The 144179-nt window shown below is 38.0% G+C and overlaps 1 protein-coding gene across 1 annotated transcript; it reads right to left on the bottom strand.

Annotated features, from left to right (window-relative positions):
- Positions 1-40499: 40499 nt before the first annotated feature.
- RSPO3 (R-spondin 3) lies at positions 40500-116617 on the bottom strand. Its single transcript, XM_014781206.2, has 5 exons — positions 115985-116617; positions 86285-86476; positions 84570-84716; positions 79458-79655; positions 40500-41732 (listed from the first exon to the last, which is right to left on the bottom strand). The coding sequence occupies exons 1-5, from the start codon at positions 116079-116081 to the stop codon at positions 41539-41541; spliced, it is 828 nt and encodes a 275-aa protein (XP_014636692.1). The 5' UTR covers positions 116082-116617; the 3' UTR covers positions 40500-41538.
- Between the last annotated feature and the right edge of the window lie 27562 nt (positions 116618-144179).

The raw sequence follows: 144179 nt of genomic DNA, 5'->3' as shown, positions 1-144179 counted from the left end.
AAAAAAGGCAGAGTTTGGGGATGCTGAGTTGGCTAGCATTTGCTTGTGAAATTACTGGAGAGGAAAACCCTGCACAAAAAAAGTTCCAGAGATTTTTAGAAGGATGTCTTGGGTCTTTAGCTGAGAAATGATCTACACATGAGTAAGAGGAAAACTACCTGAGGATCACAGAAAGAACTACCATGAAGGAGTAGGCAGAATAATTCCTAGAAATTACACAGAGTTGGGAATTGTTCATATTCCTACGAGCAAATGTGTAAAGACGTAATACATATAACAGAAGTTTATAAGATAGAATTTTCAAGAGTACCACCTTAGCAGGACTACATTAACCCTAGACCAAAGGCTGCTTTGGACACTGTTCTGATGAGCTCCTATTCACCCTGTTGGTGAAGGAGGGTCCCCTACCCTAAATAGTATGAGATGGCTGAACACCTGGCACCCAATAATGGACAGAAGAGATTGGCAGCAGTTTATTGGCCACATATACTCACAGCTTGAGTGTGGACACCATATGTGATGCACGGCCACATGGAAGCTACAACTGGCAGCAACGTAACCCCAAAGGGGCTGTGGGAGGCAGGCTTTGCAGTAACAAGAGGTGTCCCTCAGTTATTACAAAATGTTGGGATTTGCTTGTTTGAATAATTTTGTGGGCTGGCAATGAGGTGAAGCATGTTACATTGAGGACCAAGTGGAGTGCAGCTCGTCCAGCTGACAGAAGAGGGAACCAGATGGGAAGCCCTTCCCAGTGGGTGGAGGACATATCCGATGAGAGCAGGGGACTCACAGAATAGGACTTTGGGGCCCTATGGGGCTCAAAGATATCAATGCAGCACTTGATATTTTAGTTTTTATGCTATAGACACACTATAAGAAAGTTTAACAGAAGACTCAAGATAATCTAACTGATTATAAGTAACGGTCTGTTAATACAACTTATCTATATCTTACATGCTGCAATTAACATGCCAGAACAAAACTCAACACAATTTAAAGGAATATAACAAAATAGAGCAACTGATACTATAAAATCCACAATGTCCATTACCAATCAAAATTAAAATGAAAAATTTTCTGCAAATGAGTAGGAAAATATGACCCATAACTATTAGAAAAATCAATCAAGAGAAATTGATCCAGAAATAACAGAGATGATGAAATTAGCAATGATGTATAAACAGCTCTTATAAATATGACCCAAATGTTCAAGAAGGTAGAGCAAAACATAAAACAATGAAGAGAAAATCTTCTTTTACATAGAAGATATAAAAACATCCCACATGAAACTTCTAGAGATGAAAAATACAATACCAGAAGTGAAAAATGCACTGTATGGAATTAAGAACAGACTAGACACAGTAGAAGAAAAGAGCAATGAACTTGAAGACATAGCAATAGAAATTACAATGAAGCACAGAGAGGAAAAACTTGATTAAAAAAACAAAACAAAGAATCAATGTCCAGTAGGACAATATCTAGCAGTCTAATAACTGAAATCCCAGAGAAAAGGGAGGGGTTGGGGGGGTATCAGAAAAACATTTGAATAAATAATGGGTAAACATTTTCCAAATTTGATGAAAACTAAAAACCTAATGATCCATGAAATTCAATAAAAATAACTCAGAAAACCATGCCAAATCCTGTCATAATCAAATTACAGAAAAACAGAGAGAATGAGAAAATTTTAACAGCAGCCAGAGAAAAAGTCACATTATTACAACGGAACATATCTAAGAAAAACAGCAGAAACAATGGAAGCCAGAAAACAGTGGAATACCGTCTTCAAAGAACTCAAAGAAAAGATAGTCAATCTAAAATTCTTTAGCCAGTGAAAATATATGTCAAATACAAAAGCAAAATAAAACTTTTTTTCAGACCAATAGAAGTTGAAAGAATTCATTGCCAACAGACATGAACAGCAAGAAATGTTGAGAAAACTTCTTCAGGCAGATGGAAAATGATATCAGAAGGAAATTCGGGAAATCTCCATACTGTTTTCCATAGTGGCTGCACCAGTTTGCAGCCATTTGTGACAACATGGATGGACATTGAGGGTATAATGCAAAGTGAAATAAGTCAGAGGGAGAAGGTCAAATACCGTATGATTTCCTTCATTAAGTAGTAGATAATAACAACAATAAACAAACACATAGGGACAGAGATTGGATTGGTGGTTACCAGAGGGGAAGGGGGGAGGGAGGAGGGTGAAAGGGATAATTTGGCACATGTGTGTGGTGATGGGTTGTAATTAGTATTTTGGTGGTGAACATGATGTAATCTATGCAGAAATAGAAGTACAATGATGTACACCTGAAATTTTTACAATGTTATAAACCAATGTTAATGCAATAAACAAAAAATTAAAAAAAAAAAAAAAAGAAGGAAATTCGGATTTAAACTAAGGAATGAAAAGCACCTGAAACACTAAATACATGGAAGATGGATATCTTTTTTTTTTCCTGAGGAAGATTCACTCTGAGCTAACATCTGTGCCAATCTGCCTCTACTTATTGTATATGTGGGTCATTGCTGTAGCGTGGCTGACAAGTGGTGTAGGTCGTTGCCTAGGATACGAACCCACAAACCTGGGCCACCGAAGCAGAATGTGCTGAACCCAACCACTATGCCATGGGGCTGGCCCCTGGATATCTTATGTTTAACTCATTTTTTAATCTCCTTAAAACATAATGACTGTTTAAAGCAAAAATAATAACAAAGTGTTATGCAGTTTAAAGCTTTGTAGAATAAAACGTATGACAAAAATAGCACAAAGGACATGAAGGGAAAATGGAAGTATACAGTTTTATGGTTCTTAGACTTTACATGAATTAAAAAAGTATTATTTGAAGCTGGACTGTAATGTTGATGTATATTGTAAACCCTAAAGCAATCACCAACCAATTAAATAAAAATGAGACGGTAGTAAGTCAGTAGTAGGAATAAAATAGAATAAAAAATGATAATCCAAAAGAAGGCAGAAAAAAATGGGTCAAACTGCAGATGGGACAATTAGAAAACAAATAACAGGGCCGGCCTCGTGGCTCGGCGGTTAAGTGCACACGCTCTGCTGCTGGCGGCCCGGGTTCGGATTCCGGGCACGCACTGACGCGCCGCTTCTCTGGCCATGGTGAGGCCGTGTCCCACATACAGCAACGGGAAGGATGTGCAGCTATGACATACAACTATCTACTGGGGCTTTGGGGGAAAAATAAATAAATAAATAAAATAAAACAAATAACAAAATGATAGATTTAAACCCATAAATATTCATAATTATATTTAATGTAAATGGCCTAACACACCAATTAAAATGCAGAGATGGTCAGATCGAATTTTTTTTTTTTAAAGAAAGGCTCCACTCTACGCTGTCTACAAGAAATGGAATTTAAATAGAAAAGAGCAGATAAGTTAAAAACAAAAGCATGAGAAAATCTATACCATGGAAAGGCTAATCAAAAGAATGGTGGAGGACTTTCACTTCTGGCCAAAGTGAAGAAACAAGGATGGGGTTACCCACACGTATGAAACAAATACAAAATGTGTAAATAATATAAAACAATGATTTTCAAAACACTATACATAATGTTACGATGACAGTGATTTCTGACAGATGGGAAACAAATGAGGTGAATCCTATGAGTGCCTTACTATAATGCCTTGAGAGAGTTTCAGGCCATGGAGGAGGGAAGAAATTGTTAAATTCCTTGAAAGACATTAATTTCCAAAGCTCACTCAGGAAGGAATAGATAATCCGAATACTCCTCCTATGTCTGTTAAAGAGATTGAAACTGTAGTTACAAAACTTCCCACAAAGATTACTCCAGGCTCAGATTGCTTACTTGGTGAGCTCTAACAAATATTCAATGGAAAAATAATATTAATTCCACGCAAACTGTTCCAAAAATTAATGAGTAAGGAATACTTCCCAATTATGAGACTACCATTAAACTGATACCAAAACCAGGCAAGACATTCCAAGAAACAAAACAAAACAAACATATAAGAAAACTACTGACCGATATTCCTCATAAGCATCTGTACAAAAATTCCAAACAAAATTTCAGCAAATTGAGCCCCAAAACATATTATATGGATAATACATGATGGCTAAGTGGGCTTTATCCAAGGACTATAGGGCTGACTTAACAGAAAATAAATAAATGCATTCATTATATCACAAGCTAAAAAAGAAAAAAATCACCTTTGAAAATTTATCTCAAGAAACACAGCAAAAGCACTTCACAAAATTCTACATCTATTCCTGATAAAAATGTTCAGCAAAGAAGGAACACAAGACTACTCCCTCAACTTGAAAAAGAAAATCTATAAAAGCCTACAGCTAACTTAATACTTAATGGTAAAAGAACAAATGCTTTCTTTCCCTCTAAGATTAGGAGCAAGACAGACATGTCTGCTCTTCTTAAATCCATCATTGGGAGGAAGGGCTTCATACTGATGAAGTTGGAATTCTGCAGTGAAATTTCCCCTGTGTATGACTGTGTGTGTACATACAAGTGCCTGCGTGTTTATTGCTCAGTGACAGGGTGAATAGAAAGGTCACACACTGCATGATTCCTTCCCAGCTGCCAAAAGAATACAACCTTTCCATGCTTCTTTTTATTTAATAGCTTTTGGTTAACTTGACAATTTGTGACAAGTGATGACTATATTTTGGATCCCAAATTCCACCTAGCATTAATTCGAATTCCACCTAGTATTAGTTCCACCTAGTTTGAAGCCATTTTGTTTTGTTTTATTTTAAGAGAAAGTGATTTTTTAGGGGGGGATTAAACTGAAAAGAACATTGGTCTGGATTAAAAGTTCTGGTTGTGATCTTGGTTCTGCCATTGAGGCAAGTACCTTACACCTTCTTGGCCTCAGTTTCTTATCCAATGAGTAAAGGACTAGACTAAAAGATCCCCTAATTCTCTTCCAGCTTGGAGTTTTTATAAGTATCTAGAATAGTAGCTGTCAAACTTGAGCTTGCACCAAAGTCACCAGAAAGTTTGTCAAAACACAGATTCTTAATTCCTGCATCCAGACACTCTGATCTGGGGTGAAGCCAGATAATGTGCATTTCTGACATGTTCCAATGCTACTGCTGGTCCTCAGATTACACTTGGAGTAGACTGGTCTAAAAATCTAGAGATTATACTGGGTGCAGTTCTGTTTCAAGACACTAGTTGATTTATTTTTGGATTAATACTAGTCAGAAATACTCCAGTAAGGCTATATGTTTTAAACAGCCCATCTTAAGAAATATTTCTGTTGCTATTAAAAAGCTAGTATTTATTGTTTTATATTGTCATCTGTTTTTGGTTGGTTAATGAAGCATGTGATTGGTTGATGCGTGTGCATTAGCAAATTTAATCCCTTTTATTGAATATCTTTTATGTACAAAGTCTCTTGATTTGTATTTTGAACATAAGTTCAGGGTCTTCTGTCTTTCATGAGCTCATAATCAGGTGGGGGAGGTAGGCATAAAAACAAACAACTTTTAAATAAAGCATCAAATAAAAATACTAAAATAGCTCTTTTTTTTAGAACTACACCATGGCCCCCTGGTGTAGCGGTTAAGTGTGCGCACTCCGCTGCTGGTGGCCGGGGTTCGGATTCTGGGCTCGCACCTATGCACTGCTTGTCAAGCCGTGCTGTGGCGGCGTCCCATGTAAAGCAGAGGAAGGTAGGCACGGATGTTAGCCCAGGGCCAATCTTCCTCAGGAAAAAGAGGAGGATTGGCATCGGATATTAGCTCAGAGCTAATCTTCTGCACAAAAAGAAAAAGAAAAAAGAAAAAAAATACTCTTCTATAATAGATGACAACTAACCTGTTGGGAACTTTCTTTTGAGGTACTATATGCATTTTTCAAGTGTCTTATTCTTAAGTACAATAAGAATAATTAAGAAAAAATCATTGTCTAAAGAGTATGCTTAGACACAAAAGCAGTAATTACAGCATAAAAATGTCACTTTTAAATCTATTACTTTCCATTAACAATGATATCTTTTAAATTTTCATGTTCGTGAAGAATGGATGAGCAAATAGATAATTAGTCAAATCAGACACTGATCAAACCAAATTTACAATAGAATGATCAATATTTCTAAAAGTAAATGGTGGTGAAAACCATACTGTATAACGTGTATTTTCCGATTTAATGACAATACATAATTAAATGAGTTACACATCTAAACTATATGTGTAATATATGTGTAATTATATGTTACATGTATAAAATAAATAAAATATTTAGAAATTGAAGTTCTAGAGGCACAGGGGTTTATCCAGATCCATGGGGTGCACTTATAGGTTTTATTCTTTTATTCCAGTTCCTTATCTACATTATGATGTTAGAGGTGGTATGATATTCATAATGATTGCTACAATTTATTGAATGACTATTATGTGCTATCCACATAATATACATTTTCTTGAATAATCCCAACAATTCTAGTTGTTGCTAGAATAAATAAGTAGTACTAATCTCATATTAAATATGGCTTAAACAGGTTACCTACCTTGCAAGTGGTCTGGTAGATTTCTACTTGACTCCAGAGTGAATGCTTTGCCCACACCACCTATTTTGCTTTGAACTATTCTATTTTGGCCTGAGAAGAAGAAAATCCTGCTGATATAATTACTTAATGGTCAGTCCTATTACCAGGCATGTATCCACTCCTACCTTTGTGTATGTCTCTTGATTAGCAAATAGAACGGGAGAGTTATCCTGATTGGGGCTATGTGCTATTAATGAATCATATGTACTCAGATATATGTACAGATTGAAGATACTTCAGAAACATAAAGGATAATGAAAACTACAAGAACTTACAATCTTATAAGCATAGCTGTAGCAGCTGAATGAGAAAGCCACGTAAAGAGTCAAGACAATATGCACAATGTAAACATGTAATCTAGAACCTGAAGACAACATTTTCGGCCAAATAAAACAGTGTGTTTAATTAGTTCCAAATAAAGTGTGTGACTATAACCACACAGTCTGTCATTTTATTTCTTTCCTTTTCCATGATTATCCAATCCTCACACTCACTAGTTGCCTAAGAGACATTTTATGCTCTTAAACTCTAGCTTCCTATGACGCTTCCTTTTGGAAAGTGTCTAAGGCTTGAGCCCTTGCTGGTTTCTCAGACATCTGTGCATGACTAACCTGTTTCTGCTTGAATGGTGTGGCAGATGAATGATAGACACAAATTTTTTGACACTCCTTCTATCGGGAGGTAGGGTCTATTTGCACTCTTCTTGAATCTGGGCTAGCATGAGACTGTTTTGGCTAATAGAGTGCAGTGAGAGAGACTATGGCAGTTCTAGACCTTGTTTTTATGAGACTGGAAGCTTCTGCTTTGATGTCTTGAAGCCTCAAGCCACAAAATAAGAAGTCAGACTACAGCGCTGGAGAGACCCCATGGAAAGGCCTGAGAATACATGGAGAGACAGAGAGGTCTAGGTGAGCCCAGCCTTCCGGTTGGCTGTGGCAAGGTGACATGCATGAGAGTGAAGCCACCTTAGATCTTCCAGCCCAGCCCAGTCACCAGGTGACAATCAGTGAGACAGCAACCTCTGGAGCAAAACAATTGCCCAGCTGAGTAAATCCAAATCCTTGACTCACCAAATAAAATGGTTATTGTTTTAAGCCATTAAGTTTTGGAGTCATTTTTACAAAGCAGTAGATAGTGGAAAGAAATGGATATTCTGAATCTTGGACTTAATTTTCCCTTATAGGATAGTTCACGTCAGTCCCCCTCCTCTCTCTATCCCTGAAGATGGATAGTTCCCTCCAAATCACACCAACAAAGTCATTCTTGCAACAGTTAAAGGCCTTTCTGCATTAATTCCAGTTTCCAGTCTCCTTTAGCTCACCCATCTCATTCTTCTTGAGTCCTGCTTGTTTAAGTACATCCTTTCCTGCCTTGGTCTGTATATCGGTCTGTCTTTATAAAATACACATAACTTTCTTTGCGTATGGATCTCTCTCTGTGATTGTGTTGCAGTGTGAGTGCCTTTATATCAGGTTCCCATTGCCTCTGTGGGATGTGTATGTGCTTCTGTCGATGCCTTTCAGCCTGATCCTTTATCTTTATGCAAGGGTCAGGTTTTACATGTTTGATTAATTTTCCACTTTTTCTTTTCTGTCTCTGCCTCTTTCTCCTTATTTCTCTCACTCTCTCCCAGGACAGGTAGTACAGCACAGTGGATTAGAGTGCAGACACTAAAGTCGGATTGCCTGGGACCAGACCTCAGCTCTGCCACACACTGTGTGATGACCTTGGGCAAATTTCTTACCATTTCAGTGTTGCAGTTTTCCCATCTGAATTACAAAGATAATAATAGTCCCCAACTCATAGAGTTGTTGTGTGGATAAATACATACCTACAGACATACATGTGTATATATGTATGTCCATGTGCATATTCAAATGATACTTGGCCCACAATAAGCACTCTCTAAGCATTAGGCATGGCTGTAAGTTTTTAGTCTCACTGTGTCTCCTAGTCTCCATTCCATCTTCCCTATTCTCTTCTTCCTCTCCTTTTCACCTTTCTCTGGAAAGTAAATGAAGTGGAAACTTTATTATTTTCAGAGTAAATCAATATAATTCAACATTCCAATTAATAATTTTAAAAGATGAGTAGATCATGATACATTTCTCTCTCTTAAAAAATTCCACAGTTGGTATAAGAATCTTCAAACTTACATGAACATTAACTTATTTTTTTTCTCTCTCCTGAGACACAAAGACTGAATATATAAAAAGATTCCTCATCCAGGCTTAGTTTAGGGGGGGATTTCAACCTTTTTTTTTTTGGAGTGACACATCTGACAGATGACATTCCTAGGAGGAACAGCTCTGTGGGTGGACTTGGAGTCCTGTGCAATTTCTGACAGATTGTCTCCAAGTTTATCACTTTTTCTTCTATTCAAGACAACATATTGGCTGAGGCAAGGTTTCTCAGAAGCATACCAACCCCAAACAAGCGATTTGTAAAGGAAGTGCTCTCAGGAGACACCAGGAAGGAAGCAGGGTTAGCAGCACAGAGAAGCAAAAGAAGTCAGGGAGAAGCCTCAGCCTGGTGTTGCGGAGATGTCAAGTTCTCCGGAATATAAAGTTCACCTCAGCATTTGTCCTGATGAGAGGGGACACGAGCTGGGTGTTCATATTTCTGTGTCAGTAAGTAATTGGCCAAGGGCTGGGCGTGCGGGAGGTACCTGAGCTCCCAGGCCCTTCCAGCTTCTCTGCCCTAAGTCTGTGGGCCAAACAGCTTCAGTTGGCCTCAGGCAGTTTTCCAAAGAGTCTCAGGTTCAGGCCAGAAACTGGACTAGGGATGGTAAAGGGGATTCAAGGAGATCTGGGCAGGACACTGAGAGTGTCCCCGGCTGTAATATATCACAATGCAAGGAATGCGAGTGACAATATTTTAGAAATAAAATTTGAATTGGTTCAAATTTACTTCTGGAAACAAGTCATTCAGTGAGCATTGGTGCTTTAACACATAGCAGGTGGCATCCTCCACCTCTGGTTGCTATACCTCCTCTGTCATGACAACACAGTTTATATCTAACTAGCTTAGACACTAGTTCCAATTCTTTTTTTTTGGAATAGTAACTATAGTATATCTGTGTGTTAATTCAAACTCTTTTTCCTTACATTATGATTATACTTACAAGCTGGCACAGTAATCATGAAGTGAGAAAGAGAAGAGGAGTCATTCCATTAACACATAGCACAGTTTATTAAGATTTTCAGGTCAAGAAGACTCTAAATGAGCGGGCAATAGCTAACTTCTTCTGTGTTGGGCTATTTGACAGGCCCCAGGCCACTCTGAAACAACGGGAGTTAAGAGAGGAGCCATCTCTTACTGATTTCCTGATTTCAGAGGTGCCAAATGGACTCTTAAACCCACTCCTAGGCCCTGCAAAGCCTTTCCCTGACTTGTTCCTAAGGCGCAGAAAAGGTCAAGCAGTGGGGTAGTAATTTCTATTTGACAGCCAAAGTCTCTCTTTTATGAACATTTTTCTGCCCTCATTGCAACTCCTATGAATCTATTGCCTTTGTGGTTATCCTCTATCAAAAGGGAAAGAAACTAAGACTGAGTTTTAACGATGTTCGCTGTAAGCTCTATGGTGCTCTGTGTGAAACTGTTAAATAGACACATCCTCAACCGCTATAGTCAGTGTTGACATAGGACATGTCACACAAGATATTCATGTTTTAGTCAATATGAAAGTTGTTATTACCCCATCCAGAGATAACTCTTCTTGCCATTTGTGGAGCATAATACTAATGCTCTCTAAGAACTTTCTTTTTTCCTTCCTTCCTTTCTTCCTTTGATCCATCCATATCTCCGTCCGCCCATCCATCCATCCATCCATCCATCCATCCATCCATCCATCCATCCATCCACCTATCCATCCAAGAAAGAAACAGACAAGGAAGGGGAGAAAGAGAGAGAGCATTTCAAGGTTAAGAAGTAAAGCAGGCTGCAAGTATCTTATGGAACAAATTAAAGGAGTCAATTCTCTATGGAAATCAACTGGTAGTGAAATTGGAGCCTGTGGATACAAAAAAACGAAGATTACTCTGAAAATAGTAATGAGGACTTTTAAATAAGAAAGACACAAATCCCAATGTAGGTGTCCTGATAAAAACTATCATAGTCATAGAAGAGAATATAAGAGCATTCCAGGCTGAAGCAGTTCAGATATTACATATTCTTGTCTACACTGGCTAAGAGGGTCTCATAAGCTCCTTAGTGAAAAGGAACTAAAGTCTCTTTTAGAACCCCACTATATTAGTATATCAGAACCCCACATATGTATGTATGTATTTAGTTGTGATAAAGTATATGAGTAAGTGTGCATATATATGTGTGAATTGCAAGAAATTTTTGTGGAAAGAGAAACGGCTAGCCAGGGCAGAGCATCCCAAAACACCTTAATTCTATTCTTAATGGATACTCATACGTACAAATCCAAAAAAAAAAAAAACAAAAAATACGTGCACAGGAAACAAAACTAAACAAAGGACCACTTTTTGCTCTCTGAGGTTGGCTCCAAACTCCCATGGAGAGCTTCAGTGGGCTGGGCTAGGTTCGACCATACACCAATTCTTTTGACTTGGCTAATTGGGCCTACAAGGGCTCGGACCAAAGTCCAGTGGAAGGCTTACTTGCGTTCTTTACTTCTACTCCAGAGTTCAGATCTAAATTCTGAATGTCAGCACTCTTTGAGTCAAGTAAAGCACACCACCTAGCAACAAACTGTGGAAGAAAGCACAGATAACCAAGAAAGTGTTTGGCCCAAGGCATAAGGCAGAGCTGGTTAAGATTCCTTTCCTTTGGGTTTTTTGGGTTGGCTGCGAGAGGAGCTCAAGGGAGCTCCCTTGGCCTTTCTTATGCAGCTGGGTGGAAAAACTAGCCAGGGTTATGCAATATACGCCAGATAAAAGCCTAGCTCGGTTATATGAGGCCAGAAATATAAAGTATCTGAAAATTGTTTTCTTTCTATAAAACTAAACAAAATGAACCTCTTCTCTTAATCAAGAACATCCCTGGTTCCCACAGAGAAATAAAAAGTTCCTTAAATGGATCTTATTCTCAAATTATCCTTGAAGAAATATTAAAATTCTAAAATGTGTTCAGAAACATCTCTTCTCTTTTTGCTTCTTAGTCTGCTGTTGGAACTAGTGTTCAGGACTTTCAAAGTTTTAGTATGTCAACTCCAAGTCTAGCAGACCTCTGTTGAGTTTATTTGCTCAGTAGTTTTCCTCCTTCTTCATGTACAGCTACCATGTTTTCATCTTCCTGTTTTGATTTACCTAGTTCACTTGGGGGCTGACAGTGATTGGTCCATGGATGGGAATAGTCCCCAAACTGGGCAAACCAGAGTCCCTTTCCAGGTATTGAATTTCTTTCTATATCTCCTCTCTGGTCAGAACTGTGGGATGTGATTGAGTAGTCATGAGGCATTTCATATATTCACCATAATGAGAAATCCAAGAGAATAAAGCTGACCTCCTCACCTCCTGAAATAGAGGTGAGAAGTCGAGAGAATGACTTGAGAATATTACCATATATAGAAGATTTCTTCAGTATCTGGCTTATCCTGAGGCTAGTTCAACACTTGTTCTTCCAAAGTCTTGATTGTTTGGTAATTTTTTAAGTTCTGAGCATTAGGCAAATATCTTTCCAATAAAACTTCTCTTTTTCCCTAAGCTATTTCAAGGTGGGTTTCTGTCATATATATCTAAGAGTCCTAACCAATACAAGACTTTCATTTGTTCTGTTCTTTACATAAAAAATTGCTATACCAGTCTTAACTGGGGCTTCAACTTCAAATTCTATATCGAGAACTCTAGTTGATGAGGATGACCCATGTAGAGGACCCCTTTTGTCTAGATTGGGTTAACATGAGTAGCCTAGAACAAAACTGGACAAAAGTGGTGACTTTGCCTATTCCACTCAAATTTATCTCCTGGTTTATGTGTCCTGACAGAGACTGCTACTCCAGTTTCCATTCTCCTTTTCTTCCTTGTAATGGGAACGCTAGATTCTAGTTGGAAATATGGCTGTCTGGAAAAAAGACTTCCTTTTCTAATCTTCCTTGCAGCTACTTGTGGCCATGTGATTGAGATGAATGAGATGTAAGCAGAAGGTTTTTGTTTTTGTTTTTTTACAGCTTCTCATAACCTTCCTTAATGGTCAGCTACTTATGCCCTTTGCCCCTTTCTTCTTCAAGCCTCCTTCTGTTCAGCTGGCTGTAACGCAGTTTGGCTGGCACTTAACCATTTCTCTTGGACCGTGAAGTGGAAGGCATGAGCTAAGGTTGATGGAACTTGGATCTATGACATCATGGAGCCCCATATCAGCCCTGGAACACATATCTTCAGGCTTTTTTTTTTTTTCATCATGAGATAGAGATAAACTTCTATCTTATTTAAGTCACTATTATTTTGTTATATGCAACCAAACTAATCCTAACTGATGAGCCATTCCAGTTGTAGAAAATTCCAATTGAGATCACATCTACTGGCAAGAAGATCCAGAGGCTAACAAAAAGAGACCTCAGTGACTAGATGGAGCAGACACATCTTAATTCCATCCACTAGGACTGTGACCGGATATAGTGCTCTGAGGCTTGAACAAAATTGGACTAGAGTTATTATTCTTCATTGTGAGTGGAATTTAAGGTAGGCTTATGAAAGAGGAGAGGCTTGAGTTCTCCTTAAGGCCAACATTTTTATGTTTGTGTGTGATAAAAAATATTGAATTCTCATTTCATGAATGGGTCCAGTCATTCTCAACAAGCTTTAATCTATTAATATTATTCAATGTCATATTCTAAAAAGACCATCTGAAAAATGTCACCATCCTGCTACAAGCCCTTTAAAGACTGAAAGCTTTTACCGTAATTAGCAAAGATTGTATCTTTTCCCTTATTTGTTTGGGGATTTTTTTTGTTTATTTGTTTTATTCTCTTAGGGCTAACTATAAGCTCTGTGAAGGCTGAGACTATGCCCATCTTCTTATGTCACCAGTGCCTAGCACTGTGCCTGGCATATAGTAGATAGTCAACAAATATTTGTTAAATGAACGACGGAGATGAATGAAGGAAGCAAAATTTCATGAAGTTGAGAAATCATTGTGGTGACACTGTTCTGTAATGATACCTAGACTCGATTATTATAGTCAAGTTTCTGGTGTGTCAAAAAGATTAAACCAAGTAGCAATTTTTATAAAATCTTGTTTTAATTGTTTTTTTTTTTCCTTGGGAAGTGGGTGTCATAGTGGGTTACATACAACTGGCAGAATTCTAAGGTGACCTCTGATGACCCATGACCTTGTATAACCCCCACCTCATGTGTGTGGGTGAAACAGTGAATATGATGGGATATTACTCTTATGATTAGGTTACTAACAGTTGACTCATCAATCTCAAAATGGAGATTATCCTCAAGGAGTTTGACCTAATCAGGTGAGGTCTTAAAAGAGATGAGAATCATTAGCAGATACACTCCTACTGGCCTGGAAGAAAGCAAACATCTATGTTGTGAACTGATTATGGGAGCCACGTGGCAAGAAACTGAGTGGCTTCTGGTCACCAGCCAATAACCAGAAAGAAAATGGGTACCTCGGTCCTACAACTGCAAGGAGCTGAATTCTTCCAACAATCTGAATAAGCTTGGAAGAGAACCATGAGCTCCAAATGAGAACAGCATCGTGACCAGCACCTTGATTGCAGGCTTGTGAGACCCTGAGCAGAGGATCCATTTAAGCCAGGAGCAGATTCTTGACCCATGGAGAATTTGAGATAATAAATTTGTGTTGTTTTAAGTCTCTAGGTTTATTGTTACACAGTAATAGAAAACTAATACAAACACTTTCACATATATTATTTTATTCGTATAGCAATGTACAGATTGATGTTTTTATCTCGGTGTTTACAGAAAATAAAACTGATTTCAGAGAGGTTAAACAACTTGCCAAAGTTTACCCACCTAGTAAGTGCACAGAAGAAGAGGGAGAGTTTTAGAAAAGAGTAGAAGTACCTCCATCATGTGTGCAAGTGAGGAGTGGACTGAGAACTGGGGATGCAAACACCTCCACAAAGTGGTGTGATTGCTTCTATCAAGCTGACAGTGTTAATTGAATATCTTGATTCTAATAAAAGTATACGAACCTAAGCTAAATCTTCTCAACTTTTAATTGCTTAGAGATCAACTGTTACAGCTCTGTGAGTGCTTTTTAGGCTACTTATTTGTACTCTTGGCTTTCTACTCCTAGTTTCATGATTTTATTGGACATATTTTCATTGAAGTCTCTCTCAAATCCTGTATGGCGTGAAGAGTAGCAGAAAGAAAGAAAGAAAGGAGGGAAGGAAGGAGAGAAGGAAGGAAGGAAAGAAAGAAAAAGAGAGGAAAGGTGAGATGGAGAAAGAGAGTAGAAGAAAGTAAAGATGAAAGGAAGAAAAAATAAGATATACAGGAAGAAAAGCAAGACAAAAACTACAGAATGATGTCTTGCCACTGAGGAAACCCTGACTCAGAGAGGTTAAATGACTTGCCCACAGTCAGTTTACAGGATATAATGTATAATCCCCAAGTCTTCCGGCTTTAAAATTTATGCATTTTTTTTCAGGCTGACATAAGTATTTGATTCCCCTCATCCTAGGACTTTCTATTTTTAAAGCAGTGTGTATGTTTTGCTCAGGCAAATCGTGAGGCAAGTACTTATTCCACCTACTCTCAATGAAAGAGTCAGCAGTGCCCCTCTGTGACCAATTAGACTTTGGAGTAGATTTGAGTCTTTCTGCATTGCTACTAGGAAGAAACTGATTAAGATAAAATGTGATGGATTTGCATGAGCTTTAAGCCACACATGCTCCAGAAATCACATTTTATCTTCAGGATAAAACCAATGCCTTAAAAATTCAATGAGCCAAAGAGAAACGAAGAAAAAATGCCATTTTTGAAAGGAGGTAAAAATAACAAAGTAGAAGGTAATAGAAGAGAGGAGGAAGAGAAAAGGGAAACTTGTTAAACAAGACTAAAGAAAAATAGACTTTTCACAATGAATCTTAAAATCCACTTGTATTTATATTACATTTTTGCGAGTCTTAAACAGTTCCTGTTTGTGACTCATTTATTATGGATGCAGTTTGGATTGTACTACGCTTTAGACCGTATGGAATATCAGAATATCTAGAACATACGGATCCATCCAACACGTCATTATTTCATTGTGAAATTTGAGATGGAATTGCTTGGTTCAGATTATTATTTTCTCCAGGGATCAAGATGTTTTTTCAAAGCTTTGATATACAATAACAATTACTGTTCACTGAAGAGAAAGGTTAAGCTGGAAGAGAAAGAATACATGCGAAGACCTTAACTGTGATATTCTCCATCACAGCTAATGGCCATGCCATCCTTCTAGTTGCTCAAACCAAAAAACACGGGAGTCATCCTTAGCTCCTTTGCTCCTTTCACAACCTACTTCTAACCTATAAGCAAATCTGGTAGCTCTGTTTTCAAAATAATTCCAAATTATATATGTTTTGAAATAATTTCAAATTATGTATATAATTCTAAATTATAATTCCAAAACAGCTCTGCTGCTATCACCCTATTCTAAGACACCATCTTTTCTCAGATGCTTCCTTTGTTCTTTGTCCCCTAAAATCTATTCTCAGCCCCAGAAGCTAGAATGATTCTGTTAAAATGTTAGTTAGATCATGGCACTTTTCTGCTGGAACCCTCCAGTGGCTTCCCGTTTATCCCAGAGTAAAATCCTAAACTCACTCCAGTGTCACCTCCCTGAAATCTTCTCTGTCCCCTCTATTTAAAATTGCCAACTGCCACCCTATCCCCATCTAGAATGAAGCTTCACATGCACAGAGATTTTGTGTATGTGTGTATATCCATTTTATTCACTGAGGTACGCTGAGTACCTAGAATAATGCCAAGCGTAGAGTAAGTATGTGCTAAATATTTGTTGAAGGGATAAATGAATGATTATTTATTTGTGATTGTTATTTTAATATTATTATTAATTATTAGCATTATTATTATGCTGAGGAATGCAGCATAAACAGTTACCTAACCTTTTATTAACTTTGGTCAATTTAAAGTTTTCTACTGATATTTGGGTATTATTGTATTATCCTGATAAAGAAGTTATCATAGCACAAAGAGAAGACAGAATATGGCCATTTGAGGAAACACAATTAATGAGTTACTGTCGGAATGTAGCAGGTACAAAGAAAAGTATCTGCAAGAAATGAGGCTGGAGAAGCAGAGACCAGATGATGAATTCTCTGATAAGCTCTGAAAATTTTGGATTTTGTCCTGAAAGGAGTATAGTATGGCCATTGTCCAGGTTCAAAGGATTTGGGGCTCGTGAAGGAAAGAAATGTGCCCATGAGAAGCAGTAATACACAGCAAGCTTTATTGGGCAGTGTTTGGACAGGGCTGCATGAAAGGGGAAGTCCCTCCCACTCTGAGACTCTCCAGAGGCTTCTGGGCAAAAGGGACCACACGTACTTACTTACATTGTAAGTAGTTAACAAATAGTAATTATTACCAATTTTTTTTTAAGCAATAGAGAATATTGGGGGAAAATTTCAATTGGGACTATACCTAGCAGTGGTGTGGCTGTTGAGTATGGCTACAATCACTTTTGGCAGACACAATGAGGAACATCTTGTAGTAAACCACATGGAAGGCCGAGCATACGACAGTGAGCATGGCATAATAATAACAATGGAATTATGGATTTAAGGAATATTAGGAAAAAAAATTGACAGAACTTAATCACCGAATAAATGTGAAGGTTGAATGCATTTTCTGACTTGAGAAAATGGATGGGAAGTGGTAGTTTGCCAAGACAAGGAAAACAGGAGAAAAGCAAGTTTAAAGGTAGGAGGAAGATGGTGAGTTTACTTTGGGACATAATAATTTTGAAATTATAGGACATCCAAGTCAAGATATCCAAGTTTTGCTTGTTTTTTCTTCTTGATTCTACATTAGATACATGAATCTGGAGTGAACGAGGGTTGGAAATTTAGATATTGTAATATTAATGGTAAATGGTGGTTAAAATCCTATAAATGAAGGAGATTTTCTTTATGGGAGATAAAGGAGGAAAATCAAGAGTAGGTGATGTCATAACAATCATATGAAAAAAGAATTTCAAGAACAAAGATGATAAATAACATCATGAGTAGTAGAGAGGTCCTGTGAGACTGGATTTAATGGAAGAAGAGAAGCACAGATACAGTGGTTGAGACAGTCCTAGGAAACGGGGAAGTGGAGGCAAGTATGTACGTTTTGCTCTTTAGAGAAACATGGCTTTAAGAAGAAAAGGAGAGAGAAGTCAAGATGGCGGCGTAGGCAGACTCTGAACTCACCTCCTCCTGCGGACACAGCCAATTTACAACTACTCGTGGAAAAATTACCCCTGAGACAGAACTGAAAACTGGATAAGAGGAACTCCTGCAACAACGGACAATCCTAATTGAGGTGGAAGAGGCAGAAACTCCCTTCTGAAGAGAAAAAACGCCGCCTTCACAAGCCGCAGTGCCTCATGGCCGCCTGGGAGCAGCCCACAGGTACGCAGCCTCCCTGGAGGAGCGGGGCCCTGAGCCGGGAGCGCCGCTGCTATGGGCATTTTGTGGACCCAGCACAATCGAGACGAGTGGCATAAAATGTGACTATGCCTGCTACTAAAACATTGGGGAGTACCCCAGAAAAGCTGGTTCACAAAGAAAGTAAAACCGGCTCTTAAATGGCCCACCTGCAAACTCACTTGTTTCAGAAAGGAACCTAAAATCACCAGAAGGAAAGGTGCACAGTGCTTTGGTGACAAGAGACTCACCTAATAGGCCCTGAGTGCATCTCGGTGAGGGGTGAGACCTCTCCAGGAACTGGAACATTGGCAGCGGCCATTGCTGTGGCCTGGTGTGAGTGTGCTGACACAGACGCCACTGGAGTTCTCCCTGAGGCCTGCTAGCCCAGGGTCTGCCCCACCCGCTAGAGCACCAATTTAATCCAGCTCAGCCAGGGCAGGCAGCCCACCCTAGAGACTGGCCCCACCCAACAACAAGCCCTCAGGCAACTTGTGGGCCTGCATGGATTGGTGACTGGATTCTCTGCAGCCTGGCAACTGAGCCAACTTCAGTGGGGCAGGGTGTGCACAAGGAGCTGGTGGAGAGTGTGGGGCGGCAGTGGAGTGTGTGGGGCTCCCGCTGTGGGGAGATTGGGTCCACTTCGGGAGTTTGGGGCACGCACATGGGGCAGGACTGTGTTGACTGGGTGTGTGGACCTGTGGGCGGAAGGGCTTGTCAGCTGCAGAAGACTTGTGCTTCTCAAAGACCCACATAGGGGGTTTGCTCCACCTTCCAAAGCTTGAAACAGTTGGGTGCTCTCGTGCCTGAGGCCAGCCCCACCCAGCTGCAATCCTCAGAGAGCTGACAAGAGACCTAAAGGCTGGAGGCTTATAACAATTATAAGCCCCTGAGCCTAACAACCTGCCACTCTGGGGGCCTACTCACTTAAAAGAAATACTGCAACACAAATGTGGTATTAGAACTTGCAGCCAACAGTGCTGGGGCTCCCCACACCTGATAAAGAGACTGAAGGGCCCACAACAACTACAAGCAGCTGAGCATTACAACAGCTATCCAGGAGCATAACTCGGCCTCCGTGGGCGCCTACAGGGAGAGCAAACAGGCCACAACAGAAGGACACATGTGGCCCACATAGGAGTCACCCCTGGAACATTGAGAACAGAGGGAAGCACACTGCAGGCCTCCTAAGGCATCACTTACATAAGGTCACCCATTCAAGAACAGGAGACATAGCTGACCTACCTAATACGTAGACACAAGCACAGGGAAAGAGGCAAAATGAGGAGGCAAAGGAATACATTCCAAGTTAGGGAACAGGACAAAACCCCAGAAAAGGAACTAAGTGAAACAGAAATGAGCAACCTACCCAACAGAGAGTTCAAACTAAGAGTGTTAAGGATGCTCATTGATCTGGGGAGAAGAATAGATGAACTCAGTGAGAATTTCAACAAAGAAATGGAAGATATAAAAAAGAACCAATCAGAAATGAAGAATACAATACTGGAAATGAAAAACTCACTAGAGGGAATCAAGAGCAGAGTAGAGGATACAGAAGAACGGATCTGTGAGCTGGATGAAAGACTAGAAGAAATTACTGAACAGGTAAAAGAGAAAAGAATGAAAAAGAGTGAGGACAGTCTAAGGGACCTCTGGGACAACATCAAGTGCACTAACATCCGTGTTATAGGTGTCCCGGAAGGAGAAGAGTGAGACAAAAGGGCAGAGAATCTATTTCAAGAAATAATAGATGAAAACTTCCCCAACCTAAGGAAGGAAACATACATCCAGGTACAGGAAGCACAGAGAGCCCCAAACAGGATAAACCCAAAGAGGCCCACACCAAGACACATCATAATCAAAATGTCCAGAATTAAAGATAAAGAGAGAATCCTAAAAGCTGCAAGAGAAAGTCAAGTTACATACAAAGGAAACCCCATACGGCTATCAGCTGATTTCTCAGCAGAAACCTTAGAGGCTAGAAGAGAGTGGCATGATATATTTAAAGTGCTAAAAGGAAAAAACTTACAGCCAAGAATACTCTACCCAGCAAGGTTATCATTCAAAATGGAAGGAGAGATCAAAATTTTCCCAGACAAGCAAAAATTAAAGGAGTTTGTCACCAAGAAACCAGTTCTACAAGAAATGTTAAAGGGACTGATTTAAGGGGAAAAGAGAAGACCACAAATAGGAAAAATTATCTATTTCCATGATAAGAGGGTAGTGGATACAAATGCAGAAAAAAGAGGTTAGATATGATATCAAAAACATAAAAGGAGGGAGGAGGGGAGTTAAAGAGTACAGCTTTCAGACAGAGGTCAAACTAAAGAGACCATCAATTCTGTATAGAATAAGAAAGGAAGAGAGAAGGACTACTAAAACACTGAGAAAAAAAAGTTAAAAAATGGCAGTAAGTACATACTTATCAATAGCTACTTTAAACATCACTAGACTAAATGCTCCAATTAAAAGGCATAGGGTGGCTGATTGGATAAAAAAACAAGACCCATATATATGCTGCATACAAGAGACACACTTCAGACCTAAAGACACTCACAAACTGAAAGTGAAGGGATGGAAAAAGATACTCCATGCAAATGGCAATGAAAAGAAAGCTGGGGTAGCAGTACTCATATCAGACAAAATAGACTTTACAACAAAAACTGTAAAAAGAGACAAAGAAGGGCATTACATAATGATCAAGGGAACAATCCAACAAGAGGATATAACACTTGTAAATACCTACGCACCCAATGTAGGTGCACCTAAATATATAAAGCAATTATTAACAGACATAAAAACAGAAATAGACGGTAACACAAAAGTAGTTGAGGACTTTAACACTCCACTTACACCAACGGATAGATCATCCAAACAGAAGATCAATAAGGAAACATTGGCCTTAAATGACACACTAGAACAGATGGACCTAGTAGATATATACAGAGCACTCCATCCAAAAACCGAAGGATACACATTCTTTTCAAATGCACATGGAACATTCTCCAGGATTGATCACATATTAGGCCACAAAACAAGTCTCCATAAATTTAAGAAGATTGAAATAATACCAAGCATCTTTTCTGACCACAACAGTATGGAACAAGAAATCAACTATAGGAAGAAAATCAGAAAAGCCACAAATACGTGGAGAATCAACAAAATACTACTGAACAACGACTGAGTCAACGAAGAAATCCAAGAAGAAATCAAAAAATACCTGGAGACAAATGAAAATGAAAATACGACATGCCAGAATTTATGGGATACAGCAAAAGCAGTTCTAAGAGGGAAGTTTATAGCAATACAGGCCTATCTCCACAAACAAGAAAAATCTCAAATAAACAATCTAACAATGCACCTAAAGGAACTGGGAAAAGAAGAACAAACAAAGCCCAAAATCAGTAGAAGAAGGGAAATAATAAAAATCAGAGCAGAAATAAATGAAATAGAGACCAAAAAAACAATAGAAAAAATTAATAAAACCAAGAGCTGGTTCTTTGAAAAGATAAACAAAATTGACAAACCTTTAGCTAGACTCACCAAGAAAAAAAGAGAGAAGGCACAAATAAGTAAAATCAGAAATGAAAGCAGAAAAATTACAACAGACACCTCAGAAATACAAAAGATTATAAGAGAATACTATGAAAAGCTATATGCCAACCAATTTGACAATCTGGAAGAAATGGATAAATTCTTAGAATCATACAGCCTTCCAAAACTGGATCAAGAAGAAATAGAGAATTTGAATAGACCAATCACCAGTAAGGAGACCGAAACAGTAATCAAAAACCTCCCCAAAAATAAAAGTCCAGGACCAGATGGCTTCCCTGGTGAATTCTACCAAACATTCAAAGAAGACTTAATACCCATCCTTCTCAAACTCTTCCAAAAAATTGAGGAGGAGGGGAAGCTCCCTAACTCATTCTACAAAGCCGACATTACCCCGATACCAAAACCAGACAAGGACAACACAAAAGAAGAAAATTACAGGCCAATATCACTGATGAACATCGATGCAAAAATCCTCAACAAAATACTAGCAAATCGCATACAACACTATGTTAAAAAGATTATACACCATGATTAAGTGGGATTTATTCCAGGGATGCAGGGATGGTTTAACATTCACAAATCAATCAACATAATACACCACACTAATAAAATGAAGAATAAAAATCACATGATCATCTCAATAGATGCAGAGAAAGCATGTGACAAGATACAGCATCCATTTATGATAAAAGCTCTGAATATAATGGGTATAGAAGGAAAGTACCTCAACATAATAAAGACCATATATGAGAAACCCACAGCTAATATCATCCTCAATGGTGAAAAACTGAAAGCTATCCCTCTAAGAACAGGAACCAGACAAGGATGCCCACTCTCACCACTCCTATTTAACATAGTACTGGAAGTCCTAGGCAGAGCAATCAGGCAAGAGAAAGAAATAAAAGGGATCCAAATTGGGTAGGAAGAAGTGAAACTGTCATTATTTGCAGAAGACATGATTTTATATATATATAAAACCCTAAAGAATCCACCAGAAAACTTTTAGAAGTAATAAACGAATATGGTAAAGTTGCAGGATACAAAATCAACATACAAAAATCAGTTGCATTTCTATACACTAACAACGAAGTAGCAGAAAGAGAAATTAAGAATAGCATCCCATTTACAATTGCAACAAAAAGAATACCTAGGAAAAAACTTAACCAAAGAGGTGAATGATCTGTACACGGAAAACTATAACACATTGCTGAAAGAAATTGAAGAAGACACAAAGAAATGGAAAGATATTCAGTGCTCTTGAATTGGAAGAATTAACATAGTTAAGATGTCCATACTTCCTAAAGCAATCTATAGATTCAATGCAATCCCTATCAAAGTTCCAACAACATTTTTCACAGAAATAGAACAAAGAGTCATAAAATTTATATGGAACAACAAAAGACCCCGAATAGCTAAAGGAATCCTGAGAAAAAAAGAACAAAGCTGGAGGTATCACACTCCGATTTCAAAATATACTACAAAGTTATAGTAACCAAAACAGCATGGTACTGGCACAAAAACAGACATACAGATCAATGGAATAGAATTGAAAGCCCAGAAATAAACCCACACATCTATGGACAGCTAATCTTTGACAAAGGAGCCAAGAACATACAATGGAGAAAAGTGTCTCTTCAACAAATGGTGTTGGGAAAACTGGATAGCCATATGCAAAAAAATGAAAGTAGACCCTTACCTTACACTATACACAAAAATTAACTCCAAATGGATTCAAGACTTGAATATAAGACCTGAAATTATGAAACTTCTAGAAGAAAACATAGGCAGTACGATCTTTGACATCGGTCTTAGCAACATATTTCCAAGCACGATGTCTGACCGGGCAAGAGAAACAATAGAAAAAATAAACAAATGGAACTACATCAAACTAAAAAGCTTCTGCACAGCAAAGGAAACCATCAACAAAATGAAAAGACAACCTAACAATTGGGAGAAGATATTTGCAAACCATACATCTGATAAGGGCTTAATCTCCAAAATATATAAAGAACTCATGCATCTCAACAACAACAAAAACCTACCAACCCAATTAAAAAATGGGCAAAAGACCTGAACAGACATTTCTCCAAAGAAGATATACTGATGGCCAACAGACACATGAAAAGATGTTCAAAATCATTAACTATCAGGGAAATGCAAATCAAAACTACAATGAGATAACACCTCATGCCCGTCAGAATGCTTATAATTAACAAGACAGGCAACAACATATGTTGGAGAGGATGTGGAGACAAAGGAACTCTCATACACTGCTGGTGGGAGTGCAAACTGGTGCAGCCACTATGGAAAACAGTATGGAGATTCCTCAAAAAATCAACGATAGAACTACCATATGATCCAGCTATTCCACTGCTGGGTATTTATCCAAAGAACTTGAAAACACCAATGCATAAGGATACATGCACCCCTGTGTTCATTGCAGCATTATTAACATTAGCCAAGACTTGGAAGCAACCTAAGTGCCCATCAAGGGACGAATGGATAAAGAAGATGTGGTATATATACACAATGGAATACTACTCAGCCATAAGAAAGGATGAAATCCAGCCATTTGTGAAAACATGGATGGTCATTGAGGGTATTATGCAAAGTGAAATAAGTCAGAGGGAGAAGGTCAAATACTATATGATTTCCTTCATTAAGTAGTAGATAATAACAACAATAAACAAACACATAGAGACAGAGATTGGATTGGTGGTTACCAGAGGGGAAGGGGGGAGGGAGGAGGGCGAAAGGGATAATTTGGCACATGTGTGTGGTGATGGGTTGTAATTAGTATTTGGGTGGTGAACATGATGTAATCTATGCAGAAATAGAAGTATAATAATGTACACCTGAAATTTATACAGTGTTATAAACCAATGTTACTGCAATAAACAAATAATTAAAAAAAGAAGAAGAAGAAAAGGAAAAGTAAGGTGATCACTAGAAGAAGATAAAGAGACAAGAGGGGAGATGCTGAAGGAGAAAGAGAAGTGAGAGATACAGAAGAGAGGAAATACACTTGTGAGGGAGGTTCCCAAAGAAATGGAAAGATGTGGTTCAAATACCAGATGGAAGGATTAACATTGGAAACCCACTTAGCTAAAATAGAAGGAGAAGGGGTAGGGCTGGCTCTAACTATAGTTACATTTGTTTGTGTTGTGGAGAGAGACAGGAAGTGGAGAACTTTCCTGCCTGATGGTCTCTATATCTTTCTGAAGTAGAGTTGATTTGCTGCGAATGATGGAAAAATCAGAGTGGTGAAGGTTTAAAAATATTATTGTGGGGGATGAGACAGGAAGTGGACTAGGGATAGTCAGAAGTTTTACTGTGTAGTGTTAATAGCTCGACTGATGTGGTAGACCATGAATTTGCAGTGGCTTCAATGCACGAGGTTGAGGCATTTGTTTTCAGCGGTGCTCGGCAGCCGGATATGGGACTGGGAAAGGCACTCCTCATTGATCCAGGGCTCGAGTTTTGCTAATTAGGTGCAGAAGAAGGATAAAGGGCAAGGGCATTGATGGTTATGGCAAGAGATTTTTTTTTAAGTAATAAATCATGAGGCTTAGGCGAACCAAGGTTGGTAATGATCATTTAACGCCTACACTTAGCAAGGAGCAATGCTATGTGTTTTACATAATTTATCTCTAATCCTCACACCAAATATGTGAGGTGGGCATTACTACTCTCATTTACCAATGAGGAAAATGAAGCTTAGCTGAATAATTTAATAAAATGAGGAGGAGGATGACATTAGATAAATTGAAGGACCAAGGATTAGAGTCCTTAATGAGATTGAAGAAAATTGTTTGCAGACCAACAGTTTGAGACAGCAGGAAATTTAGGAGATTGGACAGGGTGTGGCCATCCAGAAATTATAAATCCAGAGCTGGAAGAATTCTGGAAGTGGTATGGCCCAGGGTGTCCATATAGAGATATACAGACAATGAGGTTGGAGTGTTGGGTATACTGTCTGCACAGAAGTGGCAGTCATCCAAGACACAGTAGAAATTGGAGTGAGAAGCTGACCTTAGGATTGATCTGCTCAAGGCTTTGATAAGCTTGTAGGGAGTCAGAAAATGGCAGTTGCAAATAAGCATAAAGCATAATTATGCTGGGCGTCCTGAGCTTCAGGGAGCGGTTAAGGTTTAAAACCAGTAATGGGAAATCTTATTCTTCTGGCTCCTCTTCTCCATGCACATCCCTCTCATCCTTGGTCACTCCCCCCAGATTTCACCCTTTCCCCATTTAATCTGTGCTGTTTCAAGTCTGAATTATCCACTCCTCACTTACGTCTCTCTCAACCCCATACCTAGACTCCAACATATTACCAACTCTTCATAAATTGAGCTCTTTCCTTGCTTTAGCTGAAATTTGAATAATTGTCTTAAAGAAAGGGTGGACTGGGGAGGAAAGCTAGTGTTTAATTAGTCAAACCTGGATCCTCTCCCCTCCTGTGAAAAATCCCACCTCATGTGTTGGCGTCTTCTGGCCTCACATTTCCCCATAGAGCTCAGAGGTGAATTTGAGCAGACTGTGGCTTGAGGACATGAGTCAACTGTCCCTTTTTAAGATCCAAACTAACTGATATGGGGATTTTATTATGGATCTGTAAAGAAATTCTAGCCCAGGTATACAGACACTCAGATTAGCTGGTTTCCAGGCCCTGACCTCAAGATGGAAATAGCAGCAGCCCCAAGGATGGCAAGCTGTCCAGGGCACCAGTGCTTCATTAGTTCCACTAGGCACCATATCCAACTCTCAGATCCTATTAAACCTGTGGTCAACTAAAACATCTAAGGGTTAATTTCTCCATGCCCACAGCTATTAATTCTCTTGTTCTGTGTAGTTCGTTGTATATTCATGTAGGCCTATGCTTTCTTTTCTTATAGATTTTATCATTTTAGTACCAGCCTATCATTTCATCCAAAGCATTAATTATTTCTTTCAGCATCGTCTTATTTTTCAAATTAAGATAAGCATGCTTTCTTTAGCTTCATTTAAGCTATTGAGATGGAGTAGTAGTAAAGGATGAAGGACAAAGACTTTGGTGCACCATTATAGAACCTGCAGGTTGACATAGGTATTTTATCAATACTCTTTACATCGAGTTGTTCAGCTAGATATGGATCCAGCTAATTGTAGCCACTTCTGTAACCTTTTCATGAAAATATCTAGAGAAATCCTTTGTTAAATTCAAGATACAGTCTATGAAATTTCTTTATTACTTTAAAAATCTAAAAAGAAACCCTTCCAAACCAAAAAAATATGACAGAAAAGTGTGATTTGTAAGGCAGAGCCTGATGTCTGAGAGCTGTGGTGGTTCCAAGTGCTCTCTAGTCTTCTCTGAGGGTAAAGTCTGGTCTTCTTGCTTCTACGTCAGTAGTTTAATATTAGCTTTAGAATTTTGTCAGATATAAATGTGTAACTTTGGTGTAGTTTTCAGAATCTACATTTGTTTCTCAGGGTAGGCCCTGTTATTTAGGCAAAAGACAGTATGTTTTGAAAATAAAGTAACAAAAAAAATGAGCAGTTTTGAGGAGATGATAAAACAATAGATTTTTTTTTAAAAGGATGTACAACAGATGTAAGAAAATTCTTCGACTTTCTGATCCTTGTATACCTGATTTTATGATTTAGAATCTGACTTGAAAGCAAGCATTTCTCTTTTTTAATTTAGGAGAAATTGTGAAGATACATGATTTTTACTGGTTATCTGAGTTTCTATTGGGCAGAAAACCAGAATTCTATATTTATCATTGGATTTATACTATAAGCGTTACATTAGGTGTCTAGTTTTAGACATCAAATAAGTTAATGGAGATAATTTAGCCCTATTTTTGCTGAGTATGCTACGCACAAGATGCTTCCTATCAGCAACCAAACACATTAATAAAACATCTAATTTTTAATTGAATAGCTGACACTATGCCAATAAGTAAAAGACAGAGTTATAAACTCTAACAAAATACAACAGATTTCATTAAACAGGACTGCACATAGTGGACTGCAGCTGCGTGTATTCAAAAAAATGAAAGCAAATATGGAGCCAAAAATTAATGCTTCATATAAAATATACTTAATAGGTCTAAATTTTTCTTAGCAACAGAAAGTAGACTTGAACAGTTTTCCTTTTTGTCAATGATGCGTATTCACAATTCGAACACTGATTTACAACTTGATTGAGGAGGAGATAAGGCATCCTTGAATTGATATCAATAATATTATTTGTTTACTTTGTATTTTTATACTTTATATATACTTTATATATTTTATTGTTGTACTTTATATTTTACATTTTTGAAAGGACTCACATGCATTTTCAATTTTTTTTGTAACTCATTTATAAAGTAACATTTAAAAAGTAGAAATTAATATATTATGTATAAGTTTTGGGTAAAAATTTATGTAGGCAGTATTGCCGAAGAGTTGAGAAACTTGACCTAGGTGTTAAGGAGGGCAGGAATATAGATTGGCTGTGGATGGAAAAACCAGTAAAGGTGAAACAGCAATACCAAATGCATTTTTATAGAAAAGGAGACAGTCAAATAAAAAGGCAAAAAAAAAATTATCCTGCTGAGAATTATGAAATGATATGGGGATTGGAGAGAGAGTTGGAAGATGTGTTGGGGAAACAGGTTAGAATGGGAATACTGTTTAAAGTGATATTTGTCCACTATGCTTAACACAATATTTTTAGTTGCACTTTTAGTTTTAATTACAGGTTTATTACAGGTTTGCATGATTCTCCTCCTTGTCTGTTAAGCTAGGAAATTCCTTTTTCTCCTTTGCTTTAGCAGGTTAACGCGCTCTGGTCTCATTTCTTTCTCTACAAAGCAGACCCGAGTGCATCAGACCTTGCCTCTGTGTGGGCCCTGCTTGAGTTCTCTTTCTCATCCACATGGCCTGCGTCCCACCTCTGCAATTGCTCTCCTCCCATTCTATTCTCAACACACTCAGATCTGAATTCTAGCCTCCTAACTTTTTCGAAACAAGTTCTGAAAGATGACCAGATTGGCAATCCCAGGAACACGGGGCCTTTAGATTGGTTGATTTTGTTGTGGCTCTTGATATAATCGATATAATCACATCTTCTTCTAATCCCTACCCCAGCGTTGTTTCTGTGTTCTCACTTTCTTTGTTCTTGATTTTTTTTACCTCTCAGCTTGCCTTTCTCAGTTTCCTTCATAACTTCCTTTTCCTCTACTCACTCTTTAAATATTGCTAAGTGTATTCAATCTTTTTTCTTCTCTTTTAATGTTTTCTCCTCAGGCCCACTCACCAATGCCCTCTGACTTATTTATTCAATGATTATTCCTGAATCGATATCTCCACATTTCATACATTTTAATCAGGGGCAGATCTATATTTCAGACTACCATGAGTTCATCTCCATTGAATGTCTCCCACATCTCAAAATCAACAAAGCACACCAGCAACCCCACTCTTGCCTGTGGTCCATTCTCTGGGTAGTTACATGGCTTTCCTCAGAGACACCAAGGGAAACGTGAGATCCACTCGGCTCACCTGCTTCCTCCTGCTGGTCACCACGTTTTGTGGCTGCCACTCCCAAACAACCTCTGATGTCTCTCCCGTCGTCCCCTTCCCCTTTCTCTCTGTGTTAATTCAGGCTCTACTTATTTTGGAGCTGAGTAATATAATTTTATTCGCCATACTTAAAACTGCTGCTTATCTGAGTCTTCCTTTCTTCATTCTTTAAAAATTCCATCCTTTTATTGCTACCAAAGGCATCTTTGTAAGGCAAATAGAATCATTACACTGCCCTTCTTCAAACCCTTAACAGATTCATCACTGTTTTCAAGATAAAGTCCAAAGTCTCTTGCATAGCATATAAGGCCATTTGACATCTGTTCCCTGCCCGCACACCTCCCACATCTCTTGCCAGAGAACACAATTCTCCTTGGAGTTCCCCAAACAGCACATGCTCTTTTATACCAGACTCTTCTCATGGACGGTGATGCATCACCCCTCTCCTACCTTGTTTCTCTGGCAAAGAACTGCTCACACTTGAGGAATTAGCTCCGGTTAGAGGCCACTCACCCTCTCCTGACTCTGCTCCCAAGGCTGGGTTAGGGGCTCCTTCCTCTTGGCCCCCACACCACCAGGCACATACTTAGGTTAAACACACTGATAGCCTTTGGGTATCTTATGTGTTTCTTCCACTAGGAAGACTCAAAGATAAGAATTTTGTCTTGTGGATTTGTGTCAGCAGTACCAAGCATGTTGTCTGGCAAACAGTAGGTATACAGTAAATACTCATGGATTAAATTGATTATTATAGCAAGATTAATTAATGAGATGTTATATGTGTGTGCATATATACATGTATTTGTATATATATATGTGTATATATTTACATATATATAAATAAAAACTTCTGTTCAGAGTGATTTGGAAATTCTGAATATTTTAAACAAGGCACATATCAAATCTGATGATGATAGGAATAATTTATGGAGCACCACCATGTGCTTGGCATGCTGTATACTTTGTTTCCTTTAATCCTCACAACTCTATACAGTCTGTAATAATATATTCCTTCTGCATAAGAGGACACTGAGGACTCAAGGACTTAAATGATTTTTCCAAGATTGCCCAGCTCGGCAGTGGTGGAGGGATTTAAATGTGAGTCCTCCTGTCTGCAAAGCCCGTGCTGTTTCTACTAATTGTCACTCAATAAGGCAACCCCAGACTTCTCTCCCAGTGTTCTCCAATGATTCTGTCTAGCTGTTCATCTTGGCTGTTTCTTCTGAAGTGTATTTGGGTTGTTTCGTGATGCAGTCAAATGGGGTCTACCGATTAGGAAAGAAACAAAAGCCAGGAGTCACGGGGTTGGGGGGGACAGTCAGGGGCACTGGGGGAGGGTTTATGCATACAGAGCTAGCACTGTGCCCCCCAGCTTTGTCCTTCCTTTCCCTTCCTTTCTGTTGAGTTATATGGAATATTTGTTTTTGGCTGGATATGTGTTTTATTTTGTCATATTTAGAAGAAGCTTATAGAATGAAAAGAAAATGCTCTTTTTGAAACTTGCAATATGAATGAATTTTTGTCTTTGCTGAATTTTTGTTTGTTGAAAGAGAGGAAATGGTTAATTATCAAAGCTGAGGATGATTCTTTTAAATTTATTACAACTTGTAGTCTGGGTAAATTTGATCTACCTCCAACCTTTGCAGTATCTCACGAAAGAGACACTGGAATTTAGAACATCCTTTGTGCAGCCTGGATATCAATGGCATTTTAGTTAATCAGAAAAAGAAAGAAGGAAAAAAGATGTAAGGAAATGACTGTTATTTTCAAAAGAGAACTTTTTTTTAAAACGGAAAACTAAGTTCCCCAATTTGCTGGTATACTTTAGGCCACATGTGAGAAATACAATAAATATGTGTCATCAGCAGAAGACTGTTAGCAGATGAGATGATATCTCAGACCACATCCCAGCAGTTTTCCTCTGCCAAATACTACTGCCATTGGAAAGAGAAATAAGGATGCTTTTAAAAAACACTTATATGAGATTAAATATCCTTACATACTTATTTGACTAAATGAGAAATATTTATTATCTTACTAGCATTTAACAGGTTTCATTTTTTTTTGATCAAGATTTATGAACTGGGAAGAAGAAATAACTGAGAGTATATAAGTTTGGAATAATTTAACTGCTTGTTATTATTATTTACTATAAATTGGCATAAAGATTTTTTAGAAGGTATTACAAATTACATAAGTTTCTAATGCTTTTGTTCCTTTGCATTGGACATACAATGCTTACTATGTAACATACAAAAATTTTATCAGGGCATTGCATAAAACAAGCAGAGTGATTCCTGGGCAAGTATCTACATAATAATTCTTAAATTTACTAGGAGAACTCAAGCATTCCAGGTAATTATTTTGCACAGGAAGAGAGCCTGACCATTGCTGGAAGTTCTCTATAAATATTAATTGAATGGGATACTACACACAAGACGGATGCATATAAGAAGCACATGAAACAGGGTCTTTTTCATTGTAATTGCAATGATTAATAACAATGAAATGTAATAATTACCATAATATTCTCTTACAATGGAAGCGTTGCATTTTCTTAGTATATTACATTGGAGATTTTAGTTTTTCATTGCAAAAAGAGGGTAATTTTCTTGTCTGCCAGTACAATAATAATTAGAGCTAAATATGAACCGGTTTCATATCTAGACTAACTGGCCAGCAACTGAACGCTTATTTTCCTAATTTCAAATAGTAGAAAACAGCAGAATTCAAATATCCCTGAGAATATTAGCCTCATTTGTGCAAAGACATTATGTACAGACAGTATTACATTCTTTGGGACTTTAAAGTAAAATCAGTACATTTTTGGTTTGTATTTGGTCAATAATGGAAAGCATTTCCTAAATTTAAAAACTAAAATCCATCCTTCATTAACGGAACTAAGAAAAGTTAGTCCTCTCTCTCACCCTGCCCCATCTCGAGCCCTGCCTCCAGATGTTAGTTCGTATTTATTTTGCGATGTTTATTATGACCATCCAAGCCGTTTATGTTTTCAAGATACATTGGTCGGTTTATTTATAGAGAGACGGCTTCTTGAAGCGGAGACAATTTACTCTGGGTGTGGGTTGAAGCTACACAGCACCAGAAAGAATGGGTGTGGCTGGTTTTCTCCACCGTGTCTCTAGTATTCATTTCATTTCCTTTCATTATGAGGACTCTGTTTTTTTCTTTTCTTTTAATCCTGGAAGGTTTTACGTGATTGACGCTGTGAGAAAGACTCGAGCTCCTGGCGCTGTTACTGTGCACAGGAAACGAGAGAAACCCAAGGCGGAATGGGTGAGTGGGCCTTGGTACATTTGCTTACAAATCTGGCTCCCATCAACGGTGAAACTGGAAATTCTCCCGAGGCACGAAGATAGAGAGCAGTGTGCTGTGTTTTGATAGAATCTCTAGTGCTTCTCAAACCAGGCTTAGTACTGGCCAGTGGGCAGGGGGAGGTGGGGTGCGAGGTGTTTGTGCAGTAGGGCCCCATCAGGGTTGGGGGGCCCCGCGTGCTGCAAGACGCTGTTATCCCTTTCCTTTATGTGTTGCAGAATAAAACAATATTCCACTGTAAAACCTGTATCAGAAAGCTCAACAAAGTTCTCATTTTTCCCATTGTGACGACTTCAATGTCACTTCGGTAATATTGAGTAGCGTTTTTCTCAAAAATTGTTTTGTAATATAAAACAGAAATTTTTTTCCCCCCAAAATTGTTTTTCCTTACCTCTGCTTTGCCCAGTTCCTCAGAATGTGCTTGGTCTTTCTATTGGGAAGTCCGGCCCCGAGTCTGTGGGAGGGCAGGCTGGGGACGTTGCAAAAGAGAAGCTGGGAATGTGATCTCCCGCAAACGCTGGGGAAGCGCTGGGGACAGTTTTGGGTCGGGGCTGGTGTGGTGTCTTCCGAACCACATTGCAGCACTTTGCGGTAAGATTGAGGCTTCGTCTTGCAAATTAGAGTATACTATAGGGGATTCCACTTTTCATTATTTTCCTCCACTTTAGCATCATTTTTCTCTCCACACTTTAAGAAGTGATTTGGGAATGAATTTGTTTTCTGAAGTATTCTTGTCAATTCATTTTTAACTTAATGGTTGAGTGTTGTATAGTGTTTCAATTGACACCAGGAAAAGCAGGACAATATGCTACTATTTCTTTGAGGATATGAAATAATATTATACCCGGCTACTTCTCCAACTGAAATGCTACTCAAAGGTGTACTTCTTTTTTTTCAATCCTTTGAAGCACTGTTTGGATAGCAGATCAAGACCTTAGTTTTGCTAGCTAGTTCTGTAGTTCAGTCATGATTGTTTTTACAGGTAAAGACATTTCCCTTCAAACTGATAATTAAATTACTTTATCTCTGCAAAGTTAGACTTCTGTATTTTCACATTTTCTGGGGTTATTATGGTATCAAACTTATAAAGTCGTATAACTACAAAAGCAATAGTATGTTTTCTTAGCAGTTTTACAGACTGGGCAACATTAATATTTACTAAGGATGCCAGGGTTGGTAGAGCGATTATTACAAAATAACACAAGGCTTTTAACCTCTACCTAGAGAGTTGATAGAAAATTTTAGGAGAATATTTATGTAGCCTATATATATCAAAATACTAAGTCTAATTGGGTAGGTCCATTGGCCCTTCAAGGCACTGTGGCTAATTAGCTATACAATAAGGATGGCAGAATCTATAGCTTGATTATTTATTTTTTAAATGATACCTCAGTAATGGATGGCGCTATGATCTGAATGTGTCGCCCCCCCCACCCCCAAATTCATACATTGAAATCCTAATGCCCAATGTGATGGTATTAGGAGGTGGGACCTTTGGGAGATGATTAGGTCATAAGAGTAGAGCCCTCATGGGTGGGCTTAGTGCCCTTATAAAAGAGGCTCCAGAGAGATCCCTAGCCCCTTCCAGCACATGAGGACACAGCGAGAAGGTGCCATCTGTGAACCAGACAGTGGGCCCTCGCTAGACACCAAATCTGCCAGTGCCTTGAACTTGGACTTCCGGCTTCCAGAAGTGTGGTCTATAAGCTGTCCAGTCTCTGGTATTTTGTTATTGCAGCCCAGATGGACTAAGACAGATAGGAAGTACCTCTACTGACTGGTTTTAGGTTCATTTCCCAAAGTGATTATATTAAATCTGAAACAAGTGATGCTTTTCTATAGTAATTTCTCTTTAAGTTTATTAATTTTTAATTATTCTTTGTCAATTTAGTCTTAGTTTATTTATTATCTAATTGACTGGTTGTTTTGGGGGGTGGAAAGGGTGGAGACAAGGAAACCGACACTGGCCCTGAATTTCAAATTGCTTAGGCCTGCAGGAATGTCCGTGACCAGTCTATTTTGATGATTGCGGGAAAGATAATTTTCCTAATAAATCTGGAAAATCTGGAGACTTGGAATAGCACATTCTAATGATCTCTTCCTTTCTGTAAAAAATATCATTTTGGATTTGATTGGATCATATGAAAATAGAAACTAAGCTCTATTCTCTTGACCCTTTCACATGTTGCATATTAAGCTATGCTTTAAATATTCCACAGTCAACAAGCGGAAATATTGGTTTACCACAATAATTCATTCCCCCCCCCACCCTAACAACTCCAACATTTAAAAGGACACTAAGATGGCAATCAACAAAGCTAGAATTCATTTGCATGAAAATGACTCACTTTCTTAAACTGACTCTGCTTGCCTATGTCTTTTTGGAATCGTAAATTATTCTGGTTTGGATAAAACTAAAATCTATTTTCCTGTAGCATTCAGGCTGTTCCTAAAGTGAGTCACAATTATTTTTTGCTATGGGAAAAAGATCAGTAGGAGCAAACTTAGTGATAAATAGGACCTGCTTCTAAATAGTTACCACATGAGGAAGATCCCTTGGATGTTAAAAACCAAGTGTTTCTACTTTAGTTTTTCTAGTTTCCTTTGGTTTTGTTCTATTAAACTACTGCTTTAAGAAGTGTAAATAATATTCTTTCTTTAGTTTTATATTAAAAGTAGAGGAACTTACTAAATTATTTCTTCAACTTATTCTTGGGTAATTTTTAGATCATTGGGTAGTTTTTTTCCTTTTCAAATTAGCCAACCAAAAAAATATCAACAAGTGAAGTACAAGACCAAAGCAGGGAGAGAGGCCAAAGCTCAGGACAATGACATTGCCACCGTGGGGAGCCCAGAGTCCCAAGGCTAGGGACATGGCTTTTTTTTTTTCTTTTTTGCATAATACTCTTGGGGAGAAGCAGTACGTGGTTGTCACTGAGTAGCTATAAGGATGAAAGTAAGGGCCTCCATTCTTTTGGAGATCACACATTTTCTTTTTTTTTTCAAACTTTGAGACGGTCATGGCCAGACGGTTGATAGAGCTGTGGTAGAACTTCCACCTCTTGGGAGGTTGGGACCAACCAAGAGAGTGCACGGTCTGGGGAGAGAGAGCACACACATGGTAGCATCAACTGACTCAAAAATGCCTCCGGTATAGATTCAAGATTTAGTGGTAGCTTATGTTATTGTGTTTGGGCACCACAAAATTTATAAAGTGAAGGTGACTCCTGTCCCACATTTGATGTAGCTCCATACCAGTAGTTACAGAAAGATATGCCAGAAGGAGAGGCTGCATGCTGCATTTTCAAATACGTGGTCACCTCAGGAATTAGTACTTTTATTAACTCCTTCTTGGGAAGGATGTGGATAATTTCTTCCAAGAATCAAGTCTCCTGTGAGATCAACAGTGTAAGGAATGGGGAAAAGAAAGACAATCTGTTGCTATAGTTAGCGATTAGCTAGCAACAATAGTAGCTTATATATTTATGGTGCTTTACAATTTCAAAGCACTTATAAATATATTGTCTTATTTCAGCTTTGATTATATAGTAGGTGCCTCTGTAAAATTTTTAATGAGTTGTTAAATTGGTGGAAAAATTCTACCTCTTGCTTCAAATCTATTTGAGATGGATATTTGAGAGACATAACTAAAATGGTAACTGATATTAACAATACAAAATCTAGTACATCAGTTAAACCTCAATTAACCAGAAAACTTTGATAATTAAAGTTATTATTCAGCTTTGTTTAAAAACTTTTCTAACATATATTTGCTAATTCTCCATTTTTAAAAGTAAAACTGAATCTTTAGTAGATAATTCAATATCTTGGATTGTCTCAACATCATTTTGAACAATATTTTTCATTGCACAGAACTGAAGCGCAAGATACTTTTCAGACTGTTTATATATCAGATTATTTTATGATCATGTAATTCTGTCTTCTGAAATTATCATGTGGCCAATTTTCCAGCTAATGGAATATTCCTACTGGTTGAGCTTCTCTTATAACTGTGTTATAGTGACTATGAATAAAAGTGTTTACTATTTTTTGCCTGCCTTCCTTCTCTCCTCCTTCCTTCCTTCCCTCCCTCCCTCCCTTCCTTCCTCCCTTTCTTAATTTTTTTTACCTGTTTGTGTGATGGATATGTTACTCCCTGAATTACTTGAGAGACAAGATGGGCAAGGAAAGATGTGTGACAATTAAAATATTCATATTGAATGTCTGAATTAGCTGGGAGAAAGTGAGGCATATCTGAAGGAAGTTCTTTTGGCAGTTCCAACAGTAAAGAAGATCTGTTGATGTTTCTTCCTGTATCATTGCAATTCTGAACAAGGACTCGGGGAAAAGACGACAGTGTTGGCAAATATCCTGCTTACACTGGAATAGAACTGAATTGAAGTCAGTCCACAGTCACAAAGAGCTATAGCAATCCAGGACTTTCCCAAGGAGCCACACCTGCCGTCCCCCTTTTGTGTCTGAACTGTGGTCTTTTTCTGATGGCACATAATTCTCATTTCTCCTTTTCCTTTCCTATTCCTGCCGAACACACTTGCTTCCTCCCATCCACTGCCCCACCAGCCAGCCCACAGGCCCTCTGGAGCTGACACCCAGACACACCCAGACACACACACACACACACACACTCATACACACATAGTCACATTTCAGATTCAGAGTCCTATGCTGGGTTGAGGCCTCTGTGATTTGACTTCTCAGGCTTCTTCATGAGGTACTAGTTCAGATCACAGGACAATACTTCCATTATGTGTGTCATGGACATTCTTGGAACAATAGTAAATGTGATTTTAAAGGATAGGATGTAGGGGAAGCAGCATGGGTTTTGGAGTCAGCCAGAGCTGGGAGTTGCTTCCAGGCTCACTGGTTGCTGGTTGTGTGACTTTGGGTACTTCTGTGGGCCTCAGTTTCCTCATTTTTAAAACAAGGATATCAATAACTCTCTCAGAGGGCTTTGGGGATTGTTACATAATATAACTTAGTCAAAGGATAAGTGGCTAGCATAAAGGAGGTACAGACAATTTTTTTGTTTTGTTTCTCTTTTTCTAATAAATCTAGAAATATAATAAAATGATAACATATCTACTAAGTTAGTGAGATGAAGTGTTATTGCTTGAAATGGGAAAAGTCTCAACTGATCCGACCACAAGCTTTATTTAATCTTATTCTTTTAGTGGAGGATGGATTTACATTGTCTTCCAGACAAACTCTCTTTGTCTTACAAGAAGTAACGCCCTGTTTGTAATAAATCAGCCTTAGAAAGAGGCCTTTTCCTGCTAATTTTCCCAGGGATAGTTGCAATTGTATTGATAAAGAGTCTAGTCATTTCCTCTGCTATTAAAATATATGCATGAGAAAGATAAAGTGTCTTTACTTATGCTTATTTATAAAAAATGCATACTTTAAAGAATAAGTAATTTCTTAATTTTAAGAGGATCCAAGACAAAACTGGTAGTATTTACATTTTAGTTAACTATTATTCATTTCATTTCTATGATTCTCACATATATACTTATTTCTTGAAATTTTTACACATGTACCCTCATATGGATAATATGACATATCATTAATCAAGTAAAAATGATTTATATGTGTGACTTGTGGAGTTAGTCATTAGTTTTTATTGATATTTATTTAGATGAAGACTGGTTACTACTATTTTGGGTGATGAACCTTTTAACTCTCATAATGACCTTGCAAGATAGATGTTGCCACTTCCATTTTGCAGATGAGAAATGAGGCTCTGAGGGACCACACAACCTGCCCAAGGTCACATGAGTTATGACCAGCTAAGGAACAGAACTGGGGGCTGACCCAGGCTGTCTAACTTTGGCCAGGGTGTACTTCCCACTCTCTTTGCTGTCTCCCTTTGTGGGGATCAGCCTCTGTTCTTGGCATTAGCCCTACTTATATGTTCCTTTCTTCCTTCTCAATGTTATTCATTTCAATATTTTAATAATCACAATTTTTAATTTCACTTTTAATGTGAACAACTTTTAATTCAATAACATCAGAGCAGCGGAATTCAATCTGTATCCTCTAAAAGCCTCTACATTTCCACTCTGGGGAAAGCAGGGATGGGGAACAAAGGGCACTGTCGCTAATGAGGACTCGTTAGGGGCATCACTCTGTACTAACAGAGGACCCAGTGCTCCCTTGCCTGGGGCTACAGTGATCATCTCCAGCCCACCCGTTCCATGTTGCACAGAAGAAAAGAGGACCCAGACCATTTAAGTGATTTGCCAATGGTTGACAGTGAACATCTGAGACAGGAACCTGACTCTGCCCATAGAACAGAGATCCCTCCCTCAGTGATAAAGCAGAATTTGGGGACCAGAGCTGGAGTGTGGGCCAGACATGGACAGATTTATGTTGCTGTACTCTCTCGATTCTCTTTGTATCAAGAATTTACCAGCCATCTGTTACCATCAACAGTTTACCAGATCTTAGAGACAGAATCAGAGCAGAAAGTTAGTGCTTTCTGTGACTAGTGCAGGAGCTTTACCAGAAGTTGATTACAAGTCTTTGCTTAAAGTTAAGTAGGCTGCTGGTTTGAAGATCATAACGATTCCATGTGCCTGAAGATCTATTATAGGTGGATTGAGAATTATAATTAAAATTGAAGTTATCTTTGTCTTCATTTACACCTAATGAATGAATATTCATGTTAGTTTTCATTTCTTTTCCCTTTGTAATGATTCTACTTTTATTTAAGTGCTGCATTATGGATTTAGGTCGTCTACCGTTGTCTGGAGGACCACAGGGTAAAAGCTTTGAGTCAAAACACATGGGATGACATGAGAGTCGTTTGCCACAGTTGTGTCCTGGTTTATTTAACCATCTTTGCAGCACTGCATGTGCAGGTATAGACCTTCCCAGTAATTGCTTACTGAAAGGATGAAGACAATGATCAACACAGAAAGATACACAAAAATAATTTGGCCACTTATGCTTGACTAGATAAGATTGAGGACAAAGATGGTGTTTGAAACCATTCAAAAGTTCTAGAACATGGGAATACACTTCTGCCTAACAGATCTGTAGAAAAAGGTTTGTTTCTCCTTGGTGACATCAGTTGCAGTTGAAGATAGAATTATTCTATACATTGGGAACAAATCTAGTTAGTTGAAACACTTATCTCATGTGGACAAGGAAAGAAAACACCAGAGTAAGAAACAAGAATACATGAGTCAAAAATTTTATATGTTGGAAGAGAAGAAGAGAAGTGGAAAATGAATTAAGTCAAGCAGTTCACATGAACAGTACACTTGGTGGAGAAAGAGTGACCACAGCTAGGCAGCCAGAAGCCAAATTCCACTGCAAATTCTTCAAAAAGCAGTGGTCTTTAGAGGCTACGAAGCATGGTGGACAGAGCAGCTGTGCATCCTTCCATTACAACAGAAAGGTTAAGGTGGGTCATGAGATTCTGTGCTGCACACTCAGAGATGCCTCCTCCAGCCCTGGGCTGGCTGTGTCCTCTGTGAAACAATGGTAAGGCCTTCAGCTAGGGTGACTTTAGTCCCCGAAAGACATCATCAGACTGAGAAAATATGGAGAAGAAAAGGGCAAATGTTCAAGATGCATGAGGAACCCACATACAAGAAAAGATGCTAACTTCTAAGCAATGAAGGGGAAACAATGACATCATTTAGGGACACCCATATGTCTATAACTAGAATTTTGTTGATTAAAATAAGAAAAAAGCTGAATAAATATCTCCTAATACTGTGTAAGTAAATCTCCATCGGCTCAGATAAAGGTGGATTCGAAAAGCAAACACTGAGAAATGTAATATGTTCTGAATTACATAGGATACAGAATCCTCTTTCCTAATTTGTGAGTCTCTAAGAGTAACAATTTTCCAATAAAACAAACAACAAAACAAAATGAACAAAACTTTGAAAACTATCAACAAATATATTTATTGTGGTGGCTTTCCCCCTACTAGATACACCTTGTTAGAAAGTAGTACCCCTTTTAGTTCCAGGTGGACCATTAAGCAGGTAATAAAATTGTTTTTCCCTCGTTGAGAGAGAAAGAAAACACATGACTTTGCAAACATGTTATATCCTCCTTGCTCTAGTTTTCGTTTTCTATGAAATCAGAATTTTCTTCTAATAAGTATGATTTTCTTTTTGGAAGTAAGTTACAGGTACATGTGTACAGCTTATATAACCCGAGGGGTAGCAGAGGCTGAACCACACAGTGCTGACATAGATTGGAGACCTGTTCCAGGTAGTCATAACCCTTCACAGTTTTGTAAAGCACAAAAGACATCTCCAATTCTATGGTTTCTTCCACATTTTGCCTTTCTCCAATCCCATACAGTATACTGAACTCCGCTGTGCGCTCTCATGCTTCTTGCAGAAGGACAGGATGAGGGCAATCAAACCAATCTCAAACCAGTTGTTCCTGTGCTAATAATTCCTATGACTCCAAATGCCAGGCTCTAATGTCTGAGCACTCTCTACACCTCCTGGACAAAACAACACTGTCCTTTGAAAGATGTTTCTCTCCCCTGATCTCTTATTTGTTTTGAAGGGACACTGCATCTTTGAATTTGCAGAACTACCTTTTGCTTCTTAAAACAAGAGCTTGAAAAAGATTTTTATAGGGAAAAGATGTTGCTTCTCCAGATGTCATCATTACATTGTTACATCATATAGCCTATTGATAATTATGTACAAAATTTCTTGTCTCTTAGCAATACACAGAAGCACGTAAGATAACCTTTCGAAAGCATCCCTTCTTTGAACTTTTGGTTCTTTGTTGTTAGCTATGCTTGTATGAAGAATATAGCAACTATTTGGAATGTTGTTTAGACTGAGCGGTAACTGACACGTTGTCCATTTGTGGTCCTAACGGCTAGAGCACCTGTCCTGGGCATCTGGTTGAGATAGCAGCATCACGAGACTACAACAATCGCATGGGACCCTCTAGTGTACAGTGCTGACTGATACCGATTTCTGTGCTTTGTCTTGGATCTTCCGCTTCTTCTGCTGCTGTTTGTCTTTGTTTTCTCGCTGTTCTGGGGTTTCTCTGCTGGGTTCCAGACCTTTGTTATCGGGTATTGGTTCCTTACTCTCTTCTTTATTAAGTTTTTTTCTTTTCCTCTCCCTTCCTTTTTTTCCTGAAATGAAAGGATATGCCTTTAAAAAATACATTCAATTATGTTCTATTTGGTTATTCTAAGTTTTTAAAAATGAGTTAAATTTCTCTTAGGTTGCATACCATATGCATAGATACCAAATATCTACTACTTAAATCACTCACTCAGCTACTCTTTATTAAGTCTACACTGTATTTCAAGCAATGTAAACATGAAACACATACAAAATATAATGAAACAATTAATATAGGATAGTTCTTAACTCTAGAGGGTTCTATTGTTATAAATTTGATACGTATTTTATATGATAGTTATTTATGGATATTTAACAGAAAGTTTTGAATATATTTCGTGCCATATAAAAAAACGTATTAATGTGTATATGTTATCTGGCTCCTATTAAGGTGCTATTTTGTATTCGAATTTTTCCAAGTAGCAATTACATATTTGCAATCTGCCCGTACATCTGCATGCCATCGACTAGAAGAGAATTTATTTGCATAACAAATATGCAAATAATGGTTCATGAGGAAGACCAGGATAACTATACTTTATTTAACACAACTATTTGTGCATTGAAATTAATTTCCATTGCAATTTCTCTACATGCAGGGGTGGCAGTGACTATAACATCAATTACCCTATGGTATAAGCTACGAGGGCAGGGACATCGTGTCTCTATCAATCAAAAGAGTAGATATTTATTGGATATATATACTGGATTCCATGGAGGTCCCTAACTCTGAACTGGGTTTGAAGCATAGTTTTTAATTCATATTCACACTGTGAGGGATTTTAAAAAGTGGACTCAACACAGCTTTTAAGGTTCTGATGTGGGAAGACATATTGCAAAGTAGACGGGAGCCAGGGTGAAGAACTGAATTTCATTCTGTTGGCCTTGGAGAACTGCTGAGAATTTTAGAGGAAGAGAGTAATTGGATCAACGTGCATGAGCCTGGCACCAAATTGGATGGATTTTTTAATTTATTTCTAAATAGTGAAATATATTAACAAGTAAACATTTTACATATACAGTTTACAGTGCAAAATAATTTCTGAGAGCATGGTTTTAGTGATATCTATTAATACATATATCCCAATGAGAAATTACTGATTTAAATCAATATCATTGTAAATGAAAACAAGGAACCAACTATTTCTTGATGTGGGACAGATTCTGACAATGCGTATCCCCACATACCAAACCATGTAAAATTTGAAATTAGTCTCTGTCTACAAAAAGTCACTTTGGACAAAGGTATTTTGGAGAAATTATTTGCATGAGAGAACCAAAATATTTTCATGTCCTGAAATAGGCCGCAAATATTGAATTCAGTGGTTTGGCTTTCCTTTTCTTGAGCTCTGGTTACAGAATCCTAGGGAGCAATGTTATTAATACTGCATATGTATACTTGGCCAAAACAGTCTCCTTGGGTTAATGATTTTTATGCCACAACTAGCTTTGTCTGAGACTATATTTACAAAACCTTCTAGTTACTTTATGAAAACTTGCCTTGTGGGCTCAACATAACCCACCTCCAAATTCTGGACTCTAAAAGGACAGTTAACAAAAATGAGAATTCAGACCACTATAAAGCAAATATCAGTCAAATTGTTTTGGATATGTAGAGATGAACAAAAAATATTAAAGTCAATGATTGTGTCTATGGCTGAACTAGCTGTACACTGATTCACCAATTCCATTATTCTTTTCATTGAAAGGAATGTTGTTGGACTGATAAAATTTCTACAGAAGGAATCCATGGTTGGTTTCTTTTTTTTCATATTGGCTTTAATTACTACACATTGGAAGTGCTAGCTTGAACTTGGTAACTAAACAGATAAAATTGAAGAGTAAATTTACCTTCTTGAATATGTAGCCTAATTTAATTTTCATAAAGCTGCACAAACTGAAAGAGAGAAATGCTGATTTTCATGGTATGTGGTTGGTTTTCAGAAGGACGTGGCTGCAAAGGTTAGATTACATAATATTTCCATTTTGAGAATCATTTTGGAGGTGTTCACGTTCAAGTCTAAAACAATTGTCGGTGAAAATCATTCCAAAGTTCCATAAAAACTACTGACCCCGAACAAAATGTTATTTTTATGAAAATCATCCAAAAGTTCAGTGTTTGATATTGTTCTCTTGATGACGGTCCAACATCTTACAGCTGTGATCCCAACCATAATGTTCTGGACACATAAGAAATATACTGTTTCTTTCTTGGTCACAGATTGATTTATATGTTTTTTAGTCACGTGTGACTATATACTCAACTTACAGCTCATTTCTGCTTATTAGCAAACTGATATGATTATTTCTTAAGACAGGCAGAAACATTTTTGGAAGTAGCTTGAAACTCAGTATTATAGTTTTATTATCCAAAGAATAACTATTTAGTCTGGGCGGTGAGTGAAAGGGGAGGCTCTAGTAAAGTAACAGTAAACTAGCACATTGTACATTGTTGTTGCCCAACGGAGGGCTATTACACAATAGAAAAATGGGATTATTATTTTTTACAGGCCATGTGTTAGTGGTTGGAAACACTAACCATCCTTTTGCATAAATAATATATTTTCCTGTTGTCCAAGAAATAAAATAGGAATGCAAAAGAGTGGCTGTAGTCCATTAAAAATCACTTGCAATGTGGGAAATTTTATAAGGTTTTCATTAAAGGGGACTTCTTTTTCTATTCTGGTGACTTTTCATTGATGTGGTCAATCGTTATTTTTATACTTTTTCTGTAATTTCGTGATAACAAAGCATTCCAGCTATCACCATCTTACATATATGTTTGTGTTCTGTCATTCTCTGATTATGTGTGTGCACATGCACGTGTGCCAGAATTGGGTGGTAGAGGGTTCCAATGATTAAAAGAATGTTCATCTTCCCTTAATGTTCCAGCTATGAGTGTGGTGTCTGGATAGAAACCATCAAAGACAAAGTGCTATTAGCAATCAAGTACAGTCTGAGGCCTTGCAAGGAAGCACCGTGGTGTAACATTTAACAACACTGTCTTTAGAGTTAGAAAAACATGGCGTTCAAATTCTAGATCTGCCTCCAACTAGCTGTGTGACTTTTGGCAAGTTGTTGATCTCTCTCAGGATTAACTGTTTGATATTTAAAATGTGGATAATCATTACTACTTGCTAAACTTTGTAAGGATTACACGAGATGCTTGTAAAGCTCTTAGCATAGTGTGTGGCTATATTAATCATGGGAGAAATGAAAGCTAATGTTATTAACTCATTACACAAACACGAATTCAGCCTCGACTCCATGCCAAAAAGTGTGCTAAAACCTGAGGATACAAGTGAGATATGGAGACAGACAGAATAATTAGTCACAAGCTGATGCTAAAACAGAGGCATGCACACAATCCTATTGGGAACACGGCAATGAAAGCACTGAACTCTGCCAATGGAGATTGAAAAAGACTCCCCAGATGGGGTGATGCTGGAGCTGAGCCTTAAAGAATGAGGGAGCGTTTGCCAGGCTGATGAGGGAAAGAAGGGCATGTGAGGCAGTGAACAATATGTCAATGGCATGAAGGCATGCAAGGTCATGGTGAATCTGGGGAACTGAAAGTAGACTTCCTTGTTTTGATCAGAGTCTATATATAGGATATTAGCAAGAGGAGCTGGAACGATATACGGGACTCGATTGCCATGTTGGGAATTTGTCCTGAGGACCAGTGGTACTGAAAACTGGAAAAAGGCAAGTATCAGAATCTGGGAGCAGAGCAGAGTTCAGATGTTTCTGTGACTAGTTTAGGAAAGGCCAGTAGGATATTCTGACATGTAACCTTATTTCTTACTTCATAAACACTTCTGTAAGTAATAAGAATCCATAGAGAGAGTGTAGGCAGTGACTGGTATTTATTTTTGAGCCTTAACCGTTAAAAGAGTAGCTAAAATCTCTGTGCAGACCCATATAGCCACATATTATTCAAGCTTTCGCTGCAAATAGTATCATATAATTGAATAAGTGATAGGCGTTTTTGATATTCTGAAATTATTTCCTATTAATACAAAAATATATAGTCATTTATACAAGGTCTTCCTAGGGCCTTCTGTAGACCAGGTTTCCAAGCATAAGTGACTTTTAAAAATACAGATCCCTAGGCCTCTACCTCTGGGGATTATGATTCAGCAGTTGTTATGATGGGCTCAGGAACCTAAGGTTAATAACATGTTCACCCCCAGTTTCTTCTGACGTGCAGCCACATTTAGGAACCATAGCTGTGGATCAAGAGAAGATCCCATTTTTTTAAACATATACTTTCCGAACTTATTTCACATCACGTGGTTTCTCATTTGATTTCTTGTATTTTTTCCCAATGGATATCAAATATGTTTTCTGACTTACTGTAGCTGCTGATATTTAAGGCAAGTTTTCTGATTAGGTACATTTGGAACAGACACCTAGATACAAAATGAAAATTAGCTGCAGATTGTCTTTTTAAAACCTGTTAAATAGAAGTATGAACTAAAGAGAATAAACCTGTAAAAAAGAACAAAGAGAGAAGAAAATGATCCTGAATTATTTTTCCTAAGTTACAATAAGTTCCAAGTGAAAACATAAACTATAGGAAATGCTAAATTACCCTTTTAAATGTAATGGGGCTATGAATAAAAGGGTCTTTCTCTCTGGAATGACAAATATAGTTTATTTATTGAGAAATTCAAATTATAAATATCAGTTCATGATTTTCTGAATATTTAGAAATATCTATGCATTGGTCTTTATAAAAGCTGCTTCTTGGTGAATTTCTTGCAAGACACCACTAAGGGGAGCCATTGAGCTTTAAGTAGCTCCACTTACGAGACAAACTAAGTTGATAATTTTTCTCAAAAAGCTAAAAATGTATCCCACACTCTAGACTGAGGACTAAATATCACTGAGTCTATGACTCGAACCAATTAAATAGATATCCCATTAAAAATATAAAATTTATTGCTAGGTCTTTTCTCTTTTTTGTGTATGGAATTAAATTCAACTGGAAACCCAATGGCTTTTTACTTTCAAAAAAGCACGAATGGTATGAAAATGGGATCAGTCTAATGATTCTTGGATCTAGAGTTGGATCTGATTTTTAGGTGTAGAGGATGAAAATCCAACTTTTGTTCTTTTTAGTTAAGATATCACTGGGGAAAATTTGCAAAGGAGGGGAAATTGCTATAGCACAGCTTCTGCAGCGATTACGATCTATTGTATAGACACATATTTAAAGGCCTTTGAATGTGAGCTATATAAGTGTAGGACAGCCTGACCCCATGGTGAAGAACACAGCTGAAAGTCAACAAGGCCAAATTCCATCTCAGCTTTATTATTACCAAGTAGAATTGACTCGAGAAATATATCCAAACCTTTTGTCTTTTGTTTGCTTGCTTTTCGAATAAAATAGAAATACTTATTTCCTTGCTATTATTTTAAGCTAGGAATGCATAACAAATATAGTGAAAATATGAGAGAATGGATAACTTTTTTTTTTTGCAAATAGGCAGATGGTTAATTTCTCCAAATTAAAATTTAAAGCTACTTGAATTATCTCCTCTGTAGTTTAATACATGAGTTAATTCAATTGCATTTCTATTAAATTCCAATATGCTTCTGAGTAATTATTCACAGAAAAATAATTTGACACATCATTACATATTCTAGTAAATGCTGTTCATTTGGGAAATTACCTGGAACCCATTTTGCAAAGACAGCTCTGATCATGAAAATATATTAAGATTGAGATAGCATTTTGTCATCACTTGAAAGGGGCTAATATAGGAGATGCAATCTATTTGTGTCACATTCTTTTGGGAATTCCAAAACAAGATTATCCTGACTGTAAGATATTGAGTGTAAATTTTAGGAGCTGAAAACAGGTAAACCCAAGCTTCTTAACACGACACTCAGAGTCCTTGTCCTCTGTGACCTGGCCTCCCATTTCGGCATCCACTTCAATGGCCTCCCATTTCTCCTCCTAGTCACCCCCTCCACTTCACTCACGAAACCCACGTTTACTGTTCCCATATAATTTGGTACTTTTACCTAGAGTGCAATTTCTACCATCCTTTGCTCTCACTCAGACTTAGTGTTTAATTCTCTGCCCACGTCACCCCTTCCTCACTCTTCTAACCTTTTCCCAGGCTGGATTATTTGTGTTTCTCCTCTCTGTGCCCCTTAACTCCCTATAAGTAACCTGTTGGAATAATCAAGGTAAAGATGACTTGGGTAGTCTGATTTTAAAAATAGTAAGAGTAACAATAACTAAAATCCAATGAAAACTTCTATGTACCAGGCATCCTTGTAAGTAGGAGCATGGTGTCTGTAATCTCTGTCATCCCCTCATTTAAGAGTGAGGAAAATGAGAACTCAGCATTGCACTCTTCTACCTCCATATGACATCTCCACAGAGCACAATGTGACATGGCATCCTCGTTTTCTTTCACACTTAAGCCACTGAGCAGGAGAAAAAAGGCAAGGAAAGTCTCCAGGCATGGACTAACTTATTAAAACAGAAGAGTTTTATAAAAATTAAGGTTTAGAACATACTTAATCTCTCAAAATCTGAATTTTCTGAAGGGCAAGTTGCTCATCAGAACCTAACAGCATTTTGGAATAGATGTTTCGTGTCAGCACCTTTCTGTTACCCCATTCTCTACTCTCTCTTTTCTTATCGCCACAGTCTATTCATTTTTCAGTGTTTCCACACACCCTTGCAATCATAAAGAGGTAGGATATAGTATTTTTGTAACTTGGAAATTATTTATATAGTATACAATTTACATATAATTTAGAAACTTTATTTTACCTTTAAACTACCACCATTACATTTTTTAAATCTTAATAAAATTATCAGAGATTTTTGTATTTTGTTACACTTAATACCAAAAAGGAGAAAGAAAAACTGTATGGATTTAAATTTTAAAATCCCACTCAGGTTTGAAGGCAGTCCTATTATAAATCATTTCATTTTATAGCAAACCTCATAAATATCAATAATCACAGTTTTTTAAAATCTGTATTTTCATAATCTGCTTCAGCATAATGAACTTTCTTTTGCCAAATCAAATACTTTCCTTTCCTTATGAATTGATTATTGTCAATAGGCCTTTACAGATTTTTTTCCCTCTGTTGTGTAGATAATCTTATTACCCACTGAAGATTCAGGATATGAAATTTTGAATTTTGGCTCTATGTACCGACAGAAGTTTCCATGGCTCTATCACCCAAGGTGACTCCATTCCACCTCATTGCTTCTGTTGTCCAGAACCCTAGCCTGGACTCCTTGCATTCAAAAGGAACATTAGCTAGAGTCCAGAAGAAACTGGTAAAGATATTGGATATTGCCTACCAGGATGTCTCCCTGTTGTAAATCATCAGTATTAAAAGAACAGTTAAAAGTGCAAAGAGAAAATACCAACGATTTTTTTACTATTTGCAATTTACTCATTATAAAAGTAAAGGCTATCCTGTATTTTATTTTATAATATTTTAAAAACATAGTGCATTACAATTTATATTACATAGCTATTTTAAGTTTAGTATTCTTTTATGTGCGCTTATTTCTCTTGGATCAACTACCTTTTGGTTAAAAGTTCATTTGAAATTAGTAATTTCAGTGTTTCTTTTTTCAGTGCAAAATCTTAACTTGACTTGGAAATTCTATCCACCACATTAGGTTAGATTACAAAATTCTGGGAAACTAAATCACACACATTAATTTACATGTTGAAAATTTCTTGTTTTAAGCATGTTTGCATAATGTGTTTTGAACTAGATCTTGGGTCTTATACAATTATATCTATTGGATAAGCATGTAAACTTATTCTGATTTTCACTTGCTGTCAAAGGGTGCGTTGGTAAATTTCACCTATTAAATCCAGTCAAAGTTTGTTCATTACTTTTGCCGTGAAATTCATGACTAGTTTGTGAAATGAACGTTACTATCCCCTTAAGAAAAGAAAATAAGTCTGCATGTGATATTTTGATTGTTTTATATACTGTTTATAAACTTATAATGGAGGATTCATGTGATACTGTATATCTTCAGAAATTTAGACAGTGGAGTTGCTGGCTCCACTATCAAAAACCTTTGAAGCCTGCCTAGTTGTATTGCCGAGTGTTCTGAAATTTTCAGCTTAGAGCAGTCGTCTCAAAGTATTAATGACCATCTCAAAAATGAATTGATGGGTTTATCTTTTGTGTAATACTCATACTCGACCTTGTCTCCCTCCTCATTGCCCACCCCCGGCTCATGCTGGCTGCTGCTGTAGACCACCATCTTATATCTCAAGGTAGAGAATATGTGTGTCTATGGAATGTTTATGTCAAATATTTCTTTCACCTCATCCTTTAAAAAAATCTATCTCAGCAATTTAAATATTTAAAAAACTCAGTGACATGGCGTCTTTGAAAATTCCTATCATACACATATCGCCAGACTGAAAGTATGTAAGTAGATCATAGGTAGGTTTTCCTATAAACTTATCTAAACAGAATATACAATTTCATTCAGACCATCTATTGAGTGATTCATTTAAGAAGTTTGCAAAAATTATGTCTTTAGTATTTCATTATAATCAATTCCTTTTAAAAACTTTTCACATTCTTTGTGATAAATTAGTTTGCCTTAATTTTGTGTCAATTTAAATTTTAAATGCAACACCTTTATTTAATATATCACTAATCAACAATTAAGTGGAAAGTGCTGCCTGAAGTGTAGATCGCTTTGAAAATCTGAGTCTGAAAAATATTTTTTTTCTGGTGAATTTTTATTTTCTTGCTCTAAATCTGAGTTGACAATCATGCTACCTCAGCCTCAATAACACATATTAAAGTGACACAATAAAGAATGCAGACCTTTGTTGACTCACCCAATTCATTTACCTTAGAAAAACCAGTTGTATCAATATTTGATACTGAAAGTTAATTTTTAAAAATTTTTTTCCATCCTTACATTTTCCTCTCATGAGGGACCACAGTGATAGCGAATTTTCATGCAGAGCTTAGAGTAACACTGGTATTTGAATTGTCCCCATTTTTGTTTAGTTAGATGTGTGGGCTTACAGTTTAGTCTTTTATACTTGAAATACCTGTTCTGGAATCTGTTTCTGGTAAATATCCACCAAATGCCCCCCGCTTTTTAAAAAAAAAAAAAAAGAAAATCACTCAGCCAAGAGCACTGTCTTCATCTTTGATGAAATATAGCTTTCCAATTAACAGAAAAGTCCTTCATTTCAAAAGACTGAACAGAATGCTACTTGAAAATGCATTCCAGCTGGTTAAATTGAAGAACTGAAAGAATTCCAAAGAAAGAATATTCTCTTGGCATTTGATTTTCATTTGGATAAATTTCCATTTGCTCCAACAACTTGTCTCAGAATTTTGTTCTTCCGAGACAGAAAAAGAAGTGTTGATGGCGATGTCTGATGGTGCTGCATTACTCCCGTACCCAAACTGCTGAGTGGCCGTATTGACAGGAGGGAATTGCCTTATACTTGCTGACACATTTGCGATGATTGATTATACAAGTAACGTTGATATTATTCTAGTCTCTTGCAGCATTTTACGCTCTAGTTGATTCTGCTGTCTAATTCTCATTCTACCACAGCCCACTCTTTCTTTTCTTTGAAGCTTTTTACTGTTCTATGGGGAAAAAATGTAATTCTAGTCTGGAATTACATCACAGGAGGAAAAACAACTACCAAGTCTCTTATTTTAGTGTACGCTACTCCATGATATTTTTAGTAAAGATGTCACACTTTTATAGCTATAATTTAATATTTTCAGCTATTTATTGATTACCTAGGTAAAGCTAATTTTTTAATGCACTTTCAGTACATTCTCAAATGTTTTCACTTTGCTTCAGTACTTCATTTTTGTTACAGATTCTGTCTCAGACTATTGATTTCTTAACTAGCTTGGAAAACATAGAAAATCTCACTTAACATCTACTATATTAAAATTTGTAATAAATAAATAAATTTTATTTATAATATAAATAAGATCATAAAGGGCATATTTCACCTATGGCAGATAATGCAAACTGTTTTAATTAAGTACTTTTTCTCCCACTCTGTTGGTGCAAACCTGTTCTTAATTAGAAATACTTTCCACGTGCATTTCCATAACCAGCAAGATAGCTTCTTATAATTACTTCATCAATAATGGTTACATATATTTGAGTGGAATACAACTGATTTAATTTCTTTAAAATTTTTTGGCAGTTGTGTTCACTAATCTAGAAATATTGACCCTATAATTAAGCAAGATTAGTAAGATTTCACTGAGTTTCATTTTACAGCTTTTCACTGTGCTCCCTTTATTATTATTTTGATGCGTGTTAGGGTGGGGGAGGAGAGTTGGGAGGGTAGACACATGTGCAACAAATGTGTTTGTATGTTTGTGTGTATATATATATAAATATATTTGCACATATTTATTTATAGGTCTCCTCCTACTACAGATGGAAAAGTTCTATTTTTCGGGTGGATTTAAAAATATTGAGTCAAAGACAGAGAGCCTGTTTTCCAATTTAATTTTCAATAAGTCTGAAAGATTCATCCTATTATAAGAATCTTTCAGAAACTTGAATCTTTAAAATTAAGAGACTGCTAGGTTATATGAATTTTAACTTTTTCTTATCAAACATATTTTCCTTGTTAAATTCACACTTGCATCCTCTCAACTTTTTTTCTTTACAAACTTTCAAAATGTTGTGGGGAAGATAGAGTGTGGTCCCCTAATAAGCATCTGATTAGTGCAGAGGAAATCAAAGAAGTACTTTCATTCTTGGATTCCCAACCTTCTATAGGTGGACTTTCTCTCCCAACATTGACATCGTCATTAGAAGCCCAATTTCCCTCCTCTTTCTCTTCTACTAACTAGTTCATTTTTTTCCATTGTTTTGATTGGGTCCTTAAGCACATCACAATATATTCTCTACTGAATTTTGATCTATATTTCTAGGCTGTTCTGTAATTTGTTAAGGTGATATTGATCTATGTTTCTATTTTTTTGTAATATTAGAAGAACAATGTAGTAATAACTTCAAATATGATGAACTTATCATTATAGAAACTCAGCCTTGATTCTCTATAAATATAATAAAAGAGAAATACAATTCACAGGTCAGGTTATTTGGGGGTGGGTGGGTGGATAATATTGGGGCTTCTAGCAGTGGGTTCTTCATCTATTTGCATAATTTCTGCACAGAGAACCTCGGAGGCATAGGAGGTCCACATCCCTGGTACACTGGTAAGCATTGCTACCATTGTTCTAAAGAATGTTGTAGCTTTCTCTTTCTCTTTGGCAAGAGCCTGTACACAGTAGCTACTCAATAAATATTTGTTGGAGAAATAAAATGAAAAGATGAATGATGCTCTCTTTCCTTGATTTCATGCCTATCATTCTATTTGAGGGAGAAACAGGCAAGCACAGGCATAGAGAGAGATGCTTTTGGTGTTGTTCTCACATATGTAAGCATGCTGTGATTACCCAGTATTTCCAACAACTCATCCTAATGACTCCCACTTATTATTGTGGAGTCCTCAGTCAGTTATCTACCTCTGTTCCAATATTGGCTTGAAGTGGCTACAGCCCACTCCAGAGAGCTACATCACAGCCTCAGGGAAATAATTTTGACTTGTCATGCCCTAGAAGCTCATCTTTGGACCAAACCAATGATGAAAAACTAGAGTATCCTTAAGGCTGCTTTAAGAAGAGAATTTAGAAAGTCCAGGTTGCAACAGAGAGGTTACAGAGGACCCTATTCTCTTCTCCTATTTTGAGAAGAAATTTAAATTCTAGAGTAGTTTCAGAGATTTGAAAACTCTAAAGTTTCACTGAGGTTGGGAGTGTGGACCAGAGTCTGTCTCCCAGCCCAAAGCTGTGAAACAGTGGCCTAACAAAATATTTCTGAGACTGGAGAATAAGAAGTGGTCAGGGAGAGGGACAGAAAGGGGAAATGGAGGAGAAAGGAAGGGGCTTTGGATGATTGTGAAAAGTTGAAAGATGGCAAAATAACCTTTTCTTCCTTAAATTATCTTCTAGAGCAGGTGTAAATGATGCTTTATTTGGTGGAGTTGGGAATGTAATCTTCTTTTAAAATAATGAAATATGACCTTGGCTCATCTTGGCCCAGTCTTGGGGCTTTTGAAGTGGCACTGTACAGTCTCAAAAGCTTGACTTCCTCTGGAGTTTTGAATGACTGTGGCTTTTGTTGCCATTCATTGAATTTTGCTTTCAGCGGAATTCCACAAAAATGAAGAGCTGTTGGGTAGTGTGATGAAACTTCCAATTTAAGAGGGTGTAGCAAGGGCAACGAGTGGCACGTGTAATGCAATTAATGGGGAGAGAAAGTCTTAGGAAAGACTTAAGCAAATTAAAGAAAATGTGACAATGCCCAAAGGAATGAACTCTATCATACTCAATCTCCAGGAAAATGAGTATTTATTGTTTAATCGAGTAGTTAAGAATCAAATAAGATGATCTTGGAAATAAAAAGGCCAAATGAAATAGAAGAAATGTTTTAAAGAGTTTAAAGAGTTTAAAGTTTTCAATAACCCATGTTTTCGATTTTTATTTTCTGAGCAAAGTGGACAATCTTCCTGTGTGCCTGATGACCATATTAAGGTAGAAAGGGGAATATGTGATCAACAATTGTACATAAGCCCTTCCCTTATTTCCAGGGAATTTTTAGGAAAAGGGGTAGTGGTCAGGAGGTGGTTATAAATACTGGGGAGTAAAAATATTTAAGGCAGAAGCAAGATTGACAGATTTGTCTCTCCGCTATGCTGGGGTTTGGGGGGATAGGAAGGAGAATCCTTTCTTCTCCATTATACCTTGGTCATCCTTACTCAAGGACATTTTTGGGTCTTGCAAAACTGTTGGAACTTTTTAACAGCAGAGGCCTTGAGAAGTTAAGCATGAAATGTTTCCTGGGCAGCCTTCCCTGAATGAGGTGTGGGTGTGTGAATCTGCCCTAACCAACAGAAAAGGATACCAGTGATTTCTAGAAATCAGCAAATATTTCAGAGATCACTGAATGATCTAATAGACGGTTTTCACTACTGCTTACAACACAGGGTAAGCAGTTATATTCTTTATGTATATTAATACATTTAACATTTTTGATTTAAACATGAATTAATATATTAACATATTTTACTATACTAGTTGTTAAATATTTTGAAAATCACTCCTTGACTATATACATCCTTCGAGATACATTTCAAAGACTGCTTTCTCCATGAAATCTTCCCTGATCATCCTCTAGCAGGTGAGGAGGGAATGCAAGGAAGCACGGCTTCTATGACCTTGCACTTTGAAGTTAGAAAGATCTGAGTCTGATTCTCTGCCAAACCATTTAGTCATTGTCTCTCCTTGGGGGATGTTACTTAAACTCTCAAGACCTCATTTTTTTAAAAGTGTGCTTAAAAAATATGTGTGGCATTAAATTAAATGTCAACAATCCAAAATAGGTATCAGAAAATGTGCATTTTAGACTTAGCTATATTGCTTATCAGCAATATCACCTTAAATAAAGCACTTTCTGTGCTGTAGTTGACTCATTTATAAGCTAAAGGAGATAATTCCTGTTATTCTCACTATTTAAGGTAGTCTGAGGAACAAATGATATGTAAGTACTTAGAAAATGGAAAGAATTATGAAATTATAACCCCTAAAATAATAATGATGATGATGATGATGATGATGGTCTCCATGAAAATATAAAACAGTTGAGTGAATCAAGTCACCTTTGAAAATAGAACAGCTTCAATCTGATGATGGTAACACCTCAGGGGTACTTAATTCTTTTAAGACTTTTGGTGGAAGCCGCTCAAGTCTATCTGCTTTGGTACAATTTTGAAAAATTTACCACTTACATATCTCTCAAATGTGTTATTCCCTCTTCATTCTCATTTAGTTAAAGCCACTTATCAACTCTAGAATGTATTTTGGCAAAAAGAGGGACATCGCTTTTTTTTTGCTTCCAGATGTTTTCCACCTTGCTGTCAGGTTATCTTCTTATAGTGCAGGGGGCTGGTCTGTTGTTCTTGTTGGTCCCTTGTTTTTAAATCTCCCCAGTGCCTGTACTCCCAAAGTTGGGAGTAATGGCTTAGAAGGCTCTTCAGAATCTGACTCTAGCCTATTTTATAGGGCATTATCTCTTTCCCTAATTTGCCTTTGCTTCAGCCGCACTACATGTCTCACTATTGTTTGATCATATCACGCTTTTTCTTGCTTTTGTGCCTTAGATGCTGCTCCTCAATGGAAAGCTTCTTTAGCTGGAAAAATTCTACTTGGCCTACAAGAGCCAATAACAATTTACCTCCTTTGCTTCCAGAACACCATACCTATTGATCTACTTTGCCATTATTTGTTTACAACCAACTCTCCTGTGAAACTACGAACTCTCAAATGAGTCGCACACATACTTTTATATCTTCCTTGTCATTTTCCCTTCTAGCATCGAGCACGGGTCTTGGCATGTAGTAGTTATTCAACTTACAAAGTCGAATGAAAGGATAAATAGAATGTTCAATGCCAGAATCATGCAAAGCAAGGCGAGTGGTGATACCACAAAGCTTAAACAACAAAACAGTTTAATGACAATTCCATTCATAAAAACAAATTTTCTAATAGGATATCAAGTTATTTTATTAGACTTACTTAGGTCACAATTATATTGCTTTGTCAGTTTCTTTAATGCTATTTCAAGTAAAGGAATCTTTGCTTTTGGTGATGATGTAATCTAGTAAATAAAATTGTTCTATATGAAGCATGGCATCATTTCATCACCCCAGCTGGGAGCAGTGAGTCTGCAAGGCTTACTCACGGTACCATTGCATCCAGCTTCCAATTTCTAGGTTTCAATTTGTCCTCTGATTAATAAGCACAACACATGCATGCTGAGTTAGGCATGACAGAGTTAGCCATATTTTTCTACAGTATGAGAAAGATTAACTTCTTAAATCAATGAAAGATAGTTCAAGGGGAAAAACACAGAGAGTAAGGAAAAAACTGGGCAGATTTAGCTGATTCTGTCAACAATTTCTCATGCAGGAAATAATCTCTATGATAGCCCACTTCATAAAAATGAGCAATGCCAGCTAATGTTTGTCCTTAGCTTGGTAACCATTCACCTAGAATCCATTAAGAGAGTGTTATGTAAATTGGGGGCCCTTCAAATTTCCAAGATGCATGACCTGTTTTACTAGAACAGCCCTGTGGTAGGCAGAATAATAGCCTCCCAAAGATGTTCGTGTCCTAATCCCGGGACCTGTGAATATATTATTTTATATGGCAGAAGGGAATTAAGGTTGCTGATGATATTAAGGTTGCTAATCAGCTGACTGTGAAACAGGGAGATTGTCTGGGATTATCTAAGTGGGCCCAGTTTAAATACGTGAGTCCTTAAAAGTAGAAGAAGAGGCAGAAGAGAGGGTCAGAGAGAGGCTATGTGAAAAGGACTTAACATGCCATTGGTGGCTTTGAAGATGGAGGAAGGGACCATGAACCAAGGCATGTGGGCAGCCTCTATAAGCTGGAAAAGGCAAGGAACTAGATTCTCCCCCCTAGAGCCTCCAGAAAGGAACACAGCCTTCCAGACATCTTGATTTTAGCCTGATAAAGCCTGTGTTGAACTTTAGACCTATAGAACTGTAAGATAATAAATTTGTAAGACACTAAATTTTTGGTAATTTATGGCAGCAATAGAAAGCTAATACAAGCTCAAACTTTGTAATGGTTTTCTTATATTTCAGTTCATAAACATGTGCCAAAAACAGTTTTGAAGACCACTATCCCACTATTCAAATGCTTTAGAGAACTTGAGTGAATCATCTTGGTTATGAACAGCACCAAACTTGTCTACACAGACTGTTAGAACATAAGCACTTTAATTTCCTTTCTGGAAACTTTATTCCAGGAAATTTGAAGAAATTGAATTTATTGATGAGCAGATGCTAAATAATAGATCAAAGGCAGCCAAGTGCCAGACAGAACTGCATCCTAATTTTTTTTTTCTTGAGGAAGATTTGCCCTGTGCTAACGTCTGTGCCAATCTTCCTCTACTTTGTATGTGGGTTGCCACCACAGCTGGCTGGTGAGTGATGTAGGTCTGCGCACGGGATCCAAAACCACAAACCCAGGCCACCAAAGCTGAGTGTGGGGTACTTTAACCACTCGGCCACCGGCTGGCCCCCACATCCTAAATTTTTTTTTAAGTTCATACCTCTACTATTTATCCAATTCTTATGATAACAAAAGATTTTCCCTTTCCTAAAAATGAACTGATTAATTACTAGCCAAATTGTGAAACAAGCAATTGTAATGTGCTTACGTCCTCCCCATCTTATTTTTACATATATGGTGGACACATTTTCAGTGTCAATTTGTGAACAAGGATTCCTATTAAGCAGAAATTCATCTGGACTATATCATCTGCAAGAACAGCTTTAAGAGAAATGAAAGAATGTGAAAACAGGGAGATTCTTTAAGAATGAAATTATGCCTTCCTCCATGAGCCCACACCAGTGTGGTTACAGAACTTTGGGGAATTCATTCCAATGTTTTCTCTACTCTCCGTGTTCATTGCCTCAGTTCTTCCTATCAGAACCTCCTGGGGTCAGAAAGTTTTGCCCTTTTCAGAGATTTTTTTCAGCCGGTGAAGGCTTCTGAGCGAACTAGAAATCAAGATGGGATGCTGCATTATGTCAGAACTGCATGTTTAGTCTGCTTTCCTAGAAATAATCAAGAAAAGTTATATGTGAAAAGACACAGATGCTCCTTTTTCAGCAATATTTTCATACTTTTGAAGTATAATATGAAAAAACCTAGTTGAAATCTAGAACAATATGTATTTTGTATATCCACATATTTCATTGATTTTATAAAAGCTCACAAAATATAAACATATCTTAGAAATGCCTAAGATTATATATATATAAAATATAATAATACTAGTATGTGTAGTATATATACTATTATTATAGTATATATGTAATACAAGGTAGTAAATGTTATATCATGTTGATGTTGATTCTTAGCCCAGCAAGTTTTTCTTTGAAAATTCTTAGGAAACTAATATTCTACCACTTATTCTGACTTATAACTGAGCATATTTATAGCATGGAGAGTATCTTTCTTTATCAGACTTTCAATCATTTTAGGAAAATCTTTGAAGGGGTACCTAAAACTAAGTTGCCCCATGTTTAATCGTATTGCTTATCTTTTATTTTTATGATTATGTGAAAGAAATAGGGCTCAAATTAAAGCTGCTTGAAGACATACATTCTGTTATGGCTTTAGTAATTAAGCAGCTCATGTGTATATCTTAGAGAATCTCAAAAAGTTGTCTGTGGCATTTATAGTTGTTGTCCAGCCCAAATTCTACAAAATGTCTCCAGTTGTCAACTACAATATATAATCTACTGTTTAAAAATCTACACAGTGAAATTTGGATTTGAGATAACTATAAAGAATCCTTACAGGATGCACAGCCCTGGAAGAGAGCTAAGTAAACACCTGGTAATAGTCAATAAATACCAAGTTCATTTCACACTCATTTCAATTTCAGAAGTGCATCAAGGAAGGACTGTATCCCACAGATTCTGAGACTAATACTAATGTAATAAAATTTATTTCACCATTCTATTTTTGAAAAACAACAACAACAAAACTCCAATAACAAAACAAAACTTTGAGACCACTATTTGGCTCTCTCTGATTCCTTTCCCTCGATAGCATTTATAATTGACTTTTGAGGAAAAACAAACACATTTATAAAAAAGTCTGGCTTCTTGAGAGTCTTTTCTCCCTTTGTCTTTCATCTTTTTCACTCAAGTTATAAAAAGAGAGAAAGTTGATGCAAATCTTTTCGGTTTACATTTTTTAAAACTTCTTTTCAGTTCTTGTTTTACCATTTTAGTTTGTCACCCAGCTCTGATTACTTGTTCCTATAGTTTGTGGCATACTATGTTCACACTTTATCAATAATTCTAATAGAATATAGAGTCAAGTTCTTGTGACCAGAACTTATTACTGGCATAAGACATTTGGTGCTAACCTCAAATCAATTCCAAATTGGCCAGCTGGGTTTAGTTGACAGCTACCAGATGAATGTGGCTCTTCTGTACAGCTGAGATACGGAATTGTCATCGGGAGCATTTGGTACAATTTGGTAGCTTGAAAGGCTGGGAATTCACAATTGTGATATTTAAGCAGATTTTAGTCTCACTGGCTTATTCCAAGAATTGGGTAACATGTTATAGTTTTTGATGATTTGTTGGTTATTTGTTATTCTTTTAAATTCCCAAGGAATGAGCAAAATATCCAGTGGGAACATTGACGTGAGCAATCGACTTAGCAGTCATTTCCATGGGCCATCAGCCGTGGCACATCACATTAAAAACCCCAAAGGCAGGCCAATCTTGGGTCAGAATTCTCCTCAGTTAGAGGAATGCCCTACTATTAAAGAAAGACCAAATTCAAAAGAAGTCTTGGCTTAAAATGTAAGGTTTGCAAATCTCCGTATAGTTGGGGGAAAAACAGGTGATGTTTATTTGAAATAAAAATGTGCTACATCAGGGAATCACAGGGATTATCAAGAGCATATTAATTCAGCTACAAGGAAGCCATATTTTGCAACAGGTGTCACCTCAGCTAAATGAAGATGAATTTGACTTTTAGTTGAAATTAAATTAATATGTAAACTCTGGGGTAGAATATTTCTTCTTTAAGGTATGCCTTGAGCTTTTTCATTGTCCAAATCCTGGATTATCATAAATTCATGCTAAATTACTTTCTGGTGACTCCTAAGATAAAGTGCCGTTTTTTCTTCTTAGACATTAAAACATCGTGCTATTTTAAAAGCTTATTCTTTACATCAGTTTGGCCATATCAATAATAGTTATGAAAAATAGCTGACCTAAATAAGTGGGATTTTAGGACCCAAACAAGCTGATAGTAAGGAGTGAGTATTTTAGGTCTATTCACGAAAAAGGAAATAACAAGTTCCCTGACATTGGAACTCCAACCCCTTTTGTTACAGGCTTGTACTTCAGCTTCCTTTTCTGCTTAGTCATTGCTTTAACTCCCACTCTAAGATTAATTGCATGACCCTTGGAGATGAACGATCTTCCACTTAATGTTAGCCAATGCAATCTGGACAACCTCAGGGCTGGTGAGGCTCCTCTTGGGTGGTTTTCATTTGTTTTAAGAACATTAAAGTATCTCATAAATCTATATTTATTATATTGGTGAGTAATCTGCTATAATTAAATATGAAATGCTGAAGACAATGTTAAGGTAACATTGGGGTCACAAACCTCTTTTTATGGTGATTTCATGGCTGCAAAAATACTCTGGAATTTGCTTTTGTCTTTATGTCTGCATCTGTTTAACATTACAAAGCATCCAACAACGTATTTTCAGATGGGCACTTTATAAGTGTTTTAAAATAATAGTGATGGTTTTTGATGATAAATACACAAAGCTTATAAGAAAACAATTTAAGACAAATTTTAGAGAGAATACTCTCACTCAATATAATGTGTCCTCACTCACCAGTATTAGAAAATTTAGCGAGCCAGTCTTAAGGAATATAGTTTTTAAGAATATCCAGGTTTGATACTATGTCTATTCTTACTAGTTTTCAGACTGAGACCAGTATGGAGATGGAGAAATCAGGTTGAGTAACAAAAAAAAAACCAGCTTAAGGCCATGAATTTGGAATCTGTGATTTAGAACAGACTGTGATGTGTGCTAACACTGACCTTTGCAACATCGTCAGGAGAAAAGGGATTTGTAAAGCAAATTAATATTGAAACAAACATGGTTTTTAGAAGTATTTAAATTATCAAAGAGTATAAAGTTTTCCAGCACTTTATACTAATTTATGGAAAAAAACCATGTTACCAGGCAGTATTCTTTGATAATGAAGCAATTACCTAACCAATTTTCACTTGGCAGCAACAGAGTAACCATATGCAATTGAGGAAAGTAACACAACTGCATGTCTTTCAAACATATTCCGTAATTCATATTAGCAAAGCTTTTACTTCTTTGGATTTTCTGGGTTTTCAATATTCAGCAAGATGCATACTCTTCCCCCACCCCAACAAAAACTAAATAATGTGCTTTGGGGCTTTATCTTCAATAAAGGACCTCTATTTTCTAAGTTAGACAAATGAACAAAACAAAATAAATGAGAATAACTGAAGATAAGAGACTCAAAGAGTCAAATACAGGGATAAAACTACAAATCAACAAGTTAACTCTGATTCTGGGAAAATGTATATGTTAGAGGATGAATGAATTATAGAATGTAAAGAGGGTGAGGTGAGCATTGAGTGCTTTCAATAAGCTAGAAAAATCACTTCTTTTTGCATTGAAATGTGCTATAAAAATCTATTCACTAAAAAGTTTGAAAATTGAATAAATTTTCATGCATCTGTGCCTAAAGTCAGGGACATAAATGAAAGAAATCTAAGAGTTCCTCACTCATAGGATTCTATGGCTAGTTTAAAGATTTAAGATAAATCTGGCCAAGGGTAGAAAGCTTCTCCATAAATCTAAACACTATTTCCATCAGACATCTCTGCAAACTGACCTAGGAAAATTTTACTGAGTACTTCAATGGAAATTTATTGTACTGCTAAGAGTAAATACAAATAGATCATAAAATAGGCTTTGTTAAAAAAATGTGTTGATAACTATGTTTGCAGTTCTCTGACTCCGTAGACATTATTTTTAATTACTGTGTAGCACACACATAATTAAACTTTGAGGAAAATGGCATAAGACTACTTCCATTCTAATGGTTCTAGAGAATAATGGTGGCAGTGAGGTCAACCTGAAAAGCCATGGTCCTCTTCTTCCCCTAGGCCACTAGCAACAAAAGAAAATCCAGCATAGAAGCAGTTTCATAACATTATCTGTTCCCTTGATTTCTTAACATCCCATGTTTCTTTTGCTGTCTTCACACCTCTTGGTCTGTTCCTGATGGGAGCATATTCACTATTTCCAGACTAGGCTAAATGAAGTGTTTGTGAAAATACACAGGCAATGCCAAAATGGCAACCACCAATTTGTTCCTATTTCCATTAGACCATCCTTGAATCTGAAAATGTCTAATTATGTTTCAAGCGCTTTAGGAGGCTTAATAGACCACTAGTAGGTTTTGCCACATCTTAATTCTGAAAATCTGTGTATAATTTAAAGGAAACACATCCATGTGTTTCTGACTAACTTGCCATTAAGCTTATTTTGTGAGCTCAATTTCATGTCAGAAAAATATTTAAAAGCCTCTTTAAAATTTTAAGCCTTTTCTAAGAGCAAGGTATCACAAACACACACACCATCAGAAATGGGCTGGTCTTTGACAGCCCAAACTTAAGGCTGTAAAAAGATATCTAATAGTACTCCTAGAGGAAATAAATGCTGCCATCTTTTTGCAAACAGCTTACTGACCTCTGTTTGCCTAGTTGGATGAGCATGCTGTACATTTATAACGTTAGAATGAAACTCTTCTTCTGTTAGCAGTCAGTTTCCCTTGTTTCCAAAGTTAAGCTACTACTATATTCTAGGAGGAATTCTGCACTGTTGCCCTAGCCTCAATCTCATGTGCCTTCAGCAGATGTCTACAGCAATAGAGAGCAGCATGAGATTTTTCCATATAGTCGTGAGTTCCCAAAGAACAAACCAAAAGTCATGCTGCATCTGCTTTCTTCGCACATGCACATCATGTTCTCTTGGAACTCACAGCTTGCTTCAGGCCTGGGATCCTCCTGGGCTGGGAACTTTGCTCCATGTTTGGCATATACACTGATTCACACGACACTTAGGAGACCACATATACTTCGTAAACTGAGTCGAAAATCTGAACCTTTGAAATACATTTTTAGAGTATTTCATTTTATGTCTTTGATGTTATTTTATAGTAGTTGGATGGGGTATTAATTTTCATAACCTTTTAAAAAGCCAAATGAGGATCTTCACTGGGATCCATATTTAAACATAACCCTGTGAAAACTGCATAAACTGCGTAAAGCCTGAAGGTCACTGTATTGACTGACAGCATCTTTGTTTAGGCAGCAAGATGCCACTAACATAACCGTTGACTGCATTTGAATACAATGTTATCAATTTGTGAAAACCATTTGGCTTTAAAACACCAGTGTGATTTGAGGCAAAGGAGAATCATTGGCCAATTTGCTCATTAAGTTCAAGTTTGTTCTTTGACAAGAGAATTGTTATAAAACAGAAAGAAAGACTTAACAGATTTGGTGGTAGAAATTGAACATTCTCAATTTTATCCGCAACAACAATGACAATAATAAGAAATAATTGCTAACACCAGCCACACGTGTGGTAGGTATAATTTGAAAAGGTCAAATAGAAATAAATGGTCATCTTGAACATGTGGCAAAAGTGTTGAAAGAGACAGAATGGGAAGAAGGCTGGATTCATAGACAAAACATCAAGTTTCCAGTCCAGATTCACTTATCTACTAGCTAACACTCTTAAGGTAGTTATAAACTCTTTTCAGCCTCACTTACTTGAAATCTCAATGGACTTGGAGGCAGATCTGGGTTTGAATCCAGTGTCTGTCACTTACTATGAGGGATTTTAAGTCACCTACTCACACTCAAAGCCTCAATTTCCTCATTTTTAAAATGGAATTGATAATAACAATGCAGAGATGCCCGGAATATTTAAAGGACTACATGAGACGATGACACAAAACTGCCAAGATTTAAGCAAATCATATTATTGAATCACAGCCCAGTTGGAAAGAATCTATGTCAATGGATGTGGTTATTGGATTTGAGTAAGGACATACAACCCAAGCAAACTATTTTCCTGTATTTTGCTTTTTTAAAGATGATTTTGGGTCTACTGTAATTCCCCTGGAAAACTACTTACTTCTTCAATAACTAGAAGTCTCATCTCTATTTTAATTATCTTTTATCAGGTTCCCAGAATAGTATAACTAGATAACTGAACTACTATGTCCTAACCTTTTAGCATCCAGAGGTGAATAAATTCCCTTCCAGTTGTTATGTTATTTAGTGGGACTCCATGGAACATTAGGACTTAAACCAACTCAGAATTTGGATATTATTTTTTAAAATTTCTGATTATAAAAGCTGTATATGTTAAACAACTTGGTTTTAGACTGGTGAGATCAACAGTTAAGGGCATATTAATGATTCATAAGCCTCCCTTCCAGAGAAACATAGGCTTGTGAAACAGGCATTTTAGTCTAAAGGAATAGAGTTTCATGGCAATCCGATGTTTAATATGATGAATTAAAAATACTTTTATGTTTCCTATGGAACTTTGGGTGTTTGCAGTTAGAGGATTCTGGGTCACGTGTTGGTAGTTTTATTCTTTTCATTATTCCAAATACATATATTCAAGTCCTTTGGGTCTTTAACATATTTTTTTTCTAAATTTAGTATTGCACACACATTTTTAGTTAAAGCAATAAACATCTGTCATCTGCCATTTATTAATATTAATTATAAATGGTCAGTGGCTCATGGGATCCAAGCACGGCAGCTGAGATTTTTCTAAATCTGACCTCCTTAGAGTTTATATAAAAAATGTTCAGAGTGGTTCTCCTAAGCTCCTTGGCAATTTAAGGCTGGTCTGCAATCTAGTGTTATAGATTATGCATTTAGCAATCAAAAAAGGAGAGATAAATGACAGAAATCCTGAAAAAAGCATTGATTGAAGGGATAAGGTAGGACAAATAACAAGAAAAGATCTTGTTCAAAATGATATGATGCCATACATTAAACATTACTACAAGTTAAAGGTTACATGTAAAGTGTATGTGTTAGGAATGTTACAAAATTTCGTGTTTCTTTTCCACAGTTTTGCTGCTGCAGATGACAAATGTGGGAGCAACATTTCCATAAATTAGTATAAGTGAATACAAATTTGAGGAGAAAACCAAGAAACAAATACAAAGTCCAGCATGTTAGTATATCCCCAGAGAGCTAGTGTTCACAGCTAGTTATTTCTTGTCACCTAAACATCCTTATAGCTACAGCATAACAAACACGAAAACATCTGACATAACCTCTGCATGGTGCCTTGGAGGGCAAACTGACATATTTCTCCCTTCCAAGATTCAAGCAGTTTTCCTAAGAAAAAATATTGTGCTTTACTGCAGTAAAGAGTCCCTAGGAATGTCAAATTCAGGTTTTACCTGAATCTAACTGAAAAATATGAAAGAGAGTTTATAAACTATTTTGTTTAACGGTTTCATGTAGAATACTCTATCACAGAGTAATCGATTGGTTAGACTTTACTTCAATACAAGCATTTCTATATTCTTTTTATTTTAGATTGTGGCAAAATGCACATAACATAAAACTTGCCATCTTAACCATGTTTAAGAGCACAGATCAATGGCATTAAGTACATTCACATTGTTGTGCAACTATTATCACCATCTATCTCCAGAAATCTTTTTGTCTTGCAAAACTGAAACACTGTACCCATTAAACAACAATTCCCCATTTCCCCCCACCCCTCAGCCCCTGGCAACCACAATTCTACTTCCTGTCTCTATGAATTTGACTACTCCAGGTACCTAATATAAGTAGAATCATACAGTATTTGTCTTTTTGTGACTGGCTTATTTCACTTAGCATTATATTCTTAAGGTTCATGCATGTTGTAGCATGTGACAGAATTTCCTTCCTTTTTAAGGCTGAATAATATTCTATTGTGTGTATACACAACACATTTTGTTTATGCATTTATCTGTCGATGGACATTTGGGGGCTTCCACCTTTTGGCTATTGTGAAAAATGCTGCTATGAACATGGTTGTGCAAATTTCTCTTTGAGACCTTGCTTTCAATTATTTTGGGATATACTTAGCTGTGGAATTGGTGGATCATATGGTAATTCTATTTTTAATGTTTTGTAACCACCATGCTGTTTTCCACAGCAGCTCTACCATTTCACATTCCCACCAACAGTGCACAAAGTTTCCAATTTCTCCTCGCCAACAAGAAACTCTTCTATTTTTATCTATTTTATACTTTGGGCTCTGCATAAGATTTCAATAAAGCAGAGGGTTCGGTCACTGAAACTCATTTTAAAATGACTTTGCTCGGGCCGGCCCCGTGGCTTAGCGGTTAAGTGTGCGTGCTCCACTACTGGTGGCCCGGGTTCGGATCCCGGGCGCGCACCGACGCACCGCTTCTCCGGCCATGCTGAGGCCGCGTCCCACATACAGCAACTAGAGGGATGTGCAGCTATGACATCTACTGGGGCTTTGGGGAAAAAAAGGAGAGGACTGGCAATAGATGTTAGCTCAGAGCCGGTCTTCCTCAGCAAAAAGAGAAGGATTAGCACGGATGTTAGCTCAGGGCTGATCTCCCTCACAAAAAAAAAAAATAATAATAATAATAAAATGACTTTGCTCATCCAATCTTCTCATCTTGTAAGCATCTGTAGACAGCCCAGCAATCTATTACCAGGAGCAAAACAACACTCAGTAAAATTCCCATTGAAAAAGCTGCTCTTCTCCCTATCAAAACTTCTTGCCTGCCGCTTCCCTACATTTTTTTTTGGTCCCACTCTTTTTGTGTCCCTTCCCAGACCACCTTTCCAGGGAGAACTCTCTTAGCCTAATGCTTGAATCTCCTTTCTAGAATACCTGGCCCTAAGCCACCTCAGGCAATGAGGACAAACTCACTGAGAAAGACCTATTTCATTGAAGGGAGACTGTCTCTTTTCCATTGTAGCGGCTAAGGACAGCTCAAGTAGGTGGCTCCCTGTGCCGTTAAAAAATAGGGCAGATAAGTGATTCAAAAAAGGAGAAAGCAGGTAAAAGTAGTACTGTGATACATTATTCAATATCTGTGTAGTGCCACAAATTGTATTAAAAACATCAACACAGTTAATGGAAAGCAATAAAACAATACTACAGCAAATATTGTGTCCATAAAGCAGCATGATATACTGGAATCTGCAACGCACCAGAATTGTGATAAGGTCATTCGGGCAAAGTCATTTACTCTCTTTAGGTCTTGGTGTCATTTATTGCCAAAAAGGACTGATGAGCTATGCATCTCTAAGGTCTCTTTTGACTCTCTTGTTCTGATGTTTCACGTGTTGCTATTACTATACAAGTGGAATAAGATTAGTCCTAACACACACCTCCTCTTAATTATATTGGTAGAGGCAGAAGTGAGTTCATGAGGGGTACTGGGCAAGATAGCTTACATATATGGATCATCGTATGTACACACAGATCCATTTATACTAGTGTGCCTGGTGCTATGTCTAGCACACCACTGCTGTTTAATAAATGTTTGTTGAATGAACATCCACACATAAGATTACAGTATGTAACCAGTTTTTAAAAAATCAGCAATCCAGAAGGAAAGGTTGTGATTATTTAAAGATAGGAAAACCCACTATAAACATAAGTCAAATAAATAATAGAATAAGAAACATATTGGTATACACATGACAAAACGTTAATATCCTCAATATACAAAGAGTTCCTACAACTGATTCAGAAAAGAAATTAGTCAATAGAAAAATGGGCAAAACATATAAATTTATATAAATATAAATTTCCTATAAAAATCCAAATAAATAATAAACGTGATTAGCCTTACTAGTAGTCAGAAAAATGCCAATAATAAAACAATAGGACACCATTGTTAATCCATCAGATTGGCAAGAGTTTGAAGGACTGATAACATCCAGTGTGGCAAGGATATAAGGAAATAGGCATTTCTGATATACTGCAAATGTGAACTGTTAAAATCTTTTTGAAAAGTAATTTGGCAGAACACATTCATTTTAAAATGTGCACATCCTTTGATTTATCCATCCAATGTTTGGGACTCCATTTTCTATTGGATCTCACAATTGTGGAGTGCTTACCATGTGCCAGACACAAGTCTAGGAGTTGTAAACACACTCATGACCTCCTCACTACAACTCTGTGAGGTAGTTCCTGTTATTCTTTCCATTTTACAGATGAGGCAAATGGGGTATACAAAGGCTAAGTAATTTGCTTAAAGTCATAGAGTTAGTTAAAAGCACAATTGAGATTTGAAAATAGCTACTGTGCTTCCAGACCCCGTGTTCTAAATACGATTCTGTGTCCCCTCTCTTACCTCCGATAGAAAGTGAGTGCATCAGTTCCTTAACATTAAAGAGATTTTTATTATAGTGGTAAGAGCAAAAAATGGGAAAAAATTTTACTGTCCATGTATACCATTATGGTATATTGAAATGTATACCATTATGATATCCATACATACCATAACATGTATACCATTATTGATATTAAAAAATAATGCTTTTGTGAAAAGTAAACAAAGAAACAAATAAATCTCAAATCCAGAGTTGAACTGAGACGATGCTCAGTTCAAACTATTTCAGTACTTTCTTACTTCACTAAGGTTACGTTGCAAATATTAAACATTATATTGTGAAGATTGTGAACATGAAAAGAAACAATGATTCTATAAGCAGATAATTCTTTGAAAATTGAAGAAACCTGCAGGGGTGGGAGGAAAGGATGATAAAGCAGGTTATGAAGCAGGAGGAGGGGCACCAAGAGCATAAAACATGGTAGGAAGCCAAGTGGCTGAGGGAGAGAAATTAAATATAAAAACTTCCTTCTCCTACACATTTTGAAACAAAATTTGACAAACTGGACAAGTGTGACTCCACCACAAGTATGCCCATGAAATATTTAATAAACTGCATCTTAGCTATTGAAACAAACCAAATTTGAGATAAAACAAACGCCTTTATGATTTTGGTGTTGGTTGTGAACCAAATAACTATCATATCACGTGTCTACAGTGTGTACTTATTATTCTGAGGGATATTTCACTACAATATGTCCATATTCCATAAAAAATAATTAGCTATCTAATTAACATTCTACTATTTACATTATGAAAAACTAGGTTATTATTTCTGTCAATTAGGATAATAATTTTTGTTCACAGTTTGCAATTAATTAGATATTAACTGCTGATCCTAAGTATGCATGCATTTCTACGTCTGTTTTATTTTTGGAATTAGCAATTATTCATATTTCCCAAGTGTGAGTTTAGTATGTTGATTTTTCCTTGCCTAAAATGTGATATTATTCAACCCTTCAGTGAAAAGTAAGTGGCATTGCGCTTCCAGACATTAGATTTCACGTGATGCAAAAGTACCAGGATTATCTCATTTAAAAATGTACATGTTTTGCATTGAGATATAAAATGTAATTGGACTCTGTTCAGAATCTCTTTCCTAAATCTGATCCTTTGCAAAAATAGGAAAAGCAGGCTCTTCCAGCAGAAACAACAAATAAACAAAACAACCCTTTACAAGGCTTATTTCTCAATTATGGCAGCCTGGGCTCACAGAGGCTAGAGTTATGACCGGGTGGTGTATGCACAATATAAACACAAGAGTTCAGTAATTAGATTTGAGTTAATTTGAAAGTTTCAGTGGCCTGGTGCATAATCAAGCAAAAGGTCATTACCCACACTGGTACGTTTCACACAGAACACACAGCAGAAATGGACATGGACATGTCTTGACTTAAGCTTGCACAACTCAATCCCAGAATTAATCCCCATTTAAACAAGTAGTGGATTCTTTTGCTATTCATTTCAGAGCCAGTTTACTCACATAAAAATGTTTTTAGCAAATCAGAGAAATCAGAAAAAAATTAAATTAAAATATTATTACCATCATGCTGGACATGCCTCCCTAGTCTAAACTGGATGGAAAAAAAGTTTGGTTATTCTTTCTCACTTAAATTTTTTTTCCACAAATAATATTGGACAAGGATTACCCTATAGGAGTATAAGCTTCTAGATTTTGTAAATTAAATTTTTTTTTTTTGGAAAGGGGTCATTTACATCTGTTGTTTTGTCAGCACCCTTGTTTCTAGGTAGAATTGCCATTCAAAATGGCCCACATGTCCCTTGGCTTCAATAGTGGGTGTGTGACTTAGGCAGACCAATCACAGTACCTCAATTCCTTTGTCATGGTGATTGGTTCAAGGTTGGACATATGACCAAGTAGGGTCAATTGAGTCCTTTCATGAGATTGGATGAGGGGACATTGAAAGACAGAGGGCACTATCCTTTTGAATTGACAGCAATGTGGATATAGACTTAGGGCTGTCCAGAGCCAGCTTTCCCGGGAGTGGAGAAGGCTCTCAGCAACAGGGAGAATGAGGGCAATAAACAAAGAGAAACAGAGGCAGGGTGAGTTGAAATGGTGAGAAAGAGCGGTGAGAAGGAGATGGACCCAATGATAATATTTGAGCACTTAGAGCAAGCTGTGCCTAAAGCCAATGGTTTTCTCTTCGCTTAAGGTAATTTGAAATCTGTCATTTTCATCTAAAATGTCCTGAGGAATACACAGGGGGTAACAGTGAGATTGGAGAAAAAGGACTATCAATGGGGGGTAAACATAACACAGTGTTTTTCTGTTAAAGAAATAATTACATATATTTGCAAATAAATTTTTTAGAGAAACTGAAACACAGAAAAATTATAGAAAAGTACTTCCAATGTAAGACATGAGAAATTGGGTGCTTTCAATGCAAGGTAAAAGGGACTGAATTGAAAATGAAATGGAAAGAGAAGTACATGTGGAAGAGAGCAGACACATAGTGGATTAAGAGGTTTGAAGAATTTTCCATTTACATCCACTTTGTACATGTCAATAATTATACGCCCCTGGTGCCACACGCTGTGCTAGAAGCTTCATGCTTAGATTTGTCCATCAGTAAAAAAATGCACTTCATTCTATTTGGGGTCTAGTTTGACAGCAATGTACAAGGATTACACTATTTGAGTGGTGCATTCCCATTCACGATGCTAAAAAAGATATGGTTTTAATGTAAACAGTCTGAGAATGTTTCTGTTTCAATGATGCCACAGAATTTAATTGTGTCCTGGCTGTGTGTGGTTGGTCACACCTCTTGGGGGGCTTGAGAACAAGGTATCCCGTCTTTTTTTTTGGGCTATAACAATCTACAAAGTTAGTCTGTAACATTACTATGAAGAAGTTGCTGGGGTAGATAAAAAGAGAACAAGATAATGATCTATGGAAAGAATAATTCTTTCGTGCCTTCCAACGTGGGGTGTCTTCTCTGCCAAAGAGGTTTCAGCAATACCAGCAGTTTCAAGGAGCGACTGTATTAGGGAGGTAGGAAGGAGGACAGAAGCATGAAAGGAGGAAGTGTCTTCTTGCTGGAGAAATGTTTACTTTGTAATTAGCAAAGGACAAGAAGGCCCTTTTGGAAACTATACTTGGGGGTCCAGAATTTAAATTTATGCTGATACTCTCTGAGTCTCTCTCTAGGGAACCCTCCTAATTGGCAGGGATCTCAGTTGGCTAGAGCAGGCTGCAAATGAAGCCAAGGTCTTGGGGTCATTCCTCCAAAGGGCCCGTTAACTCAGCTCTGTTCCACAGCCACAAGCTGTACCTTTAACCCTACTTAGCCAGCTTACAAACACATACTAGCACATCAACATGGTGGTCACAGAAAAAATACAGATATTCGCCTTGAGACCAAAACTGAGAGGAGGCAGAGATATTTCATTTTTGCCAGCATAAACAAATTCTTTGTAAACATGTTAGCAAACTCTAATGAAGACTGCAGCTACTGATGGAACAAATCACGAAGATGAGAACCGTCCACAAAGGTATATGCTACAAGAGAACTGATCATCGATGGTCATTACCTTGTGGACTGACAAAAACCATGATGCCAACATCTAGAAAATAAGATTCATGATGGCAGGGACTTTTGTCTTTCTTGTTCATTGCTATATCCTCAGCATCGAAGAGTGCCTAGCACATAGCTGTATCTACCACTGAGTGTGTTTTTACAAAGGAAGAGACAATCAGTACCTTAGATAGTAAAAGAATGTTGAATGAATGAGCAATCACACTCATCTAACTGAAAACAAGAGAAAGACCTCTGTGGTAGATTGCAAAAATGGTTACAATTCTCCACTCATCCCTGTGTGGGCATGCCACCCTACAAAGTGACTTTGCGGCTTCTCCCACCAAGAGGTTCAATCTATTTCTTCAACTCTTGAATCAGAACTGGTCTTGTTACCTGTATAGGTTAACAGAATGTGGTGATAGTAAAATTGTGCCAGTTCTGAGCCTAGCCTCAAGAGGAACTGCTTGCAACCTTGTAGAACCCCTCGTCACCTTGATGATGATAGAAACATAGCACATTTTCCTCAGTCCCCAGCCAGCCAATCACATGAGGGAGCCCAGCTAGAATTGCATGGTAGATCCCAGCCCAAATTGTGCACCCACATTTATTGTTATTGTTGTTTTAAGCCTCTATGTTTTGGGGTTGTTACGCAGCAAAAGCTAACTGAAGCTCTCATGCACAGGATCTAAACAATGGCAGGTCATTGTTTGCTTAGGAGCTGAAGAATACTTTGTATATGACAGCTATTACTCTATTCAATAACCTGACCAGTGTGTGATATGTTACACACACCAACGCGCCAAAAAGCATTAGATATTTATAAATATCATAGAAGAGAAATCTCAGAAAATACAGCCATTTGTCTGGATAATTTATCATAAAGATTGTTTTAGAATAGGGATGCTGAGGTACACACTAACACAGCAGACAAGCCTAAAAATGTTTTCTCTATCATTATAAAAAGGAAGAGACTGCACAGATAATGGTAATACCTAAGTATTTCCCACCATGAATAATGTCCCCCAAATCTTAGCGAGCCATGGTATTAACTATAAAATGATAATAACTGCTGGTTGAATTATGAAAAAATGGTATTATACCTAGGATTGCAAGGCCTGAAGTAAAAGGCTTCTTAATTTCTGCAGAGCTTTGTCTCTAACATTGAGAAGTTTAAGGACATACGATGGGATTGTAAAATGTGTCAGAGGCAAGAAACCTAATAACTGTTCACTCACTTTTTTCAGTATCTATCCAAGTGCTGACTGTGATCCTTTTGCTTCTTTATTACAGAGGGATGTAAACTGAACATATAAAGGCTCTTGGCATAGTCTTCAATGCACAAACCTGGGCAACAGAGAATTCTCACAAAGATCCTGCCGTTGTAATGTCAGTGTCAGAGGAAACAATGAGAGAGGTTGGGGCCTGTTGCAGAGGCTATAACATTCTTTTAGCTACATGGATAATAAATTATGACACATATCCGTGGAATTTGCAAGCTGATTTGATGCTGTGAGGATTAAACTAGAGCTGGGCAAACAAAAGAAACAAGAAAGACTAAGAGTTCAGTAATGTAGCTAAGGAGAAAAGACATAAAGTCAGGGAAGAGGCCCGGAGTGAATATGATTGAAAAGGGTCTGAAGATGAACCACGTTTTTATAGGGGTCTTTAGAAATTAATAGTGCTTACATCCTTCAAAAACAGTATATACCTGTACCCTTATTAAAAGCCTAATATTTAAATTGTGTTGTGGTATATGTAAACTGTAATCTTTCAATCAGTAACAACCGTATTCCAGGTCTGGTTCTAGTATTTACAAAATTTAGAGACAATAACTTTTGAAGTATTAGGTTGAACCATATGAAACTGCTAATAATTTATGAACTACACAAATGGCAGCTTCATATGGTTCAACCTAATAGAGAGGATAGTATTAAAAAACAAGAGATGACGGTAGACACATAATTAGTGTTGGTCAAGAGAAAACTAAAGAATGATTAAACAACGGGCCAGCCTCTCCATTGAGGACACTAAATGAAAAATTGGGCTTAGTCTTTAAGAAGATGTACATACATTTATATTAAGGAATATCTCTCTGCGAGTGAAAAATGTTATTACTGCAATGGACCACTTTCCCAGAAGTTTTAGACGTGGCTGAATATTTCTGTGTGGTACTGGAATATTTTAAATTAAAAGAATATTAATTTTTATAAAAAATTGATTATTACTTTTATATTGATTGGGGAGCAAAAATTTCCCCTCTGTTCCACCATCTTATTCTTGTTATCAAAACTTCGCACCATGTGCAAGTTTTCATTGGTGGCAACTGGTTCTTCCCAGAACAAACAACCCATTTGGGTAGGGACTGACTGTACCCCAAGAAGGAATAACGAAGAGAGATTGTTGACTTTATACCAGGGTTTCTCATCCTTGGCACTTGGAAGACCCTTGGTAGATAACTTTTATTGTGTGGAGCTTCTGTGCGTTGTAGGATATTTAGCAGCTTCCCTGGCCTCTACACACTAGATGGCCGTAGTGTTCTCCTCCCCCATGTTGTGACATCAGAAATGTCCCTTGGGGAGCAAAATCTTGCTTGATTGAGAACCACAGTCTCTAATGCCAGTATTATCTCAGCTCTGTACTTTGGTAATTTTCTCTGACCCGTGTCGAGGGCTAGCCTACTGATTCAGTGTAGGGAAAGAGCAGAAGGCTCCCATCCTCCAGTGCTTAAGAGGACACTCCAGGATGAGTGTCTGTAGGCCAGCTGGTCTTCCTCCATGAGGTGAAGGTGGGGAGAGGACATCAGCTAGCTACTCTAAGCCAGTTGGCATCCTACAATTTTGAGCTAATGAATCCATCTATTTGGATTTTGAGAACTGTTCTGGAAATCTTGGCTAGATGTCTTGTTTTGAATTTGAATGAATACTTAATATAAATCCTTTCTGTAAAAAACTTAACTATTCATCACTGGAAGAGTTGTTATAAAGGTTTTAAGAAGTAAACTAAAAGACAGAGAAGGAAACCTAGGAACAAAACAGACATCATTTTTTATTTGCTTGATTTTTTAAAACCGATTTTTCTGTAATTTTAAATATTGTGCTTGTGATAAACATGATGTATATCTATAATACTGAGCATTAAGCCATAATTAATATTAATTTATAAGTTAACATATAACACTTTTCCTTTATGTAAAACCTAGTAGACTTTTAATTTTGGGCAGGCACATAAGGTGACCTATAATATACTCAAATAATGTAATAATTCCCACTCTTGTTTCTTCCCTGGAAATGCCTCTGGTCTTGTTCTTTATTTATATTTTAATAGATTCCTTTTCTCTTTCTCTCCTAGACAGGATGCTATTTCTTCTTTACACCAAGAAAGTAGACCCTGCCCCATTTCTTCCATGACTCTGCCCTTCTCTCTCTTTTCTATCTCAAGATCATGCACTACATGTAACGAATTAGTATGTTCTTCATGCCATTAGTCAAAGAACAAAATTTCTTTCATTCCTTGTGAATTGCTTTAAAATTGAATATCTATAGAAAATTCTCTGCAGTTAATTAAAGAAATGTACAAATTAATGAGAAATATGTTTGGTGATCCTCCTTCCTCTGCCTGCCAACGCGCCCCCCAGCCCCCTCCACAAAAATCACCTTTGTGCATCAAATGCAGGCACATATATATGTTTCCATGTCCTGTTCCACTTCCCCTTATCCAAGATGGTTACACCCAGTATATCAAGAGTCAATAAATGTAAGTTGCGAACTATTGAAAGTGCATTTTCTCCTTGTTTACTTCTATTTCAATACATTGTTTTAATGCATATGTGATACTAGTCTACAGGTTAGTCTTTATAATCTCTTAAAATATGTTATATATCTTTGACATTTCAGATATATAATTCAATTGAGGTAGGCTCAAGCTAGAAACTATTGCAATGGTAATAACTTATTAAAGCTAGTAATTGATGAAGAAGTTAAGACTGATTAAAAGGTAGCATATCAGGTAAAGGGAAATAATCTTAAATGGTGCAAACAAGTAGCACATTAGATAAAAATTCAGATTTGGGGCTAGAGAAATTACATTTTTCTCCTCATATTCATTTACTATAACTATTCTAAGCAAGAGAAGAATATTAATAAAGAAAAATCTGTGTGTGTGTAAGATTTTGCAACCAGTTTTTCCAACATATATCTATGAAAAAGCATCTGACAACTAGAATAATCCATTCTGTTACTAAAAACTATTTCCTTCTATTTAGCTTCTTCTTTGTGTACATTTTGGAGAGTCATTTCTGGATCTTATCATTCTTCCCCGGAGACCTTGCCTTTGGCAATTATAACACAGCAGAAAAAATCCCGAACACATGCTCCATACCTTTTCCAAAAATGAGTTATCTACCTCTGTCTATTGTTAACTCTTAGGCAGGGATGAAAGATGTAAGTTTAAATTCAAGATTTTAAGGATAAATTTTATTTAAAAAAAAAAACAACCTTATCTTTTAGCTTACTCATCTAGAAATGCTCAAGCCATAAACCTAAAAGGTCTTATTTTATGAATCTAAAAGCATTTAGAAACAATTCAAGTAATAACTATTCTAGTGGTAGGAGAAATTATGTCTTTATAACTTTATTGTGTTTATCTTTTATCACTTTATTGTATATATATCTGAGATATATATATCTCAGAACCTACATGAGACGACTCTGGGTAATGTTATTATTTTGAGGTGATATTTGATATATAGTGGTCTGTCCAGAGGTCATAAATACTTTTCTATTTGGTTTCTTCATATTCAAATAGGATATTTGATAAGATACCATTAAAAGAAGTTAAGAAAATTGTTAGGTTAGAGAAGTAAGGAATGGAGAAGTGGTTTCCTTCCTATCTTAAATTTCTAGGCTACTTGAGAAAATTTTTTGACAGAAATATAGAAAGGTGAATGAAGATTAAATAAAATGGGACTAAATGTGGAATTTATAAATGTGATCCACATTTCCTACTTGGTAGTCTATGCATTATCAAATTTGAAAAAGAATAAAGCACCTACATTTTTAAGATTGTGTAAAGTTCTCTTTGTAAATATAAACTGTCACCGTATCCTTCTCAGAGGAGAGGAAAAAAGACCAGAAAGAAACTTTTAACCCAAGGTTTTGTCACAGGTTACTATTTTAAACTTCTTGTGGCATTATTTGTCTTATCCATTGCTAGTTTTAAAAACTGACATTTTCAACGTTAATGTTTAAGTCAAGTGCTAGCAAAATATATTAAAAGAACACATTCTTGAATAAAAGAAAAAAATGTAATTAGTATTGTAATTTAACTTTTCTATTAGATAAGATTTTCTTCACATATTTTAAAAGCCAAGTATACTGAATACTGATTAGTAATGTAGAATCTTTGTAGAAAGAATAATATGAGCAAAGACCACCTGTAAGTCATTAAATTGCAAGAAAATTTAGTAAACATAAGTAAATGTACGGCTATGGGAGCTTACCAACAAGTAGAGTGATGAAACATTTGATTTCCAAATCCAACTTTTAAACTCTAAGATGTTTTAAATTAATTGGTAACAAATGCCAGAAAGACCTTTTTCACTAGCCAACTTTCATTCCTTAAACCTAATTTTAATCAAAACCTCTTAAAAAAGCTTGATGTTCCCTTTGAAATAATCCATGGCTTCCGGAATTTTATCACATTAACTGCTTGGTTACTATTGGCAACAACAGGCTGCATACATTCTGATGATGGCCAATCCTTTGGTACATGCAAAGCACAGGTGACCCAGATTCTTTCTTGTATGAGCATCGTTCAAGTTTGCACAGCACCCTCCTCTGTGTTTCCATTGACCTTTGTTCACACACGTATAATCTCCCTTAGTATATGATATGGTGAATATCTGTTTAAACACCTCAACTGTCCATTGGACTCTGAGTGTACCTTTAGGAGAGAGACAGTACCGTATTTAGTTGTGAACCCCCTAGGACTTAGCACTATGTGTGGCCATAAAGTGAAAAGTCAATAAAATGATGTTGAATAAATGAATGAATGAATGAAATAAGCAAAGGAAGTTCAACTACAGATGCAGCTAAACTTCTTTCCAGCTGCAATTAATTGAGAGGATCATTTATAGGCTCGCCGGATAACTACCAACGGTTATATAAAGCTACATAACATATTTATAGGCAGTGATGCTAAGGACATTAGTGAGACAGATGGAAAAATTATATTTTAAAAGTCAACAACTGCAAATCTTCTAAATGGAAGTTTAATCACCTTATTAAATGGTATGTTTATCTTTGGCAATCATAAGACTTCAGAACAAGCTCTGACAGGGTTATTTAATATTTATCTATAGGTTCTACAATCTGGTATGTAAAATCAGTGTAATATGAAAAAAAATCTGGAGATAAAATGTCATTAATGCTTGTATTATATTTATAAAATATGGCCTTGTTCATTCACTTCAACTGTAAAGTCAGTATTAAAAACATCTACCATTTAAAAATTTTAAAAATCCTATGTAACCTTTAAAACATGTTTAGTGACAAAAGCTTGAACCTAATTGCACTATTTGGGTTTATAGGCAATGAAGAAAGGAGTAAGTTGATGGCTGGTGTTCACCACGGTCTTGTACTAAATGGTATTAGAACTTGTGTTTATGACGCTTCCCAAGAGTTCTCTAGGCATTAGAGAGGTAGACGATGGGAAAGATAATGGACTAAAAGAAAGATAGAGGCCTAAATGCCTGCAATGCAGCCTCCTTCACCACGATTCAACTTGCACACTTCTATAGTAATTTAAAGTTCTGATATCAGGCTCCATTTCTTAAAAATACTACATCAATATTCTGTAATTTACAGCCAACATATTCTTTGTTTGGTACACATTTTAGAGTTTTAGACATGAATGATAATACTAAATGTTTCCTAAGAAATAAAGTGAAATTTGCATGAGATTATGAGGATTCAAACAAGCACATTTTGTTAGCATGAATGTACCTCGTTCTCCCTTTTGACACTTCTTTCTTTGCACTGTACACTTCCTTGTCTCACTGGTGGGGGGACACAGGTTACCCTTTGCTGATGGATGCTGTGTTATTTCTCGGACCCGTGTTTCAGTCCCTCTTTTGAAGCCACATGTTTTTCCTTTCTTCATGCAGGGGCTCCAAGCACTCCATTCACTGGCCTCACAGTGCACTGAAACAGAACAGCAGCAACAGCCTCAGCTGGCTCACAGATATTTCACAATCGTTAAATAAACAAAAAGGTTTGCCTCCATCAATACTTGCCCAAATTCTGAGCAGAAATCCTGCAGAATGAAGTTGGGCAAAATGACTTGAAGGTAAAACAGAGAGAAAGCGAAAGGCAGGAATAGAATGTTTTCCATTTTTTAGTTCTCATATTATCAGGTAAACTCATTCTTGCATTGGGTTTACTTTTCACTCTAGATTTGATTAATCCAGGCACTAATATGATTACTCACAATTGACCAATGCTTTGCAATTTCTAGAGCACTGCTACATTTATTGGTTAAACTAGCTATAACTTGATAGAATTCTCATTATTATGTGCCAGAGAATTGATTTTCAAACTTTAGTGTGCAAAAGAATCACCTGGAGGGCTTGCTAAAACACAGAATGCTGGACCCCACACCCAGAGCATCGGTTGTCTGGGGTGAAACCAGGAAATTTGCATTTCTAACAATACATGTGACACTGATTTGCAGGTTCTGAGAACTCATTTTGAGAACTTCTGTGCTAGAGAATGGTTAAACAAAGAAATGAATCCAGTCCTTGGCCTACAATTCACTGCCTTTTCTATTTCATGTACTGTTGGATACTTAAACATTGTCATTTATTAATGGGTTTGGTTCAGGCATAGTGGCATCTATTTTAAGTGAATTCTGTGTCAATTTCAGCCGATAAACTGCTTCAAGAATTAACTTGACCGCGTGATTTCTAAGATGAACGGATGTACTTTTTCTAAACCTTCTTTTGTAGATTTTTTTCCTTGTTCTGTATGTATTAATCTGTTCTTTTCAATCATGGCTTTTTTGCAGAGATTTTTTTTTTTGTTTTTCAGGGAAAGATTTGACCTGAGCTAACATCTGCTGCCAATCTTCCTCTTTTTTTTTCCTCCACAAAACCCCAGTGCATGGTTGTATATCCTAGTTGTAAGTTCTATGTGAGCCGCAACCACAGTATGGCAACTGACAGACAGGTGGTGTGGTTCCGCGACCAGGAAGCCAACTCGGGCAGTCGAAGCAGTGAGAGCACTGAACTTGAACCACTAGGCCACCAGGGCTGGCTCTTTGCAGAGACTTTTGCACTTTGAATGAAAATAAATATCTTCAAGGTGCTATTCTTATATTTATGTCATAAAACTTCCTAAATTACAACAATGGAAACAGCTTACAGAAGTAACTCTTTCAGATGACATAAGACTCTCTTTCCACCAAAACAACTTTCCAGTAACCTTTCTTGCTGCCTTCTGATTTAAAGAATCCTTATTTTAGAGTAGAAGGCTATCTTGCATATAGCCTCAAGAAATGTAACCTAAATGTTTTAGAAATTTAAATCCATTTGCCATCCATTTTTTCATATGCTTTTTCATCACTTTCAGGTATCTGAATGACACACAGAGTTAAATGGAAATGATTAGATAAGTGAATATAGGTTTCCATGAATTTAACTTTATTGAACCACTTTCAAAATAGTCTTCATGCTTGGTTACTCCACTATAATTTTGGTTAAGGAATAGAGCAACCAAGTCACTTAATGGTATCACAATCTCTTGCCAGTTAAGGACATATCTCTCATCCCAATACTAATCATTAAAAAGCAGTGGATCTTTAGCACATACAAATAAAAACACCTCCAAGAAAGTAAACAATAAAATAAAAATCAAGATTTGTGAGCTGTCACTTTGTCCAGTATTCATTTAAGGCCAGAACTAAGAGGACTAAGTTGGAAAAATTTATATGATGTGGAAATGACCAGAACTTTGGTGTTTTTTCACAATAAGAGAGGTAGTCTAGGTAAATGTATACCTAGACTTCAGAAAAATAGATTTAAAAAATCACAGCAGAGGTAGCTATGAGTCCTTAGTCAGAGGATGAATGGTTCTAAAAATGAAATTTCAATGACAGTCTTAGATCATTGCATTGAAGAAGAGGGAGGAAAAATATTCAAAACTAATGAATTCAGGTAGTAAAAAGCTCTAATAAGATGGAATATTTACAAAGCCTTGAAAAGAGGAGAATTTTTCCTAGAGAAATACTGTAGAATGAACCTGTAATGTTAGTGTCCAAAAAATATTTCTGGAAAAAATGGACACCTTGGAAAACATGTAAAGACAACAAAAAGGGTAATTTAAATTATATTCAGGTCATTAAATGAACAATGTAGAACTGGGGCACTATTTGGTTAAGAATTAATTGAGAAAAAACAGAACTATTCAACTTCTGTATTTCTTCTATCTTCTGTATTAAGAACAATCTGAACACTGGAAATCTTTATTCACTAATGAAGCGTCTCAAAAATGTAATTATCTCCCTGTCCCTGGAAGTGGTCATGCTATGGTTGATCAGGAACACTGTAAAAGGGATTCTTGAATTGGGAGAAAAGTTGAACTGGATGTCCCACCAGTAATGGCCTTACAACACGGTTACTCATTTGCTCTCATTCTTGTTGACTGACTGTATGGCTCCGTAGAGAACATAGCTAGGGTGTGTTCCTTGCCACTTACTCTTTGGAGCCGGATATCTTCCCTCTGTGACTACTTGAACAAAGCCAATTCTCCAGGAGGAGCAATGAGGATGACAGAATGACATTTCAAAAAGGAAGCAAATATCTGGAGTCAAAGTGGAAGAAATATGTTCTCCTATAAAATTGGGTTCAGTGGACATTTATGCTTAATTTGACCTGCAAACCATGGGGAGTGGACACGCTGTGACACAAGCCTTTCACCTCAGCTCTATATCAAGGTGGTATTTTCTCTGTTTATGACCTTTCCTCTCAACTTAAAATCTGGGTAAAAAACAAGTCATACAGTGTAGATTTTTACAAAGGGAGAGACACATTCTTCAGCCTCTTGGGTGAGCACTAGAGAGCTAGAGTCAAGATACTAATTATAGCGCTGACAGTAACTCACATCGTGTCCTTGGGATCATCATTTCAGCTCTCTTGTTCCTAGTTTTCATATTTGTTAGACAAATAGGCTTTAATGTTCCTTTGTGATAATCAAGCAGGTCATCATTTTTTTGTGAAATTCTGGAGCAAGCCCCTGGGCATGGCCCACATAGTGTTTGCAGGTTAGACACTGCATGATGGGAGACATCCCTTATGGAGCAAGCAACAAGTGCCAGCCCTGAACAAAATTTGCCGATTTGCGCTATTAGTATGTCCTAAGTCATTTATACCCATCTGTTGAATGAGCCAGATGCACTAAACAGCCTTTAGATTGCTAAACTTTATTCTAAAATATACAAATTTCTTAAATTTAATTGCATTAAGAAACAGTCTTTGTCTAAACAGCAGTCTAAATTACCAGTAAGTTTTAATAACCAGTAAGTTAAATAACCAGTAGGTTAATCCAACAGGGCCAGGTGTTAAACGCTCTCTCTGATAGGAAAGCATTAATACATTTACGATAAATAGACTTTCAAGGACTGAATACTGCACCTTCAACAGCTAAGAAAATCTAAACATGTGCCCCTTTTCCTAGGTAGAGAAATACCACGAACTTTTCCACAACTCATCCCGAATTTTTGTCCTTGAATATCCCACAGAATTGTTTCCTATTTTTTCCACAGTTTGGAACTTATTACCTCTAATCATCAGCCCTCAGGACCTACAAAGAGATGAACTTGACATGCTTTCTCATATATCTTTCACTCTATTTCTAAGTTGTTTTTCTGTGTCTTTATTGTCTAGAGGGGGAAAAAAAAGACTGAACCAAAATGAGTGATGACCTGTTTCAGGATTGTTGTTTTCCAGATGCTTCTGAAATGATCTTTAAAATATCATCTATTTATTTCATTCTCCCAAACACTTTGCTTAGAAATAAATTTTCCGTGTGGAACTGAAATGGTTAAATCCCCGCTTTAGCGTTATTACTCCAGCACTTTAGATTCTAATGGTTCTGTCTGTGGGGACCCAGGGGAGTCCTGGACACTATCTTGTACTGAATCAGGAGAACATTTGTGTGCATATGCCAACATTGGTGCAGCATCAAAGGTTCTTGTAGCTCTTGCCCAGGGGATTTTGAGATTTAGTGTGCTGTTTTCCCATTTGCTTTAGCATCTGCTCCCCAACTGTTCGTCAAACTCATAGCGGTAGTAGCTGCACAACATTTAAAAGAGGGAAAATATAGCCTGACAGTGATCCCTTATTTAGACAAACAACTTGTCTGAAGGACCTCCCCTCCAGGAAACTCAGCCTGCAATTAATCAGACCCTGGGACTGTGTCCCACTGTCAGTTTGAGTAAGTCCAAAATCCTCTCCTTGTTTCTGAATACCTGTGCAAGCAGGACATTTCAGCAAAGCAGTGAGAGAAAAAAGTGAGACTTTTAACTATATCAGTTCCGGTTCTTTGGGTCTTTGATCCATCTACTGCGTATTAATGGGCTGTATCCAGAGAATATGTTTTCTCCCCTTGGAAAATAATTTTGGTCGGTGGTTGACATTAGACCTAGGTATTTTGTGAAACTCTTGCCCTAAGGTGGAAATTTAGTTCAAGACCAAATTTAAATAAATATGTAATATATATATTATACATATGTAAGTATAGATATAATTCCTATAGGTAAAACTTCATTAAATAATCATACAAAAAATATCTATAATGATCAGAATAGTTGAAACAGCTGTTGACAGCCCCTAAGAAATAATGGAGCACCCACGGGGTGTTAAACTGTACTGTGATACATGTTGGGTAAGGCTATGGGAACACCGTCAAGACGGTATCTTTGTAAAGAAGAATGGAGAGAGTCTCTAAGAGACAGTTCGTCAGGTTCTTGTGAAGTAGAACTTTGAGCAGCACTTCCCTGGAGACTGACATTATCATCTGAGGTGTTTCTTATTCCTTCTAAATCTGAGAGTTCCTCCTCACCAATACTGACGCACTCCATAGTATGGTTGTTGGCTTCCAACCCTTCTGGGCAATTGTCAAGGCACTTTCCAAGGTGTAAGTAAAATCCACTTTTACACTTTGTGCAGAAATTTTTGTTGAAACAGGTATCACAGTCAGCTTTGCATTCTGAAAGAGAAAAAAGAAAAGAGAAATATGCTTTCATTATCTTCCAGTTCTGTATGCTTACAACACAGGCATATGCAACTTTTGTGTCAAACAAACACTTAGGATTCAAAATTATTTTGCCAAACTTAATTCAGGATTCCTCCATAGTCATTTAGTTGATGTACATCAGTTATTGATTTCCAAATTATTGTACTTATTGCCCTTTTAAAAAATTTTTGGCAATATGTCTACTGCCAAGAATGTTTATAAGACCAAGTATCTGTTTAATATTAAAAGATAGTGAAAATGTTTCATCAGAACTTTAATGAAATATACTGAGATATTGCCTTTGTGCTATTCCTGAGATCTATTCATTCATTCAAAAAATATTTGATTGCCCACTATGTGCCAAGGATGATTCTAGGTATTGGTTGACAGCTATGCACAAAAGAGAGTTAAGGCCCAGACTTCACAAAGCTTACATTCTAGGGGGGAGACACAATAAACAAGAACAGTAGTTGACCCTTACATGGTGATTACTGTAAGTCAGACACTGCTACAAGTATTCTACAATATTAAGTCATTTAAACCTTACAGTAACTTAGAGAGGTGGCTCCTATTATGATTCCCATTTTATAGATAAGGAAACCAAGGCTTAGAAAAGTTATGTACCCAGCTCAGGACCACAGAGCAGAGTCATTTTTGAAACCAAGCCATATGGTTCCAGACTGATAAGTACTCTGGAAAAAATGACAACAACAAAAGGTAGGAAAAAGATATAGAAAATGACCGATAAGGGGAAGAGGTTGATTGTTGTGGATAAGATGGTCATCAAATACCTATCTGAGAAGAGGACACATGAGCAGAATGTTGAATAAAAGGAGAGAGCCAACTAAGCAAAGGTGTGGGCAAAGAGCTTTCCAAACTGCCAGAACAGTGAGTATGGCATAGTAAATGCAAGGCCTTGAGGTGGGACGATCTTGTAAGAAGGCCAGTGAGTTTAATGAAAAGTGGTTGAGCAGCAGATGTAGATGAATTTGGAGAGGTAGGCAGAGCCACTTGTGGTGTATGAGAGAGCAGTGATATGTCCCAATTTACATTTTGAAAGGTTACTCGGTCCACAGTGTAGAGAGCAGACTTTCAGGGTCCAGATGAGAGGTGATAGAAGAATGTTCCCAACATTTATTTCCAATTGATAAATAAATGTTTCAGTTGCTATACTGGAATCCTTCTTGAAGCGAAAAGAGCTGAATTGATTCTTCAAGTCATAAATATTTAGATTTGGGGATGGTAATGGGAACCCAGACGGCATTGATGCTGGCAGTACTTTTCTATAGGTTCAATGAGTAATTACCATGTTCTCAGTTTTCACTTTTATAATGAAAAAAAACCTCCACAAAACTTGAGTGTTTTTTTAGTGGTGGAAATTTTCCCATTCTGAGGGCTAAGTCCAAGTATGTTTTAGCCTAATTATCAGGTAAATATTATTATTTACTTAACACTGAATATCACAAATATGCCAGAGGCCATTTCAAATCTGGAAAGTCCCCAAGGATGAGATAAAAACATAATTTTGTGTGAGCACTTACTTGTACACTTATTTATATCTGGATATCGAGTTCCATAATATCCACTTGGACATGAAGAGAGACACACTCCAATCTGCTTCATGCCAATTCTTTCCAGAACAAAAAATAGTCTGGGCTTACATGACAAACATCCATTGTAATCTGAACACGTTGCACAGCCTCCTTGGCAGCCTTGACTGACGTTAGGATGCACTGGGGGGACAAATGTAGAAAGACAAAAACAAGGGTTAAATCATAAATACAGGAAGTCCGTGTCATTCTCTGGGCAAGATATACATTTTCTTTCATTAGCTTTCAATTGGGTGGTAATGGATAAATGAGCTGGAAGATTTTCCCCCTTTTTCTGTGATCTGGTATTTTCCTTTAATACATACATATATTGTTTTTAATTTCAAAGTTCTTAAAATTTGAGCATCTGAAAAGTAAGAAAATATTGACTCAAACTACGTCTAGATCATATATACAGTGAAAACTTCATTGAATTAGCACTCTGGCAGATTGGAGACTGGGTAATTTTATGCTCATTCATTGAAATCAATACACATTAGTTTTGCTTTTCATTTATTGGTGGATGATAAGTGTACGTCTCTAATTTTTTCAAGCAAGGATGACAACATAGGCTGGGGCTTGAGTAAGGACACCACGTTCTAGGATATCTTTTTTCAACTGTGGTCTATTAGAGAACACAATTTTACTCTTTGATCCAATGCGAACTGATTCTGAAACTATATAGCTATTCAGCACTCCCCTCAATGCTTTGCTGAAATATTTCTTATCACATATGTTTAATATTTATCATTTCAAATTGATATAATGGTGAAAATGTAATATTAGTCTTACCAGTATTTCCACATGGATCATATGTGAGTATTTACAATAATTTATTTTCAACGTTTTATCTTTTGGGAGAGAAGTCTTACAGTTTTTGTGCCCTCATCTTCCATTTACTCAAGTGAAATATATATTTGGTCAGGACACGACCAGTCTACACTAAGAACTACTGCTACATATATTCCTGAGAATTCCAAGGTTTCCAAGAGTCACCAATATGTGTGGTGAGACTGTTCATTAGCAAGTCTGAACAAATATAAACAAACATTTGGAAGATTCATGTTTACTTGAGATCTTCACAACTTTAACCCTTCTTAGGACTATTGATGGTTATCAACACCTGTGTGTGAGCTGATGGAAAATTGCTAACTAAAGAGCATCCCTCGTATAGCAGGTGTTTGGGATGATTTCTTCTCCTGATGTATTCTCTATTCAAATACAATATTATAGTTTTATTGTCCTTTCAGGAATCCAGAAGGGAAAAGTCCTGACCCTTATAAGAAGCAAACATTGATGCACAGGAGGGCAAAGGCCATCTCAGTGTATTTCTGACTTCTTTTGTTGATGGTGGGAGGGATAGGCTCTGACGGAGCTTACCGTTATTAAGTCTGTCTTCACAGTGATGTTTGTTATTGCTAAGTTTTTCACCGCAAAAAAAACCCCACCAGGCTTAGTTAGAAGGGGTACCCATAAGCCCAGTTAGCCTCACCACAGCAGTACATGGGCTAGCTACAGAGAGGTCATTTGGTTGACCAGCATCCTCTGCCTGGAGGAAACCATCCCTGAATCAGCCACAGGAACCACAAGCAGCTCATGCTCATTCCAAGACATTTTGTAAATAAACTGAGGAAATGTGTGGGGGAAGGGAGTCTGCCTTTCCTGTACATGCTCCTCTGTGGGGTGGGGCAGACATATAAAGTGGCACAGGAAGTTTAGACATCATAGGACCTGGGGGACTTGTAAGTGAAAACTGCTTTCCAAGTAGCGGGTTCATTTTTCATGCCAGTAACTCAGCATTGGAGACTTACAGAAAATGTGTACACAGTTAAAGGAGAGGAAAAAACTCTAAAAAGGAAAGGGGTAAAGAGAGCTCCATGTGTTCAGAATCTAATTACCCATTTCAAGAAGTGAGAGATGTAGGTAAAAACCTGTTAAACATTTTCATAAGAATTGTCTACGGAAAAGAGGACCTAAGTTTGCAGGAAAATCACTCCAAGCTCAGAGCAGTAAGCGACTCTGAGTTTAAATGAAGACGGATTGGATTAGTCCACCCAATCCATCTCCGTCTCTGAAATGCAGCAGCTCCAAGGAAACAAAGTTGTAATTTTAAGCACTTTAAAACTTTTGTCAATTATGATATAACTTTAAATAGATCAGTTATAAAAATAAACATGATTTACATGTTCAGAACCTCAAAAACTGATACACCTTAAAATAAATTTCATTAAAAAAATTGGGTTTGGGATGTTTGGAAACTTCTCTAGGAGAGAACTCTGTATGGGTCTCACGACTGCTAACAGTTTCCACCGAAATTATGAGATGTGCCCAAGTACCTCACTCAATTCCCTCTTTAAAAATTTTGTCATCTCATACATTGTGCTACAATCATTCTTTTTGCTTGTCTTTTTTTTTCAAATTTTGCCTTTTTAAACAAAAGTTTTTGACAAAGTAGATTTTTGAAAAAGTAAAGAAGACGTAATTGTCCTAACTGGCAAAGAAAATTCCTGTTTGTTTTTAATCAGGGAATTTTGAATATAGGCAGGTACAAATGACAGCAAACTTTATTTCTTCAGGAAGATTTAAGTATTATGCTGTGGTTAGTGAGAAAAATTGAGACTATCAAGCTCAGATTCTATGATTCTAAATTTTTTTTACAGTTGAGTAGCGTAGTGATGGCTTTCTTGATTGCTGTATAAGGATCGCTCAGATTATACAGTCAGTATTACACAACTAGGTACAAATTTCCCAAACTTCATCTTAAGGCAAGAGTTTTTACTTTTTATATGGAAACCACAGAACACTTTGGTCTGGATTGACTGTAACAACTCTTTTAGCCTTAAAATCTTATGATTCTAAGATAGAAAACAGAATTCTACTTTGTCATGCTTCTTTTTTCCATTCTCATAATGACTTCATATTGTATTTCTGAATCATTCTTTTTCAAACAATGTTTTTGTACTATTATTTTATACGAGCAATAGAGGTGTTGGTGGTGGGAAGTTTCATAGAATATCTAACGTTTGAACTTAAATCTTAGAAAGTAGGCTGAAGTTATCAGTATGTAAGTGGCCATGGCAGGGCTCGAGGAGGGAACATCACAATTACCCACAGCAAGGAGACTGGCATGAGTTTGGTGCAACTGGTGCATAAGTAGTAGTTAATGGAGGTATGAAGAATATCAAGAAGATTGGAAGCACAGGTATGTCTGGATTATGGAAACTTTGTGGGCTGTGCCAAGGAAACTATTCTGTAGATATGGGGGCTTTCAACCTGGTGAGTGATATGATCATACGTGTATTAGAAAAGTAATTTTTCTGGCAGCATGGCAGGCATAGAAACTTGGAGAAGACTAATGTAGTGGCCAAGGTAAAAGACTGATGATTGCTTAAAATACAGTAGAGGCAGTACAACATGGTGAGAAAGAGATGCATAGTCCAAGGATATTTAGGAAGTGGAATCAATCAAATATGGTGATCAGCAGAATGTGAACTAAATAAGAGAGAGGATTTGTGAAGGTGTGTTTCAAGTTCCAGCCAGTGAATAGAGAGGAGAAGGATGGCTGGAGGAGTAAAAGCCTGCCATTGAAGGATTGGGGCAAGATACATAGAAGAACAAGGTCTAAAAACATAAACATGGCTTGGAATCATTGATTTTGTAGATTTTATGAAATATCCAGAAAGTGATGCTTAATAGATGGAGCTTAATATTGTGCTGGTTGCTAGCGATGTACATCTGAGTGTCTGGTGGTAGCTACTCAAATGAAAGAAGACATCTTGAAAGGGGGAGGTGCTGAAGAATGCCAAAGAAGGGAAGCATAGTCCAACATAAGGGACATTTGGTAAGAGAAAAACATATACTATCAGCTGATTTTAATAATACCTTGTATTTCTATACCACTTTTGCTTTCAAAGCATGCGTCTCATAGAAAGCTAAATTAACTGTAGTAACTGCTGTTAGTAAGGGTAGAAGCTATCACAATTGCTTATTTTGAAACCCCAAACTAGGACTCAATGAAATGATGTAAACTACCCACCATAGTGAGTTTAGATCAAAGGTTAGAACCTACATCTTTAACATCTGGTACCAATCTCTTTATACTAAGGAATAGCGGTGGAGCATTGTCTGTTACAGAGCAGGAGGGTGAGAGGACGGGGCAAAAAGACCAGGCAGCGTTCCGCTCTGCTGCACACAGGGTTGCTAGGAGCTGGAATCGACTGGATGGTATTAATAACAACAATAACCTTTAGGTGTGTAATGTGGGTAAACATGAATGGAAAAATGGGCAGAATTCCTGGGAACTTGAAATTGGGAACTTCTGATTACAAATGTATCAAATACATGGTAAAATTACTATCTTTCCCTAAACTGGGAAAGAAGAAAGGATCTTTTTTCAACTTGTATATGAAGGTTAAGTATGCAAAGAGTATATATTAATGCATAACTTAAACCAGTTTTCAGTGTCTAAACCATTGACACTCCCTGAGTAAGTGACTTCAATTTCTCTAGCTGTTAAGCCTCCCTACTATTTCTCTATTTGATGATCTTGTGATGTATAACTGATGCAACAGTTCCTAAGGGCTATTGTCACGAGACCTAATTCAACTTTTTTGATAAAACATCCAGAATATAGAGTTATAAATGGTACTAGAGCATTTGGTAAATACACAATCTTTGGCTAGTTATTTTCAATGTTTATGATATACCAAACTGATTGCAGCATTAGAATCTAGGTTCTGTTTCTCTCACAATTTAAGTGCAAGTGTCAAGGATTTGCCTTACTTTAATCCCGTTCTAAAGCCCAACTGCAAATGTACTAACCTCTATTGTAAATTGCCATGTGGAAGAAATCCGTTATTGCATGCTGCCAATTACCTCTGTGGTCATGGATTTGTGGCTAGAGAATTTCCAGAAGTACAAAATTTAATAGACTTTAGGTTTATAAAACAGGTTTGACTAAGTTCAAAGGAAGTGCTAAATACGTGAAAGTAACTTAGTGATTTCATAATTCAGATAATCAAGAATTAATAAATTAAATTTAATAAAAGCTATTTTTAACCAAAAAAAAAAAATACAGATTCTTTCCCTAAAAGCTTTGTTGTCTTCACAACATTCACTGCCTGCTCTTCTCCACATAGTGGCCTTAAGAGACAGGGTAGGGACAGGAGATCAATGGGATTCTATAATCAAAGATATTTTTACATCTTCCCCTTCTTCCATGTCCTCTCCTTTTACAAGGACGTTCTCATTGACTGGAAGCTTCTTGAAGGCAGGACTCTGGTTGGTCTTCATAATTTTCTTGATAATTTCCAGCTTCTACACAGGGCAGCTGCTTATGGGATAGGTTCCCAATAAAGAGTTTTTGATTAGTGAATGGATGAAGGCAATAAATACAAAAGATAAGCTGTTTATTTGTGCTTTTTAAAAATAATAAAGATGTCAAAGCAAAAAATACTTAAGAGAAAGTATCTATAATAATTGCCTTTAAGTGGACTGTGCCCATGAACATCTGGTAAAGAGATCACGTTTCAAATCACATACTCTTTGAGAATGCTTAATTATTAAATAAATCATTCAAAATAAAATAACGAAACCTTTCCTAGGTGTCATTTACTACAGTAATCCATTCACTTAGAGAAAATGTAGACTTTTTCCTTGCCTAAGTTAGGACAGAACATTTCTGTCATATTTTCGGACTTGGCTGTTATAGAATAATTTTTAAGTTTAATGTAATGTTATGGTCACAGAAAGAGATGTTTCATGTTTCCTCTGGAATGTTTGGCAATATTCACTTTAAGAAAAATCTAATGTTAAAAATTTGAATTACTTGGCAGTCTCTTTCAAATTCTGTTGAATCAAGCCCAGAAAATATTGAGAGTCAGTGTTTCTTATTTGTTCGTAAGTTAATGCTTCCAGTGGTTGGGTCTCCACAACCATTTGGGCAGTTTGGGAGTGTCAGGTATAAGAGCAAAATATCAAAAGTTGTTTGAGTGAATATAATTACTTGTTGATATACAACACTCCTTTACATTCTCAAATGATCTCTGGATGAGTAGGGGTCTATCATAGCCCTCTATTATTATTTTTGACTAATAGTTTGTTCAAAGAGCCACATGTTTATATATACAAACATGTATAGATTTTGCTATTTTTGAAATACTGTCGTCTGATAGTTTTAATGTTTTAATAAACCAATGTTTTAATCACTAAATGAATTAAAATTCACCTATGCTATTTAAATATACATACGTACACATGTGTATATATACATGTATATATATGTATATACGTATATACCTATACATATATATACATGTATATATATGCATATACGTATATACCTATACATATATATACATAACCGGACACATGACACACACATGTTCTATTTGGTCTTTTATCAAAGTCAATAGCACAGATATTAATTGAGTTGAAGCACTTAGGATAATAGAATCTGCCACACCTTTTGTCCCAGTGAATCAACCTTGAATACTCTGAAAGTTTGTGCCCATACCAATAGGTTCATAACATTCTTAACAGTCTCAGAGAGGAATGTATTCACCAGCTGCTGAACACAGCCCAGTTAGGGCACCACCGTTATTATGTGGGGAAACATACTGTTTTTAATGGAAACTATTTCTTTGAGAACTTGGAAACTCTTTCTCTTTCTCTTACTGAATAATAATTTCCTGAAGGGAGTCTAATATTTATATTCTATAAATACTTTAAAATAAAACCACAGCAATAAAACAGACCTAACGTTAAGTAGCAATCAGCTAGACTTTTCCACTAAAATCAAGCCAGCTCAAAATATTAAGAAAATGGCTAGCAAATGATGGCAGATATAGAATTCCTGAAATCTAAGATATGATGAATATTTGGTAGCTAGATGCCAACTTGGTGGCCAGTGGCTATGCTTTGTCTATCCACAGGCTATAGAATCAGGATTAGAAATGAAAGACAGACAAAAGTGGGCTGTATTGTATATACATGATTAAGGTTTTCAACAAGAATTTCTGATAACTCACTATATACCCAACACTACACATGATACAGAAAATATAGGAGTGAACAAGACATCTGTTCTTAAATGACCTCATGATGTTAATCAGTTAATAAGCAAGTAAACAAATAATTAAATGATTAAAGATTGTGATGAGTGTTGTGAAGGAAATAAACAGGTGGGTAAGGAAGAGAATAACTCTGGGGAGCTACTTGAAATATGGTGGTCAGGGAAGGCCCCTTTAAGAAGTTTGCCCTTTAGCTGAGACATGGAGAATGACGGTTCAGCCATGAAAACCTGATTCCAGGTGGAGCGTCAGCAAGTGCAAAGATGTTGCAGCTGTGGAAAGAACCAGGCACGAGGAGCGGCACAAGGGGGACCCATGAGGCTGCAGCGCTATGAGTGCTACGAGATGAGGTTCGCAAGAGGTTAGAGCCAGATCCCATGGACCAAAGCAAATAGCTGAGATTACATACGAAGTGCGTCCAGACTCTGCATTGCTAAGTAAACATCAGAAGGAAAGGAAAGAACACATTTTACCTGATATAGTTATTCACTTGAATTTTTGTTAATTTTATGGGTCATGGAACAGAACCAGCATCTTGTATTCCATGAAAACATGTTCTCTTATCAATTTTTATATTAGAGGAGAATGTTTTAACTAGCCACAACTTGGGAACTTACATTCAGATTCCAATCTTTGAAGAGACTGTGCATTGATCTGCATGTTCTTTGCTCTTGGGAATGTTTCATTTCTCCTTTGTTCTTCTTAGTTTGTTTTGGGGTTTTAAATGTTCATTCTCCTTTACTAGGGGGGGTGTGTGTGTGTTGGGGGTGGTGGGGGTGGTGATGGTGGTGAGGAGAAACAGGAAAGTTATGAAATATATGAGATCATAAGAACAAATAAAGAGAATAAAAAGTAAAACATTTTGCAATCTCGCATATAATATTTTTTGTATTTTTCTGAATTCTTGCCATTAGCGACGCATATTGACACAGTCTAAATAATTTAGAGTGACAATACTTTAGTTTCACTTCTAATAGAACTTTCCTTTTAGAATCTCAATATTATGTTCTTTTTTCCATTAAATGAATTAATAACCTGTGAGCTAATTCCAAAGTTGATTCTTCAAAAGTAGTGAAAACCATATTGTGACCAGATAGCTATAGTTGATTCTGCTACTGAAACTGCAACAAAAAGCACTTGTAGAACCAAAAATAGTTTTGTTTTTCTTTCCCAACCACAAGTAGAAAATCTATCATAAGGTTAATGCACTCTGCTACGGGTGTCAGCATCTCCAGCTCTTGCTAGGGAGGGAAAGCTTCCCCTTCTCCAAGTGGCCATGTTCCCAAGTGGAGGTGAATAGAGGACAAGAGAACGTGGATAGGGGTAATGGAGACCCAGATTCCGTAGAGAGCCAGGACCTGTTCATGAGTTAGTGGGTGGTAATAACAGCGTTTTTCATGAGACAGATCCAACAGTGTTCATCCAACAGTGGGAATCATTATGTGCTCTGGTCTGGCTGAGAGAGCCATTCCCCCTTTTTTTAGGAGAGAATTAATTAGAAATCAACATAAACAGAAAATGTGATAGTTTAATGGTAATGAATCTGCATGGGTGTGATTCCATAACTACTAAGTTCGCATTCTTGAATGAAACAAACTTGAGTTTGTGCTAAAAACAAACTCCACTTTGTTATATTATGAATAAACTTGGATCTTCTTGCCACATAGCATGCTAAAGTAGCATATCTGATGGCTGAGGTCTTAGCATAAGCAAACAGCATGCGAGGGACTTGTGGTATTTTAAAAGGCACAAGAAGATGTGCAAATAGTGGGTATACCATTAAATAATTCCAGCTTTATGTGTCACATCTAAAATCCTGAGCAGAGAAAATAAGTTGATTTTTCTCCTACATTCACAAAATTGCTGACAGAACAGAAGGTGCTGACATGCACCGTTGTGAGTATGATGCATTTTTGTACTTGTATGCACGGCTCACTGCATCGCCACTTCGTTCAAAAATAGGCCCTGCATACTTCCCAGAGGAGCACAGGGACTGGGCAGTGATGAACTGGCTATGGACTCCTACAGAGTTCTGATATTTACTAGCTGAATAACCAAAATTTCTCTTTCCATCCAGCTATTCATTTAAACAAATTACCCAACATCCAGATACTGTGCTAGTTAGTGAGCATCCAAAGATGAGTAAACAATAATCTGTGTCAAGGAGTTCACAGTCTGATTATTTATTTAGATGGAAGTTGCTTAACCTCTTTGAGCCCAGGCTTCTTCATCTGTAACATGGGGATATCTACTTGGTTGATGCTGGGGGGGTTAGATCACATGCAAGCACCTGGCACTCTTACAGACACTCATTACAAATCAGTAGGTGTAAGACATTTTGTTTTACCCAAGAAGTACTGACTACATTCTTGTGCTCTTTTCATTCTTATTCCAGGCAGCTGGGAGCTTTAGTCAATAATAACTCTCTCTAAACCTCCAAGCAGGGAAGCTGGAGAAAGGGCAGATGCTGATGCTTCTTTCTAACACAGGAGATCTGGGGAACCGCAGGGAGCCAGAGACACACTAACTAACAGTCACGGGAGGGGCTACTTTTTAAGGACAGCAGACACAGCTTTCAATCAATGGGGGCCTCGCTAAACATTCTGGGCAAGAAGCCCTGTAGGACTCTAGCAACCCACTGAAGACAAGAACGTGCTTAAACAGAGTGCAAGAGACAAGGCACGCCATAGAAGTGATACCAGAATGGTATAGAGAACCTGAAGGTCTATGCCAGCGGTTCTAAAACTTTACTGTGTGTAAAAATGACCTGGAGTTCTTTTTAATCATGCAGGTACATAGGTTACGCTCCAAAAGATTTTGATTCAGGAAGGAAGAGGTGGGGCTCGGTAGCTGCATTTATCAGAAGCACCCCAGGTGGATGTGATGCAGGTGCTATAAATACCACACTTTCAGTATCACATCATTGACATCTTCACAAATAAGTATTTATTCAGCGATTACTGGAAATACTCTTCTAGGGAATGAGAGACAAAACACGCTCTCTGACTCAGGAAGACTACAATACAGTTAGTAAAATAGTCTTTATATTCTAAGGACCACAAATATATAGACTAGAAATTTAGTGAAAGAGAAGTGAAAAGGAGGAATTACTGATGGTGGAGGCATTTGGGGACTACAGAGTGCAGTTAGGAATAGTTATGGGACTTGAAGGAAAAGAACTTCGACAAATAGAAAAAGGAAAAGAGAGAGCATGATATGAACAAGAGTGTCGATGTAGGAATAACATCAAGAAGATTTGGGAGAATGGTGACTATAACTGGAATTAGAAGGATCTTAGACATCTTCCTTCTCTCTTAAATTTCAGATGAGAACACTGAGGTCCACACAGTTCATTAGCTTCCAGCTGATAAAATCATAAACCTTTGGAACTTGAGAGAAATTTAGTTCAAACAGCTTCCCCAGAACAACCTATTTAATCATATCTAGTAAAACACATCTTATGATATTTAGGGGCAGCCAATATAATTATTTTACAGCATCTCCTCATATTGAACATCTTAAAACATCTCCCCATATTGAAAGTAAACCCATCTTGCAGGAAGCTCTACTATCGTAGAGCACACCCAGTACGTTTTCTACTTTTTCCTTGAGACAGTTTGTCAAACAATGTTTGCCGCTTTGGATGGAAAGATGGTTAAGACCTAGGAGTCTGACGTATGGCGAGAGACCATAAACAAAGTAAAGCCAGTGTGGTAGATATTATGTATGAGGCTTCGGCAGAAAGGAAACGACTAACCACCTGGAAGCACCTACTTGGGAGACCTGACGTTTGAGTTGGATTTTGAGCAATGAGGGGAAACGGGGTGGGGGTTTGAATTTAATCTTATATGTAATTTGGAGGAACTGTGTGGACAAATCAGTGTCATGATCTAATTTGGTTTTAAGTAAATACTCTTGGATGGCAGAGAGAAGAACACTGGGGAGGAGAGACTAAAAGTTGAGAGAGTCAACAGGATGTTATGTCCTACATGTGGCATTGCTGTGAGCTGAATTAGAACAGCATTAATGGGAGGCAAAAGAGGATTTTAGAGTTATTTCCAAAGATGACTGGGCAGATTGACAGGACTTGACAATCAATTCTAAATGGGCAAATGAAGGAGTAATAAAAGTTCATTTGGGGGTTTCTAACCAGGAGACCAAGCACAAAATGACCTAATTAACTGGGATAAGGGGATTTAGATATTAAACTAGAAGGATAGGTGACTGAGGGAGCCAGGGAAGCAGGTAAAATGATTATTTGGAGGTCCCGGCAGCTTGGACTTCTTGTATTCCCTTTTTGTATCCCAAACATGTAGCCCAGGATGAGGCATATTAACAGGTTCATAATAAATAATAAACAATAAATGAACCCCTTCATTTTATAAAAAACAAAAACCCAAAAAACCCAAAACTGAGGCTTATGGAGTTTTGGTGCTTTGACTAGGATCACTTAGCATTAGTGGCACTCTTCAGGGGTTTTTTGGTTTGACTGAAATGTAACATTTATGGAGAGAAATAGACGGGAGAAAAAGTTAAGACTGAACACAAGAAGATGAATAGCAGGCTAACGAGTTTACCGTGAAGGCAATAAGGAAACATCACAGTTTCGAAAGGTGATAGAATGTTACCAAAAGTTGTTCATGAATTAAAGGAGTTAGAAAACTAAGGTGGAGGGATACTTCCAACCTGGCAGTTCAACCATCACACCAGAGCATGCACAAATTTAGGTATGGAATCTGAGTTATCCAAAGTCAAAGAGAGCTAAAATGCTGGAGCTAAGCTTAATTTCTTATAGCATCAATATCCCATTACATTTTCCAGTGTTTGGGATCATTCCCTGATGTTCGTTTCTGGGTAAGTAGTCATTGTGGAGACAGCACCTGGAAAGTTGGTCATGAAAATTGCCCAGAGTAGGAGCAGAGTCACCTGACAGGATTCCTCTGATTTTCCACCTTCCCCACTGAATAAAACAAATTTTCCTGTGGTCCATTATAAATGACCACTCTACATTGAGACTACTGAGCCAAAATCTTTTGTTGCAAAAAGAGCTCCAACATGGCTCATTTTCTATCCCACTCCCAACAGGCATGTTGCTTTGGACAATGTGTATCATCAGAAGGCTCGCTGTTAGGGAGCTAATTTCAGGACCCTAATTCATTCCCTATATCTAACAAAAATAATGATTATAGACAGTGAAATAGCAAAAGGGGAAAGTTTCTTTTTCTTAATCATTTTACAAAATAATATATCACTACGAGTCTCTATTTTTAGTTTCCTTTATCTATGAAGGACTATGAAGGGAGCCATGGGCTTAGAATTTTATTCTTAGATTTGAAAGCATTTATGTTCAGTCTTTAAAATAGCTTATTTTGTACCCTTTTCCCCCGGTTCCCCCCTCCACCCTGTGATGGGCTCACATGTGGTATTCAAATGGGAAAGGACTTTAAAGATCCACCAATTCACCTTGTCAGCCAGTAAGAATAATCTCATCCTAACAAAGATTTCCCCTAATTGACATGCCTTTATCATCAAACCCAAGGAAATTATACTGATAGTAGGAACTTCACAGGAGATAAATGGGGATTGTGGCAATGCAGGAAAGATCATGGACTTGTATTAAAACAAAACAAATATCCCCCTGTAAGAAATCTCAGACTGAGTTCTGCCACTTACTAGCTTTGTGGTACTATATAAATCACTTAACATCTTTGAGCTTTATCATCAAATGAGAATGGTAAAAACTGCTCTGCCCATTTCACAAGAGTATTAAAAAAATCAGATAAGATGATGATGGGAAAGTGTTTATAAGCTGTACAAAATTATATTGATGTTATTGTTCATAATGGGCATAGTGATGGTTTGCCAACTGAGGGCCAGATTTGAACCTAACCATTCTGAGCAATAGAATAAGAATACATTTGATGAGAAAACTGACAACTGTATTTGATGAGAGTATGTGTAGCTGGTTTGTTTTTTTAAATTGTGCCCTATCATGAGTCATATTAGACTAGGACAACAGGTTATAGTAACTTTTTAAGATTTGGATCTCGTGGAGTAAGGAAATAAAGAGATTGTGAAATAAATCTTCATCCAGTGAACAGATAATTCTCTTTGAAATGACCATTAATTAAAGAAGCAAGAAATTAGATTGCAGAAGATCCACAGAGCACTTCTCTGGAATGTCAGTCCTGGGGACCATCTGCTGGGTGGCGTTTCGTGTTACAGAATGGCCACAGGAGTTGTTTCTACTCTTGGCTCCATTGCAAACTGACTTCAGTCAAGTAACTTACTTCTCTTTCCCTCTTGAGTAACATGAGGGCATTATGCTGCAACATTATTCCCCTAAATCTTCCTAGCTATTAAAACATATTGTACACCTAATCCACATGTGCACTTTCTTTCCCCAATGTTTTCTGTTTCAGTAAATGGTACCATCTGGTGCTAAAGGCAGAAATCTAGGAGTCCTCCTCATCCACATCTCCAGTCATCCTTTCCTATGGATTCTACCTCCTTAATTAACAGAGCTCACGGCTTTCCATTTCCCATCACCACTACTGCTACCATTTAGCAATTAGAGAGATCTGTTAAGAACAATCCTTTTGATCTTATCAGGCCCCTGCTTTACAAAGAGTTTAAACGCTTCTCCATGCACTTTCCAAGTAACCACTTCTGTCAATTAGCCAGGCTTACTCTGTCTCACCCTCACTTTTTGTCTAAGGAGGCATTTGTAGTTCCATCTCAGCTGCAGAAAGAGAACTCACCCTCATTTAAACCTCCTCTGGCATTCTCCTTTAGCAGGCTCAATGAAAAGCAGAGTGTAATGGGGAAAGCTGTGTCTTAGGTCAGAAGATCTGGGTATACACTTAGTTCCACCATTTCTGGCTATGTCATTTGGTTTGTTCCTTAATTGTTTTGGGCCTCAGTGTCTTCATTTATAAAATAGTTAACATATCATGAGATTGTTGTGAGAGTTACACGAGATAACACATATAAAAATACCTGATAGTTACCTTTCTTTAGTCAAAACCCTTCACAAGTTAGTAACGACCTACAGAAAAGAACTGTATCATGTTATTTTCAAGACTCTGAATCCCTGCAACTGACATCTTTAAAGCTATCAATTGATGTTACGAAAGGTCATCAACAGACTTATGTAAGAAATCCAAATAGCTTGTTGACACGTGTTTGCCAAACTGGTGCTTTAAGTAGATCGGATTGTATGTTCCATGTAGTGGTTAAGGAGTTACCATAAAAGGGTTGAAAAATGTCTTGGAGAGATGGACAAAAATGCACTATTTTTAAACATACGATATTTTAATGTTTGTTTGGTGAAAGTAATTCCAGTTAATGAACCAGTGTGAAAGTTCACTATAGAAATTAGTCGATGTGCCGAAAATGGAAATTTGCTCAGCGAAACTATGCCATTGCATTACGTGCTTTATCTAACAATGCCAACTACGTTTACAGTGCGCATAGCATACTTCCGATGATTGTCACACACGTCACCCTAAATGATGACTCCTATTCATTGGTCATAAATTTTCAGACAAGAAAATACTAGGAGGCCCAATAAATTCCAGCGTTTTCAGTTGATCTTCCTTCCACCTTCCTGCTTCATCCCCATATACTGTCTAGTATCCTTGTTTTCCAGAGAAAAATCTGGGTGTGCATCAGGCTCACTGGTCAACTATTTAATCAATTTCTAATTCTATTTAAAAAAGCTTTAAAAAGAAATGTTATACAGCTTAGGAAGAGTATCTAACAATTTTCATTTATCTTAAGGCAAATATTGTTTAATTCTGGCTTCACATTTTCTTTCCTTGACCACTGTGACATGCTACAAGGACAGGTTTCATGTGTGTTGTATTCAGTTTGTAATCCAAGCACATACTAAATGTTCAATAAATAGCTGTTGAGTGAATGAATGAATTTATGCTGTTTTAATTAGGGCTAAGTTTAATCGCAATTTTTCCCCGTACTTTTCCCCCAACCAGAACTTCTTTTTCACTTGTTAGCTTTTTAAAAATATGGTCTAAAAAACTCCATGAAAGTACAAAGAGAAATTTATGCTTTTGAATTCAAGCCCTAACTTCCCTTCTTGAAGTTCTTACAGACGACTAAGGTTAGAGCATGCTATGTGAAGAAAATGGAAAGCTCTTTATCTTACTGTGGAAGGGATTTCAAGATCAGTCTCCCGCTTTTAGATAAATGAAAGATTATGAGTCCCATTTTGTAGTGGATGCAACTGAATCACAGACTAAATGATTTTTCTAAATGATACAGCAGAGTATTAATTATAAATCAATCCACCAGCCCCCTATTGTAGGATTCCTCTAACTATAGTCCAAACTCAAGAAGATCTAGACTCTAAAAAGGCAATTAGAAAAATGTTATTCTCCTGCAATGAAGCTTATGAAGTTTCCACTTCATCTCCCTTAAGTCTCTTTTTATTATTTTCTTTGCTAAATCATGAACAAATACGGGATTCAAGTGGGATTCAACTAGAGACTCAGCAGTGAATGATTGTTATCAGATGTTTGAAGCAAAACAAGAAGGAGTAAAATCCCATTGTAGATATTTTATCAACATTATTTACAGAGCATCTTTTTTCTAAAGTGCTTTTCTAGGAAAAAAAAATCCTATATAAAGTAATCCTAATATAAAGTAAAAAAAAAAAAAAAATCCTACTCCTGTAAAGAAGAAAAAACTGCATATACTAATGAGAAATCTTAGATTGTAACTTGTCAGTAGAGAAACTGAATTAAAATTCATGGCTTTATATATTTTAGGGTAGGCCTTAAATCATCAAGGAAAAGAGGAAACACTCATCTAAAGGATGCACACCTTTTCTAGTCAAGGATCACAGTAAAGATTAATACTGCAGAATCAATTTGAAATTCAGTCAGTGAAGCCTCTGATGCTCTAAATTACTTAGCTGTGTAATCCCCTGGTGTATGATAAACAGTTGAAGACGCCATGCGAACAGCAAAGCACAGAAGGGGAGCGCTGTGAGTTTCCACCCCTCAGGCTAGGGTACCACCCTATCTTAACAAGTGATATTTGATATAAGCATTAGAGGCCAGCCATTATCCCTTTTTATAGTTCTTAACTAATAATATGGAAACCAGAGCTTACATCAGATAGGATCCCAGATGTATTACTTCATTTTGGTGGGAATATGGAGAAATAGCTCAGAATTGCATTTGAACTGGCATGGTGATAAAAAGATCTGTAATTACCCCCCACCTTTTTTAAACCATTAGAACACCAGGAGTAAATTTTTACTATTTTCAATTTAAATTAACTCATTTCCCCTACATTCTGTGCACGTTAAAACACGCCGTCTCTAAGGTGATAACTTAAAATAATATTTTGCAGTTCAGATTACATACAATTCAATCTAATTCCTGCCTTGATTCTTTTCCCCCTCATCTTTTCTCCAGTGTACAGTATTGGAATCTGTGCATCAGATAGCATATGGCCTGCTGTTGCAAACATTAATAAGATCTATCATTTAGGAACAGTTACTTACACTTTGTTTAATCTCTAATGGAAAGGATTTCTCTAAATATTTACACCAGAACAGTTGTCAGAATGAATCCTGCAAAATTGCTGGCATATTCCCAAGAACTGGGGGCTGGTGTGTAGGGGAGGAGAGATTCCTGGTCCCTGGTCATATAATTTTAAGCAGCCCTAGAATTTCAAGGAGCTGCTTGCTAGAACATGAAGAGTTTGTATTAACAAAAAGGTACTTCAGCGTGCAGACCAATTCAAGTAAAGTATCTGAACAGCCACTTTCGTTTATTGCTCTTGTAAAAATGACTCTCCATTTGCTTCAGTTTTAAAAGTAAAGGGATTATTCAGGTTTCAGAGACCCAGTAAATAAATTGTATATGAGGAAAGAAACTTGTACAAGAAGTGTGAAGAAACACCAAACTTATTCTCTGCAATGGCCCTCAAGGAGCTTAATATATAGAAATGACTTCCTCGCATGAGTTGCTGAGTGAGAGTCAGCATATGCAAGAGTTAGTTAGACAGGAGAGAATTGAAATCTGCCAAGATAAACCCAGCAATGTGTTATAAATTAACTAGGCTGTCTGTGTGTTTGTTTTTTCTTTGGAAGATTCTAAAATTAAGACTGTTCAACTCATCTTAGTAGTGGTTTAGAATTTAGGGGGTGGATGATGAAGTGATTTTGGGCTAGGAAAAGTGGAGAAAATATCCTGCACTGGAAAATCTTGGCAATTTTCATTTGAAATGTGTTCTTATCTGATGAACGGTAGCACTTCTGCCCCACAGCCTATGAATTAAGTAGTTTGGTTAAAAACTGTTACATAAAGATTTCTGGGATTGTACGCTCTCCATTCATAGTATGGGCAATATAAGTTCAGACGCCAACAGTTTATAATGAATTCCCAGAGTGTCAGTGATATGTCCACATGGGTGCTGAAAATGGTAGTAGTAGCCTGAAATGGTTTAGAGTTCCTCTTTCTGGAGCTCTCCCTTATATTCTGTTAGAAATTAGACTTTGAGGACTGGGTACATAAAGCTCATGAGTCTGAAAACACATGAATCAGGGCTGGGTCCTGGAGGTCCCGTGCTGGGTGGAATGGCACATAGTATTGATTGTTCTAGGTCCAAGTATGCATCGACGTGATCCTGCAAGCCTAATTGGCTTCCAAGGGATTCCCACTGATCTATGTTAAAAGCTTGGATCAACATCAAGCTCTGGACAGAGCTGGAAAGTTGGATGGATATCCTAGAAATGTGCTATAGGAAAGAGAGACTGCCTCTTTTAAATTATATTAGTTTTTGTGGAGGGGGCTAACAGTTACCATCTTGAGGATGGCATGAATGAGTGGGTGAATTGAGGCCAGACGGGCTAAGGATACCACCTTTGGACTTTATTTCTTGTTATCAAACAGTAATGGGGGTCTTTTTGGACTTATATCAACAAATTGGTCATAAATTGGAAAACAAGACTGAATTCTGTAATAAACAAATATATTCAGCTGCTTACTAGGTGCTCACTTAATTTGTGGCTAAGCAGCATTTGTCTATATCTTTTGTATTTCATGGCAGAAACTACATGCCATCAAAAGGCAGTGATACAAGTAAACACAGGTCACAGTTTCACTGCTAAGTTTCCAAAAATTAGGTTTCTTCTAATCTCAGATTATCTCATGGTCAAATCCAGGACCAAAGAAAAGCAAATATATGGTTCAACTAAATTGGTCATATTGACAGTGGGTCAATATAATTCTTGGATGTGCACAGTGCATGAGGTCAGAGTTCATTTGCCAAATGTTACGTGCAGATCGCCAGTTGCCAGAGAAGGCTGGCCAGAAAAAGAGTCTGCCTGCCTGCCTCTCTGTGGATTTTAAATAAGCAATATCACCCATCCACATGTTTAAACAATGAGAGCTAGTAGTCTAAGGTCATAGGAGTATTGAAATACACTGAAGTCATTCTGAACCATAGAGGAATGTGAAACTTACCACATTAAGGACAGTGATCAATGGGGACTCTGTGTCTTTGTTCAATTAAAGACTCATCACATGAAGTGACAGAGTACCCTGTCTCGGTATTTGAGGCAACACCAATAGTTTCAAACTTTCACTTAGGGTATTAAGCTCAGATATATTTGTGTTACTTGAATATTTTCCTGGAGAAAGATTAAACAATATTCTAATTTCTAGCATATTGAAAGTTTAAAATTAGAATATCAATTAGTTATTGATATTTTCTACTTAGCTACTTACAGCACCACATTTCTAAATGGTATTGTTTTCAGGACAGGAAATTTTAAGTTTTCCCTTGGCTTTTCCTAGCGCTAGAGGTTTTAGAACTCTTGTCCTGGGGTAATGTCCCACTATTTTCTTATTTCCAAATGTACTTCAGTAATATTATATCTAAATTGACCTTAGGATGTTTACAAGGATCCCTCCTTTCCATCATAATCAGACACCTCTCTTACAAAGACTCAGACTGAATTCCTTGGGTTCTTTTTATCTACTCAGGGGGGAGGAGGAGACCTTGCAGTGATGCCAGCAGGAGGTCTGTGTGTGCATCTGCACCCATGCAGGCAGACGAGGTGGTTTATAAGATGACAGTGGCATGCACTGTGCACACATACCGGCAGCATATTTCCATCTCTTGCAGGCTTAGGGTGAATAACCTATTGAGGAAAAAAAAATTGGTGGAAAAGCATTGTTTTCTGGTGGATTTCCTGCTCTCTGTAACTCATGATCGCTCCCAACCCTTAGGGACAAGTAACGAGGTCTGACCATGGAGCAATGGCTAAGCGTGCTGGGATGACCCTCCTCCCAAGGAGCCTGGCTTTCCTCAGTCTAATTACTTTTGGCAATTGTAGTTATTGGGATTTGGCCTAGTGACTCACTAGAACCCAAATTCTCCCAAGAAGCCCCCTTAATAAGCAGAATTAAGTCTGACAGGAAGTCCAGACTTCCACCTCACTTTTACATGGAGCTTTCCCTCGTTTATGACAAGGTTTGAAAATCCTTCGCGGACTAGAAAAGAATAATAAACAAGATTTAATGAAGATAGCCGCCCAAAGAAGAGCACATTAGGAGAGAAGTAAAAACAGTAAGTTCACAAGTAAACAACCTACCACAAACCTTAACGCATTAAGACAGAGTTAAAACTATGCTATTTATAGTAGTTTTACTGATCACCAGTAGTCAATCTAGTTAGTCAGGAATTGTAGAACCTATAAAAGAAAGGGATGTTTACTTCTTGTTAGGCAGTTTTCTAACCATTACGTTTTTCCTAAAAACAAAGCAGACTCTAGGGCACGTTACCAAGCATCTGGTAAGACATGGAAACAGTTGTGTATTATCAAGTAGCTTTGAAAAAAAATTCTGGTATGGCTGATACCCCATCATCTATAGTTATCCTGTTGACTCCCTCCCTCACCCACGGTATAGCCCAGTGGCAAACATACCCACCTGTGACTCCACTGGTCCTAGCAGTGGGTCCTTCTTCCATGAAGTAGCATCTGTTACAGTCACTGGCTTGTCCTACTGTGTGCACTTTTCTCTCTTTTTCTCAGACTCTTTGGCTGAGACAATTCTGTATCAGATAGTCTTGTCTGCACTACCGAGTGCCACAAGTTTAGCAATATTTTCTTGATAAACAATATGGGGCTATTGCTTTATATTTTAAACTACCGTCTCTTCAAATGACATACATCTCATCTCTTGTCACAGTCCACACAGTCTATTTTATCTGTCTCACCCTTATGAAATTGGCATTGTTTTCAACAGTTGCTCAGTTATAACAGTTATTCTTGAATCAAGGGTCCAACAGTAGTTCTCAGTTTTGCTGCACATTAGAATTACCAGGGCTACTTTTGAAAATACAGATGCCCAGGCCCAACCCCAGAGATAGTTTCATTTGGTCTAGGGTGGAGTCTGGCATTGGGTTTTCTTTTAAAGATCCCCAGGTGATTCTAATTTGAATTCAGGGTTGAAAAATCACTGTACCAAGGCCCATAAAGCAAAAATTTGGAGTGGAGGTTACTGTTAATGCTCATGGTAAAAGTAACATAAATAACAGATTTTATGAAACACCATAAGGATAACTTTTCTGGATAACAAAAAATAGCCAGTGATATATCTATTGTGGTTGTAAATTACATAGAAGGATTTTGATATTTAACTGCAAAATTATAGACTGTGCCCACATGCTCATGCCTAAATTAATCTGCTCTTGGATACGCACACTGGAGATGGGAAGATTAATCTTAGAGCATTTCATGTAAACTGTGCTGTTCTGTTGCTTCTAATGAAAAAAAAAATCAGCCACTTTTATGTTTAAAAACGATCAATAGGGAAGAATTAAGGAAAGAGAGGTTAAAAGGTAGAGAAAAAAAAGAGACATGATGGAGAGTACTAGAATCCCAATAGTTGAGGTGACATGAAGAAATCAAGGATGATCGTGGGCTTCAGAGTCAGACCTGGGCTGGAATCCCGGGTCCACCACATCTTCATTGAGGAACCTCAGGCAAGTCACGTGGAACTATTGGCACCTTCCTTACAGGGTGGGTGTGAGGACTAAATGAGATAATATTTGCAAAAACCTGAAGTAGAAGGTCTGGCATTCACAGATGATTAAAACATGGCAGCTATTTCAATAATAATCATTATCACAACACTCACTTTAACAAACAAATATAAATGTATATGAATATAACAGTGGCTCTGAGAACTCTGAAGCTATTGTTTGCCAGGAGGCATTTACACAGACTTTGGCATAGCATTTTACCTCTTATCAGCAAAATGTGACTGATACCTCCTCTACTTACGTGACAGCCTTTGTCAAGATGACTGTGTTCATATCTATGAAGTCCCCTTGGATGAGAGGAGAACATAACAGTGAGAAACTAGCTGCTCTTTTTCTTACCAACTTATCAAGCATATGTTAAGAAAATAGTGTTCTAAAATAGGCAGCTCACAAATTCTGTTATTTTATATTGTGGGGTGGTGGTTTGTATTATGTGGTTATAAAATGGGGGCTGCTTTACCACTTACTCTCAGGAATGTGCTTTGTATTGGGGTATAATTATAAATATGCTTACCAGCTAGTTTTCTGAGGACAATTTTTGGGAGTGAATATAGCGCATTGCATTACCGTGTATTCATTTTAGAAAGATGTTTTAAGGTAACTGAATCTAATCCCATGCCCATGCCAAGAACTCAGAGAAGAACAAGGGCAAGAATAGACACACTAGAAAATATAACTTGCTTCTGATACAGAAAGCCCAAATTGAATGGGAGCAGAAAGAGAGGGCGTGGGTCCTAGTTTTTACTGAGGCCGGACAATTACTTGGTGGGGATGTTGCAGATGTAATCCACACACTGTGTAGATGGACTGGATTCCTTCATGTTTCATCCCTTCCTGAGATTCTCTTATTTTAAGAGAGCACACTTTGTAGAGAAATCTGCTTGAAAGTAGAATGCCACTGTTATGAGTAGATGCTAGCTCCAAATGGAATGATACAAAACAAAAACATGTTTACACCTTAAGGAAACTTGTCTTTCTTTACCATAAAGTTTTTCAAGTCTCCTATGATCTGTGGCAAAGTAATATAGTTCCTCAGGTGATGGGACTTCCAAGTAGGATCTTCAGGTGGAAGATTTAGCTACTTAAAACCACAGCTCATGATATCAGTGACTATTCTCTTATATAATATGGAGAGTACTATAAGAATGAGAAACCACAGTTGAGAATGACATATTAGACTCTTTAAAAGACAAAATACCTTAATGTAATTAATCTTATTTTGATACTACCAATAAGAGTAAGTCTCAATGTCAGCACTGCGAACACTTTTGATGACAATAAACAAAGCACTACTAGGTTTTACCTCATGCATTCAATTATCCCCTTTATGTGAGTGACTCTAAAATACTTATCTTCAACCCCCAACACTCTCTGAAACTTTGATTCTGAGTTGCTAAATGTCCTACTGGCCCTTTAAATAAAGATAGCTCAAAAGAAAAATGTTTCCTACCAAATGGGCTTCTCCCACTTTCCTGCCTTTTTGTTGATCTCCTTCATTTCTCCATTCACCCAGACCAGGGTCCTCATATTCCGAAGCTTAGTACCAAATATAGCCCTCCTCCTCCTCTCCCTTTATATCCAATTAGTTGCCAATACCTATTGATTTAATCAATATAAATTACCAGTTGTATGCACTCTCTTGCTCAATCAGTCACATTCATAGCACAGGGCCTTATTACCTTAAACCTGGGCCACTGTAATTACCACTTCCATCCCAGCACAGGCCACTTCTGAGAGCCTGTCATGGTAGGAGGGCTCTGAAGCATCTCTCCAATTGGCATTTCAAACCAGATCCCAGTGACTCTAAGCCCAAGGACACAATGGACCTGCTGTCAACTGAGTATGCTGATTGATGCTATGGCAATGGTTTTCAGGCACAGAAATTGTGAATGATGGGGAATATCGTCATTAATTCATTCTCTACTTTGATAAGTTACTTATTAGTTAATCTTTATATGATGAATTTACTTACAATAAACTAATCCTTACATTTGTTTGCATTCTTAATTGTCATCCACTATACTTAGTTGAATAATACGACTAAGTTTAGAAGGACTCCCTAGTCGTGACTTATGTTCTCATACCAAAAGATTAAAAGTTGAAGAGACTGTAGGAATCCCTTAGATCTACATTTTTGACCAACCACCTCATTTCACAGATGAGGCACTGCAGCCTAGTGGGTAAAGGGACCTTCCTGGGTTATCCAGATTTTAGTAGCAGTGCAGGATCGAGAACCCAGGTCTTTTACTTCTCAGTCTAATTTTCCCAACATACATGAGAGATTCTCCCTCAATGGCTTCTTAGGTCTCAGTCTCTACTGTGAACTTACGATGCTTGCTATTCATTAAATTCTTAAAGGTCAGATGGAACCCTAATAAAGCAGTGTCTTGAAGTCTGGATTAGATTCTGGCATAAAGTATAAAGACAGTTAAAAGCTATTAAGTATATATTTAATTTGGCAATCATACTCTTCAGTACCATTGGATTTTCTCTAAAAAACTTCCAGAAGAGTTTTAGTGACAGCAGATGGTAACTAGTTTCCCTTACCAAGATTACAACTAAAGCAGAGATGCTCTTATCAGATAAGAGGCACCTGCAACCATATTTTTGTTGTTGAATTTTTGAAATTATCAAACTTTTCACATGTGAAAATAATTCAGGTGTTTTGCTTAAAAGTTTCATGTTGTTGAAACACCTTTGGAGCAGAAAATGGGATTTCTTAGCACTCAATAGCACTTAGCTGGTAAGAATTCTCAGCACCCCCACAATCCTTGTGAATGGAACATTCCATTCTTTTCAGTATTGCTAGATGAGTACTTTAATCAGAATGCTGGTAATACTCCTGAATGGAAAGATCTGATGGGTGGAATTAAATATAAAAAGTGAGCAGCATCTTTTACAGATGTATATTTTATACATTATATATTTTGTTAATGTATAAATGTAAAGTATTTCAAACTTACTAGGTTGTCCAACAGATGGTAAATTTTAAGATAATCCAATCATTTTAAACCTCACAATCAAAAAAGCAATCCACATTTTTCCTCAAAATCAAAAGCAAGGGAAAAACATCTATACAATTTATGGTGCAACACTTTTTCAAATGATCATTCTCAAAAGAATGCAAGTATACAATGCACTGTTAAGAGGAGAAATAGTCCTAACCAAGTAAAACATAATTTCAACACACTGTCTTGCATGATCCTTACCATGCTCTCAAAACTGAATGATGTTTTCCTAATGGTAACCAAAGTTGATTCTTACATTTCATGAAACATAATACCCACTCTGATGGCATTTCAAGAATTCACTACTTGGAAAAGGATTTTTGGGGGGTGGAGTGAATGAATAGTGAGGAAGTGGGAAAAGAGGTTAGGACAACATTCAAAATGGAAAATTTGGATAGAGATAAAGAGGGGAAAGATGGTTTAGTAAATGAGTATATGTAGAATAGTTTTATTTTTTGATAGTTCATTCTTATGATTGCAGAAGGATCGTTTGGTCATAGTAGTCTATCAACATTAAATAGGATTTAAAAGAACTATTGTATTTTTTAAAAAGATTAACCATTCAACTAGAAAATATTTTGGATATTTAGTAGCAATCTGAAGATCTCTGTCCAGATCCAAATAATCTAAAATGATCAGATGACCAATAAATTTGGTTTGTAGTAGTGTGGCAAGGGTTTCCCCACAATAACTTGAAAACCAAATTTAACTACATGTTGTAATTACCATTCATTGCTTTCTGGGGACCTAATTTGTAGAATACTAAATTCCAGGAAAATATTTAATGGATAAATGATTTAGCAAAACTAATTTACTTACAAGTTGAAATATTGTTCATATTTCATGCTTAAAGGAATATTGAGACGATGACATTAAATCAATGTCACACTCACTCTTTTATTCTCAATTACTTTACATAGAATAACTTGGGACTAAAAAGGCAATATTTTAAAATTATCATTCTTAATGTTCTTAGTAAAATCCTTCTATTGAAGTAACATAAAAAGAATTGAAATAGTATAACAAAGGGATATTTTAAGAAGCAACTCTGATAGTGTAAAGATAATTAAATTAGAATTCACAAAAACAAACAACTTTTGCTTATATTTAGATGTCGCCACTACTGCGTAAGAGTTTGAATTTGTGGCTTTGATTCATACAGATATCACAATATGTTGCAGAATATACTTTCTCCAGCAAATTTTACTCATGTCTCCATTTGGAAAACAGTGTTTCTCTCAAAACCAAGGCAGAATGGTGACAAAAGTAGGCAGGTTTGTAGCCAATATACAAACCATACTTTCATTCAAAATTAATATTACAAAATGCATAGTAGAATGAAAGATTTTCCTATCTCATAGGTAACTTGTTATTTTCCAGGATTAGCAGTGTACTCACCCAAAGTGTATCATAATCTCAAAGAACAGCTCAACATCTGAAACAGTGTCATGCTCTGAGCAATGCCCAGTAGATTCCAATAAACCAGTTTTGATTTTATTATGATTAAAATTGTTTCCCTTGTATTCTTCCTCCTTTGTTTCAGACATCTTTATGAAAGACTTTGAAACAGTTTTAGGGACTGTGCGATAGGTGCTTTGTAATTATTACGGGTACAACGACTTTTCAAACTTTCATTTATTTGGAATCTAAACAATGAAAACCCAATTAATAGATGGCATCAAATAAAAAGGATACTACAATGGCATGTGATGTTTCTAACAATAGTCTTCTGGCAAAATATGATCCTACAATGTCTTTGGAATAATCAAATAATATGTTATACTTAGCAAGCTTCACTATTACCAGTAGGTATTTAATTCTTCGACATTGATCACTAATGTATAATACATATAAATATCAGTTCACAAATTTCCAGTCAACTAGTACAGCTTATTCTCCAAACATATTTAAATGATGGTTGGAGACCATCAGATATATTACTTAACACATCTAGCATCTTCTCTATGACATAGATCAGCATATAGTATAAATAGCAGGAGACAAGTTCCACTTACTGGCTGTATGGTTTTATATAGATTACTTAGTTTCTGTTTCTCGGGTTCTTTCTCTGTAAAATGGGAATATTAATACCTGCTTCTATACTTCAAGTGGCTATTTAAGGGCCCAAGTGAATAATTCAAATGAAAATCGATGCAATAGTAAGGTGTTGTGGTTTCTATTATTATGGCAACTACGGCCTTTAACTTTATTAGCAGATAACCTGGAATTCAGAAGCTGACGCTACCAAGTTGCAAAGGCTGAATTGAAAGTGAGTTAAAAACTGGGTTTGGGCTTCTTGATTTAGCATCCTGTACTTAAAACTAAGGCTTACCTCTGAAAATATTTCTGGCTGGGGATTTTTGAATAAAGATTGCATTTCATTTTTATCTTGAATTCAATTTAGTGATCTCTAGGAGCTGTATATGAATCCAAATAGGTAAGAAAGTTATTGTGTATTTATTCACCTATAACTCAATAGATAGTTTTTAAGGTACAAAATTCCAGTTTAAAATGTTTCTTTTACAAATGGAAACAAGATCACTGGTTTGCAACAAAGTAGAGACAAACGATATAGCGGTTGTTACACCGAAACAGGATGATACTGATATGGCTTTATCTACTATATCTGAGGATTAGCCAGGGTTCCTTAGACTTGACAATATTTAACACTGCAAATAAATCTTTTTTGCGAGAAACTTTTCTATGAAAATATTCGAGAGACCACTTAAAAAACTTTGAAAAGTAGTTCTTACACCTTAATTTTCTCCCTCTCATATTGTTAGCTCTGATTTTAAAAATTTAGGAAAGTGAAGCTACTTAACTACAGGCCAGAAGGTATACTCTTAAATACTCACTTTAGTTGTCTTTTGAAGGAAAAATAGGAAGGGCTGCCTCTTTCTAAAATTCCTTGACTACTACCTTATTTTTCATTTTAAAAACCTTTCCCTAGTCCTCATTTGAGAAATATTTTTTATACGTTTCTTTCAGAGATTTCCAAAGAAACGAGCATGTGCACATGCAATTTGAACTTGAGTTTTTGGACATTTAACGAAGATCTCTCCTTACCCTTTACCCCTTCCCCATTCCCCAAAAACCAACTGCACCTGCCAAGAGAGTCTCGTCTGTCTCCTCGGAGGACGCAAGGGGTCGCCCCTCTCCCAGCATTGCAGCAGCAAACTCAGCCGCAAAGGCAGATTCAAGTGCGAAGCAGCAAGGGGCAGCCCCTGCAACGGGAGCTCTCTCCCACCCCCACTCCCACAGAATAATTGGAATTGCAACCCAATTCCACCCACTCCCTCTCTCATCGCCGCTGCACAACCAGAGGGCGCTTTTGACCTGACCTTGAGACGCGTAAGGCAGGTAGAAAAGCAGTTCGCCTTTTGACTCGGCGATTCCTCTCTCGTCAGAGCCTAGAGGTGCACCATCCCGCTGCTCCCGTCAGCCTCGGGGGCAGGGTCACCGGGCAGCTTCCCGAACCGTGGTCCTCGGTTAGGTCCTTCTCGAGACGAGGTGGGAACGAATGGATAGCCAGGTTTCTTTCTAACATCTTCCTTCAGAAACAGGGGCCCCCAAACTGCAGTCGGAGGCACCTCTAACACTGACACTCAGGACCCTGTCCCGCCCCGGCAATTGTGTGGCTCCTGGCCCAGGGGTCGTCCGTGGGGTGGAGACAGTGAGCTGTGGGCGCAGGCTGGGCACGGGCTGGAAGAGCGATGGAAAGCAGGAGGCTGTGCTTGTGCGCGGCATCCCTTTCCCCACAGACCTGTGACTCAATTCCCCCAGCTAGACCCCGCGAGGAGAGGAGGCGGGGACCGCCGGGCGCGAGGGCAAGGCTCGAGCCCGGGCCGCTCCTTCGTTAAGGCGGCCGCGCAGCTTGAGTGAAAGTGTGGGTGGAGGAGTTCCGAAGAATACAAACCATTCAGAGTCCAAGAATAATAAATCGGATGCCCTGACATGCTTAGCTTGGGTCCTCCTGACCCCTGCTACGCGATCCCAGAAGCGGTGAAGCCGGCCGGAGCCCCTGGCTCTCGGGCCCAGCCACGTTTTTTAAAGGCAATTTTCAGGAGAATCAAACCTTGTCTGCCCGCGGTGAGCGGCACAAAGGGAGCTTTCAGGGGACCCTCCTGACCAGAGGCAGGGCAGAGAAACACAGCGGCGGGGAAGCGATTACTAAATCTCCATCTCACACAAACTTGTGCTGTGTCCTACGCGCGGCACCCCGCCCGGCCGGAGGGGCTTTGCGGCTGGCGCTCCGAGTGGGCTCCGCGCGCGGACCGGGCGCCGCCAGCACTCGTCTGCTCCCCTCCCGGGGAGGTCCTAGGGGCCAAGGCAAGAGCATCGCTCTCTGCGCTCTGAGAGCTCCGCGGAGGTTTCTCCCTCCCTGTCCCCACCAGCAACCCCCACACTGGAGCCAGGGTCGCGCCCGGCTCTGCTCTCCGCGAAGGGACTCCCTACGCCGGCACAGACTCCAGCGCGACCAGCGCGCCTGGCTACCCGAGAGCAGGAAGAGGTGCCCTTCTTGCGTCTGTCCCCTCACCTCTGGAAGACGCCACTTTTCAGACAGACCCACTCGGGATGAGGGTGCTCTGGGGTGCCCGTTTGATCCCAGCCAGGGCACTGTCTTAAGCCTTGGCAAGCCAGACTTCCAAGTACCAGGAGTCAGGATAAAGGGCAGCGAGGAGCGCGAGTCTTCAGGGGGAACACCACCCTCAGTATATATCTGCCCCAGGGGACCCACTTGAAAGGGCCTGAGATGGTAAAAGCGCTCACGCGTAACAGGCAAGATTGTAACCGGAAACCCGGCACCTCCGGCTCCCAGCGGTGGGGCTCTGCAGTCCTCAGACCCCGACAGTGGGACCGCGAGCGGCTCCGCAAGCGCGCAGCCACGCGAACCCTTAGCGCCTCGCGCGCCCCTCGGCTCGGCCCGCGCGTGGCTGGGGGAGCGCGGCGCAGGCGCCCGCTCGCTGGTCCCCGGGCTGGCGGGCCACCTCTTCGCACCCCGAGAGCAGCGGGAGGGCGCAGCGAGGTCTCCCCACGCGAGGCGGCGACGCGAGGTGAGCGGGCGCTGTGGCCGTGCCTACCCGGGCGTTGACTCTGTGGTCGCGGGCATGCTGTGGGCCGCGCGTCCGGGATGCCTGGGGCGCGAGGCCCCCGTCTGCCTCTCGAAGGAAGGCACAGATTCCTAGAACTAGTCTAACGAAGGACCGAACTTCTCCGCGAACCTCAAGTTACGAGGGGGCGGGAGCCACCTTAGCGTCGGGTCCGCGGGACTCGAGCACCCGCGAGAATGCCGGGGAAGAGAGCGGCGCGGAGAGGAAGGCGTGAAAGGCGCCGTCTACACCGGAGCCTATACTGTTACCTCCTGTCGGAGGCGTGGGGTGCAAGGCGGGAGGACAGCTGCCGGCTGGGAGCAGACTCTGGACAGGCACAGCGACCCGACAGGTGAACACGGCGGGAGGGAGCAAACGCGTAAAAACCTCTGCACTTACTTCTTCGGTGGCGCCTTCCCCGGGAGGCGTTTTGGCTGCCGATGTATTCCATAAAGTTCAAAATGATAAAAAACCAAGAAATCAGTCGCAAGTGCATAGTAACCCAGTAATGTTTCCTTTCCTTTTCTCCTTTTTCTTGTGATTGTTAATTATATTGAATGTTTCAGAAATATGTGTAGGTGTAAGGCGGATAGAGAGAGCAAGAGAGAGAACCCAAGCAGCGGACAACTTCTCCACTCAGATCCGATAGGCGTGCTGGGATGGCAAACGAAGCGGGTCGGGTGGAGAGGGAAACCAACTATTGTACTTTCAAATTGTCCAAGCCCTGAACCGCGGCGGCTCCGCAAGGGTGGCTGTCAACGCCGCGAGCGAGGGTTCCAGGAGCAGCGAGCGGCCTCGCCGGGGCGGCCGCAGGTAGCATGGTGCGCGGCGGCGGCGGCCGCGGGCGGGATCCGGGCGGGTGGCGGCGGCGGCGGCCCCTGGGGCTCAGAGGTGGCGGCGGCTGCGGCGGTAGCGGCGGGGGCCTGGGGAGCGCAGGGGAGCCGGCGCCGTGGGCACCGCGGCCATGGCCAAGGGGCGGCGGAGAGACCCCGAGCTGCTTCTGCCGTTCGCGAGCAGGAGCCACTCCAGTGTTGGGTTGGGCTCTCAGGAGCACCCCAGAGGGGCGGAGGGAGGGAGGGAGGGAGGGAGGGAAGGACCAGCGAGGGAGGGGGAGAGGGGTATGGCTGTGGGGGGCGGGGGGAGCTCGGGGGCGGGGAAGGAAACTGCTGGAGCAACAACCCTGAGCGACCTCAATAACTTTCAATTTCAAGAGGGAAAGAGGGAGCTGGAAAAGTACAGGCGTTGCGATTTGGCAGAGGGACGGGAAGAGGCGCCTAAGGGGTCCCGGGTCTGCAGCGGAGCATCTCTGGACACTGCAAAGAAGGCGGGAGAACGCGAGCCGGGGGTAGTGGGGGAGGCACTGCGTGCCGAGGGAGCCCCTCAGAAGGGCAGCTCTCCCGGGGAGAGGTGGGCGCGCTCGGGCTGCGAGTGTTAGGACAGAAGGTCCAGCGGTGCGCGAGACCCCCGGCCCCCACTCCCGAGTCCGGCTGGCCTCCGTCGCCTCAGGCTGGGCGCACCCTGTTCGCCGTGGCCGTGCGCCCCTGCGCCCCCGCGCTCTCACCCCCAGCGCTGGCGCGCAACCGCTGGACCCTGGGCAACTCGCCCCTCGGCCCCTTGGCAGTTCGCTGGAGGGATTTTGGCTGCGGACTCCTACTCAGTTTCTCGAGCCCCTCCTCTGCGGCTTTTCTCTCTTGTCTTTCAATAAAAGTAGCTGCAGTTGGGCGCTGGGCGAGTGGTCCGGAGGAAGCTCGGTGGGCACTGAGCGTCGGCTTGGCCGCAGGTTACTTGCTCGGAGTGGGGAGGACCCAGAGGTGTGTGCACTCGGGACTGTCCCTTTGGAAATTCAATTGTGCTGCGGCTTTCTTCCAAACTGAGCCTTTGCTGCGGCTCTGGAAGATTCCTCCTCCGCTCAGGCAGTTCCCTCCGTAGTCAGCTTGCCCTCGCTTGGCCCTTTCTCTCTCACCCTCAGTCTCCCAATATTCTTGAGAGAATCTGTTATGCAATTTGGTTTCTCATCTAGGGGACCGGGAATGATAGTTGGAAAGATTTTTCCCGGTCTTGGGGGAGGCAGGAAGAGCCCACTACTTCCTTCTGTTCCCAGAGCAAGTGGGGGACCATGGCAGCGGAAAATAAGATTTAGTGGTCCACCCAGAGGGGGAAGACCGAGGACCGGCAGTTCTGAGCAGTGTACACCCTGTTATTAGTCAATGGTAAGCTTCCCACCTCTTTTCTCCAGAAGCACAAGTCGATGAGCTTCCAGTAGTTACCGAAGGAGTATTTAGTTGAAAATCACAAGCCCCCAAAATGATTTTCATATAAACCTGTCCTATGTGTTGTATTTATCAGAATATCTGAAGGACTACATTCAGTAACACTACAGTTTTACACAGCCCCAAACTTCCAAGAGGTCATTTTGAAACAGTCCCTGATTCATAGACACCTTATTAATTCTTATGCTCGAATAATTTAGGTTTCGAAAATAGCTAAAGCCTTTTGGGGAAAAGACGTAAGATTTGTATTTCTCTCTCTTTCCTCCATTTGTAGTCCCTGTTGCTGGATTGCCTTCAATTTATGTGTTGATAAATGAGAGGAGAAAAAAAGGTTATTGCCCCATCCATCCCATTTTGCATGTTTACAATGATTTAAATTGTTGTATGTCTCCGAAGTCTTCAATGATATAGTTGTTACACATCCCTAAGGTGAGGATTGAGGAGATGAAATGGCCTAGAAGAGAACATGCAATATGCACTTTTGTCAAAGTGCTAAAAATTAAAATCTGAGAGACTGGTCTTTCCATGCTAATTTCTGAATTAAATACCATTTATTACCTTGCATACTTGTATTGGAATTTTGAAAGTAGGATAGTTTTCTTTAGGTTTGACATTATGGGGAAGACAATAACCCCATCAAGATTATGATTTTGGGCTTATTTTTAAGAATTCCCATTTGTGACATCCCTCTTTCTATGGTGAAACTGTCTTTTCTGTACATCACACACACACACACACACACACACACACACACACACACAGACTCCCCTCCTTTATCTGTTGCATAATGTCCAGTTGCAAATGACTGCATTTATCACTTTGAACCAGGAAAGTTACAGATAACAGGACAATTCCAATAATGATTGTCCAAAAAAGAAGCTACTCTCTTTTTCTGTGCCTGTCCCTGTCAGTTGCTTTCCCTCTTAATACCTCAGATCCTGAATATCTGCCCCATGAAACGTGAGGGATTTAAAGGCTGTGGGAGGCTCCCTTTGAAAAGGACTCCAGAGACGGCCTTTCTAATCCGGGATACTTGAGCCGGATGGGATGAGATTGCACGAGGGATGTAAAAAAGCAATTTGGTGAACAACTTCAGGGAAATAAACATGAAGAAAGACATTTACTTTTCACTGTGTGTTGTGCAGACGTATGTTAGTTTGGATGAGAACAGGAATGGCGGTGTAAATAAATAAACACGGTGAGAAGCTACGGTTCTTGAGCCATCCCAGGCAAGAAGTACTAGATGCAGGGGGCAGGAAAAGCTTGTCAAGGAATAAGCGCTCTTCTGAGGAAACATAAGGAAAACATTAAATAAACGGCGAGTGTATTTTTTCTCTCTTGACGCTATGCTTTAGAATAACTTTTTCCTGATCCATGTTACCGTACTATTAAATGTGTGTTTACTTGCCTGGCTGAGTCTTACATTCGCTCAACTGTCCTAGATGCTTATGGAAAGCATGTCATGGCCTATTTTGTGCAGCAGATTACTTTTTTTTTTTTAATCAAGAAAACAACACTCACAGAAGCCTGTGGCTGACGATAGATTCCAGAGCCCAAGCCTAAAGAAAGTTAAAAACCATAGGCCCGGCATAGAAGTCAATATTTGCTTGTTATTTTCTCCAGAAAACATGAAAGTCCCAGGGAGCGTGGATAACCAGGAGTTTAAGAGAGTCGGGCCAGGAGAATAGAATCATTTTGGACAAAGAGAGGAGATTAAACACATCCAGACTAGTTACTGCAACTTCTCATCTCTCTTTTGCCATCTCCCCCACCAGGCAGTGACCACAGTAACAAGTTATTTTTGTCCGTTGCGGCAGGAGCACTTTAAGGATAGAAAATGATTGTCATATTGTTGAATCCATACTGCAAATATGTGAAAGGGGGTGTGCTCCAGAAAGAGAGAGCAAGCTCCATAGTTTGGAGTGGGGTATAACTAGTAGTGATGAGAGATGTTTGGCAAAGTTCAGGCTGACATCAGTCATTATACCACAGAGCTAACATGCAGATCCTGAAAATGCTCCACTCTCCAGTTACTCAGATCTGGAGGCATCTGAGTGGGTGAGTCAAACAGGGTCCTGCTGGCGGGATCTGTGTAACTGACGCAGCTAGAAGTCAGTGCTGAAATATAAGGCAGACAGCAGTATTTAAAAGCCATTAAACTTAGTAGATGAAGGACAACGACTATTTTGAGAGAGAGAAATAAAGGAGACAGAGTTATGATAGCAATTTAAAAAATGATTAAATGGTTATATAGCATTAAGAAAATGAGAAAATCAAGCCTCATGATGGATTACTTTCTGTCAACAAGAAAGAATGTTCTTCCTCCCAGATGAAATTATGGGACACATAAAATTATGGTGAGCACTGTCTGGTGTGCCTATTTTTAAAAACTTCTTTCTTTCACAGTTAATTGCTGAGCTCATTTAAAAAGTGAATATCCAGTAGTACTTAATAGAAAGAATTTAACACCTCAGAAAATGTTGTTTGATTATAGAGCTTTAATATTAAAGAGGCCACATGTTGCAGGAAAAAGGGACTAGACTAGCAATCTAGGGAATCAAGGTAAGTCCTTTTTCTGTCTTTGTTGCTGTGTTTCAGATTCCTTCATCTGAAAAATGAGGGAATTCAACTAAATGATCACCAAAGTCCCTTTTAAATCTGAAAATAATGGCAATATACCCAAAAAAGAAAGACAGACTTGTAATTGCAAATGTCAAAGCTATTTCTAGTTATGTGACATCACAGCTTTCACTTACGGAATTGTTTTTAATTGAATAGGTCCAGATTTAGAAATCTGCTTTCAAACTCTTTGGCTTTCTGGAAAAGTCTAACCCATTACAAGAATCCTAGATGACTCTGGCCTAGGAAAATAGGTCCAGGACGAGTTTAATCTTTCTAGATGTCTCTAAACTTTGGGGCCAGGAAGAACACATTTTAAACCTCAAATTCTGGGAAGACACCTAGAGAGAGAAAGGAAAAGGACTTTTGCACCTTGTGGAGGTATCACTTAATCTGTTTGTTTTCAGGAATTGTAGGTGAGGAAGGAACATGGATTTCATTGAGTGAGGACTTTCCCTTTATTTCGTGGTATTCCTCTTCATATCTTTGGATGAGGATTTATAGCCATGTCTCTTTTGTCCCGGGAAACTCTTCGTAAGTTCAACAGTGAAGCTTGGGTGGCTGTGGTCACAGTTTTAGGTTAAGAGATAACTTAGGATATCTCTTAGGATAACTTAGGATCTCTTAGGATAAGAGATAATCAAAGACATAGAAGTATTGTAAAATGTAGAATACAAGGCTAGATGAGGGATAATTTATAATAAAATAAGCAATTATTTTTGCAGTTGCTTTTTCATATATTATCTCAAAACACGGTGTTTCATAGATGACACAACTGAAGCCAGAAAGGTGAAGTTACTTGGCTTAGCTTATATAGAAACTATTCTCATGATTTCATATTACCCCAACATCTATTTTCTCTGCCATCCCTGACCCCGAGGATGTTGACTTCTACGGACTAGTTGGCAGAGCTTTCTTCTTCTGGTTTCTGAGTTCAGTCAGTGCGGGTACCAGCAGGAGATGAGAGCATGAGAGGAAAGAGTGATCCTGCTCCCTTTCTGCTCTGGCATCATTCTGGAGGTGGCTGTATCCCTCAGGGTGACTACAGCTCTGCCAAGCAGCCCCTTTCCATGACTAGCTCTCAATAAGAGCTATGGTTCAATAACACCATTAACTCTCACTGCCTCTTTAGGCCTAGGAGTGGAAATGGATTCCCACTATTCCTAGTCTCTGGGTGCCTCAGCAGCTGCTACTGTTTCTCTCAACTCTGCACTATTATAAATAGTCCTTTTGTTAAAGTATCTTTCAAAAATTTTTGCTGAGTCCCTAAGTAACACGTAAGTGTCAGAGCTGGAACGTGAAACCAGGTGGTCTGATTTGAAGCCGGTGCTTTTTCTCCCATGTCATCTGGCCTTTCCAGAGGAATGCACTGATTAATGCTGAGTTGGGTGAAGGGGAGGGGATCAGGGGAGGCTGGAGGGTAACAAGCTAAGAAGGCTTATCAAGTAAGGAAGTGGGCATGCAACAGACTTCAGAGCAAGGTCATGGGCTAAACCAAAGTGAATAACTAATTACTAGAATCAGAATGGCAAGGAGCAAAGCAAAGTTCACGTTCAAAATGGTAGCCAGGCATCAGAAACAAGGTGACAAACAGGAAGAGAAGGAGCAGCTCAGGATAGAGCAGCAACAGAAGATGATGTCGATTTTAAGGCTGTTTGGTTAAGTCACTTTTTATTTATTTATTTTTTCCTGCTAGGTCTGAAACCAGTCTTGCACAATCCACGGGTGGGTAAGGGTACGTTATTGGAAAGTGTAGTGAAGAGTGGCAGCTGTGGTAAATCAGTTGTCCATTCATCCCACAAAGGCTTATTGATGCTACCTACTATGGTGACTCCTGGCTAGACAAAGTGGCAGAGTTGTAGGCATGGTCTTTGAGACAAGAATATTGAGGGGATGACTTTATAGGTTGTATTGATGCTCTGGTTAAAAGCAGTGTTACGGTTTACGACAGAAATAAAATAGCATGTAGAGGCACATAAGGGCATGCTCAACAACAAGCTTTAGGAAACATCTCTTCAAAGCAGCTATATTAAGAAAAAAAACAACCTCTCTCCATCTATATACTTACTTATCATTTATGATTTACATTTGTTACTACTGATGCATTTGGGGAGCTACTTTTGGTCAACTGGTTACTCCTATTTCAGCATTCACTGAACATGTGACAAACACCATGCTAGGCTCTAGAGATAGAAAACTATGAAGACTAGGGCCCTGCCCTCAAGGAAAACACCCTCAAGGAGGGAGGCAGGCGTATGAATATTTAAAGCTTCCATAAGATAAATGCTGTATGATAAGGGCTACTGGTATGTTGGGGGAAGAGGAAACGGAACAATGCTTTGGGTGTGGGGGGAGATAAACTCTGTGTCTAAGATGTACAGCATTTAAAGGACTGATGGTGAGTCTTAATGCAGATAAAGAAGGATTCCGTCCTTTGCTTAGACTGGCCCTGATTCAGAGGTGGAGGGATAAGCTCCTCTTCTATCTTGTTTTGTGGAGGTCAGTGGTCACAGTTGGCTGCCTGCTTGCTAGGGAGGCAGCCATACTCAGGGAGGGAGTGGTACAGGCCTCCTCCTCCTCCAGCAATTCAATGTGGCTCAGTATTGACCATGTGGGAGTGTTGTTAATGGCTGATACCTGTGCGGGGGTCTGTGTAGGTTAATGATTTGACCAGTTTACTGTAGCAACACTGTGGGTGGATGGCTCTCATGTGAGAAAAATGACATTTCATTTCTCCTATTTCCTACAAATGTTTGAGTATATTTAGAGTAACCAACAAAGAAATGGGGGTCAGCTTTCCCAGGTCTCTGGCTGCTCTCATTCTCCTCCCCACCCCCATGCTCCACCATTCCCCACACATTCTAGTATTCTTCTGCAACGTGTTCTCCTCAGATGGTGTTTTGTGCACCCAACCTTACCCAAAAGTCCCCTGCTGTGTCTCATCCATCTGGCTGGGTAGCTCTGCCCACGTTAGAAGCTCCCTACTCTGAAACCTAACCCTAGCTCACATATTAGTGATAACGGGTTAGCTTAGCTCTACCCTTCCCTCCTTCTTTCTTCCCCCATATAATCCTTTCTTTCTAGAAATATATTTTGGTTTCACATTGGCCTGTGGGGTGTGCCCAAGATGTATGCCCCATCATAAGTTATGGAGAAGCTCCTGGTTGGCAGGTGGTCCTGAGATTTGGATGCTAGCTTACTTGCCACTTTTTCCAATTTGGCAGGTGGTATTCTATATGTAGAAACAAAGGGCTTTCCTCCCAGGGAGCTTGTCTCTGTTACATATTGCTGTGTAACCAACCACCCATAAACTTAGTGGCTTAAAATGTCAACTATTTATGGCTTCTCACAATTTTGTGAGTTGACTGTTTCTCCTGGTGGTCTCCCCTCATACACTACACTCATATGCTACATTCAGCTGTCAGGTCACTGAGCCTGGGCTCAAGTGAGATGGCAGAGAAGGTAGGCTTTACTTCCCAGGTGGCTTTTCATCCTTTGAGTATAGAGCTTTCTGGGTTCTAGATACATGAAAGAGGAAGCTGCAAGGTCCTTTGGAAGTCCTCCAGTGTCATTTCCACTACATTCTATCAGTCAAAGCAAGTTACAGGGCCAGCCCATATTCCAGAATTTGCCCAATAGACTCCATCTTCTGATATGAGGAGCTGCAAAGAATTGTTGGCTGTTTTTAATCCATCACAGAGCTAATGAACAGGTTATTGACCTCTGGATAAAGTCAAGCTCTCGAAGCCTTTGGCGGGTCGGAAAGCTGACATTGAATTGAAACAAGAAAGCTAAACTGAGGTTTACCATATAGTCTATTTGTAAAGAGTGTCTGGTTCTAGATTAGTTTTTTCTCTGGATTGAGTTTCAATTTTAGTCTTGAGACCTCAGAATATCAAACAAGTACAAAGTTCCAGGCCACTTTTGGGATGAATTTTTGGCCTTAAGCACATAAGTAGAGACTATTATGATTTGGAACTTATAGAGAAAAATTGTTGGGGCATTCTGATCTTGGGGGAAGTCATAGGGCTTCTCTTATTTAGAGGTAACTTCAGTCTGTTATTTTCTTTTCTTTCTCTCTTGTCTGAAGAGCTAAGATAGCATTAATATTTGTCACTACAACATAGAAGTTTCCTCATTAAAAAGAGCCACTATGTAAATGCCTTCTTGCTGGGAGGCCTTCCTTTTGTCTACTAAAATTGACAGAAGGACTTATCATTTTAGTGTACAGGAACATGAAGCCACTATCTTATTAAATTCCGTAATTATAAGATTTAATGAAATAGATACAATCATTTTGCCCTATAAAATGGATTTACCTTCAGGGTTTAGGAAAGGAGGCAGGTAAACTAATGGATTTCCTCCCTCAATGTTAATTGATTCTCTGACTTACTGAAGAATGATACATTGATTTTGTATGACTTACTGGTGAATTTTCATTATTTGTGGTCATAAGAATCAATACTTTTTAAAGTAACATTGTAAATTACATAACATATAGTGTCTTTCATGTTTTTGTTAAAGATACATGGAATAATAGTTAGAAATTCAAGGCCAGCCTGGCTTTCAATAGATAAGTAATAACTCGAGGATGTCTCTCCCAAATAATTATATGTATAGCTTGCTTTCCTTTTTCTCTATGTGTGTTTGTACATGTGTGTATATTTTTCACCTATTTTTTTCTCATTGTTGAAATTATTCACATCATTATGTCTACTGCTGGAAAGCATCACAATTAGAAATTTATTTTAAATGCAAATACTCCCAAGAAAGTTAAGAATGAATGAATGATGTTAATTAGATTATTTTCTTCTTAGCAGATCTCTGACATTTGGCAAAGGGAGAAAGTCCAACCTGTGCAGGGCATTATGGATGAGTATGTGGGAGACTCATGTCTAATGTGATGCTGGGTGACTATGGGAGTGGGAAAGTGAGGGCAGAAACAGAAGCTGCAGGAAAAAGCAGCAGAAGAAAGCGAGGTGTGAGAGCTTCCAGGATGAACTTAGTTTTCTAGGGATGGCCTGATGAAGCATTAATCAAAATTTAAATTAGACACCTTATGGCAATCCCCTTGACATAGGAGGTGACTGTGTAAAAGATTATACAATGGATTGTTCTAAAAATAACTTAAAATTCCCTGACATAGATTTATATGAGAGTTGGCATGAGTTCCTATGAGATAGGAGAGAAGAAAATTTATCCAGAAAATGCACTTGGAGATTGAAAGTAGATGGGTGTGTGCTCTCAAACCCAAAATGGGGAAGCAAAACATATTATACTATTTTTACTCTTCACTCATTTTCTCTTTTAAATTAATTGTTATTGAAATTGCTGCTACTATTGATACTTAGTGAGGACTGAGTGAAAGGATTTTCTCTGACATAAACAACTTTTAAATGCTTCATTGGGGGAACCCTCAGTGACAACATAGATATTTTGGATTGGATACTAACTAGTACCCACGCTACATTTTAATTTAAAGACTACCCCAGCTAATGAAAGCCATTGTGTTTAATTTACAGCCTTGAAGTTTAATATTCTACATTGCTTAATCTGAAGATAACAGTTTTGGAAATGTTAAGCAGATGAATTTTCATTCCCTGGAAATTAGGCTGCCCTCCAATTACGAAATCGATTGAATCCAGGCAATTTATTATTTGGGGTAAGAGCAGATATCACTCAGATCACAATTTCGTTGTTCTGCTTTGAGTCTCAATATTGCCTTTCTTGAATCCCTAGTAATATTAGTCTTGCCATGGATTTGTTGAGAGACAACAGATTTCAAAATGCTAAAACTTTCCCTTACACATGCAAGCAAAGTTGGAGGTCCAGATATAGAGCTTGACTGAAAGTCACAGTGTAGTGAGGAATCAGTACTTAAAAGATTTCCTTGTCAGAAGGAAGAGGAGATGGAGAACCCTTCTGGAACTCGAGGAAAGAGAGTGGGAGAGTAGGACAAAGGAGTCATAGTCCAGTCTCCTCTTGATAGTCCCTTTTTACGTAGGAAGGTAGAATTGTTACGGAGATCTACAGCCTTGTGTAAAATGTCGAAGAGGAACTTATAATCAAAGGTCAGAGTATGAGCCAAAATTCCTCCCTATGCTGGTGGAACCTAATGTAACTAATATAACAGTTCAAGAGCAGATCTAGTTGGGGCCCAGAGACATCTTGTATAGCACTCAAGTATGGGTGAAAAGTGACCAAAGGAGTTTTCCTTATAATGCCAGCCCTGGCATGGCCTTGTGTGGAACCTGTCTCTCTTCACTATGTTTTCTGGACACATGTAGAGATTTCACATCCCCACCCCTCCTTCCCTTTCTAGTTAAGCACAGAACGTACAAGTTGAAAGAAATGACAGTAGAAGTGACACTAAGTCACTTCAAGGTAAAAGCTCTAAGAGCCAGTGTCAGATTTACCACATTCTCTTTCTAGTGCTGTGGTGATCATGGAAGCACATGGAAAAATGAATCCTTCCTCAGACTACATCCCTGTGGGACTATGGTGAACAGCTCTCTGACTCCCTACCCCCTGCCGACTATGCTGGGTGTATAGCAGGAGTGAGAAACACAGCTTGGTAGTTGTTGGCTACTGAGATTTTCCTTAAGACAGATTCTGGTTCCTTCAGTCAGTATAGGTCCTAGCATATATAAACCAGAATATATATGCAGAAGGGGATCTATCAGAGAGTAAAAAAAGACAATTTCCATCAAAATAGCAAAGAGGGAAGTAAGGGATAATTTAGAATAAGATTCCATAGGTCCTTACTGATAATGGGCAAGATTGACTGAAAGATGGAGCAGTTGAATCCTCTGGAATAAGATATATTTGCTGTAGTTGAATTGATAAGTATTTAAAGATTAAATATAAGAATGGATTCTTTTATTTTATGTCCATTGCCAAACAACAATTACCTTTAATACTAAGTTGAAACACATATATTTTAGAGAACTTGACTGGTTCGGTAGTTAATCTGATCTTTTTCACTTGGCAGATATTTCAGTCGATGCCACAACTCCATCCCTGTGAAGTGCACATTACTGATGTGATCATGACCCTCTGAACCGCCAAGTCTAGGGTCCTTTACACACGGTGCTCTATGTGTCACTGCCCATCAATGGGAGAGGAGTACGATGGATAAAACTGTTTGCCACCTGAACCTGAGATGGGAGAACATTTAAAGCATCCTTGAGAGACCAAAGTGTATGCTGTTTTTAAAGGCCTTTTGGGGAGGGAATTTCCAGGCTTCTTTGCAAGATTTTAAAAACACAGAACAAATTTCGTTTCCCTCTAATGGTGAGTTCTGCCAGCATAAGCTTTCTGTACTAAATTGAAATTTCAAAAGCAAGTTGTAATTTTTGCCTAGAAACTGGTAAAACTTTTGATGCTTAATGAAAATTCTAGTATAATTTGACTTGCAAAATTCATAGACTTCTAGAACTAGAAGGACTCTTAGAGATCATCTAGTATATATTATTTTATTTTGTGTATGGGGAAACTGAGACCTGAACGATTAAATGACTTGCCCAAGGCCATACTGGCAAAGCTGAGAGTAAAACCCGCTCCCTCTCATTACTAGGAAACTTTTTTTTTTTGTGAGGAAGATTAGCTCTGAGCTAACATCTGTTACCAATCCTCCTCTTTTTGCTGAGGAAGATTGGCCCTGGGCTAACATCCGTCCCCATCTTCCTCTACTTTATATGGAACACTGCCACAGCATGGCTTGACAAGCAGTATATCGACGCGTGCCTGGGATCCGAACCAGCAAACCCCGGGCCGCTGAAGCAGAGCGGGCACACTTAACTGCTACGCGCCTGGGCTGGCCTCACTAAGAAACTTTTACCACACCAGGATTCTTTTTTTTTTTTTTTTTTCCAATTGAAGTCTAGTTGACATACAATATTGTTAGTCTCCGTACCAGGGTTCTGATGCTGTTTCATTCAGCATTGTGTTTCATCACTCTTGCTACTTTAGAAATCCATATCTTTTGGTTTCGTGTCAGTGGAGCCTGAGAATAGCTCGTTCATTCATTCATTCATTCACTCACATTTATTCAACATTCCTTTTGTACCTTTTTTGGACATTATCCTTGATCCTCACTACCATTTTCAAATGAAGAACTCTTCATATAGTTTAAAGTAATTATGAATTTATCCATTTCCTTGGGCTAAACACTTTAGTTCTGGTTCTTTTAATAATTCTTCATTGACTTTCATGTACTTGTATTTGCAAAGTCTGGGGTCAGGTGAATTCTGAACATAATAGAAGGAAGATCTAATATTTCAGCATTTACTTTTGTAACTGAAGATCGTATTTATTTTTATAATAGAGAACTCTAGTATGAATTTGCTATAAAGTGGCCCTGTTGTTTTTTTTTCAGTCATACTTAAGGAAAAATATTATAACCTGCTCACATAAATAACATGTGTCTATTCCATGTATTACACTCTACTTGTACTACTGAAATTTATTTATTTTCAAATTACTGTAATGTATAAAAATCACTTGGATGCTGCTTCTACACTGCCAATTAGTGAGAGTGCTAAGTGTCTACTATGTGGGCAATAAGCATAAATTTATTAAATGTTGTGAGAGCAACACCAAAGAAATGAAGAACATGGGTGTCCAGGAGCTCATAATTGAGTCATGAAGAAGATATAACGAAATATATCCACAATGAAAATGTTATGCTATATATACTTTCTTATCCCTGGAAAAAGGTTACTCTTTAGACTACAGAGAAATGAGCAGAACCAGGTCAGTTCAATCAAGGTACCAGTCTTGAAGAGTGTTAAGCCAGATTTTCAAGCAAATTTGATGGAGATATAGGGAAAAGGCGGTTCAGGTGTTCAAGTTATTACTGTTCAAAGGAAAGACTTAGGCTCGAATTTTTCCTTCTCTCCTTTGAGACCAAATGAATGACCCACTCTGTGCGTATACCCCTTGAGAGTGTTCAGATTCACATTCAGCAGCAAATCCTGAGGGCTCACGTTCCAGGCTCTACGCAGGCACTACGGCACGTTGTCACATTCGTTCACCTAATAGTTCTTCCATCTAAGCAGATTGGCAGGTCCTTCTCAGTCTTCTCTTCCATGTTATTTGTCTTACTCACCACTGGAATCAAAAATATATAAATAATGTGTGTGTGGGAGAGAAAGAGGGAGAGGGAAGTCGAGTGGGTGAGCACTAGTTCTAGCTCTGGCTCCATTCCCAAAGATGTCAGTTTAATAGGCCTTGCTACTCATGTGTGGTCCACAGAGCAGCACCACGGAGCTCACCTTGTTAGAAAATGCAGAATCTCAGGCCCCACCCTAGACCTGCTGAATCACAATCTACTGAATCATTTTAACCGTTTCCCCGGGTGATTTGTATGCACATTAAAGTTTTAGAAGCTGCTTCATGGTATAATCATTTGAGGGAGCTTTTAAAACCACTGATGAATGGGCTCTATTTCAACACCATTAAATCAGGATCTCTGGTGACTGGGGTATCTGTATGATTTAAACACTTCCCAGGAGGTTCTAGTGTGCTAACAGGGTTGAATGCACTGCTCCAGTCTTTCCCAAATATTCCTAAAGATAAAAATCACCTGGAGCCCTTGTTAACAGGATAGATTCCAGAGTCTAAGTTTAGGATCTACTGAATCAGAAATCAGAATTTCCAGGGGAGACACCTGTTCATCTGTATGTTTGACAAGCAACCCAGGTGATGTTTATTAACAAGGAAGCCTAGGAAACACTGGCAATCCTATGATGTTCCATTCCTTTCATCTGGTGACCTCATTTTTGTCTCAGTGCCCCCATATCCTTCTACCAAGTGACAAGAGGGAGTGGACTCACAAAGCAGGGAGGTAAACATGGAAAGGAGAGAATGTGGGATGAGATATGGGTTCCAAAATATCTGATAGGGTGGGAGCAGAGGTTGAGGTGGGACTCCAATTAGCCTGGTCCCTTTATCTTTATCAAGAGCCAGAGCAACAGGTAGATCAGTGAATGATTCTCAACAACTCTAAATCTCTTTGTTTGGGAAAGGGCTGGTGCTGAAAAGGAACACGGAGAGAAGATAACCAGAGTTTTTAGGGGAAGAGAGAGAGCAAATCAGAATGGTTAACTTGACTGAGGGTCTTAGAGTTCCATATGAAGGGAATGAGGAGGTATTCTTCAGGATTGTGAGAAGCTATCCTTTGGATTCCTTTTACTCTTACTTCATCCCTAGATTGAGGAATACTGATTTCAAGAATGTTTCGTCTCTTTATTAGTAAATGTGACACAAGGGCAACAACACATTTCTACTACTGGTGTGGATTACATTTATTGCATCTGTTCAATGTATCTGCCATCTTGACATAGAACACCAGCTTGGTTTGACAGATTAATACTTCATAAAATCATACTAGTTGTCATTCAAGACCTTGTTCTTTTCAAGGCCTTGTATTGATTTATACAATTATTTGTACTGTTATATTTTATAGTAGAAAAATAACATGTATTTTATTTATTTATTTTTGCTGAGGAAGATTTGCCCTGAGCTAACGTCTCTGCCAGTCTTTCTCTATTTCGTATATGGGTCACCTCCACAGCATGGCTGCTGACGAGCACTGTAGGTCCACTCCTGGGAACCAAACCTGGGACGCCAAAGTGGAGCACGCTGAACTTAACCACTAGGCCACAAGGCTGGCCCCAATAACATGTATTTTAAACATCTACATGGAGAAATGTGTGGAACACTTTGCTGGGTGCTACAGATAAAAAATATTAGAGGATACAGCCTCTGCCTCTGAAGAGCTTAAAATTTATCGTGTGGGGGGTCAGGTCAGAACTTGTATGCACAAAAAATAAACAACAGTGGAGCAGGGCATATATTGAGAGTCAAATGGGAGATTCAGACTGTAAGGGCTGAAGAAGTTGAGCGTGCTGTTTTGCCTGGGGGTTTTGTACTTTGGGCTCTCCATCTGAAACCTGCCTACGTGAACTAGGAGACAATTTTCTATTTCATCACCCATTCTCACTTATGACTTTAACAATTGTTTGACTTCTCTGAATATTAGTTAGCTGAATGCAAATGCTTCTTGGATGTCCCCTGGTGCTAAACTTAAAGGTACTTCAGAGACACAATGAGTTATCTTATCAAGTTTGAATATCTAGGGAAATTACAAGACCCTAAGATAATTAGCCTTCCTAATATGCACCCAACTGGACATTTGGCAGATAACTATTGTCCTGCCTTCTCATTCTAGCAAGGGGTTGTGATTTCCCAACAAAGGCAGAAGAGTTGCAAAACAGCAGGGCTTTGCTACAGTTAGTAATTAATGAGGTGCTAAAAGTGCCAGAGCAGAGGCTTCCAGACGCAGTGTGTGACTCAAAGGGATAAGAAGCACCCAGAATTTCAAACAAGAGTGTCACTTAAATAAACAGAAAGTCAAGTGATCCAGTCTGTGGAATGGGAAATGGTCTATTGACATCAGAAGCCCTCACACAACTGTGTAATACAATATAATAAGGATTAGTCACTGCATTTTGCAACTTGTGAAAAACTGGAGTGTTTTTTCTCAGTCCTGCAGAAAAGTGAGCAATTATCTGCTTTGCAGTGTTCAAAAAGTCAAAATGAACTCTTAATGCACCACACTGTTCAAATAAATAACCAATCTGTTACAGGCTCCCACCAGCGTGACTTTCCTCTACCCCTTTAATGTATATTAATCAATCAAGTTAATTATTAATATTAGTAGACAAGCCAAAGTACTTTACTAATCAACTAATAGCTGGGGACCCAAGGCCTGATGAGAGCTTTCTTTACCGGGAGGAGCATAACTGAGAGAGAACGACATCAGGGGTCATTTTGGACCATGAGAGCTGCTTAAAACGGAATGTGTTTTCCTGCAGAGTAGAATTCCTGCATAAATTCGGATGAGTTTAAGGTATTTTCAAATGAAGATTTTATGATTTCTTTACCCATGTTATTTCCAAGTTTCTTTACAAACAATATTTAAATTTTGGGGTGTTAGGTAATAAAATAACACTGTAATAGGGTCTACCAACATAGGATAGCAGAAGCTCATTAAACAGAGCTCACTAAAATATATATCTATATCCATAACTATATCTATATATGTATTATATATATTTATAAAGGATATATATATATTTATAAAGGATATATATATATATATATATATATATACTTTATGTGGGTTCTCTGCTAGAATGAGACAGGACAGAAAAGATCTGATGTAATTTGATTATGCTAGCATGGGTATTATTCTCATGAGGGATTTCATAAATACCTCTATTATTATTGATGTATGAGACTTAATGCTTCAGCGACCTTGAGAAAATTTTATGTTAAGTCTACCTGAGATCTAGAATGCAAAACATGTAAAAGAAATCTCTTAAATGTAGTCATATGTTAAGATTTTAGGAGAATCGAGCAAGTCCCTAATTATCCTTTTTGCAATATGGAACGGACACATGTATATCTTTCCATAAAAGAACACATCACGTTTGCACATTTACTAATGAATGTATATTCATTATATATGGAAAAGCTGAAGCTCATTGAATTTGGTTAGTAAACTTTAAATTGTAGAAATAAAGGCTTCATGATAGGTTTATTTGATTTGATAGCATTTATTAAATACTAGCTCATTAAGAAACACTACCTGCCTCATACTAAAGCTATTACTGTGAATTTGGAGTTATAATACTTTAAATTGCAGACCCAGTATTTAATGACTTGACTTGAGAGTTCTCTGTTTCTGGTATCAGTTGGTGAATGAGTTAAAGGTATAAATCAGTAGTTTACTCAACAGAAACATTTCAGCTCTGTCCATTAAGAAAGACTACATTGTTTTTGCTATTTTTTTTTAAGAAAACCTGTAGATTTCTTGAGGGATGAGGAGTATCATAGCAAGAACTTCCTGTGTTTTAAAATTTGTGTTGAAAAAGAATTCACTGGATCAAGTCTTTTCCTCCAACATACTCTAGAGGGAGTCAAATCTAAGAAAGTTATGTTTAATGCATTTCAACTGCTATTGGTTCTTTTTAGAAATTCCTTTTCTTGGTGACAACGTTGTTTTGACCCTCTTAATAAGGGTCCAGTCTAGGAATTGGTTAGAAACTGGAGTTAATGACGCCAAAGTAGAGACTGACTCCCTGTGTGAACCAATTAGCATCTTATAGAGAAAATACCCTCCTCCTTGGCCACAAACTGCTTGGATCAGCCTGTGAACCAATGCATATTTTGGCATGAATTGGGAGACAGTGAGAGGTAGGGTGTGGAGTAAGACAGTATTTATGGACCAGCGGAAATCCTTCCTCCTGAACTGGAATAATAAACTCCACTATGGGTCTCAACGCTGCCGGTAATTAGCTGTCTGAACTTGGAAATGCCATTTATCTTCTTTTGCCAAAGTAGAGGGTTGAGCTAGAAGGTCTCAGATCTAAATTTTATGATATTATTTCAACAGAAGATAGTTTATGGTTTGTATAAAAGCATGTCTTGAAAATCGGAGTATGAGCCAGTAGTTCCTAGAAAAATCGTGGAAGTCTAGCATTTTGTGCTCAATATACTTATACTATCACTAAACATACACAACTGGACATGTTCTTCCCCCAAACGCGTTGTGGGCTGTTTTCACGTTTGCTCCTTTCATTGCACTCTTTCTTTCACTTGGGATTCCTTCAGCTTCTATCTACGGTTGTAGAAATCCTACACGTTCTTTAAGGCCTGACTCCAGCTGGTGTGTGTGCTCCAGGAAAAACGCCTTGATCCTCCTCAACACTACGGGAATAATTTCTGCTTCCTCTGAACTTTCTTGACATTTTGCTTTAAGTTTTCTTTTAACACTATCATTTTCTGCTTTGCATTATAGTTGTTTTTTGGACATGTCTTACCTCTTCAGCAAATCAATCTTCGGAAGCATAGGGATCAAGTGATCTGAACTTTACAATCTCCATTTTAAGCAGCATGGCTTGCTCACAGGAGATGCTCAACAAAAATTTGCTGACAGAATGAATAAAAGAATGCTATTGAAAAAAGAACACCTAGTTTTTGAAACATCGTTTGAGTCAACATGGAGTCTGTTTTAGCGAGATCTCTAATTGCAGTTCCTCAGGCTTCATACTTGAATGCTGAGACAGTGCCTATGTTTGTGAGGAACTAGTTTTAGGAAATTTCCTTTTTAGGAATTGAAGGAGGAAAAATATTTTATATTTCTTTTTCTTTTGTACCTTATATATTTACTTCTAAGAAATCATATAGCTTCAATTTTTATCTCTAGCAACTCTAAGTTGGCATTCACTTAGAGCAGATTTTGAGTGAATATTTTGAAAGATTTGCATAACATTTTCGCACAGTTAATCTCCTGTTGATGTAACCGTTGGAGATGAAGAGTAGCTAGCATTTTTCTCATTAGGTACCAACTTACTTCCATATCACAACAGGATCAAATCTCCAAATAGAGCCAAATGTGAAATTAGAAATTCCCACATTCAATACAAGATATGTATTAGGATTTTGCTTCACAGTTTCTTAGTTTTTGTTGTAACTTTGATTTCTGTTATTATGCTGCCTCCCTATCTTCCTACTTTCATTTCTACATTTTGTTTCTTCCTTACAACCCACAGCTACAACAAGGATTTATCTACCAGGTGCCCAATATGTATTTTATTTGTTTTGGTTCTCACTGCTCCTTTTCCTTAACCAGGATATGGAATTTTATTTAGGGAAAAGAGTGACGTATGGAATTTGTCTTTGTTTTTTTTCTTTACTTACAGTTAATTACCCTCTCAGTGGTCTTTTTCATCCCGAACTCTTCATCCTGTATTTTAGCTTTTCTGTATTTCTTTCTTCGAGTGGCTGCCATTTCATTCCTCTTGGGTATCAGCTTACACTGTGAGGTCTCCTCCCTCGGTAATTGCAAAGGCATAAATCCCTGTGGATAAAATGTCAAGTGGTGGTGTTGAGATTTTCAGACAGGAGGGCCTTGTGCATCATCATGTCCTTCATATTATCATGCCATGAACATATATGGCTGTATCAGTGGATATGGGCAGAGTGTCCCTCCTGCTACGCCATGCTGAATCCCTCCACTTAGGTATGGTTTCCTCACCTCTCAGCTCAGTCAGGGCTGAAGGCAGAACTCTACTCAGGGGGCTTAATTTTTCTCTTTTCCCCCTTCTTTTTGTCACCTCTGGACTGCTGTGATGACTGGAGTGAGAAGACTTTATCCCCATCTAAAGATATATCTGAAAATTGTTTTAGCACAGTTGGGCCATTGACAAATCACAGAGTCAAAAAGTGTTAAAAAGGTTGATGTTAAAGGCCAGATAAAAGTATGGTGTTAGAGAGAGATAAATATCATTTACAAGGATGATCTCTGGCAGGAGTTCATGGTAGCCTGGGTTTTAGTTCTGTCTCTTGGATTTATGTTCTGTTCAACTGCTTTTTTTGGAGTTCCATTAAACTGGATAGTGTGGAGTGTGCAATATCTAACAGAAACATAGACTGCAGAGACCTCATAATAACTTATCTTCCAGGTTAATTTCTAGGTTTTCATTGTAGAAATATTTTCCTATAAAATCAAACTATTGAATGACAGAAAACGAAACATATTATTATCCTTTACAATGAAACTGAACAGAATTTCGTAGTAGAGATAATTAGCATCATCTATGATTTCAGAGTTGTAGCTTCTATATCTTCTTTGACAATTTCTTTCACAATTTGAGGTGTGCCTTTAAATTATAGAGGAATATTTTGAGTATTAAAGCCATTGTGACTCCACTAAGGAGCCTCTGGCTGTCTGCCTTCATAATGTAGTTGGTATCATTTTTTTCTGTTGGCTTCAGTGCTAACTTCAATTTCAGGCTGGTTCCTTATGCTATAGCTAATGAAATAAGTGGTGGTAAAGTATAACATACATATGGCCAATATTAATAACATGGACATAAATTTTATGAAGTTATCACAGAACTGATATATACTTAGTATTTCAGGATTTTAGATTATGTCTTCCTTCCTTCCTTCTTTCCTTCCTTCCTTCCCTCCTTCTTTCCTTCTTGCCTTCCTGCCTTCCTTCTTGCCTTCCTTACTTTTTTCCTTTCTTCCTTCTTTGTTTGTTTCTTTTTCTTTTAGTAGCTGAAATGTGGATTAACTGATGAATTGATGTGTTTATGTATACCGAACTGAAATCTTTTTTGAAGCTCCTGAAATGAATAACTGATAATGCTAGTGCTTGAATATCTTGGAATAAAGGCACTAATGCCCTAAAATTTTCAGAATCTGGAAGTGAGCATATCATAGCTATTGTGTTTATCTATAAAGACATGTAAGGCCAGTGCCAAGATCATTCCTTGGAGAAAAAATTAGTGCCAGAAGAGTAGTCTCCATAGTAACCTGTGGGCTACTTATAACCACGAAAATATTTCTTGTCTTTGCTGCTTTTATCTAGATGTATGGTTTTTATTCTTCATATTTGGTATGTTTTGGGATGTAGTTCATATCAAGGACAGAAATAAAAGAACAGAAAAACATTAAATAAATATCTTTCCTTTTAGCTGCAAAATTTCCTAAGGATAAATGATAAGGACTTCAAAGGCATATGTACATTTCTATAGTGCAATAATTTTCTCAGACATTTAGAGATGACTTTGGAAAACCCACTAAAGATCCTTGAACCAGAGAGGAAAAAAAGATTAGATTTTATTTATGATAATGCAGAAAAATATAAAAATGTTTTTCAGAGAAAAAAGCTATGTTGGGGCAGAGGCACAGAAATAAGGAACGTATCTTAATCATAATGAACTCTCTCTAAAGTCCTATCTGAATTATTTCAAGCAGGTTTCTCTTGTTGCCTTTATGCTTCTGTTCAGTTTTGTGCCAAGATTCTAAAAAATGTGAAAAATGTAGAGAAATAAAGCTCTCAAAGGATCTTCTCGATAAGTGTAAGGATTTACACTCTTCCTCCACTTTTCCTTTTCCTATCCCACCAAAAAATCTCAAAGCCACAGTGGTTTCCATGATGTAGAAAATGATACTTTTCTTTCATACTAGAAAACAAGAAAATAGAGATGTATTTCTACTGCTATGGATAACTAGGTACCATTAAAAATAATTTAATGAGGCATTTAGATTCAAACTTCCAGATTACTCATCTCTGGCAATCAGATTCTATGCACAGATTCTAAGAATATTCATCTATATTCATCTATGCATTTTTGAGCCCTTTTTCTATTTACAGCTGGAGATGCTTTGCACAGATGAAGGTAATATCTTAGTTTGTGCACTGAGAGATCTCAGAATAGATGAGGAGTGTTTTACCAATAAATATTTGGATATTGGTCTGTTTATTTGCTTTAATACTATGTATCATTGTCCCCTAATAGAGGAGTTAAAAATTTAGCATAATTTAAATGTATTATTTTTCTTTTTTATTTTATTTTATGCTTTCTGATTTTTATTCTTCCTTGGAGTCTCCTTTTATTTCTGTTGTGAACTATGTTTTGGTTTTTACTTGTCTAGGAATTTGAAAAGTAAGCCTACTATTAATTACTAGTTAAGTAATTAACTAGTAGAATTGAAACACTTTCAAAAACACTTGCATTTCTTTATTTATCTTATTATTGAAGGTAAAAATATATAAATAACTTTTATTTGTTTAGTAATTCATTTTTAATCCTATAATTAGTGTATTTACATAATTTAATGTACCTGTAATGGAATTAAACATTTATGCACCTTCCCACATTCACTTGGCCCCATCTGCTTCCTGGGGTTTTGGCTGCTTGCTCAGTGGAGATCTTTGGCCATCACATTATGGCATCATCTCATCCCCAAATATCATTTGCTGTCTCGGGTTCCCCAGGCAAGAAGTCAGGTTTTATTGCACCTGATGAAGGGGGCCCTGCACCAGCATCTAAACCAGGCTCAACTCAACTAAATTCATGCCAATTCTGTCTCTTCCCACTGGTTCTGTGTTCAGATGAGCAGACCATACATGAATGAACATAAGGTGGCTTTACTGTCTGAAGCAGAGGACAATAGAATAGTGGTACATTCTAGGACATGATCTTACCATTTTTGTCCATGTGGCCTAGGATCATCTATATAGATCTGATGCAGATTTCTCAGTGGTAGTTTGTCTATGGCCCGATATGTCAATATAATAACTATCTTATGTGCAACACCAGAGGTGGCTGCCGTAAGGGTGAACCCCAACAATAAGTAAATCAGACTGATGCTGTTTGATGGCTGTAGACTGGGTCTTCAACATCTATATTACCTCTATCCTGGGCATACTGTCTGGAACTTGCCTTGGATTATTTTCCTTGGATTCACTTTTTAAAAAAATGCAAACTTCATGATGGCAGTGAATTCACAATAAGATGAGAGTGACTTAGCATCTCCTTTACACAGGCAGAAAAGAGTGACCACGTCAAAGTGCTAGATGCATGACTGGAGAATACTATTTTTTAATCCAGGCTAGCTTTTATATTTCTAGTACCTTACAATTTAATAAAAATGTATGACAAGCCACTTGTAATTTTGCTTCACTTTCACTTTTGCAAAAGTCTAGTAACAATTTTATATATATATAAATTAAAATTTATATATATATAAAATGTCTTTTATTTATAAAATAAATTTATAAAATGTCTTTTATTCTGATAAGTCAAATTACTTAATAAACGCGGCAAGTTAAACCAGCTGACAACCTAAATATTTTTGTTGGAGTGGCAGTATGTGTTTGCTTCTGTGATGGTCTGCTTCCAAAGATAACCACCCACTTTAAGGTCCTTTAGGGCAGAGATTTTGTTTTACTCATCATTTAGTACTCTGTGCTGAGTAAAATGCTTTAAATAGAGTAGACCATCAATGATTTTCATTGCATAAATAGTGAGGAGTGAAAATTATAAATTAAAAGGAAAATTCCAGTTTAAAATGTAAATTCTAGGGGAAAACTTCCATCGATAAAAATAAGAACCCTGCTTACTCAGGGCCCTATCATGCAATCCTGAAAAAACCCAAACTGTGAATTCCAATGAGTAGTTATTGAAATAAACAATTCCTCTTTTTTTGTGACACCGAGTAAGTACATAAATCTGGTCTTGGCCAATTTGGTGTGGGCAGAAAGATAGCTTGATTCATAACATAGATTAGTTGGGGTGGGTGAACTATTTCCCATCGTCTCTGAAACCTCTCCGTCCCTTCGTCCCTGCCTGAACAGCCTTTGTAGCAATAATGCCTTTTCTTTTGAGTAGGAAGACTTGTTAGACCACAAACTTCCAGACTCAAGTTTTGTATATCCTGATGAAAATCCTCAAATTTCTCTACTGAATGTAAACATCTGTGTGATGTGTTTAAACTGAGACTTAACTGAGTGTTGGCAAGGATTTGCTGAAGTGAATGGGGTGGTGCATTTGTATTGATCGAGTTGTTAGGAATGTTAAAGTGATAAAACAGAATAGTCTAAGCTTGGATTATACTAAAATGTCCGCCTCAGGCCCCCACGTGCACTATCTCCTGTGTCGCTTCTCCTGTTTCCTCCCACCATGGACTTTTCTGGAATTTACTGACCTCTTTGCCTGACATTTAACTTATGTCCCCAAATTTTGTTTCTTCTTTTTTTTTTTACATATTATGATCCTTCATCTTCTCTATCTGCCTTTCTCAAACTGTATTCCAGGGCGCCTTCCCCAATCTAGGTATAATGCTGATAACATTAAAAAAATGAATTAAGGGGCTTGCCTGATGGCACAAGCGGTTAAGTGCCCACGTTCTGCTTACAGTGGCCCAGGGTTCCCAGGTTCAGATCCCAGGTGCACACCAACGAATCACTTGTCAAGCCATTCTGTGGCGGCGTCCCATATAAAATAGAGGAAGATGGGCACGGATGTTAGCCCAGGGCCGATCTTCCTCAGCAAAAAGAGGAGGATTGGCATCGGATGTTAGCTCAGGGCTAATCTTCCTCAAAACAAACAAAAAAGAATTTAAAAAAATTCCAAGGGACCTCTATAAAGAGTACCATGTAAATATGGTTCATATTTCCTACAGTGTTTTCTTTTCTTTTTTTTTTTTTTATTTAGTGAGGAGGATTAACCCTGAGCTAACATCTGTGCCCATCTTCCTCTATTTTGTATATGGGATGCTGCCACAGCATGGTTTGATGAGTGGTGCGTAGGTCCATGCCGAGGATCCAAACCTGCGAACCCGGGGCAACTGAAGCAGAGCATGCAAACTTAACCACTACGCCACTGGGCCGGCCCCCTAGTGTTTTTAATAAGAGGCTTACAGTACTGACCTGGACAAATAAATTAAATGTTGTAGATGTGATAACTGAAAAGCAATATGCTGATATAATTCAATTATAAATTATTACGATTTGAGACTTGCAAATGTACTGAACATCCTGAGGGTATAAATAAAAACTAAGTGATCAAAGGTAACTGAGGTGAAACTCAAAGTCAAAGGGGAAAATTCATAGGATTTCTAAACCCGAGTTCTATCAACTAAGAGGAAATCATGTTTAGGATAGAGATAATGTACTTAATGTATCTTTAGGTACGAATGGGTTTATTTTTAGTAGGTATGCCTGGGCTTCTTAAGTAAAGTTAGGTAAAGTCAATATTTTTGGTGTCTATAATATAGTATGCAAACATCACATGAAGTACATATATTGGTTAGTCCATCCTTTTAAGTTGTCCAAAGCTGATAATAAAAGTATCACTTCTTACCTGGAGACAGTTAGCAGAGGTGAGTCTCTCTTAATACAGTTCTTTTACAAGCAAGTTATTTAAAATTATTTTTTTATCCTATTTGAGATGTTATACTCCTTGCAAGCTAACAAGTTAGCTTGCCACAGTTTCACAGATGCTGGCAGAAGACACAAGACTCCTGCTTCAGAAACAAATTGCTTATATCATCAGCAATAGCAATAGCCAGAGTGTCAGCATTTTCTCGTGCTGGTTCCCAGTTCCCATAAGACAGTGCAGAGATTAGGTAATGCTTGTCCATGAAGTAGCTTGTGTTAAAGGAGAGGGGTCCTGAGATTAGGGAAACTGAATCTTTTATAATGGACAGTAACCTTTCCTGCCCTTTACTCTGAAGATAGACATACTTTTTATTACACAAAACAGTAGGCAAACCTGCCCTTTGCTTTGGCGGGAAACACTGTCTTTATCTTCCAAGACTCTTTGTTTTACAAACATCCTTGAAAAGATAGTCTAGGAAAATGATGGAAAATTCCTCTGCTCACAAGCTGTGGAAAAATGAAAGAGGCCCATGGAGAATTGTCTCCCCAAACAAAATTTGACAAAAACATACCTCTCCTCTAGATATCTTACACTTAACTTATTGAGTGGTATGAGAAGCCTATTACTTATTCTGCCAGAGCAAAGGTGCTAAGATCGCCTCAGAGGGTTCAGAACATCTTAAGAGGGTTTGACGTTTTTGTCTTCTCTACTGGATAGCTGTGGTGGTAAATATCCAGCCTAATGCTCCTTTAAGCTGACCAATCTACTTACCGTTCAATATCCAAAAATACCAAAAGAACAAAAAAGGTCCTGGCAGCCTTTCTTCATTCATTCATAGCCAAGATAGCAATATCATAAACATTTCACTACATGCCACCTTCCACTCTGATTTTTGAACCTGCACATGATCTCTTTAGTTCCTGACTTTTTGCCTTATTTCCTGTCGATGTCTTTACATTTGTTTCTTGAATCTTCTGTATAATAATATTCCTCTGATAGTGACTGGTAATCCCTGTGATAATGCCAGTGCTTGCTCCTTGGCTTACATCTGCTGTCCACTGATCTGCAAAACAAATCTGATCCAACCAGGACTCCTGGATTCTATCTCATGCCTGAGAACTGGTCCACAGGGTTGAAGTCCACACCCAGTTTTCACCAGCTTTTCTGAAAAGAAGCCAGACTCTGCCCAAAGCATGAACACCCTCTGTAAGATCCCCACCAGATGTCCATCAAGCTTTCACTTGATTTGTGTCTTCTGGGTGGACAGTGCAGTCAAAATAATCAAATAGTAATATACACTTGGGAGGTATATTTTGAAAACTACTTCAGTGAAGATCCAGACCTTGGATTTAAAACCTATTTCAGTATGGATCAGATATATATGCATTAAAAAGTACAGAGAATACATTATTTTCATAAGACATGTAGAATTGCCCAATCCTGATTGCTTCAAATACGATCTGAGACCTAGGAAATACGGTATGTGACAGGGCTTTTCCTGAATGAGGTGGATATTTTGTAAGAAACGACCACAAATATATGACCTTGAAAATAATAAATATAATTTCACTACCCCATGCAAACCTTTGTGGTCTTTAAGCATGGTGAAGACATAGTGTGAAGATTGACATGAAGGTCAATGTTAATAACAGTATTGGACCTTATCAATCTGTACATATCTTTGTTCTATCTTCCCTTATGATCTTGATCTTCTATTCTACTCACAATTTCTTTATTTTAATTTTTTGATATTTTTATTTTTGCATATTTTATATATCATTTTAAGTTGTGAATTAAAGCAAGATGCGAACAAATACATAAAATCTTCACTGATTTTGTTTCTGTTTATTTAATTCACTTGGTTTGGAATACTTTGGAATAGAACATGGCCTTAGCTATATGTGCTGTAGATTCTAGATTCTTTTACTCTCTTATCAGAGTGCAAGGAAAGTATATTGTACTTAGAAATACTACCTTGATGTTTGGCAGCAAAGGAATTCCTGTGGATTGTTGGAAAGTCAGAAATCTGTAGAATTATAGAATGTGTTGAAGCCTTAGAAATTAGAAACAAATATTTTCCTGAATGACGGAGTAAAAAATAGCTTGATCGATGCCATACAATTAATTAATGGCAAAGACAGGACCTCAATTCCAGTCTCCCTACATCAAATTCGACATTTTTTTCACCATAACCTGCTGTGATTATTTTAGCTTGATATTGAAAAATGAATTAGAATTGAAGAATTAAAAAACGAAAGCCAATGCTACTTAACAAAAGACAAGATTACTCTTAGGGAATGTGTAGCTAAGGCATACTAAATTACTTGGGGGAAATTGAACTCATAACCAGTATATAGAGACAGGTCATCAGGTTAAAAAGTGAGTCAGAGATTTTAAATTATGCAGGGTATTTTGTGACCAATAGCATTTGAAGTTATACAAATCAGATAAAGATAATCAAATCTCATATCACAGCACATAAATTGATTTCTCCCGGGATCCAGCACCTCCTTCTCTTTCTCCCTCCCGCTCCCTTATGAAGTAATTTCTTGGCCCTTAGGGCTGTTTTCACGATTTATTCAAAGTGTTGCTGCCAGAGTTCCATCCCATTTGGCAGAAGGAAGGGAACAAAGCCCCCAACAACTCCACTGCTTTCTACAAAGGACTTAACTCCCACTGTCTCTTCATTTCTTGGCTTTGGGCAGTGACGGGTTGCAGAATCAGATGTTGCACAGAAGTCTTGATAACAGCTTAGAAAGATGGCCATTGCTTGCTTGCCTGCTTGCTCTGTCGGGTTTCTTTTTTCACTGGGAAGTTTACTGTGTATGCTTCCAGGCCTTAAAGAAAGATTCTTAGCCCTCTCTTCACAGATATCTAATTCTCTCCAGCAGGAGTGCAACTACTGGCCCTCCAGAAGACCAGGCTGATATTTCGGTAGATCTGTTAACCTATTTCACA

This window comes from Ceratotherium simum, chromosome 19, assembly GCF_057802395.1.
Source record: "Ceratotherium simum simum isolate JZ-2026a chromosome 19, ASM5780239v1, whole genome shotgun sequence".
Classification (NCBI taxonomy): Eukaryota; Metazoa; Chordata; class Mammalia; order Perissodactyla; family Rhinocerotidae; genus Ceratotherium; species Ceratotherium simum.
This window is presented reverse-complemented; position numbering and strand designations above follow the sequence as displayed.

Excerpts from the sequence above, each read along its gene's own strand:
- RSPO3 (XM_014781206.2), bottom strand. The coding sequence starts at position 116,081 with ATGCACTTGCGACTGATTTCTTGGTTTTTTATCATTTTGAACTTTATG. Across the intron at positions 79,656-84,569 it reads TATGGAGTGCGTCAGTATTG|TGCACTGTGAGGCCAGTGAA; the intron begins GTGAGGAGGAAC and ends GTTCTGTTTCAG. Across the intron at positions 41,733-79,457 it reads GTGTCAAAAGGGAGAACGAG|GAAAAAAAGGAAGGGAGAGG; the intron begins GTACATTCATGC and ends CTTTCATTTCAG.